The 142,059-nt window shown below is 49.0% G+C and overlaps 4 protein-coding genes, 2 long non-coding RNA genes and 2 pseudogenes across 11 annotated transcripts; 6 read left to right on the top strand and 2 right to left on the bottom strand.

Moving 5' to 3' along the window:
- Nucleotides 1–5,214: 5,214 nt before the first annotated feature.
- Nucleotides 5,215–5,451, bottom strand: LOC109558659 (TP53-regulated inhibitor of apoptosis 1 pseudogene; annotated as a pseudogene).
- Nucleotides 5,452–10,663: 5,212 nt separating this feature from the next.
- Nucleotides 10,664–40,563, bottom strand: CLSTN3 (calsyntenin 3). Its single transcript, XM_019960225.2, has 18 exons — nt 40,207–40,563; nt 37,703–37,825; nt 37,071–37,266; nt 35,424–35,632; nt 35,018–35,167; nt 34,367–34,552; nt 32,947–33,228; nt 32,044–32,156; nt 28,795–28,957; nt 27,884–27,940; nt 27,040–27,197; nt 26,761–26,909; nt 19,862–20,088; nt 19,410–19,580; nt 18,274–18,419; nt 17,861–17,996; nt 11,635–11,837; nt 10,664–11,541 (listed from the first exon to the last, which is right to left on the bottom strand). Exons 1-18 carry the CDS (start codon nt 40,544–40,546, stop codon nt 11,401–11,403), a joined length of 3,150 nt encoding a protein of 1,049 aa, XP_019815784.2. The 5' UTR covers nt 40,547–40,563; the 3' UTR covers nt 10,664–11,400.
- A 989-nt stretch (nt 40,564–41,552) lies between these two features.
- RBP5 (retinol binding protein 5) lies at nt 41,553–46,866 on the top strand. Of its 3 annotated transcripts, none has more exons than XM_019960229.2 (5): nt 41,553–41,789; nt 42,264–42,344; nt 42,649–42,827; nt 45,949–46,050; nt 46,505–46,866. In XM_019960229.2, the coding sequence occupies exons 2-5, from the start codon at nt 42,272–42,274 to the stop codon at nt 46,556–46,558; spliced, it is 408 nt and encodes a 135-aa protein (XP_019815788.2). In that variant the 5' UTR covers nt 41,553–41,789; nt 42,264–42,271; the 3' UTR covers nt 46,559–46,866. The 3 variants fall into 3 exon arrangements, with proteins under 3 accessions (XP_019815788.2, XP_019815787.2, XP_019815785.2); XM_019960228.2 differs by having other exon boundaries at nt 41,553–41,761; nt 42,222–42,344; XM_019960226.2 differs by having other exon boundaries at nt 41,553–41,761.
- Nucleotides 46,867–50,463: 3,597 nt separating this feature from the next.
- LOC139183212 (uncharacterized) lies at nt 50,464–57,435 on the top strand. Its single transcript, XR_011566762.1, has 3 exons — nt 50,464–53,154; nt 53,650–53,780; nt 55,678–57,435. It is a non-coding gene; the product is annotated as an uncharacterized lncRNA (long non-coding RNA).
- Nucleotides 57,436–63,845: 6,410 nt separating this feature from the next.
- Nucleotides 63,846–75,755, top strand: C1RL (complement C1r subcomponent like). Of its 4 annotated transcripts, none has more exons than XM_070790194.1 (7): nt 63,848–64,003; nt 64,671–64,751; nt 64,896–65,155; nt 69,183–69,275; nt 70,831–70,956; nt 71,092–71,166; nt 72,806–75,755. In XM_070790194.1, the coding sequence occupies exons 1-7, from the start codon at nt 63,921–63,923 to the stop codon at nt 73,576–73,578; spliced, it is 1,491 nt and encodes a 496-aa protein (XP_070646295.1). In that variant the 5' UTR covers nt 63,848–63,920; the 3' UTR covers nt 73,579–75,755. The 4 variants fall into 4 exon arrangements, with proteins under 4 accessions (XP_019815789.2, XP_070646297.1, XP_070646295.1 ...); XM_070790197.1 differs by having other exon boundaries at nt 63,882–64,003; nt 64,896–65,175; nt 69,089–69,275; XM_019960230.2 differs by lacking the exon at nt 64,671–64,751 and having other exon boundaries at nt 63,846–64,003; nt 64,896–65,175; nt 69,089–69,275.
- A 5,848-nt stretch (nt 75,756–81,603) lies between these two features.
- LOC109558899 (complement C1r subcomponent-like) lies at nt 81,604–85,171 on the top strand. Its single transcript, XM_019960233.2, is given in 5 exon segments — nt 81,604–82,040; nt 82,214–82,369; nt 83,784–83,858; nt 84,297–84,823; nt 84,826–85,171. Coding segments are annotated over 5 exon segments (1,260 nt in total). The 5' UTR covers nt 81,604–81,787; the 3' UTR covers nt 85,075–85,171.
- Nucleotides 85,172–94,053: 8,882 nt separating this feature from the next.
- On the top strand, nt 94,054–103,352 carry LOC139182971 (uncharacterized). The gene is made up of 2 exons (XR_011566473.1): nt 94,054–94,243; nt 102,579–103,352. It is a non-coding gene; the product is annotated as an uncharacterized lncRNA (long non-coding RNA).
- A 30,365-nt stretch (nt 103,353–133,717) lies between these two features.
- LOC109558900 (NADH dehydrogenase [ubiquinone] flavoprotein 2, mitochondrial pseudogene) lies at nt 133,718–134,571 on the top strand (annotated as a pseudogene).
- Nucleotides 134,572–142,059: the final 7,488 nt, after the last annotated feature.

The following is a 142,059-nucleotide window of genomic DNA, read 5'->3' on the forward strand; positions in this document are numbered from 1 at the left end:
AATCCCATAGTAAAATAAAGGTTTAGAAGTAATAAGAGAAAATAAATAGTGGGGGAAATATTGGTTTCAGGGTCAGGCTATGCCAGTGACAATGAAATTAAACTTTGTTGAAGGGATTCTCCAATCAGGAGGCTGATGTGATGTCAAGCCCACACTCCATTGGCTCAGCCTTTTGGCCACCTTAGTAGCAGAGGAGGCTGGGGAATATAATTTAGCTGATGCCTACAGTGGGCTGGACTAAGGTTTGTTGAGAAGCTGACGATCTCTACAACAGTCCACGCTTCTGGTTACCATTGTGAGGCTGTACCAAAGATGATGAAATTAAACTCCATTGAAAGGATTTTCCAACCAAGAGGTTGGTAGGGCTGTTTTGATCATCTAGTTTTCAGTTGTTCCCTTGTGAACTGTACTGCAGATCTGAGGGACCCTCTCCTGGATGGGGAAGATCCCCTGGACAAGGGCATGGCAACCCACTCCAGTATTCTTGCCTGGAGAGTGCCATGGACAGAGGAGCCTGGTAGGCTACAGTCCATAAAGTTGCAGTCAGACACGACTAAAGCGACTTAGCACAGCACAGCACAGCACAGCACTCGGCTGTGTCCTGGCTGGGAGCGCCCTTCTGGCACACCCTGTCTTGTCTGGGCCATGCCTTCTCCATCTCCACAGATTTCTTTGGGTCCATCAGTTTCTGCTGCTGCTGCATCGCTTCAGTCGTGTCCGACTCTGTGTGACCCCATAGACGGCAGCCAACCAGGCTTCCCCTCCCTGGGATTCTCCAGGCAAGAACAGTGGAGTGGGTTGCCATTTCCTTCTCCAACGCAGGAAAGTGAAAGGTGAAAATGAAGTCGATTAGTCGTGTCCAACTCTAGCGACCCCATGAACTGCAGCCCACCAGGCTCCTCCGTCCATGGGATTTTCTAGGCAAAAGTACTAGAGTGGGGTGCCATTGCCTTCTCCAATCAGTTTCTGACCCAATCACTAATACCAGCTCCACAAATACCCCATAATTGTGAATATTTGTGATGTCTGATGTGCATAGAAAAGTCTATTACCAGTTACCTGGGGTTTAAATTAATGTTTAATTTATTAAAATTGTGAGTATAAAACACAGTTTTGCTCAAACCTTGACATTCAACTTACAAATCTTGAAATTCTATTTCTAAATGTACTAATTTTTTTTAAATTGCTTCCACTTGTTCTTTGATTGATGTTTAAATCAACTTGAACAGATTTACATTTCTTTAGCAATTAGTTTCATCTACAAAGTTAGTAAAATTTCCATAACTGTTTTACACCATATTCATATGCTTGATATATCGGATTTTTTTTCTCCTTGTGCACTTCAATTGCCTGACAAGGTAGACTTAAAAATACTCACAAAATCATTCTTATAACATATGCAGCTCTTGTAAATCTAATTACTTAATTCACTATGTTCTGCTGTTTGATTTCTCTTAAATGTTCTAATTATTTATTTTTTTGTTTGTTTAAATTTGTTTATTTATTTATTTGTTTATAAACTTGAGCAGTGTCTTACACCTTTCAACTAAAAATCATAATTCTGAAATTAACAGATATTTCAAGTTGGAAACACAAAGCTTACCTTAACATCAAGATATTACAATTACTTCACAGTCTCTATACTAAATTCTACACCTCCTCAGGAGACCAGTTTGACCTTGTTGGAAAGGCTGAGGTTAGTAGGTCAAAAAATTAGTGCCGTAAACAATTGGCTGTCAGATTGAAGAGCAGAGCAGGAGAGCTAGGGGGCTATAGGCAGTCACAGTAACCCCCTACCTCCACCCCTGTGAACTTAGACTTCTCCAGGTGGAGTTACCTCCGCTGACCGCAGGGTGAGCTTTCAGCTGGACTAGCTCACAGTTCACAGCAGCTGCTGCTGCTGCTACTGCTAAGTCGCTTCAGTCGTGTCCGACTCTATGCGACCCCATAGATGGCAGCCCACCAGGCTCCCCCATCCCTGGGATTCTCCAGGCAAGAATACTGGAGTGGGTTGCCATTTCCTTCTCCAATGCATGAAAGGAAAAAGTGAAAGTGAAGTCGCTCAGTCGTGTCCGACTCTTTGTGACCCCATGGACTGCAGCCTACCAGGCTCCTCCATCCATGGGATTTTCCAGGCAAGCGTACTGGAGTGGGGTGCCATTGCCTTCTCCATTCACAGCAGCAGGGCATCTTTATCCCACCTTGGGTAGATGGACTGCTACCACACTCCCACCTAGAGGTCAGCTAATTTCCTTCACTTATTAAATCCACTGTATTTTTCTCTGGGGGGCTTTCCCAGTCACTCAGCAATAAAGAATCTGCCTGCAATGCAGGAGACATGAGTTCGATCCCTGGGTGGGGAAGATTCTTGCCTGGAAAATTCCATAGACAGAGGAGCCTGGAAGGCTGAGGTCCATGGAGTTGCAAAGTCAGATGCAACTGAGCACCCTTTTTTTAACCTGATCCTGTCAATGGCCTCTTTTCTCTAAGCCTCTAATTAAGGGTCATCAGACCCACCCGCATAAACCTCCTATTCCTTTTCAAACCTGCCTGACCTCTAAGACCTCACACTCCTCCCATATGTGCCTAGCCTGTCTTTAAAGACCACAGACCTTTCTTCCAAAGAAATCGACATCTTCCTCCAGCTCAATCAGCCTTGCATTGCATTGGCCAAAGAGTTCATTCGAATTTTTTCTGTAACATTATACAAAAACTCTGAATAAACTTTTTGGCCAACCCAATATTTTTCCTTCAAAAGTTTCACCTTTCTTATTCCAGGAGAAAGGTCAAATCCTATATTGTTATTTTGTTGTTGCTGTTTTTAAGCAGTTCTTTCTTGACTCCTTGAGCAAGCATGTTTCTTAGACTCAGAATATTCCAGACACTGCCCTCTTGAATTGCCTTCACAAGCCCTTGTATATAAGGGTAATAAGTTCAATTATTTTTCTATGTCCACATGAAAATGGCATGAGTGAGTGAGTGAAGTTGCTCAGTCGGGTCCGACTCTTTGTGATCTCGTGGACTGTAGCCTACCAGGCTCCTCTGTCCATGGGATTTTCCAGGCACTAGTCCTGGAGTGGATTGCCATTTCCTTCTCCAGGGGATCTTCCCAACCCAGGGATCGAACCCAGGTCTCCCGCATTGTAGACAGACACTTTATCATCTGAGCCACATTCTCCATGAAAATGGCATATCCTCTGTTAAATAAGCGATCTTCACTCCTTTTGATATCTTCATTGGAAAAAAATATACCACCCTTGGTAGCTAAAACCACAGTCCAAAATTCAAATTCTTGGCCAAGGACTATATACTTGACCAAAGGATGATAAAGGCTACAGTTCCAGAGCTACCTGGAGATAGTTGTGGGTATCTCTTGAGAGCTTGTGGATAAGCCTAATGACCTGAGATATTGAACTCTCCACATTTCACTCCCTTGTCCTTCACTGACACAGTTCACAAGGACAGGTACGGCCTACCTGGGCCTGCACAAGGCTCACGGACACAGAGTCAGGAGTGAACATGAAACTCAGCTCCTTTTGAGGTCTGAGCTCAACCTAAATTCTGACTGAAAACCACTACAGAACAAAAAGCTATTCCATCCACCAGAGTCTTACCTGGAAAGCATTTATAGCTAAGATCCTGCTCATTTTGAGCAAAGACCGTCTATTGGTGAACTAACCTCTATTTTTGCCTTACTATAGTACCAGGTCACCTCTGACCATGAAGTCAGCACCTGAAAGCCAGTGAGCTCTTGCTTATAGAGATCTTAGCCACTCCTGTGGCTAAGATCCGCCACCTATTAAAAAAAAACTCTGTGCTTATTTAAATCAGCCTGAAAACTATGAAAATAGCCACTCTCCCATGGGCATTGGCCACAATAACCTTCTGTAAGCTGCCAAGTGAAGAAAAACCCAGGCATGTCTAGCTCCAAAGCACGTGTTCAAAACCACAAGCCCGGGGACTTCCCTGGCAGTCCAGTGGTTAGGACTCTGAGCTTCCAATGCAGGGGTTGCGAGTTCCATCCATAGTCGGGGGAACTAAGATCTCACATGCTGCGTAGCACAGTCAAAAAAATAAATAAATACACATTAGAAATAAATACAATCACCATTTGTTTTTTTTCTACAAGCCATGCTGCCAGAGTCTGGGGGCGGTGGCAGAGGGGCAAGGAACTTCAGCGATCCTGCCATCCCCTAGAGGCCATGTTTCAAAGACCCCTTCATCGTCTGCCCATCTTCCAATAATTAATGATAATGATAGCTCATGTATATTATGCTGATTCTGAGTTGCGTCAGAAAAAGTGATTTTTTTTAAACTAAATATTACAATTTATTCCATTTTCATGATTACAGGCATTACAGGGCAGGGTGAATAAACAAGGCAAACAAAGCAACCTCTTTTCCATCCCGCCCCACCCCCATTTAATCATAGGCAGCATTTTGGCATTTTTACGATATACAGCTGGACTTAATTCATTGACATAGGTTGGAAGCTGGCAGCACCAAATCTTTGTAATTTAGGATCTTTCTCCATAGCCACTTCAAGAATTTTAATTCCTGAACTACACCATGAACTCTGAAATGCAGCATTCATGAAGCTTTTACATCTTAATATGAGCTCTGACACCTCTTGTTAAGATAGGGAACTGTCTTAACAGGAAGACTGAAATCCATCTTCCTCTTGGCTAACCCAGTCCACCAGCAACCTTAACAGTTAAATTACTATATAAAAATAAAACGGCGCTCCCAAGCATTGACTGCAACTGTTGTGCTGGGAACCCTTTCTGGAGCACTAGTTCTCTCATAGAAAAGAGATCTTAACCAGTTACTTCCAAGAACAAATAACCCCAGTAGAGTGTCTGTAATGTCCTTCAAAGAATGACTCAGGGTCAGGCAATCTTAGACATCCTGATAAGGTTACGAGTCTTTTCATACAAGACATATTTAAAACTAACCCCAGACCAAGTATTACAACCATAATCCCCCAAAATCCCATTATTTAGAACACCGAGTTCCTGCTGAGATGCCAAAGCCAGAAATCTCAAAGCAAAGAGTGACAGTTTATCATCTTTTACAAGTGAGAGAAAAATATCAAGGAGGAAAGGAAACTCCTCCCTCCTAAATTAATCAAATCAATGCTATCTTCAGTTCTGACAAGAACCAGAGTCCTCAATTTCCTGATTTGAGATGTCCATTTTCAAGGTGACTGTCAAAGTCAAGAAGAGCTTTCAGGCTTTTCTTTGCCATGACCCATGAACTCCAGTCCTTCAGCAGGAATCTCCTTCTCCTTTATTGCTTTCTGATCTGAACACACTGATGGTAGTGCTTGAAGAGGTCAGTGCATGGGTCCCTGGAGCAGTGCGCCCTGAGGAACTTCTTGGCAAACCAGTGACTGAAGCACTGGTGGGTGCACGCATTTCATGTTGGTGCAAGCCTCCCCTAGGCTGTTCATGGCGTGGGCCAGAAAAAGTGATCCTATTGAAGCCTCACTGAACCCTTGGAGTAAGCAATTCTTTTGACAGCCAATGAGCCATCACTTAGAGAAGCTGAAGACCAAGGCTGAACACTAAGTTGCTGAGATGTGAACATGGGGGTGGGAGGTGGGGGTGGGGGTTCCTCAATCCCTCTTCCCTCCTCCCTTACTCCTCCTCCCCATCCAATCCCTGGCAGGAGTGCCCCCTGTGCTTTGGAATTTCCTCAAAACAGCAAGATGATGCAGGAAGAGCAGGGCCCCGAGGTGGAGGGTCGTTGGCTGGGTGGTCTGTGGGGGGCCGCCGGACTTCCAGGGGGACTAGGCAGCTGAGTCGCCTGGGCCTGGTACCCTGGGCCTTTGCCCTTCTGTCGTTTGCAAGTGACGTCACCGTCTCTCCACAGCTCCTGTGCCTTTTGGACTTCTCCCTGTCTGTGGCGCCCTGAGGACAGGAAGACTCCTCTCCCTTTATTAGGCTAACTGAAAATCAGGGGTTTTCTCAACTTCTGCTTTTGCCCTTAGCCTCTTCCCAAAGAACCAGCCACGCAGAAGCCCATGGAGAAATGGCAACGTAACCCCAACTCAGCTGTTTAAGGGAAAAGATCATGTCTGGTGGGGAGGTGGGTGGGACTGAAGACTTGGGGTGAGAACCTCGGATATTTAGGGCAGGTCTTCGAGACTGGACATTGTATTCGGGCTGGACGTTCCCTTATCCTGTGGGTGAGAATCCTCAGGCAGGCATCACCGGCTTCCAATTCCTTCAATGACAAAGCCAGCCCCATCACATCCCAGAGTCTGCATTCCCCCACCCCCTCCCACCCACCGTTGCTAAATTTAAACCTCATCTGTCCTTTTCCTGTAGAACGAGGTTATTTTAGGGAGCGACAGCAGCGTGGTGCCGCGGGAGACGCAGCGACACCAGCGCGATGAAAATAAGCGTGCCAGCTCCTCCCGTCTCTCAGATGCGCCTGCCTGCCGGCCTGGACTCACCCATCTCTCTCCGCACCAGCTCCCTTCCTGCCGCTCCTTGTCTTTCCAGGAGGGGGCGCCCCGGAGCAGGAGGCCTCAGCAGGTCGCTGGGTGAGAAGAGGGCTTCAGGGGAGGCAAAGTCCAGGACGCCCGGAGCCCACAGTGCACCGAGGAGCACTGAGGATGCAAGCTCAGCTCATGCTACAGGCACCCTGGAAAGGTCCTAGGGTCTGGGTGTGTGTGTGTTGGTCGTTCAGTCGTCTCTAACTCTTTGCAGCCCCATGGACTGTAGCCCACCAGCTCCTCTGTTCATGGGATTCTCCAAACAAGAATACTGGAGTGGGTTGCCATTCCCTCCTCCAAGGGGTCTTCCCAACCCAGGGATCCAACCCAGGTCTAATGCATTGCAAGCAGATTCTTTACCATCTGAGCCACCAGGAAAGGCCAGGGTCTAGGTGATTCACCAGTCGACTGGTCTAGAGGAACCCCGAGGGGAACCAGAGGACATATTTTGGGGGGACAACATGCAGAGAAGGTAATATGAGCTCTTCCACGGGTGCTAGGCGACTGGGAGCAGACATGTCATGCCTGACGTGTCCCAGCAAAGCCCCCAAGGCAGGGGCTGGCAGCTGCCGAAATGCAGGTTTTAGGATCGTGGAAAGGTTGCAGTGTGGTGGAATCCTGATGTGGTCAGAGCCCTGGTGTGTGTGTGTGCATGAATGTCCACCTTCCCAGAAGACACAAAGATGAGCATTCAGGTCTCTGGTCTAGTAATAGGATGCAGACACTTGGTTCTTGATCACTTGGTTACTGTCTCTGCCTCTACAGCTTCTCGCAAGGGTCTGGCTCTCCATCATGCACTTTTCAGGAAGCTCATCAGTTTTCACTGCAGAGAATGGACTTAAGAGGAAAACAGGCTTTCAGTGTGAAACAGAAGGTCCAAATGAGGCCAAAGGAGATGTTTGCTGTATCAAATTACATGAGGAGAGAAATGGGAAGCCCTGCCCAAGTCCTGGCGTCCTGAGGCTTTGGGAGGTTCTGTGAGGGAGGTTGGGGAACTTTCCAGGAGATCTTGAGCAACAAAATAGAAACCCATTTGGACTCCTGCCTGCCACCCCTTCTCTGCACAATGGGAGTCAGCATCTTGCCTCACTCCTGATTCCCATTTCCAGTGTGTGTGTGAGAGAGAGAGAGAGAAAGAGAGAGAGACTGAGAGAGGAGAATGAGTCCACAAGCAAGAGTGGGCACTTGGGGCAATGTGGGGGCACATGGGCTTCAAAGTCTTCTCCAGGACCCACCCACCCCATGGTGACATGGCCACCTGCCCAGCTGTCACGTCAGGAGGTTCCGGCAGCCATGGGCTGGCATCTGGGGTGTCAGCGCTACGGATGAACAGGAGGGACAGGAAAGGCTGCACCGGTAAGACACAATCAGTGATCCATGACCCTGGAGAGTCCCCAGGAAACGAATGCAGAAAGGTGCATTTCAGAAGAAACCCTGGTTGGTCCCAGAGATGGATGATCCAGGGAGGCCGGGACTGGGCAGACGCTACGAGATGGACTCTGTGCTGCCGACGTGTTTACTTGCCCCATCTGCTCCCAAGAGCTGGGGCTTGAACTTGAATGAAGATTCCGGGTCCTGAGTCTTGGCCACACTGTGGGGGCTCCAGGGGCAAATGGGCTTCCCATTTGGTGGCGCTAATGGTAAAGAATCCACCTGCCAGTGCAGAAAATCTGGAGATGCGGGTTTGATCCCTGGGTTGGGAAGACCCCCTGGAGTAGGAAATGGCAACCCACTCCAGAATTCTTGCCTGAAGAATTCCATGCAGAGGATCCTGGCAGGCTACAGTCCATGGGGTCGCAAAGAGTCAGAAACGACTGAGTGACTGAGCGCAAGGGCAAACACTTGGCTCCACTGCTCTGTGTGGGAAGCTGTGGACCCTGAGGCCAGGGGTGCGTGAGGACTAGGAGGGACAGTAAGAGGAGAGGGGTGAGCTCCCTGAAGCTTAAGACCAAAGACTAAAATCTTACTCTCACACCTTGTTAGCACTGAGGCTTCGATATCTGAAGGCTCTGCCCATTGAGCCATTGCTCTGAGCAGCTCCAGGGAGAACAGGCAGGCTGCCTCCCACGTGTTATTGCCACAGACATTGAAACATGACCTTGGCATCCACAAGGGCCCCTCCAGGAGAGGGTTCTGCAGGCACCTGCTGGGTCACATCTGTCCTTTGTGCACTGACGCCCCCAGGCCAGAGGGCCACCAGAGAAGCTCCCCTCTCCCCTCCTACCAATTCATCTTTTCTCATAGAATCAATCTGAGAGCCACACGCATCTCATTCATCCTTCAGAGCCCCTACTGCGCACCAGACCCTGTGTGAGTTCTGAGGACACAGAGAGTCTGGTAGTGGAGACAGATGTGAACCATCAGGTAGTGAAGAAGGCTGTGATGGAGGCGTGAACAAGAGGTGCCAGGGCACAGAAGACTTCCTGGAAGAGGCAACGCTGCATCCTGAGTGATAAGGACAAAATGGCTAGGCACACTAGACAGAGCAAACGGTATGTGCAAAGACAGAGACAAGAAGCAGCAGGGCAGGTTTGGGGAAAGACTAGTGGTTTGTGTGACTGGTACCTAGGTGTGCAGGGGTGGTGGCAGGGAGGACCAGGGAGGTGGGGGAGGGGGGTTGAGGGGGCCTCTCAAGGTGTCCAAACTTGACCCTGACAGTGATTTGGAAGTAGGGAAGGTTCCAGGAGGAGAACCTGAACTTTAGAAAAGCTACTCCGACCCAGAGGTGAGTGGAGTGGAGTAAAACACTGGGGGCAAGGAGGAGAGGTAGGAGGCAGGTAGGTGACAGGTAGGCAACAGGTAGGCGACACATAAGAGGTTCTTGCAACAGACCAGGCACATACTGAAGATATAAGCCAAGGCAGCACCAGCAATGGGGTGCTGGGGAGAAAAAGACATTTGAGAGATTTTAAGGGGTAAAAAGTAAAAATGAGAGGGTTAGTCACCATGTGGACATGAGGTTAAGGGAGAGGGAGAAATCCCAACCCACTCCCAGGTCTCTGGCTCAGGTAACGGGGAGAAAGGTGAAATGCACAGAGCAGAATCTGGGCCAAGGTTGCATCTGAAGTACAGGATGCCCTAGTGGAGCTGCCAACAGGTAGTTGGGTGGGAGGTCTACATGGACATTAACACATGGCCGGTAGCTGAAGCCAGGGGCCAGGATGGGTGCCTGGCAGAGGTAAGACCAGGCATGGGTGGCAGAGCAGTGGGCCAGTAAGCTCCACCCCAACCCCACTGCGTCCACAAGGACCACCGAGAAGTAGGGATAACATGTGTGTGTGTGTGTGTGTGTGTGTGTGTGTGTGTGTGCACACGCGTGTGTGTTCAGTCATGTCTGATTCTTTGTGACCCCATGGACTATAGCCTATCAGGTTCCTCTGTCCATGAGATTTCTCAGGCAAGAGTACTGGAGTAGGTTGCCATTTCCTTCTCCAAGGGATCTTCCCAACCCAGGGATCAAACCCGAGAGCATTGGCAGGTGGATTCCTTACTGACTGTGCCACCTGAGGTAACATGACTGATACTCTAAGCCCCTCATCTCACACACAGTAATTCAGACCTGGGTCCCTGGTATTCCCTGGGGCCAGGACACCATAGGAAGGATGCTCCGTCTACAGCGTACTCTTCTGAAATAACCCCATCTGGTTCCTGCCCCTTCTACCTGGGGAACACCTCTCAGAGCCCGTTCTCTCTTATTACAAACAGCAGGACTGGGACTTCTCTGCTGGTCCAGTGGTTAAGACTCTGTGCTTCCACTGCAGGTGGCACAGGCTCAATCCCTGGTGGGGGAACTAAGCCCACATCCCGCAAGGTATGGCCGATAATTAATCAATTAATTAATTTTTAAAAGGAAAACCCCTTTTTAAAAAACAAATAGCAGAGTTGCCTGCCCTCTCCCCCTCGACTCCCCTGGGGCTGGGCACACAGGCACCCCAGGTGAAAAATTTCAAGACATGGGGGTGATAACAATGTCCTCCACAAAGCCCTGGCGTATGCAACATCCCCTCAATTGTTTGTATTCTTCCCGGGGTGCAGTGGAAGCCATCTGATCCTGGAGACAGCACCCAGAAAACCAGCCCTGCCCCTCACTTCAGCTCAGAGACCCCAGAGCGGCCACCCACAGAGCACCCACCAGGGATCAAGCAGGCCAGAGGCAGCTGACCAGGCTTTTTTCCAGTTGTTTTATTTGAAAACCCTAGGGTGTGTCCCCTCCCTCACACACCCACCACCCGACCCCCACTCCCACCCCAGGACGTGACAATGCCACACGCACACAAGGTTGTGAGCTGCACAAGGAACACAGGGGCTGCGCTCACGACGACATGAAAAAATATACATTATGTATAATCCAGCTGGGGCCCCCATCCCACTCCCACCCCTACAACCCAGCCACAGCCAGGCCTCGGAGAGGGGGGGACAGGAGAGGAAGAGGAGGGAAGGGGGCCAGGAGAGGAGGGGATCCCCGGAGTGAAATGGAAAGGGGGGGCTCGTTAAGAGAAGCAGAGAATGCCTGGCCAGGGGGCTCCATGGACAGGAGAGAAGGTAAGGGCAGGGGACCAGGTTTCCTTCAGTACCCCCCCCACCATATAGCACATGGCTGGTGGGGGAAGAGACAGATGTGGGTCAGCAAAGGGGGTGGCTGCCTGGCGACAGAGAAGGCAGCCAGAATCTCCCCCACCCGGGAGTAGGAGCCCAGAGGCATGGAGCAGGGGTGGGCTGGGAGCTGAGGGGGAGGGTCGGGCTCTGGTGGGCCCCCCGATTCTGAGATTAGGAGAGGACTCTTCTAAGAGCTCTCTCCTCCACCCCACCGGGTCTCTCTCCTCTAAGAAGGTCCTTCTGTATCTTCGGTGTGTCTGTCTCACCGGGATGGAATTCTCTGTCTGGGGAGGGGCGGAGGCCTCAGTAGCGGTGAGGGGGGGTCTCGATGATGCGTCTCTCATCGCTGCTGGGTGAGTCGGCCGCCTCCGAGTCGCTGCTGTCCTCGTCGTCCTGCTGGCCGCCTGCAGCGCCCGCCAAGCAGACCTGCCGGCTCTGGTAGGACTGGAGAAGGGTGGCGAGGGGGTGCTCATTGGGAGTCTTCCTGCTGGGAGTGTGTCCCAGCTGCACCCTGACTCTGCCAGGCCCCCCACTCACCTCCATGGGGTTCACGATAATGGTGAGAGCTGAGTCATCCCAGAAGAGATCGGGATCCTTGGGGTCGCTGGAGGCCCCGGGAGGCCCACTGGCCCCCGAGACGCGGCGGTGCAGTGAGTGAATGCGCACGAGACCCAGGACGACCATGAGCACCAGGAAGCCCACGCACACCACGATGATGAGGGTCGCCGCACTGGGAACCACTGCAGAGAGAGGCAGGCACACCTGAGCCAACTCTGCTGGCGGGGGAGGGGGATGGCAGGAGGCGGTCAGGGGCCTGGGAACAGGGCATCCCTGAGCAAAAGAGAGGGTCCATGATGGCCCGGAATAGAGGTCTCCACTGTAGAAGCTGGAAGAGAAGCAGAGTCCCAAGGGTACAGAATCTGCCCTCAATGCAGGAGACCAGGGTTCAGTCCCTGGGTCGGGAAGATCCCCTGGAGGAGGAACTGGCAACCCACTCCAGTATTCTTACCTGGGAAGTCCCATGGACAGAGAAGCCTGGCAGGCTACAGTCCAAGGGGTCGCAAAGAGTCAGACTCAACTAAGCGACTATCACTTTCTCTTTTCACTTTCACCCAGAGAAGGGCAGAGACGGGGAGGGAAGGGGGCGGCTGGAGGGACTGAGAGCCCAAGGGAGGGAGGAGGTCTGCACAGAAGGAAGGGCAGGGGGAAAAGGGCCCTCAGCCCAACGTTGCCCTGAGCGGTTCTGTGCTCGGCAGACAGAGGGCAAGGCCTGGACTCTGCCCAGGTCCTCTGCCTGCACCTTTCCCAGGGACCATGCAGCCCAGGAAGGAGGTCCTGGGAGCCCAGAGGGGAAAGGAGAGAGGTGGCCACACAGGCTTGATGATACAAGAGGAGAGAATGTTCTCCTTCATTTGAAGAGGAGAAGTGGGCTCCAAGCATGGCCTGACACCCAAGGCTGGGGACAGGACCAAGAGGTAGAAAGCAGCCCCTTCAAGTACCCACCTGGACAGAGCTCACCCCTGCTCCGTGATGCCTCCCGTCTCCTTGTGGGCTCGAGCCTCCTGGACACCAGGGGCGTCCTGGACACCGGGGGCGTCCTGGACACTGGGGGGCTCTGCTGCCCTTGGGATGCACCCCCCGTCCCCTGGGCCCTGTCATGCCTCTGGGCCTGCAGCCTCACTCTGAAGCCCAGGCTCAGTGGGGCATGGACCCTAAAGGGCAGAGAGACCCAGAGCGGGGCGTGCACCCTCACTCGGACCTTGGAGCTGATGGCGGCAAAGCACATGTGCAGACACAGGGACACGCCCAGGAAGAGTGTGTGGGTGCACACCCGGACCAGGGTCACCACGCCCCGCACCCGCGCCAGGCCTTTGCCGGCCAGCACGCCTGCCCGCATCAGCCACCCGACAGCCTTCTCACACGGCAGGATGGAAAGGACGCGCCTGAGAGTCTCCAGCAAGGCAAAGCAGAGCCACACGTGCAGCTCCACCCAGCTCCCCACCAGCTGGGCAGTCCAGGCAAGCCCCTGCAGGACAATGTACCCTCCACAGACCTGGACCCAGACGGCCACGGAGGCAGCAGCCGTGAGCACAGCCTTGCCCACCTCCTGCACACACACGGACAGCACACGGAGAAGCAGGAGGAGGCAAAACAGAGGAGCCCACAGCCCCACGGACAGCAAATGGAGGTAGAGACCCCACAGGCGTGCCCCCAGGCCCAGTGCCCTCATGGGCAGCTGGGTGACTACACCCCACATGGGTGCCCACTCCTGCCAGCCACGTAGGAGCAGCGCCTCACTGACCAGAGAGGGTGTGTGGGACCCACACCCTGGGCAGTCCCGTTGTTGAGGGGCTGTTAGTATATGCGTCTCACTCACACGCGCACACACACACGAATTTACCCACAGCCTCCAAGACTCACATGGCCAGAGACGGAGCAGAGCACAGGGAAGCACACAGCGTGGGGTACACCCTGGTGCACACCTGTCCTCCAGCAGAGAGTGCACGCACACGCTGCCACACGCTCCAGAGCCAGCCAGGTGTGGAAACATAAGCAGGTGTGGGAGCAGCCACACTGGCTTCACGCCTCCCCAAGGCCGCCTTGGTGGTGCTCTGCCAAGTCGGTCCCCAGTCTGACCCGACCCATAGCCCATTTGGGGCCAATGACAACTGACTCTGCAGAGCAAGGGAGGCAGGCTCCCTGGGCGCCGGCTCTGGGGAGAGATGGGCCTGGGGAGAGATGAGAGTGTTTCTCAACTGCCGGGGATGGAGGAGAAGGAGAGGGGAGGCCCAGCTGGCCTGTCGGCTCCTCTGCAGGAAAAAGCCCCTCTTGGGTCTCCAGGTCGGTGGGCCAGGATCCCAGAACAGTGACCCCCACCAGCAGAATGCCCCCGTAGTCAAGCCCAGGCTGTAGAAGTAGAAACCCCTCCTTGGGGTGGAGGCCACAGCGGGTGAACTGGCTCCACAGCCACAATGATGACAAGCCAGAGCTTCTGCTCTGTGCCTTAATCAAATGCATTTGTCCCTCCAAGCCCCTGGCCTGTTGAAGGAAGTGACCAGCTGACTGCCGGCCATCAGAAATGACCACAGGAAAGACAAAGTGCAGACACGGCATGTGCAGGCAAACAAGTACAGTTAATTAGTTTAAACTGAGCCAGGAGGCCGGGGAGATGGGAGGATTTTTAAGTTAGCTACAGACAGAAACCAAGAGTTTAGGGAACATCATCAACCTTTCCTACTGCATTAGCTCCAAGTAGTTGACTCTGGCCTCGAGTGACCTCCAAGGCCACCAGGAAGGAGTGTTTGAGTTCTAGCCAGTAGCCCATGTGAAACTCCTGGCTTCGTGTAAGGCACCGTGGATGCCCTGTCCACAGCCCTGCGTGGATCCCCCTTTCTGAAGAGTCTGGGGAGAAACCTCCAACCGGAAGCACTGGTGGGTCCTATCATATGACTTTCCTAACTGCTCAGTTTTTCTCGTTTCAGCTCCAAGGAAGCTCAGGTCCAAATTCTGGCCACTCAAGCAATTGTGCAGTATCTCACAGCATGTGTTTTATGAACTGACTTATTCCCTGGCTTCATCTTCTTCCATCATTGTCCTTTCTGCCTCACGTCCAACTTCATTTTCTATTCTCATCCTACTGCACTGTGGGTCTCTCCACAAAGTCTCAAATACTTGTACGTAACAAAGCAAGGAAATAATTCCTAACCTGACTGCGCGCTGGAATCACCTGAGGATCTTTAAAAACCCACTGAAGCCTGGCTCCCCACCCCAGACCTTCTGATTGAATTGGTATGGGATGTGGCTGAGGCACTAAGGTTTTTTACTGCTCCTAGGTGATTCTGATATGCATCAAAATTTGGCAGGACTGGATAAATCTTGTCTTCATCGTTCATCTTACCCTTCTCAGGCAGCCTCATTCTCTCCAAACACAATACCCGGAGCCACCCACCCACCCCCAGTTCTCACACTCTTGTTCTCTCTCATGTCCATCCAGACTCCCTTCACTCTCCAGGTTCAAGGTCAAGGTCTGAATGTGCCAGCAGACCTTCCTTGACTGACTGTGCCAGTTCACACTGAGCTCTTTCCTGGTGCACTTAGGCACTACAGAGAAATGAACCTCCCATCCAATTGGAGAGAATTCTATCTCTTCCTCTTTTGCATGGTCAGAGTACTTTGAAATCGCTAAACCACAATTCTGTAACTCCACTCTCAGGGCTGGAAGGAAGGGAGAGAAAGGGGACACTTTGAAGAGTCAGGAAAGATACACGGACAAAATGGATCTCCTGATAAGTTCAGGAGATGTCAATCACCAAGGCCCTCGGGTGAACTATGAATTTTGTACCCTACTCAGGCCAAAATCGGGGGAAAGGAAAAGCAGGCTGCTGCTCTCAATTGGGATCTCAGAGCAAGCAGAGAAAACAAGGATGAGAGTTACCGAGCTCAACAGCAATGCCAACCAAGACCCACTTTGAGCCTAATCTGAGTGGTAGGCCCAGTATCCAACCCCAACAAGGCTGAGTGGAATGATTGCCAAGGAAAGAACTGGAAGAAGAGCTAGGGAGTCATGGCCTCAAAAGTCTATTTAACCAAAGTAGGTCGAGTTCACTCACATGTCTCTAAAGATTGTGTGAAGCTTCCTAGAACCTTGCAACTTGCTTATGCCTTACACTCCCTCCTCACCCCTACTTCCATCTGCTTTGCTGTAGGCATCACAGGAAAACAATTAAAAGGTGTCTGCAGTTGTTTTCAGGGAGAGCAAGGATGAGGGGAGCCAGTCCCAGGGAAAAGCAAACACAAGAGACAGTACAGTGGAGGCCGCTACCCAAGGAGAGGAAACCAGACTAAATTCTCAGGGGTACCCAGGAGCCAGTCTCAGTCAGAGACATCCTGGGAAGCCCTCAAGGCTCCCCCAAATTAGGTGCAACTATAAAGTGATAAGACTTTTGTTTAAGCATCTAACATGGAGAGGATATGAAGTGTGATGGCTAGAGCACGGGTTCTGGAATTCTGCTGGCTGGACTCGAATCCTGGTTCCACCATATTTTTGCTGTGTGATCTTGGATAAGGTACTTAACCTCTCTGGTCTCTGTTTCCTTGCCTTTAGAGGGAATCATTCTAGCGCCTATTTCATCTGTTGTCTGTAATGACTCACTGGGTTAATAGGTGTAAAATTCACGGGCAAAGTGCTTGGCACACCAATGTGCTTACTATTCTTAATAATTACATGGTTGACAAGAGAGCTGTCCTTTCAGGGTAGGGCTCAGTGAGTGACCATGACCTTGTTCCAAGAAAGCATGTTTGGAATGCCTTAGGGAATTGCCTTCAGAGCCTGCAACTCGCCTTTTGACTTTTTTTTTTTAATCTCTTTTATTTTGGCTATGCCATGTGGTATGTGGAATCTTAGTTCTCCAACCAGGGATCGAACCTGTGCCCCTTGCAGTGGAAGCACAAAGTCTTAACCACTGGACCTCCAGGGAAGTCCCTGACTTTTTCTAATACGTGACACCTCTCTGCCTTTCCAGAGTGGGTTTTACACGTACAAACGCAAAATGCTATCCAGAGCCAACTCTGACAAAAGTGGATTCTGATGTGGGGAATACTGAACTAGGCCAAAAGTAAGGTATGTCCTGAAAGTAACAAAAATAAATGCATCTCATGAACTGACTTTGAAAGCGATTCTAAAAAAGGCATTCCAAAAATCATTTCCAGCAACATCAGAATCATTGCAGTTTTTAACAATGTGAAGACTCAATTTATAATATTAGGTGTAAATATTAGGTTAAAAAATAGTTTGATCTCATGTTTGTTAAAAGAAGAAAAGAAAACAGTCACATAGGCAAAAACTGGGTTGAGACCCTATTAACAATGGGTCAACTGTGGTGGAATTATGGATGACTTTTCTTCTTTACACTTATAGTTTCTAATTTTTCTATAATTAAGCAGCTCAAATTATGAATTAAAAATTGCATCACTAGTAAGCAACCCTGGCCACAGAACAAGATGGCTCTGAAGGGCATCAGTCCATTTGGATGTAACGCTTCACATGTTTGCATATTTTGTTTCAGAAATAGCCTTATGACTTTATAGATAGCACATAATTTGACAGGCAATAGCACCAACCTTATTTAGAATAGAAACTGTATCTACCTTATAATTGTTTGTATTCTTAATGATATTGTCGACAGCATTAGTATACAGTAGGTGCTTAATGCCTGGAAAATCCCATGGACAGAGGAGCCTGGTGGGCTGCAGTCCAGGGGGTCGCTAAGAGTCGGACATGACTCAGCGACTTCACTTTCACTTTTCACTTTCATGCTTTGGAGAGGGAAATGGCAACCCACTCCAGTGTTCTTGCCTGGAGAATCCCAGGGACGGGGGAGCCTGGTGGGCTGCCGTCTATGGGGTCGCACAGAGTCGGACACGACTGAAGCGACTTAGCAGCAGCAGCAGCAGGTGCTTAATACGTCATAGCTTCACTACTGAGGATCCCGAAGTCCGGGGCTGACTTGATATTGTTGGCAGCACCAACAAAGACTAAACCTGCACTGACCATCAGCCGGGATATGAGTGACCTGTGATGACCCAGGGCTCGCACTCTCCACTAGGGAAAGTGAATGAGCCAGGGGTGAAGGGATTGGAACCGTCAACCAAGCCAGGTTTCACAGAATCCATGGCTCCATCCCTTCCTCCTCACCCACCACCCCAGAGGTGGGCGGAGGATGCTTGTGCCCACCTGCCCGCTGGCCCATCCAGCCTTACGTACTGGAGTTGCGGTGGGAGCTGGCCAGGCTGTGTCCAGCCATCTCAGGCGGTGGCTGGTGACCGCGGTGCAGGAACTGCTGGGAGCTGAGCATGTGGCTGGGGTGGGCCACCCGGTTCACGCTGTGCAGGACGCTGACCTGGGGCAAGGACGGGCTCAGTGGGCACACTCGCTTCTCCCCAGTCCTCTTCCAGCCCTCGGAGGCCCATCTCTTCACCCCTGCCCCCTCACCACCCCCCACCCGCCTCAGCTTCCCCTCCTCTACCCACAGCTCGGATCCAGGAGTCCCCTGCCTGGGCTGCAGTTTCCATCCCCAACCACCAGGGGGCTCAGTCCGCTCCCTCATCCCGGCTCCTCGCCCGGGGAGGGGGCGGGGCGGGGGGGGGGGCGGTTGGAAGGGAGGGAGCTCGGGTTACCTCCACGATGAATTCATTGCTGGAGTAACGCCCATTCATTTCTGAGCAGGAGAGCCGGAACTTCCTGGCGTAGAGGGCTGCTCCATGTCGCAGGCGATAACGCGCCTGCCTCAGGATCTCTTCGTACACGGTGATGCTCTCCACCCCTGGGAACCGGAGGCGGCTCAGAGCAGGAGTCAGCGAGGAGGCCCGGGGTCTCTCTCCCAAACTCCCACCTGTTGACGCCCCTCAACTCAACAGGTGCGTGACCCGAGTCCTCAGAGGGAGAGAGGCTCCCCAGCACCCCGCCAGCTCTGCCTGACTGGGACAGAGAAACTGAGGCTCCATTTGCCCTCCTCTGCAAGCTGAGGAGGGATGGAGAGAAGGAAAACAGGGAGGCATGCAGGACAGAGGGAGGAGGCAGCAGCGGGGAGATGGTGAGGGGCAAACACAGAAGCCCTCCATGAGGCTCTGGAAGGGAATGGAAACAGGAGGGGACCGGCCACCCCATCTTCTATTCTCCCCAACAGAGGGTCCTTTGGAGAGGAGCAGGCTTCCCAAGTCATTACCACCAAACATTAAGAGATGAGCACTTAGGAACTTCCCTGGGGGTCCAGTGGCTAAGGCCCCATGCTCCCAATGAAGGGGACCGGGTTCCATCCCTGGTCAGGGAACTAAGTCCCACATGCCTCACCTAAGAGTTCGCATGCCACAACTAAAGAGTCTGCATGCCACAGCTAAAGACCCCACGTGCCACCAACTAAGACCCAGCACAGCAACATAAATAAATATTAGAACAAAAGAAAAGCTATGCTGAATCCCAGAGATCAGTGAGATGGAAGACAGAGAAGATAATGAGTAGCAAATGGCCAGAGAATAAGAAAGCTAGTCAGAGACTGAGCCAGAGAAGAGTGGAGCCCAGAGCAGAGGTGAGCCGGGCTGGACAGAGACGCTGAGAAAGAATCATCAGGATTCTAAGCCCCAGCCCCCGCCTCTAGGGACAATCTGGAAGCCAGAGGACCCCAGGTGGAGAAGGTGCAAGGGGACACTTGGTCACATTCCTGGGCCTGGAAGGAGGACCCTCTGGGCTCCCCAGAGACTCCGTCGTGGACGGGGGCATCCCAAGAAAAGAGGACCGGCTCTTGGGCTCCACTGACCGGCAATGGTGAGGTAGGCAGATGTGTTGGTGAGCTCCAGGCCTCGCTGCTGCAAGGATGCCATGTCCAGGAGCAGACTTTCCCGCTCGGGATCCAGGTCATCCCCCACCAGGGAGATCTCACAGCCGTCCAGGTTGTGCACGATCTCGTCTGACATGCGAGTGTCTGTCACTGGACGGGAGGGAGTCGGGTCCGGGTCAGAGCTGAAGGGCCCACCTCCTGGCCACTCCTCCTCCCCTTCCCAGGTCATCCCCTGAGAGCTGCCAGCATTGCTGTCAAGAAGGTCACTACCTGACAACCTCCTTATACCTGGGGGCCTCCCACTGGCCCTCCTTCCCAATAGCCAGGTATTCTCGAAAAGCGAATATGGGGTGACATTGTTATGTCCAGCTCCAGATTTTCTCCTTCACGTTGGTTCCAGACACCGACCCCTCCCTGAGAGGCATGCTTACCCGTGCCTTGCCAACTCTCGTCCTTTTTGGCCTCCACCTGGTGCGAAATGGAGCAAGTGATCTGGAGGTCAGGGAACAAAGGAACCCCCTCGGGTCCCTCGAAGTCCACAGCTGGGCGGGCAAAGTGAGCAGTGCCGCTCAGCAGGATCTGGGGGGCATCCGGCTGTAGCACCACCACATAGCCCTCCACTTCAGGGATGGAGACACAGGACTCTTCACTGAAGCACCTGCATCAGGAGAGGGGAGGGAGGCAGCCTGTGAGCCCAGCAACCACTCCCTGATAATCTGTAGTCTGGCCATCACTCTGGACCCCTACCTCTGCAGAGAGCCCCCATGTCGGGAGAAAAAGGGGAGGAAAGGGGGACAGTGTCTCTGCAGACCACCCCACCACACACACAGCAAAGCTGGAGGGGGAGATTCCCTTTCCCAGGAGGAGGCCACTGCAGAGAAGGGGCAGGGGCAAAAGGTCAGGCAACCCTGACCTATGACATCACCAATGCCCAATCCCAAGACCATAGAACTGTATTTTACAAACTGAACATACAGAAATGTAAGTACATACACAGCTCTTCATCTAAGAGCTTTTTTGTTTCTTTGATTTTTAAAAAGTGTATTCAGTACAATTCCCTTCCTGGGTACATATCTAAAGAAAATGAAATCACTATCTCATGGAGAAGTAAACGGCAACCCGCTTCAATAGTCTTGCCTGGACAATCTCATGGACAGAGGATCCTGGTGGGCTATAGACCATGGGGTCACAAAGAGCCGGACACGACGGAGTGATTGAGCACACATTCAGTGCAATTCCCTTCCTGGGGATGTGAGGGCTTCCCTCATAGCTCAGTTGGTAAAGAATCCTCCCACCTCCCGCAATGCAAGAGACCCCAGTTCAATTCCTAGGTCGGGAAGATCCACTGGAGAAAGGATAGGTTACCCACTCCAGTATTCTTGGGCTTCCCTTGTGACTCAGCTGGTAAAGAATCCGCCTGCAATGCGGGAGACCTGGGTTCGATCACTGGGTTGGGAAGATCCCCTGGAGAAGAGAAAGGCTACCCACTTCAGTATCCTGACCTGGAGAATTCCATGGACTGTGTAGTCCATTGGGCCACAAAGAGTCGGTTATATATCTAAAGAAAACAAGTATGAGTATATATGGGTATATACTAAAGATGAAATCACTATCTCAGAGCACTGGCTCCACCCTCATGTTCACCACAGCATTATTCACAGTTGCCCAGACACAGAGACCACCAGAGTGTCCATCCATAGATGAATGGATCAAGAAGATATGACATATATACAATGGAATACTATTCAGTCTGCCTCTTGTGATGATATGGAAGGGCCTTGAAGGTGTTATGCTAAGTGAAATAAGATAAAGACAAATACCATATATATAAGTTATATGTGGAATCTATCACCTTCTTTTTTATATTTTTGGCCACACCAAGTCATGCAGGGATCCTGGTTCCTCGATATCCATGACCCCTGCAGTGGAAGCTCGGAGTCTTAACTACTGGACTGGTAGATATGTGTCAAAAAATATTCAACAACAAAGGTGGGGTGGGAGTGGGAAGTGTGTCAAAGGATGTCCACAAAACTATAATTCAAAAGATACATACACCCCTGTGTTATAGCAGCGCTATTCACAATAACCACGATGTGAAAACAATCTGAATGTCCACTGACAGATGAATGAATAAATTAGAGGTGGTGCATATATACAACGGAATACTACTCAGTCATCAAAAAACAAAATGATGCCATTTGCAGCAACACAGATGCAACTAGAGAGTATCATACTAAGTGAAGTAAGTCAGAAAGAGAAAGACAAATACCATATGATATCACTTATATGTATGGGCTTCCCAGGCGGCACTAGTGGTAAAGAACCTGCCTGCCAATGCAGGAAATGTAAGAGACCTGGGTTTGACTCATGGGTTGGGAAGATTCCCTGGAGAAGGGAATGGGAACCCACTCCAGCATTTTTGCCTAGAGAATCCCATGGACAGAGGAGCCTGGAGGTCTATAGTCCATAGGGTCGCACAAAGTTGGACACAACTGAAGAGACTGAGCATGCACACACGCACATCACTCATACGTGGAATCTAAAATATGACACAAATGAGCCCATCTATCAAACAGAAGCAGAATCGCAGACACAGAGAACAGACTGACGGTTGCCAAGGGAGAGGGGATGGGGCAAGGATGGAGTGGGAGGCTGGGGTTAGCAGATGTAAGCTTTTATATACACAATGGATAAACAAGGGCCTACCGAATAGCACAGAGAACTAGATTCAATATCCTATGATAAAGCATAGTGGAAAGGAATATTAAAAAGGTATGTGTATATACGTATAACTGAATTACGTTGCTGTACAGCAGAAACTAACACAACACTGTAAATCAACCACAATAAAAAAAAGAAAAAAAAAAAGGACATCCTCCTCCCAGGTGCATCTTCCACGCATTTCGTCCAGTACCAGAGAAACACTCTTCGGTAGGCAAGCTAATCTGACCATCTCAGACCGCATCCACCATCCCATGAAGCCTCTCTGACCTTGGTGCCAGACAAACCCTCCCAAGAAGACTAAGTCCTGACCAACCAACATCACAGCCGCTCCAGAACACACTCCCAGGATCTCCTCCAGCCAATCTGAGGGTTATCCCCAGAGCACTTGCTGCTTTGTGAAGCATTTTGCCCACATGCTTTCACTTAACCTTCTTTCACTGCTGTTGGAAGAAGCAGCAGAAGCCAAAGCTCCTGGGTCAAGCATCTTGGCCGCATAAGAAATATGCATCCCAATCCAGGCTTGAACCCATTCTTCTCATTCCAAGTACACGCCTTCCCACTAACCCACAGCCACCATGTGGAACCTGGGTTTGCACAAATCAAATTTATTTATAAAGAAGTGTCTCCTTGGAATTCCGAGGCGATCCAGTGGTTAGGACTTGGCACTTTCACAGCCATGGACCTGGGTTCAATCCCTGGTTGAGGAACTAAGATCCCACAAGCTGCATGGTGCAGCAAAAAAAATAAAAGTGCCCCCTTGAACATGCAGTTTTCACAGGGGAGGTGGTAATTCCAAAGCAGGGCTTGTGGTCCACCTGCCTCAGCTAAGAGAAATTATTTTTCTAAAAGGATTGTCATTTGTGTTACTGAGTGCAGCTTGACTACTGGAGCCAACAGGGAGAAGGCATAATCTCAGCGGATACCATGAATGCAGAGCCCCTGAAGGGACCAAACCCACAACCTGCTGAGTTCTGTGCCCTAAGGAGCAGGGCCTGAGACGGTCTGCACAGTCCCAGAGAAACCCCAATCAAAGCCTCCTGGGAAATAAGTCCAGCTGACTCTGGAAGCACAGCCTCCAGCAGATATTCCCACTGTGATGGGTGATCCAAAAGAGGCCCAAAGGGGACCAGAGGGCTGGCCCTGGCGCTGATGATCTGGTCAAGAAATTAGAATTTCTACACAAACCTTCAAACAAGAGCCAACGTGGTCACCATCACATAAATGGAGCACACACAAAACCAAGAGCGTTCAAAGTGGGAGAGGTTATTCTGGCTAAGATGGGAGTAGGGTATTTGGTCAGGGAGAGTTAGAATACTGGAAAAAAGTAGCAAGTGACCCAGCCTTTGAAGGAGGTAGAAAGTTGACCCTAGAGTGGATGGTGAGGAGCACACGGAGGGGAGTAGAGGAACACGAAGCAGGAAAGGCTGGGACAGATGGTTCAGGGCTCCGAGTGCAATTTTTGTGAGTGGCAGGAGGGAACCACAGACGTCTTCTTCAGCAGGGAAGTGTGAGGATGGACATTTGGATTTTGGATCACTAACCTAGCCTTTGGGTAGGGACAGAACTGAAGTTAGAATACTAGACAGTCATTAGTTTGGAGGCTATCTCAAGAGGCCAGAGGAGTGGGCATGACAGCCTGCTGGAGCCATAACACAGACATGGGGAAAGAGGAAGCAGACACCAGACACGAGTGAAAGGGGTCTGGGTGACCGGATGACTGACAGGCGTGGCGCATAAACACAGGGAGGGCTCCGAGGCAGGTCAGAGGCTGCAAGCCAGGGTGACTGCAAGGACAGAGACACCGCCACAGAGGCAGAGAATTCGGGGGCAGGGCTGGTTCAGGCACTGAAGTTCATTATTAAGCTTTAGCTCATTTGTTTGAGGTGTGGGCAGAACTTCCCAGAGAGAGATTACAGCAAGCACGTAGAAATTCAAAAACTAGGGAGAGCGAACAGAGCTAGAGAAAAAGATGTGGTGCCCATCTGTTCAGTGGTCAATGCCATGAGGAGATGGGCTTTCCAAGAATTCCAGAAAGGTTAAAAAAAAAAAAAAACTTAGGGAAAATCTGCATTGACTGAACAGTTGCATGTGAAAGTGCTCAGTCATGTCTGACTCTCTGGATCCATGGACTGTAGCCCACCAGGCTCCTCTGTCCATGGGATTCTCCAGGCAAGAATACTGGAGTGGGTTGCCATGTCCTCTTTCAGGGAATCTTCCTGACCCAGGAATCGAACCCAGGTCTTCCACATTGCAGGCAGAGTCTTTACTGTCTGAGCCACTAGGGAAGCTCAAGAATACTGGAGTGGGTAGCCTATCCCTTCTCCAGGGAATCTGCCCCACCCAGGATGGAGCCAGGGTCGCAAGAGGATTCTTTACCAGCTGAGCAACCAGGGAAGCCCCTCAGTGAGGTGTTAGTGTAGCACTAACCACATGGAAACCCTGAAACGGAAAAATGAGACCTCCCTCCCTCTTAACCTCACAAAGGAAGAAGGCCCCTCCCCTCTACTAAAGGAAGAGCTCAGGTTCCCAACCCTCAGATAAGTCTCTTCCCTGGGCAGGTAATAAGTCAGAGGAATCCAGATGAGCCAGTCAACAAAGAGGGCATCAACTCCCACCTTGTAGGGCTACCCCTTGCAAAGCTCCATCCTAAGCCAGAAGACAGAGCCCTCCCTCTGACATGGCCCCTAAGCCTATGAAAGAGATGAGATCAGTTCTTGGTCCCTGAGGGATGAAGCCCTTGGCACCTTGAGAGCCCTTTAACAGCTAGAGCTCTCACTGGAACCTGGCGGGGCCCATCCTGAGCGCTGATCGTTGTCCACGAGAACTCATCTGCCCATAGCCTTCAGCTCCACACCAGGACCATACCATGGACCAGTAGTCCAATTCCCCAAACCCGACCCCGTCTTCCACAGCTTTAACTGGGAGGCTTGACAACCATGCCCATCACTCTCCGGGGCTCAGAGCCTTCTCTCCAAACCCGTTCCTGCCAGGATAAGGGCAAGTCAGAGATGTTTCTCTTCAGACAGCTTTTGAACAAACGCAGAACAGTGGAGCGGAGAAGGCAATGGCACCCCACTCCAGTACTCTTGCCTGGAAAATCCCATGGACGGAGGAGCCTGGTGGGCTGCAGTCCATGGGTCGCGACTGAGCGACTTCACTTTCACTTTTCACTTTCATGCATTGGAGAAGGAAATGGCAACCCACTCCAGTGTTCTTGCCTGGAGAATCCCAGGGACGGGGCAGCCTGGTGGGCTGCCGTCTATGGGATCGCACAGAGTCGGACTCGACTGAAGCGACTTAGCAGCAGCAGCAGACCAGTGGAGAAGGGAACCCAGAAACCCTGACCCCTGCATTGTGTGATGCAGCCACTAGAGGGCAGTAGCTCTTAAAACTTCCCTACAAGCATAAAGGGTGAAAATGCCTTCAGGTAATAAGTGGTGAAAATGTCTTCAGGTAATAATCTTCCCTGGTAGTTCAGACTGTAAAGCGTCTGCCTACGTTGTGGGAGACCCGGGTTCAATCCCTGGGTGGGGAAGATCTCGTGGAGAAGGAAATGGCAACCCACTCCAGTATTCTTGCCTGGAAAATCCCATGGATGGAGGAACTTGGTAGGCTACAGTCCATGGGGTCACAAAGAGTCAGACATGACTGAGCACTTTCACTTTCATTAAGTGTGCAGAAAAGGCACTCTGCTGGCATTTGATCTGGACTCGTATCGTTTACTCTCACAATTCCATGAGTTAGATTCTACTGTATCTCTACTTGATGGTACTTTCTCGGTACTAAAAAAGCTAGTAAGTAAAAACTCTGTATCTATAACTCTAGTGTTTTCATGAGCCTAAATCAATCTGTATTCTTAAATAACTAATATACTTAAGGGCTTCCTTGGTGGGTCAGCGGTGAAGAATCGCCTGCCAATGCAGGAGACATGGGTTCAATCCTTGGGTTGGGAAGATCCCTTGGAGAAGGAAATGGCAACCCACTCCAGTATTCTTGCCTGGAAAATCCCATGGACAGACGAACATGGCGGTTGAGTCCAGGGCGTTGCAAAGAAGTCGGACACGACTGAGCAATCAAACCACCACTCCTGGCGCCCAATCCAGGACCTTCCTCTGTCCCCTTTCGAATATCAGCACAGACGTATAGAGATTAAAACTCCTAAATGCTGGAAGTGTGCTTTGGTGGGAAGAGTATGTGTTAGCTGCTCTGTCATGTATGACTCTTCGTGACCCCATGGACTGTAGCCTGCCAGGCTCCTCTGTTCATGGGATTTTCCAGGCAAGAATACTGGAGTGAGTCACCAATTCCTACACCAGGTGATTTTCCTGACCCAGGGATTGAATCCAGGTCTCCTGCATTGCAGGCAGATTCTTCACCATCTGAGCTAACAAGTGGAAAGAGTAATGAACTCATTGTTGAAAAATCTGAGTCTAGTCCACACTCTTCTTGCTGCATTGCTGTGTCAACTGGGAAGGTCAGTGTTCCATCCCTAAAACCAGAGGGGAGGGGATGCATTATGTGCCTAGCCGTCGGTGGCATCTAAGGCCAAGGAGTTCTGACACTGTCTGGCTCTGTTCTGTGACTTGCCCACCCACCAGACACTCACTTGACGGCAGTGGTGAGGCGCAGGGGCCTGACGCCAGGCGTGGCAAAGCGCAGAGTGTTCATGTAAGCCACATGCTGCAGGGCATGGTTGAAGGTCTCCACATCATCCCCCTCCAGGGTGAGCAGGGACTGCGAGGGGTTCACGTGGACCTGGGCCCCAGACACAGACAGGGCTGAGAGCAGGACGGAGAGGAAGGGAGCCGAGGGGGTGGGGTGGGGTGGGGCGGGGCGGGGGCAGGGAGCATGCCCGGAGGGAGGGGGCCAGAGGAAGGGGCGATACCTTCATGCCTTTGCCCAGGCTCTCGAAATCCCTATAGTCCAGCCCCTCCCGACATGCATAGAGGCACTCGATGACCTCACGGCTCTCCAGGCGGCCTGAGCGCACGCTGAAACCAGCCAGGTAGCCGTGGAAGTAGTGGTGGATCGGCAAGGGGTCTCCTAGGGCAGGAACACAGGGGTGGACGGGAGGTAAGAGGTGTCAGAGGGGAGGGCGGAGGAGGCCCCAGGTAGAAGAGGCTGAGAACAAGACAGAAAAAGAGCAGCAGGCTAGGGAAAGAAGACGGAAAGAAGCCAGATAGGGCTAAAAGAAGGATGGATGAGAGGCAAGTGAGGCCAAGGGAAGATGGGAGAGGGAGAAGACGAATAAAAACTGGGGCAGAGAGGGACGGAAGGCGAAAAATAGAAGCCACAGAATGAGAAAGGCTTCCAGGATAAAGAGAAGAAGGAAAGCAGGACCAAAGGGAGGAAAGAGACCCAAGGCGGAAGAGGAGAGTAAGCGAGGGGGTCTCCACGGTGCATGCGGGGGGCGCCGGCAGGGATGCGTGGGAGCTTCAGGGATGCCCAGCTCTCCCGGCCGCGTGGCCGTCTCCTGCCCCCTGTGCTCTGCCACGCGGAAAGCCAGCACGGGAACCCTGGATGTCACTCTGTGGACAGAAGAGGACACCGGCTCCCAGCCGGCTCCATCCGGCTGCACTCTCTCCGCCTGGCCACGCCGCTCGGAGGCTGTAACCCCGGTGGCGCGCGAGGCGGTGAAGCGCAAGGCCGGGTAGGACCGCGCGGACGCGGAGCCCAGAGCGCCAGGCTGAGACGCGAGCTCAGCGGCCTCGGGTCTCACACGGAAGTACCTGCTGTGGCGTCCGTACTGTTGTCACCTCCCTTTTCCTTCTCTTTGTTCTTCTCCTCTGGGGGAGAAAGAGTGCCAGTGAGCCCAAGGAGGCGGGGCCAGACTGACAGGGAGGCTGGGGAGGTCTTCCTCGGGCTGCCCCTGGCCATGTAGGACTTGAACCTCTAACTGAGTCCCAACCCTTCTTTTGTCTTGTCTGAGGTTATCTCGGGCCTCTGTTGTAGACAAAACCCAAATATGCTGCTGAGGAAATACAAGGGCTCTGGTACCCCCCACACACACACACACCATACAAACCACATGCATTACATACATACATACACCACACACACAAACATACCACATACACACACTACATACACACCACTTAGACACACCATATACACAAACGTACCACATACTACATACAGACACACCACACACACACTACATTCACACCACACACACACTATACACACAAACCATATGCACTACATACACACACACACTACATGTACACAAACACCACACACACACCGCATACACACACACACACACATACACCATCCCAGAAGGAAAAAATGAAAGAAACAGCTTAAAAGTTGGAAGGTTGCTGACTCTCTGCAGGGTTCCTCCTCCAGCAGAGGAACAGGCTGTGAAATTATGACGGGGACGGATCATAGTATGAATCGGCTGCAGGTACAGAAAGTGAGATGCTGGTGATGGCCGAGTCAGAGGGGATGACTAGTCCAGCAGGCAGGAGACCAGAGGGGCGGTGGTCTCCTCCAGCGGAGAGCTTTCCCAGCCTCCCTGCCCCACTTCAGGGAGACGAGGTCATAAGGTCAAGCTGCCCTTGCTCCTCCACCAACCACTGGGCCCCTCTACCATGAGCGCCTCCGTGGAGAAGCTTGGGGTTGAGGCAGGGGGACTTACCAGCCCAGCAGGCCCCAATCATGAGCGCAGGCTCCCTTCGAGGCGGGTGGATGAGACCATTGTCGTGGATGAGGGCGGGGTCGAAGGAGATGCCATCTGCATAGAGTGTGACCGTGGGGAACTCGAGATTCAAAGCATAGTGGTGCCACTCGTCATCGCAGACCTGGGAACGGGGAAGGGCAGGAAGCCCTCGGTTACTGCATCCCCAGGAAGGAGCCCCAGGCACTGCCCCATCCCCTGGGGGGCAGGAGACAGTCCTTCATATTCCCTGGTCTATCAACAGGGCTTGCAGTGAATTGCTGCAGACCCAGCTCAAGGAATCCTTGCCCAGAATGGACCAGGCTCAACCTCATACCTAAACTACCTAAAATTCCACTCTTTCTCTAAACCTTTAACTCCATCAACATTCCTAAGAGGAGCACCACAGTGTCCTTTGGCAGGTGCTGCCCATCCCGAGTCCAGCAGAACTAAAAGCTATGGGTTTCTGTGCAGTTTTCTTCAGTCTCCATGTCCACACATCATTCCCATCCTGTCTTTCTTTTTTTTTTTTCCTTTTTAGACTATTTTTTATGTAGATCATTTTTAAACTCTGTATTGAATTTATTACAGCATTGTTTCTGTTTTATGTTTTGGTTTTTTGGCCCCAAGGCATGTGGGATGTTAGCTTCTCCACCAGGGATGGAACCTGCACCCTCTGTGCTGGAAGGCAAAGTCTTAACCACTCGGCCACCAGGGAAGTCCTCCCAACCTTTTTTGTGTGTACTGTTGCAACACCCTCACCTGAGCACTTACACTCAGTTCTCTCTGATATCCTCCTCTCATAGTTCCCAAAGGGATTGCCTTCCTTTTTCCAACGTTTAAATCACTACCAAATTTAATGTTGTCAAACAGTATTCACTAACAAGTCATTATTCTTGAAAAGATTGGATTCTCCTCACTTCACAAATGTTCCCAAATATAAATGACAATTATAGAAAAATCACAGCTAATTGCAAATTAAATACATTACTTGTAACCAATCTTTTCAGATGCATAATTAGAAAAATTATTAATATTTTTGCAACAGAAATTTATCTTTAATTGAGAAATACATCCCAAATTTGGTGGAGCAACACCTTCAAAATTTAGAACTCTTTTTTTTAATATGGAGAATAGTTGGTTTACAATGTTGCATTCGTTTCAGGTGGTGATGTTGCTATTTAGTCGCTAAGTCATGTCCAACTCTTTTGCAGACCCATGGACTGCAGCCCTTCAGTCTTCTCTGTCCATGGGATTTTCCAGGCAGGAATAATGTAGAGGGTTGCCATTTCCTTCTCCAGGGGTTCTTCCCCACCCAGGGATTGGACCCACATCTCCTGCACTGGCAGGCAGGCTCCTTATCACTGAGCCACCAGGGAAGCCCCAGTTTCAGGTGTACAGCAAAGTAAAGTAGTTATACATATACAAAAGGATCCTCTTAACATGTGAGTCTGATCAGGCACATCCCAGCTATAAATCTTTCAAAAGACTTCCCATCTCTCATAGCACAAAATCCAAACGACTTTAGCTAACAAAGTCCACCGTACACCTGATCGCTGCCCAACTCACCAGCCTCAAATCCGGTGTCTGCCCTTTTCACTGTGCTCTAACTGCCTGGCCCTCTTCCCATGCTTGAAACATGCTGAACACTTTTCTGCCTCAGGACCTTTGCATCTGCTCTTCCCTCTACCTGGACTCTTCAGGATGAGCTTACATTTCGCTTCCATCAGGCCTTCCCTGAACGTCCAGTCTGAGATGACTTCCCCTCTCCTTGCCTCCTATTCTCTACCTCGGGTCCTTGCTTCTTCTTTCAGAGCATTAGCACAATTTATCATTTTTATTATGTCTGAAAAGTAAAAGTGTTAGTTGCTCAGTCATGTCTGACTCTTTACGACCCCATGGACTGTAGCCCACCAGGCTTCCCTGTTCATAGAGTTTTCCAGGCCAGAATACTGGAGTGGGTAGCCATTCCCTTCTCCAAGGGGTCTTCCCAACCTAGGGATTGAATCTGGGTCTCCTGCGTTGCAGGTGGATTCTAAACCATCTAAGCCACCAGGGAAGCTCTTACTACATGTCTTCTTACTTTTAAAAATCTATCTCCCCAACTAAAATGTAAACTCAATGAAGGCAGAGATTTCATTCCATCTTAGATCGCATTGTATCTCCATAACCTAGCAGAATGGCAAGGTACTTGTATTTTCTAAATCTTTGTTAAATAAATAAGGATAAATAAAATAAAAATAGGAAGAGGAATGTTACCAATATTAGCAATGTGGGGGAAAGATCAAGAAGAAGCAGATGGCAGACTATCTCTTTAAAAGAGTGCCACAGAAAACAGAAGCTTTTGTAGGTAGCCCTCAATTATTGAGTTTGTGGGTTTTCATTCCCGTTTCTTTCTCTTCCACTTCCTGCCTTTTTTCAGCCATTTGCTTACTCAGCCACTCCACCAGGGCTTACAAGAAAAACAGAAGGAGATGGAAACTCAATTAGTCCCTATGGTCCCTGTGGTCAGCTTGGAGATGAATAAAGAAGAGGCTGCAACTGTTAGCTCAGAAGATTTTTCTTTTTTTGCTCATTTTATTTATCCCTCATAATCATGAATAATAGTGAGAATTTATATACATATATGTGTTCAGTCGCTCAGTTGTGTCTACTCTTTGCGACCCCAAGGACTGTAGCCTGCCAGGCTCCTCTGCCCATGGAATTTTCCAGGCAAGAATATCAGAATGTGTAGCTGTGCCCTTCTCCAGGGGATCTTCCCAAACCAGGGATCACAGGTCTCCTGCATTGCATGCAGATTCTTTACCATCTGAGCCACCAGGGAAGCCCAAAACCCAATCTGTGTACCCTAGGTTACTTATTTCCTTGATTACAACATGCTAACTGCTTGAGAGTTTGGAATCCACACTACTAAGTTTCCAGATAAGAAAGAGATGAAATAAAACAAGCGAGATGGATGGTTGGTTGGTTTGGTGCTAGTAGTAATTTGTTCCCTATGTGCTTTTAACCCAGGAGTGCTTTCTGCAGGAGACAAGCCTTAGGAAAAGAGAACCAGAGAATGGAGCTGGGGCTGAGAGCAGGGGGATGTAAGAATAGTCAGGAACTGAAAGTGGAGATTGAAAAAAGGGGCACAGGGCAACCCAGAAAATGCCCAGCCCTGCCCTAGGACCTCCTCCCCTGAAAGCAAGTTACACCCACCCAGCTTTCCCAGGAGCCTGGCTCCAGCCTCACCTGCTCCAGCTTCCAGAGGAATTTGACTGGCCGGGCACTCTCAAGCAGAGGCCAGTAGAGGAAGGCAATTCTGCAGCCGTGGACAGTCAGTGAGTAGTGAGAGAAGCCGTCCTCTGGGGGCAGAGGATGGGGACAGGAGTCAAACACAGCACTGGAGGCAAGAACAGATTCAAAGTGCCAGAAGGGAGGGCTCCCTGGATTCTTTTTATTCCTTCAGGTTCTCTCTGTCTCTCTCTAATTCTTCAGGATCTGTCACTCTCTCTCCAGCTCTCTCTGAGACTCGCACACATACACACAGAGTCCAATGTTGGGCTTTTCTCAGGCACTCTGATTGGCTGAGGGGAGACAGTGACCAGCCTGTCCCTACCCAGATCTTTACTGTTCCTTTGGTTAATACAAACTTCATGGGTACTGATCCTTTTCAGATCAAGAGAAATGAGCTCTGAGAAGAGGCAGAAATGAAAGAGTAAGTCAAGGCCGAGCCCCCCTGAGAGGGACATCCCCCTGCCATAGAAGGAAGGGGGTCCTGGAGGCTGGAGCTCATGAGCCCTTATAGGAGGAGGCCAGGGTGGTGGTGGAAGGGAAAGAATGAAGCACAGCATTACTCAGGCTCTTCCATTCTGATAGGGGGCTCTATAGGGAGCAGACTGGGGGGCAGTCTACTACACAGGGGATGTAAAGCGATTGGGCAGCTACAAATGAGAAGGGCGGTGAGCAGTCCTATCACGCAGAGAGCAGTAGGATCTCAGCTCGTCCTACTGGGACTGTGAAACGAGCACTGCTATCTTACATACGAAGGGAGAGAGAAATGACCCACCCACAGCCACCAACTGGACAGTGACAGAGGCCGGACACGAAGCCAGTCCTCCCCATGCTCAGACGGGCGCCCCGAGGAAGGCTCACCGTTCTGGACGGTGTTACACACGATGGTTTCCTCTTCCTTCTTGCCCTTGTTGGGAGTGACACCGTGCTTCATCCAGAAGGACAGGGTAAAGTGGTCACTGAGGCTGTCCGGGGGCCCGGAGCCCAGCCCCGCAGCGCCCCCCAGGGGCACCTGCACCGCCTGGGTGCCATTGAACCAGTAGATGAGGCTGCTGTCCTGGCTGTAGTGCACCGAGAGGCCCGCCGTCCAGTTGGCATTGGGGCCAGGCATGGGCAGTAGATCCACCTCCCCGGGGGCTGCGCCTGCAGGAGCCCCAGAAGCACAGGTGTCGGAGCCGAGAGGCAGCAGATGGGGGACGGGATGCGGGCAGGAAAAGAGCCCCTACAGCTACTTCCACCACCTCCTCTGGACTCTCAGACGAGAAAGGAAGGGCTAGGAATAGCTCTCCAGTGACCTCAGCTCCTCCAGCTCTTCATCGCTCCCTGCCATTGTTCCGTATTGTATCTGGTGATTTTCTTGGGCCATAATCATGCATCTTTGCCAACCACATGTTTATGTGCTCTTTGGGCCACAAGAGACAACCACACGCCACAACCCCCATAGATATAGACGTCTCTGTGTGCTATGATAAGTCGCTTCAGTCGTATCCAACTCTTTGCAACCCCATGGACTGCAGCCCACCAGGCTCCTCTGTCCATGGGATTCTCCAGGCAAGAATACTGAAGTGGGTTGCCGTGCCCTCCTCCAGGGGATCTTCCCCACCCAGGGATCAAACATGAGTCTCTTTTATGTCTCCTGCATTGGCAGGTGGGCTCTTTACCACTAGCGCTCCCTGGGAAGCTCTGATATATATACATCTATGGATGGGCTTCCCTAATAGCTCAGTTGAAAAAGAATCCGCCTGCAATGCAGGAGACCCCAGTTTCATTTCTGGGTCAGGAAGATCCACTGGAGAAGGGATCGGCTACCCACTCCAGTATTCTTGGGCTTCCCTTGTGGCTCAGCTGGTAAAGAATCTGCCTGCCATGCAGGAGACCTGGATTTGATCCCTGGGTTGGGAAGATCCCTGGAGAAGGGAAAGGTTACCCACTCCAGTATTCTGGCCTGGGAAATTCCATGGACTATAAAGTCCATAGGGTCGCAAAGAGTTGGACACAACTGAGCAACTCTCACTCCACTTATGGATGGGCAAAGGAAGATGTAAAACAGATTCTTCTTGTTTTTGGTGGCACGGCATGGCTTACAAGATCTTAGTTCCCAAACCAGGGATTGAACCTGTGCCCTCTGCAATGAAAAGCATGTAGTTGTAACCACTGCACTGCTAGGGAAGTCCCACGACAGATTCCTAAGAGAGGTAGAGGAGGGTCAGGAAAAGGCTGGGGAATGGCAATGGGCACAGGCAGGGAGGGTGGGGGGAGGGCCACAGGGGATCACACCCACCGCAGAGTTTCCGCAGTGCACGCTCTGAGTAGTTGTCACGGTCACAGCCCTTGGCCACATGGCTGGTCTGCAGCTCTATGGTGGCCTGAATGTTCCAGAGAGGTTCATCACAGGTCTCCAGGCGGATACCAGGGAACAGAGCCAAGCTCCCGGCGCCTGGTGCATATTCAATCCTTTTGTTCCAGCCTGCAGGGGTGAGAGGGAGCAGGCAGTGGAACAGAGCTGGTTAAGGCAGCCCCTCCTACCCATTCTGCTGATGGTCTTGGGTTCCTATGAAAATGGCCAGCCAGGGGAGACAGCTACAAGTCTGCCCCCCAAATGTTGTCGTTCAGTTGCTTAGTCGTGTCCACGCCCATGGACTGTAGCACACCAGGCGTCCCTGTCCTTCACCATCCCCCGGAGTTTGCCCAAGTTCATATCCATTGAATCGATGATGCCACCTAACCATCTTATCCTCTGTCATCCCCTCCTCCTCCTGCCCTCAATCTTTCCCAGCATCAGGGCCTTTTCTAATAAGTCAACTCTTCGCATCAGGTGGCCCCCCATATATCCCTCCCGAGCTCCTAGCCTGGCCCCTGTGGTTGTCAGAAGGGAGGAAGAGAGAAACCAAGGTGAAGGATGGATCATGGGCCCCAAAGCATAGCTCCTCACCTTGCCAGCTGGGTTTACAGGTGGGCTTCACCTGGATCTCCACCTCAGCATCGTCCGCCGCCCGCTTCTTCCCGCAGTCATAAGCCGTCACTGTGAACTTGTAGAGCTTCTCACCACTGTACTGTAGCTTCTCCGTGTTCTCAATGTTCCCTGGGGTAGGGGACAGAGAGGATCAGGGGCACTAGAGGAGGTCCGGGGGAGGACTCAGGAGCTAACTTTAGGGCAGGTGAATTAGGCAGCAGGAAGCAGGCAGGAAAGAATCTGGGGAAAGAAGTTCCATGTCTGGGAAGCAGGATGAGGAATGAGGAGGTGAGGGGCAGAACAAGTGGAGGGCGCAGCCCCGGAACATCACGAAGGATGTGGGCGCCCAGGGCTGAGCAGCTGGGGTGGCAGGGGCTGGACTCACCGTCATTGTCGATGAGGAAGGGGGTATTGGGTGTGAGGATCTCGTAATAGCAGATCTGGCTGTACTGGGGGGAGCAGTCGCCATCAATGGCCTCCACCCGAAGGATGCGGTCATACAGCTTCCCCTCGGTCACTGCCGCGCGATACAGCTGCTCCACAAACACCGGGGCAAACTCGTTCACGTCGTTGACCCGCACATGTACGGTGGCCCTGCGGGTGCCAGAGCAAAAAGAGAAGAAGGAAGGGTCAGCCACAGATGGGAGTCCACACCAGAAGCCAAGGAGATGGAACCAGTGTGACCCAGAGCCTGGTCACGTTCATCCGTCCCCCATTCAGGGGTACCAGGTACCACAAAGGGAGAGGAACCTCAGGAGAAAGGGTGACTGATGTACAGGGTGAAAATGACCCTGGGGGCCATCAGTGGCTGGTTTTGGTGACTTCTGTACAGAATATTAAAGGATAGGATGGCAAGATGCATAAGACAGGATTCTGAATCCGGCAGGTTGTTTTTTCATGAAATCAGGTCCAATCAAGGCAGATGCAGAGTAAAAGCCAAAATAAAACCAACCATATTCAGGGAAGTGGCTTCCCCAGTGGCTAAGCGGTAAAAAATTTGCCTGCAATGCAGGAGAAGCAGGAGACACAGATTCGATCCCTAGGTCTGAAAGATCCCCTGGAGAAGGGCATGGCAACCCACTCCAGTATTCTTGCCTGGAGAACCCCATGGACAGAGGAGCCTGGGGGGCTACAGTCCATAAGGTCGCAGAGTCGGACACAACTGAGCAACTGAGCACACACACATATTCAGGGAAGTGGTTTTGTACCAAAGTCTCAAGTCATCTGATTTGTGCAGTGAGCTGTGGCCACTCCCCACTCCGGCCCCCATGGGGCAAGCAGAGGAGCTGGGGCTGGGGCTAAACCCTTCATGCTGAGCCTTGCCCCCAGCCCAGATCCAGGCACCCAAAGCCCAGAGGCAAAGGTCCTATCTCCAAATGGGAAATTGAGTCATCACGTAAAGCAGTTTATATCCAGCGCCTCACAGTGGCCCGGAAGACCAGACCGCCCACCTTCCCACCATTCTCAAGTGAGAAGTGAGCTGGGAGCAGACAGAGGTAGGAGTCCCGAGTCCCAGCCTCCTTCCTGCCCACTCTCACCCACTGCTGTGCACGTGCATAGTGCACATTCTGTGTGTGAGTGTGGTACACACAGTGCCGGGCAGTGGGAAGGAATCTGGGTGTGTACTGAAGTGCCATCCTCCTCCTCGCTCTCTTAGCATCCTGTCTCTGTGTATTGGATCCTCTCCCAACTGGCAGGCACTGCGGTGCCTGCTTTTGACACAAACCATCTCCTTTCATCTTCACAGTGACCTGAAGAAGCAGGCATCATCATTGCTCCATTTTACAGACAAGCGAAAGCAAATCCAGAAAGACTAAGAAGCTGTCCACGGTCAAAAGAGACAGAACCCAGACTGGTCCCACTGAGCTTCACCACATGCTCCTATCCCCCTTGGCTGAAGGCTCCTAAACCTCATGAACAGAGAGGGGAGGGGATAGATCGTCAAGATGGTGAGGACAGAGGGAAGTGAGGGACCTGGCCGTGGCGGGGGGACCTGCAGCAGAGGGCAAGGGCAGGGGCAGGGCGTCCTCACTTGTGGGACTTCTTGGTGTTGGCCCCATCCGGGCCCTCGCCGCAGTCGTAGGCCTGGATGGTGAAGGTGTGCTCCTTCTGGGCCTCGCAGTCCACCGGCTCCTTGGCCCGGATCAGCCCTTCTCCTGTCGCTTTGTCCAGGATCACAGCCTCAAAGGGCACCCCGGACCCATGGAGCCGGAAGCCACAGATCTCACCTGGCCGGGGGCGGGGGGGACAAGGATGAGGTTCCTGCTCCACTTCCAGGGTCTCCTTCCATCACTCGCCAACCTCCCCCCAGGCCCCTACTTCACCTCTCCTCCCAGACCCAGTCCTTTTTCTTGCACATGGAAAAGCATTAATTATCGAACATTCACTCCAACCCCAGGTTCCCTGAGCACAACCTCTGAGCCACCAGCTCTGAGAGCTGGCAAAATCTGGGTGTGTTAACCCCTGCCTGCCCACATCCTCCGCTGACTCACTTTACTGTGCCACTGCTCTTCACCATCGCCGGGTTCCCTCCTGGAGCCTCCGTCTTCCACTTTGCCCAAGTACTGCTCTCCCTCCCAGGACCTCCCCCCTCCTCCCTTGCCCCTGCCCTCCTGCCCACTTCTCTCTGTCCCACCCACCCTGCCCTGCCCCAGCCCCACTTACCTGCATAGCGCAAGGGAGCATCCTTGTCCAAGGCAAAGAGCGGTGGGTTCAGCAGGACCGTGTTGTCATTCTCCATGACGATGCCTTGGTATTCTGCCTCAATCCATGGCTTGTGCTTGTTGGCTGACCCCACCCCCAGGGAGAGCAGAGGAAGCACCTGTGAGCTGGCCCTCCATGGCCACACAACCCTTGTTGACCTAGACAGCACACTCCAGGCTCACCACCCTCTTCAGCCCCTGCAGAAGCACCCGCAGCGGGAAGGGCTGAGGGCAAGAAATCAGCCATGAAAGGAGTCAGAGGTCACTGGATAGACAGTTTCCATGGCAACAGCCTGCCCTGTGGGGAGGAAGAGGTCCTGCCATCTCCCCTGGGAAAGCTGGTCAGAGGATAGAGACTTTTCTTAGGCATTTCAAGTGCTGGAGTGTGGCTGTTGGGCCTCCAGGGAGCAGCAATGGGCCATTAGAGGGCCCTGGGAAAGGGAAGGGATAGATTAAGGGCAGAGTGGAGATTAGGAAAAGAAGACTAGATGTTTCCTGAGGTCCTGGTTGTTGATCCTCTCCACCACGACCACCACCCCATTTTGGTCCTGTTCCCTTCTTTTCCTGGCTAAGCCCCATCCTAAGGCCAGTCTCCCAGAGGAGAGGAAAGAGGAGAGAAGGGAGAAGGGAGATATATAGGACAGAGGGAGGGGGACAGAGAGGGGCAGGGATGGAGCAGAGGAATCAATGCCAAACGATGGGGCCCAGCAGAGCTGGCATCCTCAGGGATTATCGAACTGGCCTAGAAACTCGACAAATCCCCTCCCTGCTTCTCGCCCTCACACCCAAAAGAACACACTCATAATCATAACCAGCTGACTCCTATGTCCCCCAGAAGGCCACCAAACCCCACACGCCCTGAACCCCCTTCTTATAGAGTCACGGCTGAGTCCTAATTCTCACCTATCCCACCCCTATTCCCTTCAACCACCAGCCAATCCATGACAGGAGTGCAACCCACTCAGCCTCCATGTCTTCTCAACCACTACCAGACTCAACTCAATCCCGTCTCCTCCCAGGACCAAGTGCCCACTCACCACTGAGGGGCTCTGGGGAAGGCTCAGTGGGCTCCAGCCCCCTCTACTTCACCCCCAACCGAAACTTCCACTGCCTGCTCTATCGAATCCCATCAAGCCAAAGCACCAAGCTCCCAAAGCACATTCACAAGGGCCCATCATTGAGACCTGAAGACTTATCATCAGAGAGAAACTGAATCACCCAAAGGACACTCATCCCCAGCTTGTCATGGTAAGCGAGAAATCCTGAGTTCCATTCTTTCCTCCAGTGACACCCCCAAAGCCTTCTGGTATCTGGTATGCCTGTCCCTTCCTCGCTGAGGACCACCACAACCCCCTTCCCTAGGGGCAGAGGAGAAAGCCACAGATGGTGCCTAGAAGGCAGCACAGGATGTGTTGGGAAGCTAAGAAGCCCAGCTGAGGTCAGAGACTGAGCTGAAGATGGAGAGGCTTCACACAGCTCACCACCACTCCTCACCCTGCACCCTCGCCCTGTGTCTTCCCACTTCCTTCCTCTTGACCCCTGACTCTCTCCTTGTGTCCATCTCCTCTCACTGACTCCTGGACTCCCTACCTCCTCCCTCCTGAGCTCTTCCCCTCGCCCTCTCCTCACCTGTTCTTCCTGATTTCTCTCCCTCTCCTTTGCCTCCACCTTGACCCTGGTCCATCCCCTGCTCATCTCCTCCAACGCTTCACCTCCCTTCTCCTTCTCCCTTCCCCTTTCCCCACTCTTTAGCACCCCCCCCACACACACACACCCACCTCTGCCCTTTCCTGCTGTCTTCACCTACCTAAACCCTTGGCCCTCACCCCCTCCCTCTCTCCTGGCCCCTCTAACAGCCTCACCCAGCTAAATTTATCAGCCGTCTGCCAGAGAGGGCAGCTCTGGTAACCCTCAGCCCAGCCCTGTATGCAGGCGGAAGGGGATGGATGCAGAGGAACACGCCAACACATACGTGCTCCGAATTGCTGAACTGTGGGAACAGTTCCTCCCCGGGATGAGATGGAGAGGGATCAGATGGATGTGGCCACACACCCTCAGCGCCGGCACACCCCGTGAAACGGGGACCCGCCCAGAGAGGTCCATCACCCCTCTCAGGAACAGGTCCTTCTGAGACCCGAGATCGCTCCAGCAGGGAGCAGGGGGGGGGGGGGGGGGGCGGGGAGGGGAAGATACAGACCCCAGGATGGGAATGGGGACCAACCTGGGAGCAAGAGAAGCACATGGGTAGAGACGGACCAGAGAGGAGGGACCAGAGAGAGGTTCTGGAGATGCCAGCGAGAAGAGAAGGGGACAGGTCTGAGAAAATGGATGGGAAGGGGGATGGTGCGAAGAACCACCTGTCGTGTCCCAGGGAGCCTTAAAGGGCGCCTGCCCGCCTCGACCCCCACATCGCGGGGCCTGAGACCCCCTCCTTCTGTGCCCCCACCCCCCTACCACCACACTCACCTTTGTTACAGGAGCTGGAGGGGAGCAGGGAGGCCAGCAAGAGGGGAAACAGCAAGGGGGTCATGGCGTGGTGTAGGCAGGGCAGGGCCCCGATTGCTCGCCCCCAGAGCCTGGAGCCCTGCTTGTTCCACCTTGGGCAAGGGATGCAGGGGCTCTCCGAAGAGGGGAGGGGAGAGGGCAGAGAGCAGGGCAGAGATGGAAAGGAGCCTGCCGCCCACCCTAGTCCATAGGGCAGACCCGGGCAGACCCCAACCTGGGCGGCTGGGCAGGGGGGAACCGGCAGTGGCTGCTGCTCCTTCCTTCTGGAGCCGGGCGTCCTCACTCTCTCTCTCTCTCTCATTCCCACCCCATCCCCTCTACTGCAGGATGACGTCAGCACGGCCAGGCGAGGATTGATGGGGCCGCTGGCCAATCGGGTGGCTGGGGGGGCCAGGTGCTGCAGGGCGGGAGGGAGCCAATGGGACTGGGGAGCAGGGGCGGGAGGACGTGTTAGGGCTTTTTCCCCTGACTGCAATTTGGGGGAGCAAGGGAACTGCGGGGGCTGGGGAGGAAGCTGGAAAGCCGTAGAGGAGGTGGGGGAAAAGAGGGACAGGGAGAGGATCGCGCAGCTAGAAGCCCGGGGGTGGGAAGAGGAGACGTCAAACGGAGATCTGAAGGAGGCGAGGAGGGACAAGTATCCACGTCACCCCACCACCACCACCACCACCACCAACTCTGCATTAACCTCTTTTCACAGCCCATTCCATCAGCAGGACCCTGCTGGGTGCCTCCTGGGAACCGCCAAGTAAAACCCACAACCTGAGCCCCAGAGATGCTAGCCTTTCAGGTCCCAGCCCCGAGTCTCTGAGGAAGCCAGGGGGTGGTCAGCAAGTCGGTGGACCGAGCTCTGGGACCCGAAGAAAAGCGAGATGTCTGTGCCCCACCTCCCCCACTCACCCCCAGGCACCTGTCGGGACAGTTCACCACCAGGTGGAATTTTTTCCTGCTGTCTACCCTGCCTGCCTCCCTCTCCCCAAATTTCTCATCTTAAACCATATTGACCCAAACCAGCCTAGTTGGTTCAGAAGCCAGAAAAGTTGGTAGGTCTAAGAGGCAGAGAAGAGTGCGGTGTAGTGTGGTGGGGAGGGGGGAGGGTAAGGCTAGAGCACACCACCTCCGCCTCCAAGGGAACACATCTGGGAAGCATGGACTGTGCAATGAGGGTAGCTGATGGTGCCATCCACCACTCCAGAGGGAGAGGGGAAATCCCTGGGTCCCAAGCCAAAGAGTGTAGAGTTCTCCAGAACAGCCAGCCAAACTCCTCCCTCACCTTCTGCTCCAGACTTTGAACTCAGCAACTCAGACAGCCCCCTCTGCAGTTTTTCTGCTTCCCTCCTCACGGTCCTGCAGGACAGGGTCCTGAGCTCCAGCGTCGGGACTCCAGCTCAGCAGAGCTGTGTAACGAAGCTGTGGGGGCCAGCGCTGGAGGATTTTCTTCACTAGGGCTCCTGGCAAGCTGGCTGTCTGCACTTCTTTCCCCACCTCTTCCTCCCCTTCATACCTTTTGGAATCCTTGGTGAGACATTGTTAGAACTTATCCTTGGGTGAGTCCGAAAGGTCCCTCCCCGCCATCCAGTAAGGTCGGCTCCCTCCCCGGGGAGTCTGCCCCGGGGGTCCTCCGGACCAAGCCTTCCACACTTGGGCTGGAAGCCAGAACTGACCTTCGGAAAGGCTCAAGTGTTGCCTGACTGACAGCCCCCAGTCCTGGTCCAGGTTCCTTCCTCAGGAAAAGCCGAGGTCAAGCACAGCCTTGCCAAGTCCCCTGCCCATCTCTGGGGCTGTGGACACCAGCCTCACGCTCATCGTGGGGGAAGGGGGGAGGAAGTCTGGCAGGAGCTCTTACTGCAGCAGGGCCCCCAGCGCTATAAAAACCCTGGTAGCTAGGACCTTACACAGGCTGCCTCAATGTGTGCAGAGCCTGGCTGGGAGACTCCCAGCCCCACCTGTCAGACAACACCCGCTTCATCCTCCCCCAGTCTCTTACATTCTCCTGAAATCTTGACTTCCACCTTGGCCAGCCTGGACCATGCCTCCCAACCTCACCGGCTACTACCGCTTTGTCTCGCAGAAGAACTTGGAGGACTACCTGCAAGCTCTGAGTAATGTCCTCGCCCCTCTCAACCCTCTCACTCCCCTCCTCCCCTCCCCCTTCCTGCCTCCAATCCATTGAGGAGGGGGTGATGCTGGGGTCTGGACATTATAGACAGGCAGGGGGTAGGGGGTGCTGGCACCTGCCTTGGGTCCCTTTACTAGCCAGGGACATTGCTAGAAGGGAGTAAATCCACAGTCCTAGACCCAGGCAAGGGGATGCTCCCAGCCCTAGGCTGCTGATGTGGGTGGGGAAGCCCCCGGCCCGCTAAAAGGACCCTCACTCAGACCCTTGCTCAGAGACGGTCCCCACAGATGTCAACATGGCTCTGCGGAAGATCGCCCTGCTGCTCAAGCCGGACAAGGAGATTGACCAGCGGGGCAACCACATGACAGTGAAAACCCTCAGCACCTTCCGGAACTACGTTCTGGAATTCGAGGTGGGAGTGGAATTTGAGGAGGACCTGAGGACCGTGGATGGACGCAAATGCCAGGTGTCTTTTCTCAGGCCTGTGGGAAGGGGCTGTGGATGGGCATGGGGGCTCTCAACAACTGGGGGTGAAATAAAATGACCTGTCGCAGCAAGAGGAAACGATGACCACAGCAGCCTGCCCTGGGATGTCACCCACCCATCCCTGACTCTTTCCAGCGTCTCCTCTGCCCACTCTGAGCACCAGCCAAAAGGGCAACAGGAACAGGTGACCCTCAGGCCAATGAGCAAGCCTGTGCTCACCCTCTAGCCTGTGACCCTGTGGACACCACAGTCCCTTCTCTCAACCTCTGTAACTCCGCTCCTAGGCTGTCCTTTCTGCTTCTTTCGTGTTCCTTTTGACCTCCTCTGCAGACCCTCGTTCCCCTATTAATCCCTTAAACTGAGATTTTCCCCTAGTATCTTTTTTTAAAATTAGAGGATAATTACTTTACAATATTGTGATGTTTTTTGCCATACATCAACATGAATCGACATTAGGTAAACATATGTTTCCTCCCTCTTAAGCCCCTTTCCCACCTCCCTCACCATCCCACCCCTTTAGATTGTCACAGAGCACTTGCTTTGGGTTCCCTTCATCACACATCAAACTCCCACTGGCTATCTATTTTACTTATGGCAATGTATATATTTCAATGCCATTCTCTCAAATCATCCTACCATCTCCTTCCCCCACTGTGTCCAAAATCTCTGTGTCTCCTTTGCTGCCTTGCAAGTAGGATCATCAGTACTATCTTTCTAGGTTCTCTATATATGCATTAATATGCAATATTTGTGTTTCTCTTTCTGACTTACTTGACTCTGTATAACAAGTTCTAGGTTCATCCACCTCATTAGAACTGACTCAAATGTGTTCCTTTTTATAGCGGAGTCATATCCCATTGTGTATATGTACCACAACTTCCTTATCCATTCATCTGTTGATGGCCATCTATGTTTCTTCTATTTCCTAGCTATTGCAAATAGTGCTGCAATCCCCTAGTATCTTGTCTTGACTTTCTCCCTCTTGTCTGTGTACTATCCATGGGCTAAAGCATATACACCCATGTGTTCAATGAAATCTACAAACTGCTCTAGACACAAACTCTCCAGTCAGAGGTGCCACCTGAGCTCCATGGCCAAGTTTCAACTGCCTGCAAAATGTTTCCATCTGGATGCCCCAAGGTCAAAGCCCAAGTCATTATCTTCCTACACAGACCTCTTCCTGCCTTTATATTTACTGTCTCCATCAATGGCAACAACCAGCAGGAATAAAGCCTGGGAGTCACAGTTTTTGCCTTATGTTCCCTTACCTCTGTGTTCCCAACAAATGAGTGTATACACACACACACACACACACACACACACACACATGCATGCACATGTGGACCACATGTAATTAGTCAAGAAGCCTTTATAACTGTTCTGTGCTGTCCAATATGGCAGCTACTAACCATATAAAGATATTTGAAATGTAACTGGTCCAAATTTGACATGTGCTATCGGTATGAAATACACACTGGATTTTTAAGATAATACCAAACAAGAGTATAAGACACATCAGAAATTGTGTATTGATTGCATGCTGAAATATTATATTTTAGGTTTAAAAATATATATAATATATTACATGTAATAAAATTATAATATTTTAGGTTGAATAAAATAGAATACTAAAATTAATTTCACCTGTTTCTTTTTGCTTTTCTAATGTGGCTACTAGAAATTTTTAAAATTATATATGTGGCTAGCATTTAGGTCTCACTACATTTCTATTGAGAATCAGTTGTTTACACGGCTGTCATCTGTTTCTTCCTAGCTTTTCTAACACCACCTTATTTCAGGCCCTCATTTCTCATCTGGTGCCCCAAATTGGTTCCCATTCTTGACTCTCCTCTAATCCACTCTGCCTATCATAACCACAGTACTTTTAAAATGTAAAAGTGACCATGTCACTCCCTAACTTAAACCCTTTCAGACAACCTGCTATGTTCCAGGTAAGGTTCACACGCTCCACGTAGCATCCAAGGGCCTCCCCACAAAAACACTAGGTTAGAGCCCCCTCACAACTATCTACTCATCTTCCTTACCTCTGTTTCTTTACTTGCTAGAAAGTTCCCATTATCTCCAATCTAATTAACTCCCTTCCTTGAAGACTCAGCTCTTCCCTCTCTGCTCCCATCACCAACAGTCTTGTTGGCATCACAGATATAATACCTACTGACCTCTCCTCTAACCGATCAAGATTCTGAGCTCCTTGGAAATTCCCAGGCGGTCCAGTGGTTAGGACTCCGAGCTTTCACTGCTGAGGGCCTGGGTTCCATCCCTTCTTGGGGAACTAAGATCCTACAAGCCATGGCAAAAAAAAACACACATAAGATTCTGAACTCCTGGTTTGGGTAGGGCCTATCCTATTGGGGTTTCCCAGGTGGCACTAGTGATAAAGAATCCACCTGCCAAAGCAGGAGACACAAGAGACGGGGTTTCGATCCATGGGTTGGGAAGATCCCCTGGAGGAGGACATGGCAACCCATTCCAGTAGTCATGCCCGAAAAGTCCCATGGACAGAGGAGCCTGGCGGGCTACAGCCCATGGGGTCACAAAGAATCAGACATGACTGAGCAACTAAGCACACACATAGACTATTGGGGGTCCAAATAACGCTGCTTGGAATGCCTAGCTCTGGTCCACTCAGCTCTGATTTGGGGAGTTGACCCTTCATTCTCAAGGACATTGCAGCTGCCCTTGAGACTGAGAAAGAGGAGAAAAGAGATTCCCTGGTTGTCTCCCAACCAATCTCCCTTCTTTCCCAAAGTCTCCTCCAGGTCAGCCAGAAGTATCAGAGGACAAATTCTCCATTCTTCATCACTGAACCCCCAGTTTCATCTCCCCCAACCCCGAGATTATCCTGCTTCATCCCCCTCTACCCAAATGGGCACTGTCACACAGTGTGGGGCCCCTTCCAGTGGCCTTTAGGAGTGGGAGGGGAGGGGAGTTTTGCTGAGTCACTCAGAAGGAAGGGGCTGGAGCAAGACAGCGTCTGCTATGATGCAGGGCGTGGGGGCAGCCCAGCAGAGTAAGGCGATGCATTTGGGGTACCCTACAACACCCCCCCCAGTCTTCCTTTATTCCTGCTTTCTCCATAGACCATAGTCACCTGGGAAGAGGAGCAGCTGGTTTGTGTGCAGAAAGGAGAGGTCCCTAACCGGGGCTGGCGACTCTGGCTGGAGGAAGAGATGTTATATCAGGTGAGAGGGGTGGGGACTGGGAGAGGAGATGCATGAGGGTGTGTCTGGGAGGGGGGCCTCCAGCTAGGACCCATTCCCTTGCCCAAATCAAGTAAGTCTACTACTCCAGCCCGCTCCCTGCCAAAGAAGGCAAGGAAGGAAGGAACATGGGAGCCCTGGGAAGAGTGGAGAGGGGAAGAAGTCAAGTGGCCATGGTGGGCCCTGGCTGCAGGTCCGATGCGTGTCCATAAATCATGACCGGAGACATGGAGACTTAGCCACTTCAGCTCCCTGACCAGATCCCTTCCTTCCTCTGGGATGGAAAGTTGAGGGTTTGGAAAAAGGTTACAGTTCCCCATATATCACACACTCCAGCTGATGTATCCTGAAGGATTCAGTGGAGGTCAAGAAACTGAGAAAGGGGAGTGGCTGGTAAGAATCTTCTCTGTCCTTATTATTCCTACTCTGCCCCCAGGAAGTGACCGCACGGGATGCAGTGTGCCAGTGTGTCTTCAGGAAGGTCAAATAGCTGGAGAGGAGCTGAGGGCCCCCCTCCCCTCCTGGACCACAAGAGTCCCCAGATTCCTCTTTCCTGTGTCCCCTTCAAGCCCAGATGGTCCCAGGTCAGCAGTCCCTGTCCTAGGCCACTCACCCTGCTTCTGCGTCCCTCTCCCCCGCCCCATGTTAATCTATAACTTGCAGCCCCCGGGCCAAAGTCCTTTCCTTCTCACATTCCACTGCCCAAAAGTGACCTCATATCGAGCTCAAGGTCTGCCTCCTGGATGAGAGAAACACACAAAGGGAAAGAGCCTTTGAGAATAACGGACTTCCACTCTCTTTCATTCGTTTGGCCTCTTATTTTCCATCTAAGAAAGCACTCAGCTTCATGCACTGGAGCATTAGTGGAAACTCCATCCTGGTGGGGCTTTTGAGAAAGAGTGACTGGACTCTCAAGAATCTAAGCAGGAGCTATTGGGGCTCTTGTCCAGTTCCTTGTCCTTCTTCTTGAGAAATTCCCTGGGCTGAATAGAACCAGGCCCAAGGCATGGCCCCAGCCACACAGAGTTCAACAGACATGTTGACTGACACCTAATGAGCCTTGCCAATCATATGCTTGCATCCTACATGTTGGGGAGGAGGAATGGGTCAGGGTGAGACCTTTATCTGGTGCCAGGGGAGGTGGAAAGTTTCTAAATAGTGAGCTGGTCTCCACGTCTGCTTTGGGAAGGACAGGCAACAAGAGGGTCAAAAAGGACTGAAAAGGAAAACAGATGAAGGTGTCCACTTAAAAATAGTCACTGAAAGTTCAGAGTTATGTTTTATTTGGTGAGAATTCTTAAGATTTCAGACCCAAAAGACAGCATCTTAGGTGACCCTGAAAACTGTTGGGTGTGGGGGTTGTCAGTCAGGTTATGTAGAAGTTTTGCAACAAGGGGCAGGTAGTCTGAACATCAAAAGATTATTGTTAATTAAGGAAAACCAGATATCTCAAGTTAAGGAATTTAGCCCTTTTCTATGTATGGGAAGATGCAAGAGCCTGGGCTTACTGAAAGCATTCCTTTCATATGCAGCTCAGCTATCTGGGGGCAGCATCCTGCAATTTGATTTGATTCGATTTGATTTTCACATCCTTAGTTCCTCAATTGATGGACTGTAAGGAGTGACTGCAGCCTGACAGCTGCTGGATTGAAGGCGTTGTTCTTCCTGGGTGCCCTCTGGGCTCAGAAATTCACTTTTGGAGGGCCAGACTCGATGTTGGCCGTGACATCCTTGTTTAATGATATGGCTGGGCTTCCCAGGTGGCACAGTAGTAAAGAATCCACCTGCCAAAGCAGGAGCTGCAGGAGACCCAGGTTCAATCCCTGGGTCAGGAAGACCCCCTGGAGATAAGAATGGCAACCCACCCCAGTATTCTTGCCTGGAGAATCCCATGGACAGAGGAGCCTGGTGGGCTGCAGTCCATGGGGTGGCAAAGAGTCGGACACAACTGAGCAGGCATGCACTACGATTCTCAGAGGGTTCAAGGCCAAGGACTTGAAAGATGAAGGACATGAAGGTGTGAAGGCAATAGTCGGTGTGAAGGCAACAGGCCTCAAAGACCCTCTGCCTACAGTCCAGCAAGGCTGGGGACAGAAGGTAAGAAGGACAACTGAAGACAGCATGGCTCCTCCCATAGGGGCCCAGAATCACTGCCCTAGAAAACAGCCCAGAAGGGTAGGGCCTGTCCAGAGGCCAGGCCAACTCCAGCCTCTGGTCACCTCCCTACCTACAGAGGCCTTGGCTCTTTCAGAATAAAAGTCCCATGGGGCAAGAGCACAGAGAGAAGGCTCAGGTGGAGTGAGGATAGTGCCTGGCTGGGGCAGGGGAGGGGATTGCTGAAAAGTCCCTGGCCAGTGCTCACTGGATGCCCACCCCTGCCTCCTCTTCCTGCAATGGCTGGGCCCCTGCACATTCAAGATGGTCTCTGGGGCTTGGCCACAAACTAGGATTGCAGCACTCAACCCCCGCACCAGCCTGGAACAAATTTGGAAAAGACAAGGACAAGAACTCAGAGCGGACCTGAGCCTCTTCTTCCCTGCACAGACTCTTTGCAGGGCCTCCAGCAGAATGGGGAAGGGAGAGCCCTCCGAGAACTGGGGACCCTACCTTTCCCTTCTGAGCGCAGGGAAGCCATGGGAAAAATGCTCTGGGTGTGTATTCACCAGGTCCCCACCACTCGGAGCTCACAGCGCATGTCCAGGCCTCTATGCACAGGACTGCCCGCTGTGCTCTGCATGTCGGTCCCTGGCTGGGGTCTCTCCAGAGGGCCTGACCTGGGAGCACGTTGGCTTCCCCAGTGACCACTGGACCCCAGCAGAAGCAGCCTCGTCCCCCAGGACTCCTATGATGCAAGCACCCACACCCGCCCCACCCGCGGGTCTGTAGCCTCCCCTGGACCCCTCCCCTCCAGGAGCCAGAATGTAACAAGAGGCCTATAAACACCAAAGGAACACAAGCCACAGGAGGATGGACTGAGCGGCTTCGGGGTACCTCCAAGTAGAAGTGGATCCACCCAGATTCGGGCTGCTATTTCCCCTGTGGGCAGCAGGGGGCGCTGCTTGCTGCAGTGGGAGCCAGTTACCCACCAAATTCAGTCCCTCCTCCAACACCCTGTTGGATAGACACTCCATCCCTGCTCTGGCCAGACAGACAGACAGACACACACACACACACACACGCACAGTCCAGTTCTCAGCTCACATGGGCTCACTATGCCAAGGCCCTACCCCTCATTCCAATCAGGCTGAACCACTCACTCTCAGATGGAGGAGTTAGTCACCAGGGGCGCTGATGGGTGAGTGATGCAAAGGCAAGGGTTGGGATGCGGGCAAAACAGCTATGGACCAGTGGTCCCACCCCAGCCTTTCCAGGATCACAAAGTTGTGGATCCCAAGACCAGCTTTAATTTTGTTGACCAGAGTCTTAGCGCCCAGGGAAATGATCAGGAATCAAGGATGTTTATCTCCATGTGACATAGAGTGACTGCACCCTTCTAACCCAGCCCCATGCCAGGCCCCTGACCCCTCCCCATCCACCAGGCCCAGATAGCACCGAATGGTCACAAGCAACTGAACCCCAAATGATTCTCTGTGCTATGCTTAGTCATTCAGTTGTGTCTGACTCTTTGTGACCTCATGGACTATAGCCTGCCAGGCTCCTCTGTCCATGGGAATTCTCCTGGCAAGAATACTGGAGTGGGTTGCCTTGCCATCCTCCAAGGGATCTTCCTAACCCAGGGATTGAACCCAGGAAGTGGGTAGCCTATCCCTTCTCCAGGGGATCTTCCTGACCAGGAATCGAACGAGGGTCTCCTGCATTGCAGGTGGATTCTTTACCAGCTGAGCTACCCTAGGTCAGTCCAGATCCCTCTGCTCAGAAGAAACTGACCAACCTGGCCGAGAGGTCAGGAGTGGGCATGTGCCCTGAAGCAGACAATCCCACGTTGCCCAAGAAATCAGACTCCGCTTTCTGGTTGGGGCTCCACAGGGGGCAGGAATGACAAAGTCTAAACTGTGTATCTCCCAAGTTGCCCCTCACCTTAGCCACCATCTCCATGCAGCTACCCCATGTGCCCAGACTTGCAGGTTTAAAGAGCAGCAGGAAAGTCCTCACCTACAGAACACAAAGGCATCCCAACCTGGAGCTGATCCCGTAACTCAGCGGGACCCCTACTTTGTCAGGGGACCCTTAGAGGCCACTGCAAACCCTGGAGTCCCAAAAGAGAGAGCAGAGTTCTAGCCCCATTCCCTCCCCTCAAATGTTATCCTCTGAAGGAAGGAGGCTCCAGCCATCCCTCCATTTGTGCTGGGCCTACCCAGTCCTTCAGGCCCGGCAGATGAGCCATGGATATGTGTGTTCCATTGGTAGGGGGTGGGGGGGGGGGGATGGCTGTGAGGCTCTTCATTGTGGCAGGGGGTTTTCTGTATCTTCGGCATGTTGCCCCAAGGCATGTAGGATCTTAGTTCCATGACCAGGGATCAAAACCACATCTCCTGCATTGCAAGGCAGATTCTCAACAGCTGGATCACCAGGGAACTCCCATCTGTGTGGCCTGTCACCCACATTCTAGAGGACTGCTGGGAGCCAGCCCTTCTCTCTTCCATGTTCTGGGCAAGACAAACCTAAAAGCACGGCTTTCCAAGGTGCTGTCACTGCCTCACTGTGTGACCTTGGGCAAACTATTTCACTGCTGAGCCTTGGTCTCTTCACAGGACCTGTCCGCTCAGCCTCCATGCTCTGTAACATCTACCATCCTGCCTTCCACACCTGCCTCTCCCCTTGGCTTCCTCTCTCCTCCCAGTGGTTTGCAGACCTTGCCCACTGCTGTCTTTGACCCACCTGTGAGGAACCTGTTGTCATTCTTAATGTGTGAGGTCCCAGATGGAGAGAGAACCCCAAAAAGGGAAGGGCAGCTAGGTCACAGAGCACTCCCCAACTCCTCTGGGGAGGGCTCCCCTGCCTCTGTTGCCACTCCCCTCCCTTCCTTTCTTTGTGAGCAGCACAGATGCAACAAGGGGCACTGTTTGGAATAAGGGTTTGTTAAAGTCTTGGAGAAAACAAAAGGAGCTAGGACAGAGAGTATGACAGAAGTGGATCATCTGAGGTCCAAGTGCAGCCTTGCCCACAGACTCCTTATTGTCAAAGGAAGGGATGGCGCTGGCCACAGCAGAACCGCCTGCCCATTAGCAACCCAGGCACATACACACTATGTTTAAAGAGTCCTTCACTAAAGGACTTTATTTCAGGCTTGAGAGTCAGCACAAAGCCCCCAAGGGGGTAAGAGCTTTGGAACTGAAACCTCCAGCCTCTGAACTCGTCTCTTTGGACGATCTGCTGGCGGGGGACCGCAGTCCTAGATTCTCGCTATGTTTACCCTCCCAAGGTTGGAAAGGGCGTCCTGTCTGGGGCTCCTCTTTCCTTACCCATCCCTTTCCTTTTAAACAGCTTCTTGGTCCTTTTTCAACCCTTGGCTGTCTTCCCAAAGCCCCGTCTCCTCTCATGTTTGGTCCCTGTAGGTCATACTTTGATCTCTGCAGTCCTTGATGGGGTGGATGAAAGAGTGTTTTGGTTGTTAAGAGTGAGAAGGAAAGGGTCAGAGCCCTGAAAGGCACTCTGACTTCAGGTTACCGCATGTAAAATACAACCATATGTAGCAAAAATGACATCCTGCTAGGTGATCCTCTGCATTTATTGTACTAAAATAAGCTGTCTACTTCTGGACTTCTCTGGTGGTCCAGTGGTTAAGAATCTGTCTGCCAATGCAGGGGACACAGGTTCAATCCCTGGGTGGGGAGTATTCCACTTACTGCAGGGCAACTAAGCCCATGCTCCCCAGTTACTGACACCCACACGTCATAGAGCCCGTTCTCTGTAACAAGAGAAGCCACTGCAAGCAGAAGCCCAAGCATTACAAAGAAGAGTAGACCTCTGGCACCATATCTAGAGAAAGCCCCCATACAACGATGAAGACCCAGCACAGCCAAAATTAATTAATTAATTAATTTTTTAAAAAGAAACAGCATAAAATGAAATAATCTGTCTACTTGTGTGATAGCCAGCCCCCAGTCTGGCCCCCAAGGATCCCTGCTTCTCTGAATTCCCTTCCTGGAGTTGTCTCTTCCCACATTGTATCAGAGTTGGTCTGTGGGCCCAATATAACATGGCAATGGGGATACTCTGTTACTTCTGAGGCCAGATTATAAAAGACATTTCGGATTTTCTGTGAGACATTGTGCCTATAGCTAACCCTTGTACACTTAAAATTTTGTTAAGAGGGTACATCTAAGGTCAAGAGCTCTTCCATAATAATTTTTTTTTTAATTTAAGCCACTTGGGCCCCCACTTTGCTCTTTCTCAGGCTTCCCTGGTGGCTCAGTGGTAAAGAATTTACCTGTAATGTAGGAGACTCATGTTCGATCCCTGCTGCTAAGTCGCTTCAGTCGTGTCCGACTCTGTGCGACCCCATAGACAGCAGCCCACCAGGCCCTGCCGTCCATGGGATTTTCCAGGCAAGAGTACTGGAGTGGGGTGCCATTGCCTAGGTCAAGACAATCCCCTGGAGGAGGGAATGGCTACCCACTCCAGTATTCTTGCCTGAAGAATCCCATGACAAAGGAGCCTGGTGTGCTGCAGTCCGTGGGGTCGCAAAGAGTCAGACACAACTTAGCAACTGAACAACAGCAACACATGTGACATTGTTCTGTATTTTCCAAGTCTCCTATAAATGTGCTATCATACTTTCATAATTTAAAAATAAAAAAAAAATTTAAAGAATTGGGGGAAGATGATTTAGGGCAATAAAAACCTGTCCATCCACAAAAAGCTATGGCTCCATATCCATATCCAGTGTCATAGGCCCTTCCATCCTAGCCCTAAGCTCAGACACCTGAGCACCCAGAACCAGGGCCCACATCTCAGTGTCCAGTCCTCAGAAGTCTAGAAAGAGTGGAGGTAGGTGACCTGCCTGTCTGTTCTTCCTCTTAGAGGCCCACCTGCTGGACCACTATCTGAGAACCCACCTCTTCCAGAGGTAATTGTTACAAAGAACATCCAGCATCTTCAGGTGATACCCTGCCCCTTTGACAGGTGTGTGACTTTACTCTGTGGTTTCAATAGCACAGCATAGTCCACCTTGGTAAGTCTCACGTCATTAGAAAGCATGCCCATCCAGAGGCAGGGAGGGGGTCTCAGCTAGAGTCACGTCTGTGCTGGTGGGAAGCTTATTGACAAATTCTGCAGAGGACAGAGAGGCAAAGACCCGAAGGCCAGCAGCAATGTGGGTGGGGGTGGGGGTGGTATCCACGCAGACATGTCTGGGAAGAGCCATTCCTACACCTGGACTCTCGGGATACCTCGCCGAGTAGGGAATCTCTGGGATCCTCCCCAGCCCACAAGGGCCAGCACAGTGATCCTAGAGCCAGATACTTCTTTGCTGAAAAGAGGGAGGGTGAGATGGAGAAACATGAGCAGAAGAAGACTCAAAGCAGATGCCAGTGGGTTTAGCCAAATCTGATGACAGGAAAGAGGAGGCCACTAGGGAATGTGTCTTAATGGCTCTGTTTCCCTGTATTCTCTCCAAAGGTCAGAGACTACAAGCAGCCCCCTGGCCAGCCACACTGTGACTTCTGAACACTCACCAGGCCAGATCCACCACGGTGCCAGAGCGCTACAACCAAATGAAGACTCAGAGTGGATATTAGCCAGGCCACCAGGTAAGGACCTGCCGAGCCATCTCAACGACACCCTCCATCCACAATACTGCTCTCTCTAACAAAGGGCAAGGTACCCAGCAGTGGAAGGGAAAAAGTGGAAGCTGTGACAGATTTTATTTTCTTGGGCTCTAAAATCACTGCGGACTGTCACTGCAGCCATGAAATTAAAGACGCTTTTTCCTTGAAAGAAAAGCTATGACAAACCTAGACAGCATATTAAAAACTGAGACATCATTTTGTTGACAAAGGTCCATCTAGTCAAAGCTATGGTTTTCTCCAGTAGTCATGTATGGATATGAGAGTTGGACCATAAAGAAAGCTGAGCACAGAAGAATTGACGCTTTTGAACTGGAATGTTGGAGAAGACTCTTGAGAGTCCCTTGGACTGAAAGGAGATCAAAGCAGTCAATCCTAAAGGAAATCAGTCCTGAATATTCATTGGAAGGACTGATGCTGAAGCTGAAGCTCCAGTTGTTTGGCTACCTGATGCAAAGAGCCAACTCACTGGAAAAGACGCTGGTACTGGGAGAGGTTGAAGGCAGTAGGAGAAGCAGGCAGCAGAGGATGGTCAGATAGCATCACTGACACAATGGACATGAATTTGAGCAAACTCCGAGAGACAGTGGAGGACAGAGGAACCTGGTGTGCTGCAGTCAATGAGGTCGCAAAGAGTTAGACACAACAACAACAACACAGCTTCAGGGGTGGGGTCTCATGACAAAGGCTGGAACTCTCACTTCAGAGCAATGAAGGGTGTGGGGTTACACTGGAGGTGAGCCTCCCTTGCTGGATCAGAACAGGAAGGATGCTCAGGCACCTTCTCCCTGACCATCTGCCCCCACTGCCAACCCCAGCTCCTGGACGCCCCTGTCTACCATGGCCTCCCTTCCTCCCTGGGCACCTGCCTTGAAAACTCCAACACCTACCTGGCGCCTGCTCTCCTGCTCTGCCCCCCAGCAAGAGCTCATCCACATATATAGATAGGTACCTCTGTGGGCCTGTAATGAATAAGGTGCCCTGATAAAGAAAGAGCTTGGTCTCCATCTTGAGGATCAGAGAGAAAAGTCATTGAAAAGTTTTAAACTGGGGAGGAGTGTGATCAGTGGATACTGTAGACAGACAGCTGACAAAGTAGGGAAGGTGGACAAGAGGGGCAAGGCTAGTGGCAGACCTGCCTTTGAGATTGTTTCATGAGTGTGTATGTGTGCGTGTGCACATGTGCTAAGTCACTTCAGTCATGTCCAAGTCTTTGCAACCCTATAAACTATAGCCCACCAGGCTCCTCTGTCCATGGGATTCTCCAGGCAAGAATCCTGGAGTAGGTTGTCATGACCTCCTCCAGGGGATCTTCCCGACCCAGGGATCAAACTCTCATCTCTTTAAGTCTTCTGCATTGGTAGGTTGGTTCTTTATCACTAGCACCACCTGGGAAGCTCTCAGATTGACTCAATCCCACCCAAATACCCTTAGGCTATGGAAGTTAGCTTGAAACCAGAGATGACTCAGGGGTAGGGGAGCAAGAAGGACAGATCCAACTCCAACAGAGTCACTCTTTTTTAAAATGTTATTTGTTTTTAATTGAAGGATAATTTCTTTACAATGTTGGTTTCATTTCTGCCAATGGTTTCATTTCTGCTAATCAACATGAATTAGTGTACATACGTCTTTCTGCTTTATTGACTATGCCAAAGCCTTTGACTGTGTGGATCACAATAAACTCTGGAAAATTCTGAAAGAGATGGGAATACCAGACCACATGACCTGCCTCTTGAGAAACCTGTATGCAGGTCATAAAGCAACAGTTAGAACTGGACATGGAACAACAGACTGGTTCCAAATAGGAAAAGGAGTACATCAAGGCTAATATTGTCACCTTGCTTATTTAATGTATATGCAGAGTACATCATGAGAAATGCTGGGCTGGAAGAAGCGCAAGCTGGAATCAAGATTGCCGGGAGAAATATCAATAACCTCAGATATGCAGATGACACCACCCTTATGGCAGAAAATGAAGAAGAACTAAAGAACCTCTTGATGAAAGTGAAAGTGGAGAGTGAAAAAGTTGGCGTAAAGCTCAACATTCAGAAAACTAAGATGGTGGCACCCAGTCCCATCACTTCATGGCAAATAGATGAGGAAACAGTAGCAGACTTTATTTTGGGGGGCTCTAAAATCACTGCAGATGGTGACTGCAGCCATGAAATTAAAAGATGCTTGCTCCTTGGCAGGAAAGTTATGACCAGCCTAGACGGCATATTAAAAAGCAGAGACATTACTTTGCCAACAAAGGTCCATCTAGTCAAGGCTATGGTTTTTTCAGTAGTCATGAATGGATGTGAAAGTTGGACTATAAAGAAAGCTGAGCACAGAAGAATTGATGCTTTTGAACTGTGGTGTTGGAGAAGACTCTTGAGAGTCCCTTGGACTGCAAGGAAATCCAACCAGTCCATCATAAAGGAGATCAGTTCTGAATGTTCATTGGAAGGACTGATGTTGAAGCTGAAACTCCATTACTTTGGCCACCTGATGCGAATAGCTGATTCATTTGAAAAGACCCTGATGTTGGGAAAGATTGAGGCCAGGAGGAGAAGGGGACGACAGAGGATGAGATGGTTGGATGGCATCACTGACTCAATGGACATGAGTTTGGGTAAACTCCAGGCGTTGGTGATGGACAGGGAGGCCTGGTGTGCTGCAGTCCATGGGGTCGCAAAGAGTTGGATACAGCTGAGCAACTGAAATGAACTATAAATATGTCCCCTCCCTTTTGGACCTACCTCCCACCTTCCACCTCCCACCCTATCCCATCCCTCTAGATTATTACAGAGCCCTGGTTTAAGTTCCCTGAGTCATACAGCAAATTCCCATTGGCTCTCTATGTTATACATGGTAGAGTATATGCTTCCACACTGCTCTCTTCATTCATCTCATCCTCTCCTTCTTCCCCCCAACCCTTGTCCATAAGTCGGTTTGCCATGTCCAGCAGAGTCACTCTTACCTCTAAATCCCTGGTCTGCCCACATCTATAGTGACCATTAAGGACAGAAGCCCAGGATCCCTGACTCAAGCCTCCTTAGCCCCATCCGCTCTCCACCTCACTCCTGTACCTCTCCTCACCTGACTCTGGGCATGGAACCTGTCCTGACCCAGGGCGAGCTGTCTAAACACAGGAAACTGCCCCACCCTTTTAGCCCAGGGTGTTCTGAGGTTGTTTGGAGTCCAAGAGACAGCAAAACCCTCTTTAAATTCTGAGATCTAATGAAGGCTGCAGAAAAACCTTCCTGATCTGGAAAACCCAGCACCCCACCTCCACCCACCACCCTGCCATCCCTGCCCCCGTGGGCCTTTCCCCACACAGGACAGCAGGTGGCAGCACCAACGGGAATTGCAAAAATAAAACCAAAGGACTTCCCTGGTTGTCTAGTGGTTAGGAATCCACCTGCCAATGCAGGAGACACAGGTTCGATCCCTGATCCAGGAAGAGCCCACATGCCTCAGCAATTAGACCCCTGTGCCACAGCTACTGAGACTATGCTCTAGAGCCCGTGTTCTGCAACAAGAGAAGCTACTGCAATGAGAAGCCCGTGCCCTATTACAAAGAACCAGCACAGCCAAAAATGAGTAAATTTATTTACTTAAAAAAATAAAAGCAAAAATAAAAATCCAAACTGAAAATGAGTCTCTGTACTTAGTGCCTTGGTGGCCATGTTCTCCCCCTGCTCTGTCTCCATCCCCCACCACAGCTTTAAAGACTGCCCCCCTCCCTGCCTCAGCCCTCTGCCTTCCTCAGTTAATGAGAAACACAACTCAGTAGACGCAGAAGTTGGCTCAGAAGGTGTAAGTGAGAACTGGAGATAAGGGCAGAGTAAAGACAGCAGGATATATCTCAAGGATTTGCCTTGCGATATAAACTCCCAGGAGCTTCCCCAGTGGTCTCAGCAATAAAGAGTCTGCCTGCAATGCGGGAGACCCAGGTTCTATCCCTGGGTCTGGAAGAACTCCTGGAGGAGGGCACGGCAATCCACTCCAGTATTCTTGCCTGGAGAAACCTAGAAGAGCCTGGCAGACTACAGTCCATGGGGTCACAAAGAGTAGGACACGACTGAAGCAACTGAACATACCACATAAGCTCCCAGGACTGAAAGGATCTGTGTGGCCTGAGCTGGTAGCCAAGGACCAAAAGTTCTTCTCCATTAATCCCATGGATTCAAGATGCCCCCAGAGCCAAGGTCTATCATTGTCTTCAGGATCCATGGCCTCATTCTTCTAATCTCATCTGGCTTAGAAAGGGCTGTCTGGTCACAATGATCACTTTTGTTGTCTAGTCGTTCAGTCATGTTGGAATCTTTGTAACCCCATGGACTACCATACATCAGGCTTACCTGTCCATCGCCAACTCCCGCAGCTTGCTCAAACTCATGTCCATTGAGTCAGTGATACCATCAAACCATCTCATCTTCTGTCACTCCCTTATTCTCCTGCCCTCAATCTTTCCCAGCATCAGGGTCTTTACCAGTGAGTCAGCTTTTTGCATCAGGTAGCCAAAGTATTGGAGCTGCAGCTTCAGCATCAGTCCTTCCATAATTACCAAGTCCTTTTGTAATTATCAAAGTCATTTAGTAACATTACAAGAATTTCACTAAACAGAGTAACATTTTTTTTAAACCATCCATAGCCCTATTCTCTAATATACTATTCCTGTATATTAGAAGGTATTTATTTTAGACTGTTCCTGTGTTTTCTATTTTTGTGGACATAGTACACTTAGAATTTCATAGTTTGTTTTCTTTATTCAGTTCTCCTGCTGAGGGAGGGGGCCTCCACAGAGCAAATGTGCTTCTACCCTTTAGGGGCTCACATTTGACTAAGGGAAGGGGGACAGAACAGATAATTGAAAGACAAGAAATCACCAGTCTGCCTGGGACTGAATCCGTTTTAGGATTGAAAGCCCCGTGTCCCAGACAAACCAGGATGATTTCTAATAGGTCACCCTACTAGAAGCAAGTCTTCCCAAACTAAATGGAGTTAGAGTTCAGAGTTTCATTTCAAGCCATAGATTGGCCTCAGCTCTACCTCTTTGCCTTCTTTTTTTTTTATCTTATTTTTAAATTTACTTTTGGTGGTTGCTCTAGGCAACTTTTCTCAAACTCTGTACCCTTGAAAAGTATTGAGATCATTTCGTCTTTCTTCTGCATTATTCATTCTGCTATTCAGGGCCTTTAACTCAGCTTCTGTCTCGGCAAATGAATTTTCTAATTTTCCTTGACTCCTCCTTATAGTTTCTAGTTTCTTTTTGCAGTACTAGCATTCCTTGTTGATAGCCTTCCTTAATTTCTTCAGAGATTGGCACAACACTATAAATCAACTATGTGCCAACTTGCTTCAGTCGTGTCCGACTCTTTGCGACCCCATGGACTGTAGCCCACCAGGCTCCTCTGTCCACGGAATTCTCTGGGCAAGAATACTGGAGTGAGTTGCCATGCCCTCCTCCAGGGGATCCTCCTGACACAGGGATCAAACCCAGGTCTCCCGAATTGCAGGCCAATTCTTTACCCTCTGAGCCATCAGGGTAGCGTCTCTCCTGATCTTCCTGCCCATAACTCTACAAACTGGAGCATCTCTCCTACAGCAGCTCTGCTCACGACAAAGTCTTGAAATTTTCTTTTATCTGAAAATGCTTTCATTTCATCTTCAATCTTGAAGAACATTTTCACTGGCAAAGTAACTTGGAGCTGAGGACTTTTTTTCTTTTGGTGTTCTGAAGATGCTGCAACACTGCTTGCTTCTATGTGGTTTTTGATGAGAAAGCAGTGACATTGAGACTGTTGTTCTCTGTTTGCAGCGTGTCCTTTATCTCTGTCCAGCCTCTTTCAAGATTCCCTTCTTATCTTTGGTTTTTAGCAGTTTGACTCTGATGTGCCTTTTTGTTTACTTTCAATTCCGATTGGAGTTTCTGAAGTTTCTTGAACCTAAAGATATATGCCTTTCACAAAAGCCGGAAAGTTCCAGTCATTATTCCTTTGAATATTTTTGCTGCCTCACTCTCTCTCTCTCCTCTCCTTCTGGGACTCCAAGAATATATATCTTAAAGGGTTTTTTTTAATATCTTAAAGGGTTTTTTTTAATATCATCCCCCTGAGTTTCTGCTCATTTTGAAAGTTTTTTTCCCTCTCTGTCCTTCAGATCTGTTAATTTCTGTTTATCTATCTTCAAGGTCACTGACTCTTCTACCATCTCCATCCTTCTATTAAGCCAGTGATTTTTTTTTTAATTTCATATCCTGCCTCTCTGCGGCTTTATATTTTAAGTTTCTGTTTCTCTGCTTGTGTTCCTGTCTTTTTTCTTTCAAAGGAGCATAGCTTGCTATCCAATGGACTGTAGCTTTGCATCTCTGTGTGCTGAAGTCCTTGGGCTCTGACTCCACCATCTGGGTCATCTCAGTGGCTGGTCTGTTGTCTTTCTTTAGAGTGCAGTTTGTGTTTTCCTGTTTTTTCTTATTTGGAGTGGATTATATACTAGACATTAAAAAGTCTGTGGGTTCTGTGATGTTCCTCCAAAAACTATTGATTTTTTTTCAAGTAGGCAGTTAACTTGGTTCACTCAACCTGTAGACTGTCTTGAGATGAGCAATAGCCCAAATTTAAGTCATCTTCTTTTAGTCCTAGCTGGGTTTCCTGGAGCCTGCCCCCAAGCACCCATTGTTGAGGGGAATGATGTAGAAACATCTGAGACACTCAAGTAGCTTACAACCAGATTATGAGCCAAGCATCACACAGCAAGAGAATGAGGCACTTGAGCTTGGAGCTCAGGAAGGTGGGTCAGGCTCAGTGCTATGGCCCCCACCTCTTATCCTCACACAGCCTGTGCCCACATGCAGGTCAAGGTGAGCAAAAGCACCCAGTGGTGCAGAAATTAAGATAAACATGCTTGCTCTCCCTAAGACCTGCTCCCTTTCCCAAGGCTCCCCTACCTCCCCACTCCTAGCCCTGAGGACCCCCCATGCCTAAATCTCTGCTATAATCGATGGGACAGCTACTTCTGCTTCTTCTGCCCAGGTTACAAACTGCAGAGCAACAGCTGCTTCTATCTCCTTGCCAGCTGGAGAGGAGGCCCTAGAGAGGGGAGGTGATCCTGGAAGCAGGACTGGGGAACTGCTGACCCCCAACAGCCCCACACGGGCCTGCCTCACTAGCCCCCCTAGTCCCACATGGGCCTGCAGTCACCAGCTGAGGCTCCTTCTCAGTCCTCAGTCCCTGGTGGCTTTCTCCCCTGACCCCAACACACACTACCGCTGCACTATCCAGGTGGGCCCTGGTCAGGTTCTCCTGTGCAAAGGGTCAGATTCACCAAAATGGGGACTATGTCCAGGCCCTGGGCCTCTCCAGACTCCAGCTGCAGGAGAGGTCACTCCCCTCCACCCTCTTGGTCCCCTGCCCGCTTTCCCACCCAGTCTCCACCCGGCACTTTACCCCTGTCCATTTAGAGTGACCAGCTGTCCTGGTTCATCCAGAATTTCCCCAGTTTTAAAACTGAAAGCCCTACATCCCAAGAAGGCTTTTAGTCCCATGCAAATTGGCGTTCTGCCTGCTTTGGGGTTTTCTTTCAAGGGCCTTGTCCTCCTCTCCTCCAGAATGTCTCCAGGAACGATGGGCTAACCAAGGTACTCCACTAAATCTTGCTCTTAGGAAGGGAGCACAAGCTTAGGAGCAGAGTACAACCCAGCCCACACAGACTGTCCAAGGGAACAGGGAATGACGCTCCAAAGGAAGACTAGAGGAGGATCCCCAGCCCCCACGGGAGCCTCAGCTGGTTTCTTCCCACCAGATGGCTCATGGGCCGGTACTGTTGTTCATGCCTGTGGATGTGTCTCTGGCTTCCCAGGTGCTCCTTGTAACCCTAAGAGTTATATATCAATAAAAGGGCAGGTTTCAGGACTTTCCTGGTGCTCCAGCAGTTAAGACTCTGAGCTTCCAACCCAGGAAGGCCAGGATTTGATTCTTGGTTGGGGAACTAAGATCTTGCATGCTGCAGGGCCAAAAAAGAGAATAAAAATAAACCATCTCCAATATTTACCCCTGAGTCAGACAGCAGTAGTATCTACTCTAGAGACTTTTTTAAGGTCATGCTGACGATCACTATATTTCCAGGAACTTTCCACTGTACCTGTTCCTTTAGCCTTCCCCAGACACAGTCCCACAGCCTCGCTTGGGCCAAGCCCTCACATTCCGCTTGGAGGGAAAGGACCATTCTCCCACCTGAAGATGGAAAACACAGTGTGTCCAATATCCATTTAACTTTCTCTTTTCCTTTGAACATGTTAAGCTGTCTTTTTTTCCCCTCTAAATACTCTATAATGAAATGCTGGTACTTGGTTTTAGAAAGCAAGCCCACAAATGCTCATGAAATAAATCTCAGGAAGATGAGAGTATAATCCTTCTTATCCTGGAGTTGCAGAAAATCAGACATGATTCTTCTTCACAGAGTTGATCCTGATAAAGGGGTGAATCAAGAACATTCAGTGAAGATAGGTAATCCTGTTCTCTGTTATACTTCTGTCATCTTTGGGAGTGTAACTTGTATGGAGGAATATTTTTAAGATATTCAGACTTCAGAGATGATTGCAATAGGAACAGTGCAATGGCATCTATAAACTTTAAAAGGCAGCAACTCAGGAATTCTCTGGAAATCCAATGGTTAGGATGCCAGGCTTCCACTGCTTGGGGTACAGGTTCAAGCCTTGGTTGGGGTACTAAGATCCTGTCTGCTGTGTAGCACAGCCCCAAAACAAACAAACGAAAGGCTGCAACTCTGGTCAGCCATTGATAACTTATTCCTCTGAAACCGATATTTAAATTAACTTCTTCAGGAACTTCCCTGGTGGTTCAGAGGTTAAGACTTCACCTTCCAATGCAAGGGGTGCACGTTCAACCCGTGGTCCAGAAGCTAAGGTCCCACATACTTTGCAGCCAAAAAACCAAAACAGAAAACAGAAAAGTGAAAGTGGAAGTCGCTCAGTCGTGTCCGATTCTTTGTGACCCCATGGATTATACAGTCCATGGAATTCTCCAGCCCAGAATCCCAGAGTGGGTAGCCTCCTTCTCCAGGGGATCTTCACTACTCAGGGATCAAACCCAGGTCTTACACATTGCAGGCAGATTCTTTACTAGTTGAGTCATAAACAGAAGCAATATTGTAACAAATTCAATAAAGATTTTTTAAATGGTCCCTAAAATAATAGTAAATTAACTAATTAACCTCTTCCGTTTCCAGAAAGCATAAGTACTTGTGAGACTGTGGTTTATTTGTTAGACCAGACGGATACTTTGGGGACTCTCTTCTCCTTTCTAGCATAAAGGTAAAATTCCATTACTCCGCTAGACTTTTTTTTTGCCCCACCCCCTCAAGTTTTTAAGAGCTTTGGAGCCTGCAGGTATTTGAATTAACAGGAAGAATCCCTGCGCGGTGACCTACCAGGAATCAGCTTTATGGCACGCCCTGGGCGTTCAGACAGGGCAGCCCTTTGTCCACAGACACGCCCCCTGCCACCCCCGCCCCCACCTCCCTACAGAAACTTTGGCCTGAAACTGACCCTGCCCTGCGTCAGCCTGAGCCTGCTGGACAAGCAGTGTCAGGGGCCTGTGGGCGGGATTCAAGGACTCCCTCAGTGCGCGCGCCCCCCACCCCCGCCCAGACATGTTTGGGGAGGCGGGAGGTAGGGTGGTCATAAAGTTCAATGTGTACAAGAGGCTGGCTGGTTACAGAATGAGCAGGAGGTCAGGGAGGGAGAAGTCTTGCTGGTTAAAGGCGAAAGGCTATCTCAGAAGGAGCCATCCTACCGAGTGTGAGACACGCACACGGTAAAAATTAAACAGTGCGAAAAAGACTAGAGTGAGTGCACCCACCCACCCCTGAAGGCCTCTCCGGGCCAGGGCGGTTGTGCAGCTGTTTTTCCTCTGCTTTGGGGTAGGTGAGCTATTCTTGAATCAGACAGAAGGTGGCGCTCAACCCAGAGAACTAGAGAAAAGGGAACTGAGGAGAATTACTCAACTCATTTCCAGTAACTTCTCCCTCCTCCCCCACAGGCCTTCTCAAGCCCCACTTCCTGTTCCCTGGCTCGGGCCAAGTCCTCTCAGGGCTCAGATGTCGAGTTCCAGATGCCTGGTCTCAAAGTTGCGGGAACTGTCTCTGGGGAAGCCTCACTCCACCCGCTGCCCAGGCAACATGTGAGTGTGCCTGGAGGGGCTGGAGAGACTGGGGAGGCTGAGGAGGCTGGAGAGGCTGGAGAGACTGAGGAGGCTGGGGAGGCTGGAGAGGGAGAAGAGGCTGGGGAGGCTGGAGAGACTGAGGAGGCTGATGAGGGAGAAGAGGCTGGGGAGGCTGGAGAGGGAGAAGAGGCTGGGGAGGCTGAGGAGGCTGGAGAGGCTGAGGAGGCTGGGGAGGCTGGAGAGACTGAGGAGGCTGGGGAGGCTGGAAAGGGAGAAGAGGCTGGGGAGGCTGAAGAGGCTGAGGAGGCTGGGGAGGCTGGAGAGGGAGAAGAGGCTGGGGAGGCTGGGGAGGCTGGAGAGACTGAGGAGGCTGGGGAGGCTGGAGAGGGAGAAGAGGCTGGGGAGGCTGAGGAGGCTGAGGAGGCTGGAGAGGCAGAGGAAGCTGGGGAGTCTGGAGAGGCAGAGGAGGCTGGGGAGGCTGGAGAGGCTGAGGAGATTGGAGGCCAGAGAGGCTGAGAGAAGTTTGGGGACATGGGCAAGGCACCTCGGGACAGATGTGCATGCTCACATACACACACACACACACACACACATATAGCCTCCAGCAACCTGCCCTGGGGTGTGCTGGCTAAAGCTCCAGCCAGGACACTATCATATTTAAATGTCTCTCATTTGTAACCTCCAGGCTCATCAGACGCCAGGGTGGGCTGGGGTTCGCTGAAGCAGACAGAAAGCAGCCCCTGCTTGGATGGGCCTCTCCAGGGAGGTAGGCAGTAGTGGAAAATCCACAGTCCAAGTACAGGCTGACCAGGGGCTGAAGGAATTGGGGCAGGAGGAGCCGTAAGAGTGTGGACAGAGGTGCCCAGGCCTCTCAGCTCTTAGCACCGCCTGCCCCCTCATGTCTCCACAGGCCGCAGGCCACAGGCACGCAGCCCCATCTGCCCTGGCCCACTCCCAGGTGGTGGTTCCTCCTCTGGGGCGTCCTCCAGGCTTTCCCCACGCAGGGGTCCGTGGTGCTCCTGGCCCAGTGGCTGCCCCAGAAGCTGACGTCCCCTGGGTACCCGGAGCCATACGTCAAAGGCCAGGAGAGCTCCACGGACATCGAGGCTCCAGAGGGCTATGTTGTGAGGCTCCTGTTCCAGGACTTTGACCTGGAGCCATCCCCGGACTGTGAGCGGGACTCCGTCACAGTGAGCTGGGTGGGGTTCTGGAGGGACTCCACATGGGGAGGGCCCCTGCTGGAGGCCCAGGGCAGTGGGAGGGGGCCAGGGCCTGAAACTCGAGGCTTACCCGGGAGGCCGGGTCTCCTAGCTGAGGGCCCATGCTTACCTGTGCACCCTGCCATTTGGGCCCCACCAACGAGAGAGAAGGCCACAGGTCAGGAAGCCTCACCAAGGGACACACAAACACTGCAAATCCCTAGAGTTGAAAGCAAGAACTCACACATCAGTCATTAAAAGTGCATCATCAAGCATGTTGTGTGCCTGCACTGTCGGGCTCAGGAGCTGGATGTTCAGTTCAGTTAAATTGCTCAGTTGCATCGGACTCTGCGATCCCATGGACTGCAGCATGCCAGGCCTCCCTGTCCATCACCAACTCCCTCAGCTTGCTCAAACTCATGTCCATTGAGTCAGTGATCCCTTCCAACCATCTCATCCTCTATTGTCCCCTTCTTCTCCTGCCTTCAACCTTTCCCAGCATTAGCATCTTATCCAATGAGTCAGTTCTTCACATCAGGTGGCCAGAATATTGGAGCTTCATCCTCAGTCCTTCCAATGAATATTCAGGTTTGATTTCATTTAGGATTGACTGGTTTGATCTCCTTTCAGTCCAAGGGACTCTCAAGAGTCTTCTCCAACAACACAGTTCAAAAGCATCAATTCTTCGGTGCTCAGCCTTTCTTTACGGTTCGACTCTCACATCCACACATGACTACTGGAAAAAATCATAGCTTTGACTAGACAGATCTTTGTTGGCAAGATAATGTCTCAGCTTTTTAATATGCTGTCTAGGTTGGTCATAGCTTTTCTTCCAAGGAGCAAGCGTCTTTTAATTTCATGCCTGTAGTCACCATCTGCAGTGATTTTGGAGCCCCCAAAAATAAAATCTGTCACTGTTTCCATTGTTCCCCCATCTATTTGCCATGAAATGGTGGGACCGGATGCCATGATCTTAGTTTTTTAAATGTTGAGTTTTAAGCCAGATTTTTCACTCTCCTCTTTCACTTTCATCAAGAGCTTCTTCTTTGTTCATTTTCGCTTTCTGCCATAAGGGTGGTGTCATCTGCATATCTGAGGTTATTGATATTTCTCCTGGCAATCTTGATTCCAGCTTGTGCTTCATCCAGCCTGGCATTTCACATGATGTACTCTTAGAAGTTAAATAAGTGGGGTGACAATATACAGCCTTGACTTACTCCTTTCCCAGTTTGGAACCAGTCCATTGTTCATGTCCAGTTCTAACTGTTCCTTCTTGACCTCCATACAGGTTTCTCAGGAGGCAGGTAAGGTGGTCTGGTATTCCCATTGCTTTAAGAATGTTCCAGAGTTTGTTGTGATCCACAGAGTCAAAGACTTTGGTATAGTCAATAAAGAAGAAGTAGATGGTTTTCTGGAATTCTTTTACTTTTTCTATGATCCAGCAGATGTTGGCTATTTGATATCTGGTTCCTCTGCCTTTTCTAACTCCACCTTGAACATCTGGAAGTTCTCAGTTCACATACTGTTGATGCCTCAGTTCAGTTCAGTCACTCAGTCATGTCCGACTCTTTGTGACCCCATGAATCGCAGCACACCAGGCCTCCCTGTCCATCACCAACTCCCGGAGTTCACTCAAACTCATGTCCATCAAGTTGGTGATGCCATCCAGCCATCTCATCCTCTGTAATCCCCTTCTCCCCCTGCCCCCAATCCCTCCCAGCATCAGGGTCTTTTCCAATGAGTCAACTCTTCCCATGAGGTGGCCAAAGTATTGGAGTTTCAGCTTTAGCATCATTCCTTCCAAAGAAATCCCAGGACTGATCTCCTTCAGAATGGACTGGTTGGATCTCCTTGCAGTCCAAGGGACTCTTAAGAGTCTTCTCCAACACCACAGTTCAAAAGCATCAATTCTTCGGCACTCAGCTTTCTTCACAATCCAACTCTCACATCCATACATGACCACTGGAAAAACCATAGCCTTGACTAGATGGACCTTTGTTGGCAAGGTAATATCTCTGCTTTTCAATATGCTATCTAGGTTGGTCATAACTTTCCTTCCAAGAAGTAAGCGTCTTTTAATTTCATGGCTGCAATCACCATCTGCAGTGATTTTGGAGCCCAAAAAGATAAAGTCTGACACTGTTTCCACATCTATTTGCCATGAAGTGATGGGACCAGATACCATGATCTTATCTGGTATCTGGTTTTCTGAATGTTTAGCTTTAACATTTAAAAAGAGCCAACTTTTTCACTCTCCTCTTTCACTTTCATCAAGAGGCTTTTTAGTCCCTGCCATGAAGTAATGGGACCGGACGCCATGATCTAATTTTTTTAAATGTTGAGTTTTAAGCCAGATTTTTCACTCTCCTCTTTCACTTTCATCAAGAGGTTCTTCTTTGTTCATTTTCACTTTCTGCCATAAGGGTGGTGTCATCTGCATATCTGAGGTTATTGATATTTCTCCCAGCAATCTTGATTCCAGCTTATGCTTCTTCCAGTCCAGTGTTTCTCATGATGTACTCTGCATAGAAGTTAAATAAGCAGGGTGATAATATACAGCCTTGACGTACTCCTTTTCCTATTTGGAACCAGTCTGTTGTTCCATGTCCAGTTCTATTGCTTCTTGACCTGCATATACGTTTCTCAAGAGGCAGGTGAGGTGGTCTGGTATTCCCATCTCTTGAAGAATTTTCCACAGTTTATTGTGATCCACACAGTCAAAGGCTTTGGCATAGTCAATAAAGCAAAAATAGATGTTTTTCTGGAACTCTCTTGCTTTTTCGATGATCCAGCAGATTCTGGTTCTTCTGCCTTTTCTAAAACCAGCTTGAACATTTGGAAGTTCACGGTTCACATACTGCTGAAGCCTGGCTTGGATTACTTTACTAGTGTGTGAGATGAGTGCAATTGTGCGGTAGTTTGAGCATTCTTTGGCATTGCCTTTCTTTGGGATTGGAATGAAAACTGACCTTTTCCAGTCCTGTGGCCACTGCTGAGTTTTCCAAATTTGCTAGCATATTGAGTGCAGCACTTTCACAGCATCATCTTTCAGAATTTGAAATAGCTCAACTGGAATTCCATCACTTCCACTAGCTTTGTTCATAGTGATGCTTCCTAAGGCCCACTTGACTTCACATTCCAGGATGTCTTGCTCTAGGTGAGCAATCACACCATCATGGTTATCTGGGTCATGAAGATCTTTTTTGTATATTTCTTCTGTGCATTCTTTCCACCTCATCTTAATATCTTCTGCTTCAGTTAGGTCCATACCATTTCTGTCCTTGATTGTGCCCATCTTTTTATGAAATATTCCCTTGGTATCTCTAATTTTCTTGAAGAGATCTCTAGTCTTTCCCATTCTATTGTTTTCCTCTATTTCTTTGCATTCTTCACTTAGGAAGGCTGTCTTATCTCTCCTTGCTATTCTTTGAAATTCTGCACTCAGATGGGTATATCTTTCCTTTTCTCTTTTGCCTTTCGCTTCTCTTCTTTTCTCAGCTATTTGTAAGGCCTCCTCAGACAACCATTTTGCCTTTTTGCATTTCTTTTTCTTGGGAATGATTTTGATCGCAGCCTCTGGTACAATGTTATGAACTTCCATCCATAACATTGTACAATCCAGTTATTAAGTTTCCATTTCAATTCTTGAAATAAGGTGGGCTGTATGATGTAACTATGGCAGGCTAAAGAAATCGGCTAGATATCTGATCATAGATTGAAGAAACTTGGGAATCAGAAATGGAACAGGAACTGAGTTAAGGAAGTTTCCAGGAGGTGATACAGCTTCCAAACCCCAACAGTGTGCAGAACCTTCAAAGTGGGGCTGGGGTCCACACTCTGACATGACCCTATGACCATGGGTGGTCAGGTTTACCCCATACATGCCTACCCCCTCCCCTTGCAGCTCACAGCCAGTGGGATGGATCTTGGCCAGTTCTGCGGGCAACAGGGCTCCCTGCTGGGCAGGCCCCCTGGTCAGAAGGAGTTTGTGTCCTCAGGGAACAGTTTGCGGCTGACCTTCAGTGCACCAGCCTCTGAAGACAAGACCCCAGGCTTCCACAAGGGCTTCCTGGCTCTCTACCAAGCCGTGGGTGAGGGTGCCCCCCAGGGTGCAGGGAGGGAAGTCCCTGCCCACAGCCCTGGCCCCGGTATCTTTTTTTTTTTTTTTGGCTGTGCTGGGTCTTCACTGATGCATGCCAGCTTTCTGTAGTTGCAGCGAGGGGGGCTACTCTCCAGTTGCGGTGCTTGGGCTTCTTGCTGCAGTGGCTTCTCTTATTGTGGAAGGAACATGGGCTCAATAGTTGTGGTGCATGGACTTAGTTGCTCCGTGGTATGTGGGATCTTCCTCAACCAGGGATCCAACTCATGTTGCCTGCATTGTAAGGCAGATTCTTAACCACTGGAACACTAGGGAAGCCCTCCCTGGTATCTTGAAGTGACCAGTGGAAGCTGAGACTGGGGGTTTGGGACACTGGGGATTAGCCCCTTGCTGCCCAGCCTGCCCTCTGGTGAGTAGCCTGGTACCTGGGGCACCAGCTCAGCTCCATTTTTTCCCTGCAGATTGACAGGCCCAGTGCTGGCAGATCATCTCATATTTTAACAGAAGCTGAAAATTCAGATTTTTAAGTGAAATTCTAGATTTACAAATGGTAACCTCAGGCTTTTTGAAACATAAGACATGCCCGTGAGTAAAATTTTCAATAAAAATAATCTTCCTCTGATCTCTGGCCCTTAGTCCCTGGCTCCCTTGCCCAAAAATGACCCTGTTCTGTTCCCTGGGTATTCTTCCAAAGGCATTCTAGGCTCCTCGAATACAAGTACTGTGGTGTGTGTGTGTTGCATACTAGTCACGATGTTTTAAATTTGCCCTTTTTCATTCAATTAAACATATATATATATATACATATATGCCATACCTTGTAGCTTGCGGGATCTTAGCTCCCTGACCAGAGATCAAACTCAGGCCCTGGCAGTGAAAGTGCTGAGTCCGAACCACTGCACCACCAGGATTTAGGCAATTAGCATTGCCTGGTTCTCTATAAAGACCATACAATATTCCTTTATTGATGCATCATAGTATATTTAATCAGTCTTTCACTGATAGATAGTTAGATCCTACAAAGAGTACTGCTCTGAATATCTTCTTATATACATTATTGAGCACATGCTTGAGGATAAATTCCTAGAAATAAAAAATTGAAAAATGTGTGCAATTTTAATTTTGATATTGCTAAATTTCCTTACAAAAGTTTTACTAATTTACACTCCCACTAACCACATATGAAAAATGTCTGTTTCCCCTTCCCTAATTTCACAGTTATTTTCAAACTTTTTAGCATTAACAATCTGATTGGTGAAAAACAATTCAAATAATTCAAATGTTTAAAAAAAGAAAAGACTGTGCTGGGAATTCCCTGTGATCCAGTGGTTAGGACTTGATGCCTTCACTGTTGAGGATCTGGGTTTAATCCCGGGTCGGGGAACTAAGATCCTCCAAGCTGTGATGCAATGCCAAATAAATAAAAAAATAAAAATTTCCAAAAGACTGTGCAGGTCAAACTAAATATGGCCACAGACCAGATTCAATCCCTGGGTTGCCAGTTTGCAATTCTGTTCTCCGTACTAATGACTGCTGTTTTCCTATAGCTGTGAATTATACTCAGCCCATCAACCAGGCCACTGGGGGCCCCAAGGCCATCCCCACACCTGGAGACAACCCCACTGAGATCCAGAGCTGCTGCCAGGAGCCCTATTACGAGGCCAAGCCCTCAGGTGAGTCCCCATCTGCAGAGGATTCAGCTCCTACCTGTCTTACTCCCCTCCCACCCCTGAGAGACCTGAGGCCTCTTTCAGCCCCTACCTCCCAGCTCTGAGCCTATTCTCTGCCTCCCTCGTTTCACTCCTCAGGGACACTCACTTGCACTGCCCAGGTGCCCTGGAAGCAGACCCAGAAAAGGGAGGAGGCTCCCCGCTGTGTGCCTGGTGAGTGGGCACCTGTGGTGCCATGAAGACAGCCGCTTCCCAGAAGGGCCTCAGCTGCGTTTGGGCCTGTGGGTGCCAGACGGCCTTAGAATAGAAAGGGGGAAGGAAAAGCAGAAAGTGAGGAAGGAAAGGGAAACCAAGAAGGCCCAGAAAAGGAGAAGCAAGGAGCTCACCCCTTAATCTTGAGGGTCAAAGGATAACCCAGAAAGGAAAAGCCATAAATAAGCTAATCAGATGGAAAATGAAAGAGGAAGAGAAACAGATGAGCTGAAATAAGAGAAAACCCTCTATTGGGTTTTCATAAAGCAGATATGGTCTGCTTTAAGGATACACGACAGGCTCTCTTCCCCCAAATATCTCCCTACCTTGATGCTATCGTGCCTGAAAGCCTAGCATAGTTTTAAAGCATTTTTTGTGTGTGTAATGTAAAGTTCATATAACATAAAAATCACTGAAGTGCACAATTCAGTCATTTTTAGCATGTTCATGATTTGTGCAACCGTTACCACTTATTCTAGAACATTTCCATCATCCCCCAAAGAGACTCCAACTCTACCTTCTCCCAGTCCTCTGGCAACCACTAACCACTTTCTATCTCTGTGGACTTGCCTGTTCCAGACATGGCATCTCAAGGGAATCCTATAATGGCTTTTGTGCCTGGCTTCTCGCAGTTAGTGTGATGCTTTCCAGGTTCACCCGCGCTGCAGCGCATGTCAGGATCCCGTTCCTCCTCATGGCTGAATAGAATTCCACTGTGCAGACAAACCACTTTGTTTATCCATTCAGCGGCGGGTTGACATTTGGGTCATTTACACTTTTCTGCCTTTTATGGGTATTGCCACAGCGAGAACACCTTTAGTTCTCTTGGGTATAGACCTAGGAGTGGCATTGCTGGCTCACACACTAACTCTGTGTTTGCCTTTTTGAGGAATGGCCACACAGTTTTCCACAGCAGTTGAACCATTTTACATTCCTACCAGCAATAGAGGGCGGTTCAGATCTAGCATTGTTGGCTGGTCGTCTATTTGGTTTTGTTTTTAATTTTTTGACTCATTCAGCTTGTGGGATCTTAGTTCAATGACCAGGGACCGAATGGAATTGCCATGGCAGTGAAAGCACAGAAGCCTAACCAGCGGACCACCAGGGAATTCCCTCAGATCCACCATTTTTGAAACTCAGTCAAACATGGCCTTTCTAACCCAATCTTAGTACTTTTGTCAGGTTTTACTCCAGAGCCACAGAAAGCTCTAGGGGCAGCCTGACCTCGTGCTCTGGGAGGGGGAGATGTCAAAAATACAGAAATGACACACAAATAGACAGGAGACACCACAGACAAATGCTCCTTGCTGCACGATATTGTTCAAAGAAGGTGGCAGGAAGTCTAAAACAGTGGCTTAGGAAAAAAGGGGTGCAACTGGTCAAGAATCTGCACTTCCACTACACAGAGCACGGGTTCGATCCCTGGTCAGGGAACTAAGATCCTACATGCCTGCATGGTGAAGCCAAATAAGTAAATAAATAAAGGTGAAAATTAAAAAGCAGCTTTAAAAATGCCTGAGGAGGAAGAGGAGGTTGCAGAAGCAGGTTTTCAGTAAGCGTCTCTTGATACAGCGCTGACTTTACCCCTCCTCTCTCTCAGTCTGTGGACGGCCGGTGGTCCCCATTTCCCAGACCCAGGAGTCCCTTGGCGCCTCCAGAGCTGAGCTGGGCAGCTTCCCCTGGCAGGCCCTCACCAGCATCTATGGCAGGGGCGGCGGGGCCCTGCTGGGCGACCGCTGGGTTCTCACCGCAGCCCACACCATCTACCCCAAGGACAGCATCTTGCTCGGGAGGAACCGGAGCGCCCAGGTGTTCCTGGGCCACACGGACACAGACCAGATGCTGGAGCTGGGCCGCCACCCCGTGCGCCGCGTGGTCGTGCACCCAGACTACCATCAGGAGGAGCCCCATGACTTCCACGGAGACATCGCGCTCCTGGAGCTGGAGCGCAGCGTCCCCCTAGGCCCCCACCTCCTCCCAGTCTGCCTGCCGGACCGCGAGGCCCTGTACCGGCCCGGCCGGTGGGGCTACGTCAGCGGCTTCGGCGTGGAGATGGACTGGCTGAGCACCAAGCTCAAGTACTCGCGGCTGCCCGTGGCCCCGAGGGCAGCCTGCGAGGCCTGGCTCCGGGAGAGGCAGAGGCCCGAGGCATTCACCGATGGCATGTTCTGCGCCGGGGACCAGACGCGGCCGCAGAGTGTATGCCAAGGGGACAGCGGCGGCGCCTTCGTGGTGTGGGACGATCGCACCCGGCGCTGGGTGGCCACGGGCATCGTGTCCTGGGGCATCGGGTGTGGCGAGGGGTACGGCTTCTACACCAAAGTGCTCCACTATGTGGACTGGATCCGGGGAGTGATGGGTGAGAAGGACTGACCCCGAGGGGCTGGGCTGGGCGCCCACTGTAGAGCCCAGGGAGAGGGCTGGGTTCAGGACTGAGCCCTGGGCGTGGGCGGGTGGAGGCAGGGAGACCTAATTAGGCCACAGAGCCAGAGAAATCCTTGCCTCCCACAGCCCCTCCTCCTCACCCTCCATCTTCCTAGGGGGCTTGTGCCACACCCGGGAAGCCCCATTAATCTCTGCTCTGAATTCCATCTCCTGCGGATGCAGCTTCTTCTGTACTCTCTTAGGAGACAGTCACCTTCTCATCCCCCTGTTCAAGTGCTGTGAAGGAGTAGTCTCAATTCATTTCATTTCTGGAACATTCCAAAGCCCCTGTAGTCCACCTTCAAATACTCAAACTCTTGGCTTCACCAAGCACAACCCATGGCTGCATTTGGAGTCATAGCTCTTTTTGTTGTTTTAAATCAAGAAAAAGAAAAAAAAACAACCAGGCGCTTCCCATGTTACTTCATTGACTCCTCACACCAACTTTGCAAAGGTTGAATTGTTATCCGCTACTTTACCACAAAGGAAACTGAAGCTCAGGGAGATAAGGGACTTTTGCAAACCCCACAGCTGATACAGGACAGTGAAGACGTGCTTTTCAGCACACCTCAACACCTCTAGGTGTCCTAAAAACCTACTGTATCGCCCACTCCCCAGTCTCCACATCCTTTCAGGCACTCCCTTGGTGAAGATCACAACAGGTGCTCACACCTTCCTGCTGGCCCCGCTACTGCAGAGTCCTTGGTGAGCCCAGCCCTGGGTGGACATTCCTGTAGGCGTTCCCAGCACTGCTGGACTGCCCGGGCCCTGTCCCCACCATCAAGCACTGCTCCACCTGAAAAGACCAACTCTTTAATTTTAATAAGGACTTGAGCTGATTTTTTTTTTTTTTTCATCTTAAAGAGATGGGAATACCAGACCACCTGACCTGCCTCCTGAGAAAACTGTATGCAGGTCAGGAAGCAACAGTTAGAACTGGACATGGAACAACAGACTGGTTCCAAATAGGAAAAGGAGTATGTCAAGGCTGTGTATTGTCACCCTGCTTATTTAACTTATACGCAGAGTACATCATGAGAAACGCTGGGCTGGAAGAAGCACAAGCTGGAATCAAGATTGCCGGGAGAAATATCACTAACCTCAGATATGCAGATGACACCATCCTTATGGCAGAAAGCGAAGAAGAACTAAAGAGCTTCTTGATGAAAGTGAAAGAGGAGAGTGGAAAAAGTTGGCTTAAAGCTCAACATTCAGAAAACAAGACCATGGCATCTGGTCCCATCACTTCATGGCAAATAGATGGGGAAACAATGGAAACAGTGAGAGACTTTAGTTTTTGGGGCTTCAAAATCACTGCAGATGGTGACTGCAGCCATGAAATTGAAAGATGCTTGCTACTTGGAATAAAAGTTGTGACCAACCTAGACGGAGTATTAAAAAGCAGAGACATTACTTTGCCAACAAAGGTCCATAGTCAAAGCTATTGGTTTTTCCAGTGGTCCTGTGTGGATGTGAGGGTTGGGCTATAAAGAAAGCTGAGCACCAAAGAATCGATGCTTTTGAACTGTGGTGTTGGAGAAGACTCTTGAGAGTCCCTTGGACTGCATGGAGATCCAACCAGTCCATCCTAAAGGGAATCAATTCTGAATATTCATTGGAAGGACTGATGCTGAAACTCCAATACTTTGACCACCTGATGTGAAGAACTGACTCATTGGAAAATACCCTGATGCTGGGAAAGATTGAAGGTGGGAAGAGAAGGGGATGACAGAGGATGAGATGGTTGGATGGCATCACTGACTCAATGGACATGAGTTTGACTAAACTCCAGTTGGTGATGGACAACGAGGCCTGGCATGCTGCAGTCCATAGGGTCGCAAAGAGTCGGACACGAGTGAGCGACTGAACTGAACTGAACTGAGCTGATGCACAGTAAAAGAAGCAAATAAAATGCAGTTTTTCACATGGAAATAGAAAATGAATACTGTAAAACAGAAGAGAGCAAATTTGCTAGCCTTCAAGGTCAAGTTAGCTATATGGTTAAAGGTTGAATTTATCTTTGAAAAATAGCAGAATTCAGAGTTATACATACATGTGGTTAGTTCCATTTTTAAATCTATAGATAGTATAAAATATTCAAAATATTAAACTGAGTTACTTTTAGTGATTGTGGCAGTTTTGTTTCCCTTATTCTCCACTATTTGCTAAATTTTATTTAATGAGTACATGTTACTTTTATTTATCTTACTTGTTTTTATTATTGAAAACATGATATGAGTTTTTCCCCTACCAAAACAATGTTAAAATATGTAGGAATATATCTTTTGCCTTGGTAGGGAGAAACTCATACCACATTTTCAATAATAAAAACAAGATAAATAAAAGTGACATGTACTCATTAAATAAAATTTAGCAAATAGTGGAGTCTATACTTCTATATCTATATCTAGACAGATATGTCTAGAGGTAGATATAAGTACAGTTATATAGATATAAATATACCCACAGAAGGATAACATCTATTAACTTAAGAGAGAAACTTTTTTCTCCCCAGAATCAAATCTTAAAAGGCATGATCAATATAACAATGTCTTCAGTACTGGTTTCAAAACAAGTGCCTGAGCAATCTTCATTCTTTCTGCCCAGGGTGTAAGTCAAGGGTATAACACAGTATATGAAGGAAGTGAATGTTAGTTGTTCAGTCCTGTCTGACTCTTTGCTACACTATGAACTGCAGCCTGCCAGGCTCCTCTGTCCATGGAATTCTCCGGGCAAGGATATTGGATTGGGTTGCCATTTCCTTCTCCAGGGGATCTTCTCAACCCTGGAATAGAACCCTGGTCTCCTACACTGTGGGCAGATTCTTTACCATTTGATCCACCAGGGAAGCCCAACACTACATATAAGTCAAGGTTGCTGTGTGTGGTTGGGCAGAGAGGGGGTCAGGCTGGGGCTGAGCTAATGAGGTCCAGTCATGGTACATGCTACCAGGACAGAACTCGGATCCCCTAAGCCAGATGGGAGCACTCCTGCCAAGACTTACCTTCTTGGACCACCTCTTCTACCTGTACGTCTTCCATCCTACCATCATGGTAAACACACAACACACACACACACAGGCGCGCGCACACACACAAACATACACACACTGCTATCCAGATACTAACGTGAAATTTACTAGACCAGATACACCTTCTTTATTTTTTAAGATCTTTTTTTATTTAGACCATTTTTAAAGTCTATTGAATTGGTTACAATATTGGTTCTGTTTATATTTTGATTCTTTTTGACCACAAGGCATGTGAGATCCTAGCTCCCCAACCAGGGATCAAACCTTCGTCCCCTGCATTGAAAGGTGAAGTCTTAACCACTGGACCCCCAGGGAAGTCCCTAGGTGCCCCTTCTTTCTTGCCCCCTGATCTGGCCCTCACCCTCTTCCCTATCTTGTGTCCTTCCTCAGCTGACAAGGGCACAGATCATGTCGTGGGTCATGTCATGGATCAGCCCTGCCAGCAGATTCACTCCTTGGCGCTGATATACAAGCCTGCTAGTGAAACCCTCCAACCTGGATCCACCTGGCCTCTTCAGTGCTCCTGCTCTCAGACTACATTAAGTGACGACCTGCTCACTGCCTCACAGGGAGCTGCCCCGGGGCCTGGGAAAGCGCCTGGCACATTAAATAGGTAGCTTCCAAATGGATAAGTGAGTGGGCAGGTAGAGAGGTGGAGGGACTCATCTAATAGGGAAAACAAGCAGGGTAGACGACAGAGGCCTGAGCACTTAGAGGCTGTTCTGGATCTGAGCCTCCTGGGGGAACACATTGTCGTGGGGTCTCTGAGCCCTGGAGAGAAGGCTTCCCTAAAGAGCAGATGTTTAATACAGAACACAGTGGCCTTCTGAAGGATGAGAGATACAAAAGCCCTTTCTCCTTCTGGGGGCCTGACTTCTGCTGGGAAAATACCAAGTCACTGGTGGTCCACAGCCACCCTGTTTGCCCAGCCCCAGTTGCCATAACCCTCAGGGGCTCACACTCTGGACCAGATGCTGAGGATAAGAAGATGCCTCCATCCTGTCCTCAACTGCCCTTGTTCCTCTAAGGGACAAGTTCATTGGCAGGCCTGAGTCCATTGAGCGGGGAGGAAGGGTTGTTTGGTTTTGTTTTGTTTTGTTCCTGCACTGCGTGTGGGATCTTAGTTCTCCAACCAGGGATCAAACGTATGCCCCTTGTATGGGAAGCTGGGAGTCCTAACCCCTGGACCACCAGGGAAGTCCTGGGAGGGTCTTGAAACAGACCCTAGTGGTGCTTTGCAGTGGCAGCAGCCCCCCACTCTACTTTTTTTGATTTCTTTATTAGCCGCACCACATGGCATGTGGTATCGTAGTTCCCTGACCAGATATCAAACCCACACACCGTGCGTTGGATACATGATGTTTTAACCACTAGACCATCAGGTAAGTTCCCTCTGTGTGTCACTGATGAGGGAAGCAGGGTGGGTTCCCAGGGCAACCAAGCTTCTCTCTCCTCTGTGTTGTCCTGCACTTCCCGTCTCTGATTCTTGATCCTGTTCCATTATTCTGGGCATTGAACCCTGGTCGTTCCTGGACCAGAGCTGCTGGCTGACTAAAAACAGGAAGAACAGGTTAATGGAGAAGAGAAGCCCAGGAAAAAAAAAACCTTAATTGTGATTTCTAGTGCCCTTTGGGTAGGAACCCTGAACACACAGCTGCAGTCCCCAGGAAGGGCCCTGAGGAAGGGGGCATTCCCGTCAGATTTAGAAAGTGGCATCTGGGCCTCGAACCCAAGGCTTTTCTGTTCCGAAAAATGCAGAATCTGCCTGCAATGTAGGAGAGCCCAATTCGATTCCTGGGTCGGGAAGATCCGCTGGAGAAGGGATCGGCTACCCACTCCAGTATTCTTGGGCTTCCCTTGTGGCTCAACTGGTAAAGAATCCGCCTGCAGTGCAAGAGTCCTGGGTTCGATCCCTGGGTTGTGAAGATCCCCTGGAGAAGGGAAAGGCTGCCCACTCCAGTATTCTGGCCTGGAGAATTAATTACATGGACTCTTTAGTCCATGGGGTCCCAAAGAGGCAGACATGACTGAGCGACTTTCACTGCTGCTACTAAAAATGCAGAACCATCTCTAGCCCTTCCCCATGTGGGCCAGCAGTTGGGAGCACCATCAGACATTTCACAACCAAACCAAATTAAACTGGAAACAGAATTTTTTTTTCCTTCTGGTTTTGCTTATGCAAATAGCTCATTCCCTACAACCTTCCTCCGGGGAATGGTTTCCCGGAATGGTCACCACTTCCCCTCCACAGACCCTCCCACCCCCTTCCCTTCTCTGCATGACCCTGCTCTCCCTGGTCACAGAGTGGATGAAGACCTTGTCACGAGAGTTAGGGATCCAACAACAGGCCTTAAGAAATGTGAGCCTGATGGGGACCAAGGAGGGAGTGAGACACCAGAGGGAAGAATCCTGGGCATGGGAGGACCATTGTGCCCATAATTACTCAGGGAGATGGGAGCACGCTGCCCCTCCCCATATGCCATATCCCTCCGGTGTGCACACACAGGAACACACTCAAACACATGCCAATCCCTCCTCCTCAGGAGAAAGGAGACTCAGACTCAGGAGGTGAGGCCACACTGCCTTCCTCCTCCAGCTCATAGGGAGCAGCGAGGTGGGGAGTCCCTCAGCCTGGAGGGTCAGCCTCCATGCCTGAGGCCCTCTTCCATAGGTGGTCTCTCCCAGAGGCCTTGCTGAATATGTGGGAGCCATTTCAGAGACCATGACTGGAAACCCTCACCCTCAGTTAACTGGTCCCAAGCCACGAGATTCCTGGAAGGGGAGCAGAGTGATGCAACAGGGCAGGGAGGAGGCTGGGGAGAGAAGTGGGGGGAGTGTGATGACCTCTGGACTGGACACTGCCCCGGGGAGGAGCACCCAATGCAGCAGCTGCAGAGACCAGCCTCCCCCCTGCACCCTCCCCACCCAACCTAGGACATCTCCCTGAGATCTAGAATGGACCGAGAGGAAAATGCCTGGCGGTACAGCAATCCTGTCCCCTACCAGACAGCAAGTGTCTGCACCCCTCCCGCCCTACAGACACCTTTTTCCTTTTGGCAGGTGGCTCTTATACCTTCTGCCACCAGTCCTGTTCTACGGAGTGGGAGGCGCCATCCCCATCCCTCAGAGGCTCTATGGGCAGGTGACATCCCCTCTGTTCCCCAAGCATTGAGAGGACCACTGTGGTCACAGTACCCACGGGGTACAGGGTGAAACTCAGTTCTGGCAGTTTGACCTGGAGCCTTCGCAAGGTTGTTTCTATGACTATGTCAAGGTAGGGGGAAGATTGGGGGGTGGGCAGAGGGAGAACTGAGTGTCTCTGGAATCGGGGGACCCGGCTTCTGACCGGCCTGGCTAGGACACCCTGCCTGGGGACACAGCCCCAAGCCGGTGAAAGCTGATGGCCAGGTGGGGTTCTGGAAGTCCAGGGGTGTCGAGGATGGGAGGCCACTGCTCTGAGAGACCCTCGTGGAGCACAGAGGGGAGAAACAGAGAGGGAGGGGACAGGCCCTGCTCTTGGGGAATGCACTGTCCACAGGAATCAGAAAAACCTTCCCTGTCTGCTTACTTGCCCCGAGGATTTTGGAAAGTTCCATGCCTCGGTTTCCCTGTTGCCATGGAGAGTGTCACCATGGCTGCCTCCTCACCAGGAACACAGGGACGTGGGGAAGCGGCATGTGTGTGGTGGTGGCTCAAGGGTGGTATCTAGCCAGGACAGTGGGCTCAGTCCCCTCTCCTCTGTCATGACCAAGGGCCCCATCCCAGTCCCTCTTTCTACATCCAATAAAAATGAGATTCCTGGAGACTTCCCCAGTGGTCCAGTGGCTAAGACTCTGTGCTCCCAAGGCAGGGGGCCCAGGTTTGATTCCTGGGGAACTTAGGTGGGGAACTAGGATTCCACATGCTGCACAGCACAGCCTAAAAATAAAAAAATAAAAATAAAAAATGAGGCTCTTGATTCGGGATTCAGATAGAGCCTACACACAACCCATAAATACTATTTCCAGGAGATCCCCTGGAGGGTATAAAAAGAATACCATGAAAATGCCATATCTTCCCAGCCCAGAGGACTTGAGATGTCCGAAGTGCTGGTAGTAAGCAAAGTGGGGATGAGATAGGAGGAGAGACGTCTTCTGCTTTGCAGGAGTTAAGGAATCTGTGAAGGAAGAGGTAAGGAGAGCTCAGTGATGCCTTCTAAGCTGGCAGTTCCCAGATGCTCACATTCAGCTGAATATCAGGAGTCATGCCTGAACAGGAATGGGTTGACCAAAACAAGGTGGAAGGACAGGACAGAGGGTTAAGCATACCATCAAGGCTCTAGGGATGAAGGAATGATAGAAACCGGGAAGAGGTAACCAGGATTCCAGTGGGAGGCAGACACAGGAGGAGGTAGGGGGTGAAGAACGGTCTGACACATGTTGTCGTTCAGTCACTAAGTCGTATCTGACTCTTTGCAAACCCATGGACTGCGGCACACCAGGCTCCCCTGTCCTTCACTGTCTCCCAGAGTTTGCTCAAACTCATGTCCACTGAGTTGGTGATGCTATTCAACCATCATTCATCTGTCGTCCCCTTCTCCTCCTGCCCTCAGTCTTTCCCAGCATCAGGGTCTTTTCCACTGAGTCAGCTCTTTGCAGCAGGTGGCCGAAGTATTGGGGATTCAGCTTCAACTTCAGTCCTTCCAATGAATATTCAGGGTTGATTTCCTTTAGGATTGACTGGTTTGATCTATCTGTTGTCCAGGGGATTCTCAAGAGTCTTCTCCAGCATCACAATTTGAAGGCATCAATTTTTCAGCACTCAGCCTTCGTTATGGTTCAGCTCCCACATCCATACATGAATACTGGAAACACCATATCTCTGACTACTTTGTCGGCAGAGTGATGTCTCGGCTTTTTAATATGCTACCTAGGTTTGTCACAGATGGGGGGCATAAAAGGGAGGGCCGATGTCCCAGGCACGGGATAATGTGCAAAGTCAGCCAATAGGGATGCAGAGGACAGAGGAAAGGCCCCTGGGGAAGTTGCAACAGCCAGAGCCCATCAGGTAGAGAGCAGTTGGAGGCTGTCCAGAAAGAGGCGGGATCACTTCTGTGGTTCAGGAGAAGGATGACCCTCACTGACCTTCATGATGTTCCACGTGGGACGTGTCCCTTCAACAGCTTGTCCCCCGGTCCCTCCTCCACAGATCTCTACTGATAAGAAGACCCTAGGGACGTTCTGTGGGCAGCTGAGCTCTCCCCTGGGCAACCCCCCTGGAAGGATGGAATTCGTGTCCCAAGGAAACAGGATACTGCTGACCTTCCACACAGACTTCTCCAACAAGGAGAATGGCACTGACATATTCTACAAGGGCTTCCAGGCCCACTACCAAGCCGTGGGTGAGTGGTGCCTGTACTGGGCTCCTGGCCTCGTACTGAATGAAAGATAGAATTTGGGATTCTTGAATCCGAAGAAGCGGGAAGCCTGGCCTGCGGGTTCCCACCCCTCCCACTGAAGTTCCAGTACAGTCCTTCTCAGTTCTCACATGGCCCTGTGTTCTCTTCTCTCCAAGTCAAGGACTGCGGGCAGCCCCGAAGCCTGCCCAATGGGGCCTTCAATTACACCACCAGAGAGGGGGTGAGCACGTACGAGGCCCGTATCCAGTACTGCTGCCACGAGCCCTTCTACAAGATGCACAGCAACGATGGCACGAGCGAGTCTGAGCGAGGTAGGGACCCACACAAATGGCTGTCTTCTCCCTCTTGTTGGGAATCTTCTGCGATTTCTTCCAACAGAATCTCCAAGGAGGGAATATTAAGATATTTAGCCAGGGAACTGGTTTCAGGGGTGCCAAGAGGCTTCTAATAAGGTTGAAGATGGAGACACTTGAGCTGATAGAAAGACCTGAATCTCATAAACAGCTCTCTCATCACCACCATCACCATCAAAACCACGACCATCACTACCACTGCCATCAGCATTGCCGCCGCCACCAGCACCATCATTACACCGCTGTCACAATCACCGTCACAACCATCACCACCGCCAGCACCCTCTCCAGCACCCGTACTACAGGCTTATCAGTGGGGTTTCCTCAGCATTCTCCCCACATCCCCTCTCAGGTTGCTGTGTTGTGACTTTTTGCATTACTAAATTACTCTCAAACTCATCTATGGTTATCTTAAAAACTTTTTTTAAATAAAAGAAATCACATGCCTTGTAGGTTTGAAATGTGCAAAACAGAAAAACAATCTTATTTATATGCTCTATAGGGTATTATTTAAGAACTAGGCTTTGAAGTCAGACAATCATCCCTTTGCATCTTGGTTCTAGCACTTAGAAGTTATATGACCTTGTGCAAAAAACTTTAAACCCAGTTTCCTCGTCTCTAGTGTTAGTCACTCAGTTGTGTCAGACTCTTTTCAACCCCATGGATTATAGCCCACCAGGCTCCTCTGTCCATGGAATTCTCCAGGCAAGAATACTGGAGTGGGTTGCCATTTCTCCCTCCAGGGGGTCTTCCCAACCGAGGGACTGAACCTGTGTCTATTACGTGTTTTGCATTGGCAGGGTTCTTTTCCACTAGCTCCGCCTGGGAAGCTGAAAAGCATCACCGTGGTGCTTCAATGACATAACACAGATAAAGTGTTGAGCATCAAGCAGGGTTCATTGTCCACAATCAGAAGACATAGCTATGGGGAATTCCCTGACAGTCCAGCAGGTAGGACTCCACATTTTCACTGCTGAGGACTCAAGTTCAATCCCTAGTTGGGGAACTAAGATCTGCACTCCTCGGCCAAACAAATTCCCCCCTCCAAACAAACAAACAAAAAATAGCTCCCATTATCATCCACAACTCAGCACCAAGATGCAATCATTGATGAGATCTTCCTGATAAGTTCCCTCCAGTTTTTGTGTCAACTTTCAAACACAGGGATCACACTGAATATGAGTTAAGTATTCTGATTTTTCCATTTAGCATCAAAACAAAAGCATACACATGGTGCCCCTTAGACTTTCAGTATCCCACCTGCAGATATTCGAACCTTTCCCTTTGTTCCTCCTCCATTCTGTCCTCGCTTTGGTGCTCTTGGCCCCTGCCCACACCCCCCCAGCCTGAGCTCAGCCCCCTCTCCCCTCAGGGCTGTACACCTGCATGGCTCAGGGCATTTGGAAGAACGAGCTGGTAGGACAGAAGATGCCTTGGTGTTTGCCAGGTGAGTGGAAGCCCGCCACTGTCCTCTGTGGCCTTGGCAGCCAAGCAGGGCCTGGAGGAGGGGTGGCATAGACAAGAGAGAGACAGTCCAGCCTGAAGCTGAAGACGGACATGGTGCATCTGAAAAAAGAAGAGGAGATGCCCCAGGAGAAGGGCAGAGGGACCCAGAGAGCTGGCCCTGTCCTGACAGTCCTGGACTTTTCACTGAGCAGATGGGAGACCAAGAATAAATAAAAAGGGCAAGAAAAGCCCCAGGAAAGAATAAACAAGAACGAGGAGAGGTGGTGACAATATGCCAAAGATGGTGGGTTGGGGAGGATGAAGGGAGAGGAAAGGGCCCTGAGCCAAAAGAGGGGCAAAGGGAAGGGAAAGGCCATGGTGGGAGGTGGGCAGACGGACACTGACGTTTCTCTCCCTGAACCCATCTTCTCCTCCCCAGTGTGCGGGGAGCCAATCCACCCTGTCAAACAGAGGCAGCGCATCATTGGAAGCCAGAAGGCCAAGCTGGGCAACTTCCCCTGGCAGGCCTACACCAACATCCACGGGCCCGGGGGTGGTGCGCTGCTGGGGGACCGCTGGATCCTCACGGCCACGCACACCATCAACCCCAAGGACCACAAGGCGCAGGGCAGCCCCAACTTAGACGTGTTCCTGGGCCACGTCAACGTGGAAGATAGCACCAAGCTGTCCAACCACCCGGTCCGTAGGGTCATAATCCACCCAGACTACCGCCAGGAAGAGTCCCACAGTTTCGAGGGGGACATCGCCCTCCTGGAGCTGGAAAATAGCGTCACCCTGAGCCCCAACCTCCTGCCCATCTGCCTCCCAGACAACGAGACCCTCTATGACCCGGGTCTGATAGGCTATGTCAGTGGCTTTGGGATCATGGAGGAGAGAATTTCTCACGACCTCAGGTTTGTCCGTCTGCCAGCAGCTAGGCGAGAGACTTGCGAGCACTGGCTCCGGCAAAAAAAAAAAAAAAAAAAAACAGGAATGATGTGTTTTCTGAAAACATGTTCTGTGCTGGGAGCCCAACCTTAAAGCACAATGTCTGCCGTGGGGATGCCGGAGGGGTCTTTGCAGTGAGGGATAAGAAAAATGACCGCTGGGTGGCCACGGGCATCGTGACCTGGGGCATCGGGTGTGGTGAAGGGTACGGGTTCTACACCAATGTCCTCAAGTACGTGGACTGGATCAAGAAAGAGATGGAAGTGTAAGACTGAGCTCAGGATTGCCTAGGTCAGAATCCAGAGAGCAGTGACCCGTTGTTGATAACTGCTAAGAATCCATATTAAAATCATTAATGCAGAAAGACACCATGTGAAATAATTTCTCTTCTCTATAATCCCACCCACGTTCTTCACCTGAAACAACTTAGAGGGCACCTTTATTTCCCCCAAGGATTGCAGAAGATGCCACAATCTCTGGTTATCCCTGTCCTCTTCCGTGTTTATACCATCGGGTAACTGAATATAGAACACCTTCCAGATAAAGTTTTATGAGAAAGCCCATGGTGTAAAATGAATTAAAAGCAGTGTTTAATAAATATAAATTATTTAGTGAGTTCAGGACTTCCCTGATGGCTCAGCCATAAAGAATCCACCTGCCAATGCAGGGTTTGATCCCCGATCCAGGAAGATCCCACGTGTGGCACAGCAACTAAGCCCGCGGACCTGCGCTCTACAGCCTTCCAGCCACAACTACTGAAGCTGCGTCCCCTAGAGCCTGTGCTGGGCAACAAGAGAAGCCACCGCAGTGAGAAGCCCAGGCAGCAACAAAGACCCAGCGTAGCCCAAAATGAATTAATGAATTCAAAAAAATATTTAGTGAGAGTATATGTGAAATATTTACTTAGGAATGCAATGAGAACAATTAAGGTGCTGCCCACATTTACCATTAGAGTTGCAGATAATTTATCTCTGTATTTTGTTTGGATTATACACTACAAAGAAAATCCTTATTTTCCCACATACATAGTTGCAGATATAAGAGCTTTTTTAACAGCTCACTTTCAAACCTCTAAATATTCCTTAAGAGAAAAATGCTATGAAATGTTTTTCCCAAACTGAGTCACTAATAGGACTTTTATCTTTTTAATCATTTATTTACATATGTATGTATTTATTTTTTGGTCACTCCTGGCAGCATGTGGGATCTTAGTTCCCCAACCAGGAATGGAACCTGCACCCCCTGCAGTGGAAGTGCAGAGTCTTAACCACTGGACAGCTGGGGAAGTGCATTAACAATATTTTCAAATAACATATTCTTTAAGGTATATTTAAAGGCCAGAGAAGGGCCCAAAGCTTGGGATAAGCATTATAAGTATTTATGCCAGAATATTATCATGATATTATTGCACAACCAACTCTGCTGGACTTGTCTGAACAACTTTACTCAAGTTGACTCACACAGGCCTGAAATTAAGAATATCAAGGCAGAGTTAAAACATTCCCAAGAAATGACGGGTTTGTAAGACCAAATGTAGGTCCACAATCCCTTATCTGACACCCTCAAGTCCAAGTGGCTTTCAGTGTTCATCATTTTACAGATTTCAGAAACACGGTATACTGTCTGTGTGATGTAGTATCAGTGTATTACAGCAGCATCCAGGGCAGCACCCTGCAAGAACACAGATAAGTAAGTCAGAAAGAGAAAAACAAATGTCATATATTAAAACACACATGTGGAATCTAGAAAATGGTACAGGGCAGGAATGGAGTCACACACCTAGAGAATGAAACAGCCCATGTTTTTTGAGTCAAACATTGCCTTTCTAACCCAGTCTTACTCGTGTATCAGGTTTTACTCCAGAGCCACAGATAGCTTAAAACTATACGTAGTACCAAACACTCAAAATATTAAACTGAGTTACTTTTAGTGGTAGTTTGGCTGTTTGTTTTCCTCTATTCTGCATTATTTGCTAAATTTTATTTAATGAGAATATATTAGTTTTATTTATCTTTATTTTTATGTCTAGACATACATCTAGATATATATTTTTTACCTTGGCAGGGAGAAACTTACAACTTGTTTTCAATAATAAAAATAAATAAGATAAAAGTAAGATATACTCATTAAATAAAATTTAGCAAATAGTGGAATCTATATGTCTGTATCTATATGTCTAGATATAGATAGAGGTAAAAACAGATATAGGTGCAGGTGTATAGATATAAATATATCCACAGAAGGAAAACTTCCATTGCCTTAAGAGAGATACTTTTTTCTCCCCAGAATCAAATCTTAAAAGTCATGATCAATGTAACAATGTCTTTAATACTGGTTTCAAAACAAGTGTCTGAGAAATCATCACATAGCCATTTCTTCTTTCTGCCCAGGATGTAAGTCAAGGGTATACCACAAAGTATAAAGGAAGTGAAAGTGTTAGTCACTCAATCATGTCCAGCTCTTTGCAATCCTATGAACTGTAGCCCTCCAGGCTCCTCTGTCCATGAATTCTCCAGGCAAGAATACTGGACTGGGTTTGCATTTCCTTCTCCAAGGGATCTTCCCAACCCTGGTACAGAACCTGGGTCTTGTGCACTGCAGGCAGATTCTTTACCATTTGATCCACCAGGGAAGCCCAACACTATGTATAAGTCAAGGTTGTCGTGTGTGGTTGGGCAGAGAGGGGGTCAGGCTGGGGCTGAGCTAATGAGGTCCAGTCATGCTACATGCTACCAGGACAGAACTCGGATCCCCTAGGCCACATGGGAGCGCTCCTGCCAAGACTTACCTTCTTGGACCTCCTGTCCTACCTGTAGGCTTGCCATCCTACCTCCATGGTAAACACACAACACACACACACACACACACATACACACACTGCCATCCAGATACTAATGTGCAATTAGCTAGACCAGATGCCCATTCTTTCTTTTAAGAATTTTTTTTTACGTAGACCATTTTTAAAGTCTATTGAATTTGTTACAATATTGCTTCTGTTTTATATTTCGGATTTTTGACAGCAAGGAATGTGAAATCCCAGATCCATAAACAGGGATCAAACCCTCGCCCCTGCATTGAAAGGTGAAGTCTTAACCCCTGGACCCCCAGGGAAGTCCCTAGATGGCCCTTCTTTTTGCCTTGGATCTGGCCCTCACCCACTCTTCCCTATCTTCTGTCCTTCCTCAGCTGACAAGGGCACAGATCATGTCGTGGGTCATGTCATGGATCAGCCCTGCCAGCAGATTCACTCCTTGGCTCTGACATACAAGCCTGCTAGTGAAACCCTCCAACCTGGAACCACCTGGCCTCTTGCGTGTGCCTGGTCTCAGACTACATTCAGTGATGACCTGCTCACTGCCTCACAGGGAGCTGCCCCAGGGCCTGGGAATGCGCCTGCCACGTTAAATAGGTAGCTTCCAAATGGATAAGTGAGCGGGCAGGTGGACAGATGGAGGGACTCATCTAATAGGGAAAACAAGCAGGGTAGACGACAGAGCCTAAGCACTCAGAGGCCGTTCTGGATCTGAGCCTCCCAGGGGAACACATGGTCGTGGGGTCTCTGAGCCCTGGAGAGAAGGCTTCCCTAAAGAGCAGATGTTTAATACAGAACACGATGGCCTGGAGGAAGGGAGACAAGAGCCCTTTCTCCTCCAGGGCCCTGGCTTCTGCTCAGAAAAGATCAAGTCACCGGTGGTCCACAGCCACCCTGTTTGCCCAGCCCCTGACACTGTGACCTTCAGGGGCTCACACTCTGGACCAGATGCTGAGGATAAGAGGATGTCTCCAACCCATCCTCAGCTGCCCTTGTTTCCCTACGGGACAAGTTCATCAGCAGGCCTGAGTCCATTGAGGGGGGAGGAAGGGTTTTTTTTTTTTTTTAATTTCTTGCTGGGATCTTAGTTCCCCGACCAGGGATCAAACCCCTGTCCCCTACATTGGAAGCTGGGAGTCCTAACCCCTGGCCCACCAGGGAAGTCCTGGGAGGGTCTTGAAACAGACCCTAGTGGTGCTTTGTGGTCACAGCAGCCTCTGCTCTATGGGTCATTTTTGTAAATTTCTTTCTTAGCTGTACCACGTGGCATGTGGGATTTTAGTTCCCTGGCCAGAGATGGAACCCACACCCCCTGCATTGGATACACAGTGTTTCAACCACTGGACCTTCAGGCTAGTTTCCTCTACATGTCATTGCTGGAGGAACCAGGGCAACCAAGCTTGTCTCTCCTCTGCACCCTCATGCACTTCTGTCTCGAATCCTTGCTCCTGTTCCATTATTCTGGGCATTGAACCCTGGTTGTTCCTGAAACAGAGCTGCTGGCTGACTAAGGACAAGAAGAACAGGGTTAACGGAGAAGAGAAGGCCAGGAAACAACCCCCCTCAGCTGCGATTTCCAGTGTCTTTAGGGTAGGAACCCTGAACACACAGCCACAGTTCTCAGGAAGGCCCTGAGGAAGGGGGGATTCCCATGAGATTTAGAAAGGGACATCTGGGCCTCCAACCCAAGGCTTTTCTGTCCCCAAAAGCCCATCTCTAGCCCTTCCTGGGCTACCAGGGTGGCTCCGAGGGTAAAGAAGCCACATGCAATGCGGTAGACAGAGGTTCTATCCCGGGTTTGAGAATATCCCCTGGAGGAGGGCATGGCAACCCACTCAAGTATTCTTGCCTGCAGAATCCCCATGGACAGAGGAGCCCTGTGGGCTGCAGTCCATGGGGTTGCAAAGACACCAGTGACTAAGCACAGCACAGCAGTTCCCCATCCAGGCCAGCAGGTGGCAGCACAATCAGGAATTTCAAAATTAAAATAAACTGGAAACAGATTTTTTTTTGTGGGTTTTCTTTTTGAAAATATTTCATTCTCTACAATCATCCTCACAGAATGGTTTGCCCATTCCCCCTCCACAGTCCCTCCCTCCCGCTTCCTTCCTCTGCATGACCCTGATCTCCCTGGACACAGAGTAGATGAAGACACTGTCATGAGAGTCGAAGATACAACAACAGGCCTTGAAAAATATGAGTAAGCCTGGTGGGGACCAAGGAAGGAGGGAGACACCAGACGAGACAATACAGGACATGGGATGCCCCCTGTGCTCAGAGTTACTCAGAGAGGTGGGAGCACCCTGCCCCTCCCCATATGCCTGATCCCTCCAGTGTGCACACACATGTACACTCACAATCACAAGCCCCATCCCTCCTCCTGGGGAGAAAGGAGACTCAGACCTCAGGTGAAGCCACACTGCCTTCCTCCTCCAGCTCATACTGAGCAGCAAGGTGGGGGGCGGGGGGAGGTCCCTTGGCCTGGAGGGTTGGCCTCTGTGCCTGAGACCCTCTTCCATAGGTGGTCTCTCCCAGAGGGCTGGATAGTTGAAGGAAGGCTTCCCCAAAGAGCAGACATTTAATACAGAACACGATGGCCTGGAGGAAGGGAGACAGGAGCCCATTCTCCTCCCAGGGCCTGGTTTCTGCTCGGAAAAGACCAAGTCATGGTAGTTCACAGTCAGTGTTTGCACAGCCCCAGGTGCCGTGACCCTCAGGGGCTCACACTCTGGACCAGATGCTGAGGAGAACAGGATGTCTCCAACCCGTCCTCAGCTGCCCTTGTTTCCCTAAGGGACAAGTTCATCAGCAGGCCTGAGTCCATCGTGAGGAGGAGGAAAGTTTTCTTTCTTTTTTTTTCAGTTGTACTGCATGTGGGATTTTACTTCCCCAACAAGGGATCAAACGTATACCCCTTGCATTGGAACCTCAGAGTCTTAACCATTGGTTTTTGTTCAACCACTCAGTCATATCTGACTCTTCACGACCCCATGGACTGAAGCAAGGAAGGCTTCCCTGTGCTTCACCATCTACAATCTTGCTAAAACTCATATACATTGAGTGGCTGATGCTATCCAATCATCTCGTCCTCTGTTATCCCCTTTTCTCCTGCCTTTAATCTTTGCCAGCACAAGGGTCTTTTCTAATGAGTCAGCTCTTCTTCAGGTGGCCAAAGTATTGGAGCTTCAGTTTCAGCATCAGTCCTTCCAGTGAATTTTCAGGATTGATTTCCTTTAGGATGGACTTGTTGGATCTCCTTGAAATCCAAGGGACTCTCAAGAGTCTTCTTCAACACCACAGTTCAAAAGCATCAATTCTGCAGTGCTCAGCTTTCTTTATGGTCCAACTCTCACATCCATACATGACTATTGGAAAAAACCATAGCTTTGATTAAATGGATCTTTGTTGGCAATGTCTCTGCTTTTTAATGCTGTCTAGGTTGGTCATAGCTTTTCTTCCAAGGAATAAGCATCTTTTAATTTCATGCTGCAGTCACCATCTGCAGTGATTGTGGAGACCAAGAAAATAAAGTCAGTCACTGTTTCCCCATCTATTTGCCATGAAGTGATGGGACCAGATGCCATGATTTTAGTTTTCTAAGTGTTGAGTTTTAAGCCAGCATTTTCACTCTCCTCTCACTTCCATCAAGAGGCTCTTCACTTCCTCTTTGCTTTTGCCATAAGGGTGGTGTCATCTGCATATCTGAGGTTATTGATATTTCTCCCAGCAATCTTGATTCCAGTTATGCTTCATCCAGCCCAGCATTTCACATGATATATTCTGCATATAAGTTAAATAAGCAGGGTGACAATATACAGCCTTGTCATACATCTTTCCCAGTTTGAAACCAATCTGTTGTTCCATGTCCAGTTTTTACTGTTGCTTCTTGACCTGCATACAGGTTTCTCAGGAGGCAGGTAAGGTGGTCTGGTATTCCCATCGCTTTAAGAATGTTCCATAGTTTGTTGTGATCCACACAGTCAAAACCTTTAGCGTGGTCAGTAAAGCAGAAGTACATGTTTTTCTGGAACTCTCTCGCTTTTTCTATGATCCAGCGGATGCTGGCAATTTGATTTCTGATTCCTCTGCCTTTTCTAAATACAGCTTGAACATCTGAAAGTTCTCGGTTCACATACTGTTGAAGCATAGCTTGGAGAATTTTGAGCATTACTTTGTTAGCATGTGAATTGAATGCAATTGTGTGTTAGTTTGAATATTCTTTGGCACTGCCTTTCCTAGGGATTGGAATGAAAACTGACCTTTTCCAGTTCTGTGGCCACTGCTGGAGTTTTCCAAATATGCTGACATATTGCGTGCAGCACTTCCACAGCATCATCTTTTAGGATTTGAAATAGCTCAACTGGCATTCCATCACCTCCATTAGCTTTGTTCATAGTGATGCTTCCTAAGGCCCACTTGACTTCACATTTAGGATGTCTGGCTCTAGGTGAGTGATCACACCATCGTGATTATCTGGGTCATGAAGATCTTTTTTGTATAGTTCTTCTGTGTAATCGTGCCACCTCTTCTTAATATCTTCTGCTTCTGTTAGGTCCATACAATTTCTGTCCATTATTGTGTCCATCTTTGCATGGAATGCTCCCATGGTATCTCTAATTTTCTTGAAGAGATCTCTAGTCTTTCCCATTCTATTGTTTTCCTCTATTTCTTTGCATTGATCACTGAGAAAGGCTTTCTTATCTCTCCTTGTATTCTTTGGAATTCTGCATTCAGATGGGTATATCTTTCCTTTTCTTCTTTGCCTTTCACTTCCCTTCTTTTCTCAGCTATTTTTAGGGCCTCTTTAGACAACCATTTTGCCTTTTCACATTTCTTTTTCTTGGGGATGGATTTGATGCACAATGTCATGAACCTCCATCCATAGTTCTTCAGGCACTCTATCGGGTCTCATCCCTTGAATCTATTTATCACTTCCACTGTATAATCAATCATAAGAGATTTGATTTTGGTCATACCTGAAAGGCCTAGTGGTTTTCCCTACTTTCTTCAATTTAAGTCTGAATTTTGCAATAAGGCGTTCCTGATCTTAGCCACACTCAGCTCCTGGTCTTGATTTGCTGACTGTATAGAGCTTCTCCATCTTCAGCTGCAAAGAATATAGTCAATCTGATTTCACTATTGACCATCTGGTGATGTCCAAGAGACGTCTGTTGTGCTGTTGGAAGAAGGTGTTTACTAAGGCCAGTGCTTTCTCTTGGCAAAACTCTGTTAACTTTTGCCCTGCTTCATTTTGTACTCCAAGGCCAAACTTGCATCTTACTCCAGGTATCTCTTGACTTCCTACTTTTGCATTCCAGTACCCTACAATGAGCTGATTCATTTGAAAAAAAACCCTGATGCTGGGAAAAATTGAGGGCAGGAGGAGAAGGGGACGACAGAGGATGAGATGGTTGGATGGCATCACCGACTCGATGTACATGGGTTTGGGTGGACTCTGGGAGTTGGTGATGGACAGGGAGGCCTGGCGTGCTGCATTCATGGGGTCGCAAAGAGTCGGACATGACTGAGCAACTGAACTGAACTGAATTTACCTTGATTTACGGAACTAACATTCCAGGTTCCTGTGCAATATTGTTGTTTACAGCATTGAACTTTACTTTCACCACCAGTCACATCCACAACTGGACACTGTTTCCACTTTGGCTCTTCCTCTTATTCCTTCTGGAGCTGTCCATTCGCTCTTCTCCAGTAGCATATTGGGCACGTACCGACCTGGGAAGTTCATCTTTCAGTGTCATGTCTCTGCCTTTTCTTACTGGACCACCAGGGAAGTCCTGTCTTAAGATAGACTCTAGTGGTGCTTTGGGGTCATGGCAGTCCCAGTTCTACATGTCATTTTTTTAAATTTCTTTATTAGAAGCACCACATGACATGTGGGATCTTAGTTCCCTGACCAGGGATCAAACCTGTTCCCTCTGCATCGGAAACATGGATTTTTAGCCACTATACCGCCAGGTAAGTTTCCTCAACTTGTCATTGCTGAGGGAAGCAGAGCAGGGCCCCAGGTCAACCAAGTTTCTCTCTCCTCTGCGCCCTCCTGTACTCCCCGCACTCCCGGTCTCTAGTCCTTGTTCCTGTCCCATTATCCTGGGCATTGAACCCTGGTCATTCCTGGACCAGAGCTGCTGGCAGACTAAGGACAGGGAGAATGGGATTAAGGGAGAAGAGACTGCCATTTCCACTGTTCTTTGAGTAGGAACCCTGAACATAGCCTGAACCCTGAACACAGCCGCAGTCACCAGAAAGGGCCTTGAGGAAGGAGGGGATTCCCATCAGATTTAGAAAGGGACATCCGGTCCTCCAACCCAAGGCTTTTCTGTCCCTAAAAATGCGGAAGCATCTCTAGCCCTTCCCTCTGTGGGCCAGCAGGTGGCAGCACAATCAGGGATTTCAAAACTAAATTAAACAGGGAAAAATTTTGGGGGGTTTTCTGGATGCAAATAGCTCATTCCCTACAATCTTCCTTCCAGAATGGTTCCCCCCTTCCTTCTCCAAAGTCCGTCCCTCCCCCTTCCCTCCTCTGCATGACCCTGCTCAGCCTGGATGCAGAGTGGATGAAGACCTTGTCACAAGAGTCAGGGATCCAACAACAGGCCTTGAGAAATGTGAGTAAGCCTGATGGGGACCAAGGAGGGAGGGAGACACCAGAGGGAAGAATCCTGGGCACGGGAGGACCACTGTGCCCAGACTTACTCAGCGAGGTGGGAGCACCCTGCCCCTCCCCATACACCTTATTCCTCCCGTGTGCACACACATGCACACTCACAAACGCTTGCCCCATCCCTTTTCCCAGGGACAAAGGAGACTCAGACTCAGGAGGTGAGGCCACACTGCCTTCCTCCTCCAGCTCATAGGGAGCAGCAAGGTGGGGGCAGGGGGTCCCTCGGCCTGGAGGGTCAGCCTCTGTGCCTGAGACCCTCTTCCACAGGTGGTCTCTCCCAGAGTCCTTGCTGAGCACGTGGGAGCCCTTTCAGAGACCATGACTGGAGACCCTTACCTTCAGTTAACTGGTCCCAAGCCAGCCCAATCCCCGAAGGGGACGGAGTGAGGGGACAGAGCAGGGAGGAGGCTGGGGAGAGAGGTGGGCGGAGTGTGATGACCTCTGGACTGGACACCGCCCCTGGGAGGAGCCCCCAGTTCAGTGGCTGCATAGAGCAGCCGCCCCTTCCACCCACCGCACCCACCCCTAGAACATCTCCCTGGGATCTTGATCCCAATTCAGGGTGTCCGGGTTCCATACCTGGGCAGAGAACTAGATCCCACATGCCACAACTAAGAGTTCGCATGCCACATGAAATATCCCGCATGCCTCAACGAAGATGGAAGACCCTGCCTGCCACAGTCAGGACCCCAAGCAGCCAAGGAAATAAATAATACACAAATAAAATAAATAGTTTTCCCAAAAAAGAAAAATACACAGAATTAGAAATACAAAAAGAAAGAAAGAAATGCAGGCCATCTCCGCCTTTAAAGCAAATGTAGTGGCTGGATACTGACTTACACTGAGATCTGGACACTGGATACTGACTTACACTGACTTACACTGAGACTGTGTGAAATGATGCTTTGTCCTCTTCCTGATATCCCCTCCACGTCGCTACACATCCAAATTATATCCACCCACCAAGGCGAGATTCAGATACAATCCAGTGTCCTTTACCCATAACTCTTGGGTCCAAATATGCTTCAAAACTCAGGATTTTGTGGCTTTTGGAAAAACCAGTGCAGGGAATTCCTTGGCAGTTCATTGTAGGGACCCCAGATCTCATTGTTGAGAACTCAGGTTCAATCCCTGGTTGAAGAACTAAGATTCCCAAGCCTCAAAACATGCCCCCCCCAAAAAAGACTCCCCCGGGTATAGAGACCCAGTAGCTAACATCTCCTCCTGTGCTTCCTCCCAAGGGGCTGGAATAATGCTCCATCATCAAACATTAATATCTCTGCAGCTAAACAGATTGATCCTCACAATATGTAGAATTAAGTTACCAATTAGTTATCATTACACATTCTATTTATAAACTACTTTAAGTCAGTTTAGGTTAGGTTTTGGTACCAAACATGGGGGAAAAAAAACAAAAACGAAACACTTTGATTCCAGAGCCTTTTGGAATTTAGAGCTTCAGATAAGGGAACAAGGGGTGGTGGACCTGTTCACCTCCTCATCAGAGCCTCCCGACTCCCCCAGCTCTCCTCCTGTCCTTTGTCACTTTCTACCCCTGTCTTAGGGACTGCATTCCAATGAAAAGGAAACTTCATCCACTGAAAATGCCCCCTTATTTGACATACCCCTAGGAATTTTTTAAGTTGCCAAATAAACTGTCCCATATCATTGATTCCAAGATGCATTCAAATTCAGAAGTGTTCTAAACAAACAATGCTGGATATTGTGGGGTTTGGCCTTCTTCAGAGCAATTTATTACATTAACATCTATTCCAGAGTTATTGACATGGCAGTGAGCTGTGTTTTTTTGTTCATTTGGTTTTTTTGTTTTGATGTGGACCACTTTTTAAGTCTTTATTGAATTTGTTACAATATTGCTTCTGTTGTATGTTTTGGGGTTTTTTTTGCCACAAGGCATCTGGAATCTTAGCTCCTCAACCAGGGATGGAACCTACACTCCTGCCCTGGAAGGTGAAGTCTTAACCACTGGACAGCTTGGGAAGTCCCTGGGAGAGAGTTTTTAAATATAAATGTCAGTACTTGATGGATGGTTTGAGCTATTAAAAATAGTTTTACATTAAAATAATGGCAAGTGTAAATCTGAAAAATAGTCACGAAAATTATTCCATTCCAAGCCATACAAGTGGAATGATCAGGAAGTTGGGTCGGCATTTCTGTTGAGCAGCTGTGGTGACAAAAACATAAAGAGACTTACTTGCTCACCAACTCAGAAATTATTCAACTTTTAATAATGACACAATTCTTGATATTTAAAAAATAATTTGTAATTAGCATCTAAACTGAGACTTTGTTGTGCTACTTCAAACTTGCATAAAATGGTGCCATACCATATCTAGTGTCTTGGTGAGGTGATGAAAGAGAAACAGTATGTGATGTGTGTAATCATTAAGTTTACAGTCCCATTTTTTAGGGAATTCTATTTACTTTAAAACACTGGGGATGAACATGGGACTTTCTCAGTGGTCCAGTGGTTAAGACTCATTGCTTCCACTTCAGTTCAGTTCAGTTGCTCAGTCATGTCCAACTCTTTGCGACCCATGAATCGCAGCACGCCGGGCCTCCCTGTCCATCACCATCTCCTGGAGTTCACTCAAACTCACGTCCATCGAGTCGGTGATGCCATCCAGCCATCTCATCCTCTGTCGTCCCCTTCTCCTCCTGCCCCCAATCCCTCCCAGCATCAGTCTTTTCCAACGAGTCAACTCTTCACATCAGGTGGCCAAAGTACTGGAGTTTCAGCTTTAGCATCATTCCTTCCAAAGAACACCCAGGACTGATCTCCTTTAGAATGGACTGGTTGGATCTCCTTGCAGTCCAAGGGACTCTCAGGAGTCTTCTCCAACACCACAGTTCAAAAGCATCAATTCTTTGGCGCTCAGCTTTCTTCACAGGCCAACTCTCACATCCATACATGAGTACTGGACAAACCATAGCCTTGACTAGACGGACTTTTGTTGGCAAAGTAATGTCTCTGCTTTTCAATATGCTATCTAGGTTGGTCATAATTTACTTCCAAGGACTAAGCGTCTTTTAATTTCATGGCTGCAATCACCATCTGTAGTGATTTTGGAGCCCCAAAAAATAAAGTCTGACACTGTTTCCACTGTTTCCCCATCTATTTGCCATGAAGTGATGGACCAGATGCCATGATCTTAGTTTTCTGAATGTTGAGCTTTAAGCCAACTTTTTCACTCTCCTCTTTCACTTTCATCAAGAGGCTCTTTAGTTCCTCTTCACTTTCTGCCATAAGGGTGGTGTCATCTGCATATCTGAGGTTATTGATATTTCTCCTGGAAATCTTGATTCCAGCTTGTGCTTCCTCCAGCCCAGCAGTTCTCATGATGTACTCTGCGTATAAGTTAAATAAGCAGGGTGACAATACACAGCCTTGACGTACTCCTTTTCCTATTTGGAGCCAGTCTGTTGTTCCATGTCCAGTTCTAACTGTTGCTTCCTGACCTGCATATAGGTTTCTCAAGAGGCAGGTCAGGTGGTCTGCTATTCCCATCTCTTTCAAAATTTTCAACAGTTTATTGTTATCCACACAGTCAAAGGCTTTGGCATACTCAATAAAGCAGAAATAGATGTTTTCCTTCCACTTCAGGGGGCATGAATTCAATGCCTGGTCAAGGGCGTTCTGCAAAATTAAATTAAATTAAAATACTAGGGATGGAGGTGGGGTGAGTGGGGATTATCAATGAAACAAAATTGGCCTTAGGTTATTAGAGTGTTAATCACTTTTGTAGGGAGGCCAGAAGTCCCCAACAGCAGGAGGAAATAGCCCCGGATCAAATTGCTCTCCTCCAGAGGCCAAGAATCCCGGCTTTGTTCACGGCTCCTAGCAGCAACCTTTTACCTTGGGGTCTCGTCTGGTTTCAGGACAAAGTAAAGACATTCAGAGCTCTAGTTCTTTGTTCTCCTAGTAAACACATTTTCTGCTTTACTTTGCTAAATGTACAGTGTGCCTGTGTGTGACTGATTGAAAGAAATGCACAAAGAAATGTGAAGCCAGAGTTGTGTCCTAATCTGCGGTTCTGTGGCAACCTCATATGGTTTATGGCAGAATCATTGGGGGATTATACTGACCTGCTAATGTCAAGAGGCACCCAAAGACTCCTCTGGGGGAGAAGCCAGAGATGAATGAAGCGTGTCGACTGAATTCTCCTTTCTTGGTCAAACTTTCTGGTCTCTTTGACCATTTCATAACTGCCTGGGAATTAGAAGTACTAACCTAATCTGTCAGATTATAGACTTTCAAGGGACTTGTGATCCACTCTTACTATGTACTTTTCCTTAGATCCCAACTTTGGAAGCACCTAGCCTTGCTAGGAACCGTAAGTTACAAGAACATATTAAGGAACGAGGGAGAATTCTAGCTCCAGGAACATCTCTCAGGCTAGAGGTCACTCTTTTGGCTGCCTGCCTCAGGGGCCAGTGACCTGAAAGTGAATCTTTGCCATGGCTGTCCCTCCAATCTATGTGGATAGAATCACTGCTGGTGATCATGGGGTTTTGAGGACACAGATCGGGAATCCCAGGGTCTGGTCGGTTTGGAAGTGCAATGGGCTTCTTCCTTTGATAGCGCTAGGTCTTAGTGGACCAGAGGAGGCTCTCTGGTGGCTTTTGTCTCAACTCCTTAAGTATTCTTTTTGTGGAATCTGTGGAATGAACTGGAAGGATTGGCCTTAATAACTTGAGGACAAAAATCACTTTTTTCTCTCTGGCTGGCCATCACCGCCTCTTTTGCTATCACATATACTGATGTGGTGACACTCAGAAGGGACATCCTGGCTGTTGTTCACTCCCTTATGACTCACCACTTCTACTGCAGTCAGGACTGCGCTCAGGAATGTGCACCTGCACACGGAGGGCAGATGCTTCCCCTAGGGGTCCTAGCTTGGGAGGCATTCTGGAAGGCTACTCTGTTGCACGCCAGGTGGCATCAGAGAAAGAAAAAAAAAAAAAAAATCAGGCAAAGGTTTTAATGGTGAGGAACTGGACTTCAATCTTGGATGCCATCAGGTCTACCCCTGTGCATCTCCACCCCACCTTGGTGGTAGAACCAGGAGGGACGAGGAAGGAGCCTGTGTCGGTAATGGACAGACTAAATCTGACAGGGAAGGAAAGCTTCAGGGTACAGTCAGTCTCCACCCCCATCTAGAGCAGGGAGGGATGTCTCCAGTAAAAAAAAAAAAAAAAAGGCAAGGCTGTAGATGCCACTTTTTTCTCTCTTACAGATGGGAGCTAGCAGTTCCAGAACCACCCGCTTTAAAATGTATTTTTAAAAAAACTGGAACAAATTAGATCTCCAGAGTTTAAAAAGACATGCCTTATGTTCTGTCATACTGAATGGTCACAGTATCCTTTGGAAGATTGGGGATGCTGGCCAGTTGAAGGGTCTCTTAATTATAATAACTGTTTTACAGTTAGCCTGGCTCTGTAAAAAAACAAGAAAAATGGGCAGAAGTGACATATGTATTGCTCTTTCTCTCTGCAAGACACGCCAGACTTGTGTCGTAAGGGTGCAGATTTGGGTGTGAAATCTTCAGCTCCCTCCTGTCCTCTTACTTTGCCCATTTCTGGGGCTCCTAACTAAGCAAATTGAGAGTCAGGACACCCTTCCAGGAGGGGTTGCCTCAGTCTCAGTAGAAATTCAAACAGTTCCAATTGCAGTTGAGACTGTTTAGAGGATCCAAAAAGTATATAGAAGCCTTTATGGAATTAACTTTACTTTATGCCCTTACTTAGAGAGACATAATCTGTGTCTTATTACAGACACTAACTCCCAACTCCAAAACTTAAGTTTGGAGGAAAAGCTGTTGCCTATGGAGATAAATGGCTTGGTAATGAATCAGCAGAAAAAGGAGAGGGCAAGACAGCCACCTTCTCTACTGGGAATCAGATGGTCCCCAAAACAGAACAGAGTCAGACTGGGATTATAACATGGCTAAAGAAAGATGGGGACCAGCATCACTTTGTCAGATGTGTTCTTGTCAGGACTCAAGTGGGTACACGCTAAGACTTTTTGCCAAATTGACTAACACAGAACAGGGAGAGAAGGAAGCTCCTAGTAACTTCCTAGATAGACTGCAGGAAGCCCTTCACAGATTCACTGAGATTGACCTCTAAATTGCAAAGGGAAGAATGATGTTAAAAGAGAGACTTCTCACTCAGCTGGCTCCAGATATCCACTAAGCTCCTAAAATAGGCGTATGAACCAAATCAGCCTTTGATAACCTGTTGCAAGTGGCTCAGACAGTTTGTTATGGCAGGTAGGAGGAGGAGAAGAGGCAGAAAAAGACCAGGAAAGACTGAAGCCTGGGCAATGGCTCTCAGATCTGCTCTAAAACAGCCAGAGGAAAATGCCCAGAGGGACCCAGGTGAAAAGGGATGGACTTGCTATTACTGTGGAAAGGAGGGGCCTCTCAAGTGAGGTTGCTCTCAGGTGTCTAAGTCGCCCCAGCTCCATGTCAGGTCCTCAAAGGGCCACACTGGAGAGGAGACTGCCCTCTGAGGCATGGGCCCCAGGGGACGGACTTGCAAGAAAATCAGGACTGGAGGTGCCCGAGGGTCCCCACACAAGCTCTTATCTTAATTACACCTGAGGAACCACAGGTATTAATAACTGGCGGGGGGGGGGGGGGGGGGGGGGGGGGTGGGGAGAGGAGGCGGGGAAGCGCAAATCAGTCGATTTCCTTTTAGACACTGGGGCAACTTACTCCATGCTTACTGAAGCCCCTGGCCCACTTTCTCCCTGATCCACTACTGTAATGGGGCTGTCTGGAAGAGCCAAACATTATTATTTCAGTTGTCCTCTAAGCTGCAACTGCAACTCTGCTATTTCCACACAAATTTCTGATTGTGCCAGAGTGTCCCTCACCCCTTTGGAGAAGGATATACTGAGCAAGCTCCATGCCTCTGTTTTCACAAATATGGAGCTTTCTCTTTCTCTCCCATTAATTGGACAAAATGTAAATCCTAGAATATGGGCTGATGGAAGAACTGTGGGTCAAGCACAGACTGCTATTCCTGTCATTGTCAAGCCCCAAAACCCTCACCTATTTCCACATCAAAAGCTGTAGTCACTGAAACCCAGGATGAAGAAAGGGTTACAACCCACCACTGAGAATTTAAAGGAGCAGGGACAATTAATTCCCTGTAACAGTCCATGCCATTCTTTTATCTTGGGTATAAAAATGTCAAATGGTAAATGGAGATTAGTTCAAGAGTCACAATAACAAATGGGGCTGTGGTTCCTTTATACCTCAAGGTACCTAATCTTTATACTGCATTGTCTGAAATTCCTAAATGAGCCAAATATTCTTCAGTCATTGATGTGAAAGATGCTTTCTTTTCTAGAAGGGACGATGGCCATAGGCCCCAAGAGAATTAAGCCTATATTAATCATCAACGACCTATGACTTTAAGACAACTTAGAGTATTGGGGGGCATCACAGGCTGTTGCCACATTTGGATTCTGGGTTATGGGGAACTTGTCCGCCCTTTATATAAACTTACAACTGAAACTCAGCAGGCCCAAACCAACAAGCTGGTTTGGTCTGCAGAGACTCAAAAGGCTTTTAAGGCTCTTCAAGCTGCTCTTCTGCAGGCTCCGGCTTTGAGCATGCCCACAGGATCTGAGTTAAGTCCGTTACTGGGGGAAAAAAAGGCTATGGCCACATTTTTTAAGAGTAATTGCTACTATTGTTTTGCTAATGCCTAAAGCTTTTAAGTTTATTAATGGGTGAAATCTCACTGTACTGACTTCTGATGTGAGTGAAATTTCAAACTCTAAAGTTAATGTTTGGATGACAGTTCCTTTGTGCAGGATGGGAAATGGAAAAGAGGTTATGCCATGGTGATAGTTGAACAGGTTTTAGAAGAAAAGTCTCTTTCCCCCCGCCCCGCCTCCCAGGGATGAATGTTCAGTTAGCGGAGCTTGTGGCTCTGACCAGAGCTCTAGAGTTAAGCAAAGGTTAGTGAGTAAATATCTACACTGACTCCGTTTGCTTATTTGACTTTACATGCTCCTGCTGCAATATGGAATAAAAGCCTATTAAACAAGAGAACCTATTAAACATTTCAAACAGATTGAAAGACCTTTGATGGCCTAAGAAAGTAGTTATTCTGCATTGCACAGGGCACAAATAGGATGGAAGTAAAGTAGCCCCGGGTAATCAGCTGGCTAACTGCTGAATTCCTTTTGAACTCCTTTACGAAGGAACCCCTTTCACTACAGATACCCTTGTTCTGGACAGGTCTGGTTGAACAGGAAGAATCTCAATATACAGAAGAAGAATTAAAAAGATAAAGAAAAGAGGAGCAAAGATTACTGAAAAAGGATGGATACAGTCTGAGGATGGAAGATTAATAATTCCTGAAAAGGCTCCATGAAAAATTCTTAAAGGCTTACACCCAGAGTTTTCCTAAAGCCTTGGAATTAACTAACTATGTAACTCAACTTTTACCTTTTCAACAGACGTTACAGAAACTCTGGGAGGTGACTCTTGACCCAGCCTCTGAGTCAAACAATGCTGTTTGAGCCAGGAACCAAGATTCTGATAATAAAGACATTGGGACCTGGGGGGCAATCTCTCAAGCCTCTCTGAGAAGGCCTTTACCAGATGTGTTAGGGGAAGCACACTGATTGAAACCGCCCACCCTGGCCAGGCACCATAGTAACCATTTGCATGAGTTGTTTTATGACAGGAGATCCGGATAAGGAATATGGAACTAATAAGCCACCACCAACCGGAAGAGTTCAGGAAAGGCCGAAAGGAGACACCGCGTGTCCGTCCACTTCCCAGAATCCCTCTCGCTAGCATCCATCTTGGCTGAGCGATGCGTGTGCCACCAGGAAAGACTCTGAATTAGAATGATTGGTCAAAGACCACCCGGAAACTAATCCCATCACCATAAAACCCGAGACTGCGAGCCAGAGCCACGCGGCAGAGCAGTTCTCCTGGGTTCCCTTACCCTACTGCTCTCCATCCCTGTGCCCTTTCCCAATAAAATCTCTTGCTTTGTCAGCACATGTGTCTCCTCGGAAAATTCATTTCCATGTGTTAGACAACAGCCCAGCTTTGGGCCCTGGAAGGGGTCCCCCCTCCTGCAATAGATGGGTTTCGTAATCTATGTGGGCCTGCTTTTGCTGATTCCAAAAATCCTGAGTTTGCCGTTTGACCCTCAAGACAACGCCTTCCTGTCCTAGGCTCATTCCTACACCTCATTCCACAATCTGTCCAATTGCTGGGTCTGCAGAGTGCTCCCCTCCTCATCAATGGAAGGTTTCCCATGGTAGACATCTCCATGTCAGGGAAAGGACTTTTTCCAAGGCCACGACTACCTTTGCCAACAACAATCATATGTGATGTCTCTTCTTAATCTAATGACATCTAACAGTCCTAAAATGGACTGGTGTAACCCTTTGTACCTTTATGGACATAGTGTGACTTTTAACTTTGCTGATCATTCTGTTTTTGCTGTCTGCTCCCTGCACCTGTAACTGTGTAGCTGGATTTGTTTCTAGCTGCATAAAGTTATGGTTATTCAGTCTCCTGCGAGTGCCACAGCCTCCTCCAACTATTACTTTGGGTCCCTGAATCAGAGACCCTCAATAGACAGCTTAGGAGTATCTCTTTAATTGCTAAGTCGTGTCTGACTCTTGCAACCCCATGGACTGTAGCCTGCCAGGCTCCTCTGTCCATGGGATTCTCCAGGCAACAATACTGGAATGGGTTACCATTTCCTTCTCCAGGGGATCATCCCGACCCAGGAATTGAACCCAGGTCTGCTGCATTGCAGGCAGATTCTTTACCAACTGAGCTATGAGGGAAGCCCCATAGGAGAATATGTTGCCTCAATAATTTAGGGACAACACCCCTTACCAGCTCAGAAGCAGTTATGGAATGAGAACACCGCCCCTTTCCCTTGGCAATATAATTCTCCTAAGAGAAAATGGGAAAATGAGAGCATTAATAGGGAGGCCAGAGGTCCCCAAGTGGCAGGAGGAAATAAAACTCCAAGTGGCAGACTTTTTTTTTTTTTTTTTTTCTAATCTTGTGTTGTCATGGCGACACCTGATTCCTCTGGAACTTAACTTTCTTTCAAACCTTGAGCTAACCACTGCGTTTTAGCAAATACAAATGAACTATGTATTTGCTTGGAAATCTGCCTGTCTTCAAGGTTCATGTCAAATGTTTTATAGTCCAGGGATGACTCACCTTGTGCCAATGCTATCTCAAAATGCATGTTGTGGGTGAGGGGTGGTGCAACTTTCTCAGTTTTGAGGCATTTCCTTTCTCTAATTAGCAGCTTGCTAATCTGCATATCTGAGGTTATTGATATTTCTCCCAACAATCTTGATTCCAGCTTGTGCTTCTTCCAGCCCAGCGTTTCTCATGATGTACTCTGCATATAAGTTAAATAAGCAGGGTGACAATATACAGCCTTGACGTATTCTTTTTCCTATTTGGAAACAGTCTGTTGTTCCATGTCCAGTTCTAACTGTTGCTTCCTGACCTGCATACAAATTTCTCAAGAGGCAGGTCAGGTGGTCTGGTATTCCCATCTCTTTCAGAATTTTCCACAGTTTATTGTGATCCACACAGTCAAAGGCTTTGGCATAGTCAATAAAGCAGAAATAAGATGTTTTTCTGGAACTCTCTTGCTTTTTTGCTGATCCAGTGGATGTTGGCAATTTGATCTCTGGTTCCTCTGCCTTTTCTAAAACCAGCTTGAACATCGGGAAGTTCACGGTTTACATATTGCTGAAGCCTGGCTTGGAGAATTTTGAGCATTACTTTACTAGCGTGTGAGATGAGTGCAATTGTGCGGTAGTTTGAGCATTCTTTGGCATTGCCTTTCTTTGGGACTGGAATGAAAATGGACCTTTTCCAGTCCTGTGGCCACTGCTGAGTTTTCCAAATTTGCTGGCATATTGAGTGCAGCACTTTCACAGCATCATCTTTCAGGATTTGAAATAGCTCAACTGGAATTCCATCACCTCCACTAGCTTTGTTCGTAGTGGTGCTTTCTAAGGCCCACTTGACTTTAGATTCCAGGATGTCTGGCTCTAGGTCAGTGATCACACCATCATGATTATCTGGGTCGTGAAGATCTTTTTTGTACAGTTCTTCTGTGTATTCTTGCCATCTCTTCTTAGTATCTTCTGCTACTGTTAGATCCATACCATTTCTGTCCTTTATTGAGCCCATCTTTGCATGAAATGTTCCCTTGGTATCTCTAATTTTCTTGAAGAGATCTCTAGTCTTTCCCATTCTGTTGTTTTCCTCTATTTCTTTGCATTGATCGCTGAAGAAGGCTTTCTTATCTCTTCTTGCTGTTCTTTGGAACTCTGCATTCAGATGTTTGTATCTTTCCTTTTCTCCTTTGCTTTTCACTTCTCTTCTTTTCACAGCTATTTGTAAGGTCTCCCCAGACAGCCATTTTGCTTTTTTGCATTTCTTTTCCATGGGGATGGTCTTGATCCCTGTCTTCTGTACAGTGTCACGAACCTCATTCCATAGTTCATCAGGCACTCTATCTATCAGATCTAGGCCTTTAAATCTATTTCTCACTTCCACTGTATAATCATAAGGGATTTGATTTAGGTCATACCTGAATGGTCTAGTGGTTTTCCGTACTTTCTTCAATTTAAGTCTGAATTTGGCAATAAGGAGTTCATAATCTGAGCCACAGTCAGCTCCTGGTCTTGTTTTTGCTGACTGTATAGAGCTTCTCCATCTTTGGCTGCAAAAAATATAATCAATCTGATTTCGGTGTTGACCATCTGGTGATGTCCATGTATAGAGTCTTCTCTTGTGTTGTTGGAAGAGGGTGTTTGTTATGACCAGTACATTTTCTTGGCAAAACTCTATTAGTCTTTGCCCTGCTTCATTCCGTATTCCAAGGCCAAATTTGTATGCAGATGACACCACCCATATGGCAGAAAGTGAAGAGGAACTAAAAAGCCTTTGATGAAAGTGAAAGTGGAGAGTGAAAAAGTTGGCTTAAAGCTCAACATTCAGAAAACGAAGATCATGGCATCCAGTCCCATCACTTCATGGGAAATAGATAGGGAAACAGTGGAAACAGTGTCAGACTTTATTTTGGGGGGCTCCAAAATCACTGCAGATGGTGATTGCAGCCATGAAATTAAAAGACGCTTACTCCTTGGAAGGAAAGTTATGACCAACCTAGATAGCATATTGAAAAGCAGAGACATTACTTTGCCAAAAAATATTCATCTAGTTAAGGCTATGGTTTTTCCAGTGGTCATGTATGGATGTGAGAGTTGGACTGTGAAGAAAGCTGAGCGCCAAAGAATTGATGCTTTTGAACTGTGGTGTTGGAGAAGACTTGAGAGTCCCTTGGACTGCAAGGAGATCCAACCAGTCCATTCTGAAGGAGATCAGCCCTGGGATTTCTTTGGAAGGAATGATGCTAAAGTTGAAACTCCAGTACTTTGGCCACCTCATGCGAAGAATTGACTCATTGGAAAAGACTCTGATGCTGGGAGGGATTGGGGGCAGGAGGAGAAGGGGATGACAGAGGATGAGATGGCTGGATGGCATCACTGACTCGATGGACGTGAGTCTGAGTGAACTCCGGGAGTTGGTGATGGACAGGGAGGCCTGGTGTGCTGCAATTCATGGGGTCGCAAAGAGTCGGACACAACTGAGCGACTGAACTAATAGGTATTTAACTCCTTGCTAAAAACAAGCAAGGGGGCACTCTTTCTATCCCCTTCTGATGCCTGTATCAGAAGCTTTCTCTATCTCTTTTATACTTTAATAAAACGTTATTACACAAAAAGTTCTGAGTGATCAAGGCTTATCACTAGCCCCGGATTGAATTCCTCCTCTCCAGAGGCCAAGAATTCCAGCATCATTCACATCTCGTAGCTGCGACCTTTCAGTTATAATTATTGAAATGGTGGGTAGTGGGAGTTTATTATATTATTTTCTTCAGTGTATGTTTGAAAATGTGTGTGATGAAAAGTTAAAAATAAATAAAGAAGGCTGGTTCTGTTCACATTAAAAAAAAAAAAAAAAAACTGCAGAGGGAAAGCCACATGCCCTATTTGTGATCACGTCTTGCTTCTGGCTGACACTGGCCCTGGAATCAGAGGACAAGCCAAGTCTCCACTCTGCCACTCACCAGCAGAGGGACCTTGGGCTCATCATCGAACTTCTTAGCTTCTTCAAGGATGAAATAGAGAGAATGTCAGTTCTGTCTACCTTACACGGCCTGTCTGTCGGAACGACCTAAGGAAACAAAGAGTGAGAGGGCTTTGCAAACTGTGGTAGCAAATAACTACAAGTTGAAAGGAAGGGAATTCTGAGTATATGAGGTGTCTGCAGGCAGGTTCTAGGTGTTACTCACCTTTGCATGCTCCATGTCTAGCTGCATCATTCACTCAGTTGATGGAAAAAGGACCTTTAGGTGTTCCCCTGGCTGCCCAACATCGAAACATCTTTATCACATTTGGGGAGCTACTCACTGTGAGACTTGGGAACAGAGCCCATCTCCCAGGAGAGAAGATGCACATGCAGGAAGCAGGTCCCTCAGCAGTCTGTCAGCTCTGGAGGAAGCCATACACTCATGCTCTGTTCATCAGAGGCACTGTCTAGACTTTGAGTCCAGAAGCAGTAACGCCAAGAAGCAGGCCCTACAGAACCTCTGGGGACAGTAGTAGCCACCCTAAGATGGAGGAGGAGCTGGGGCTTGCAGGCAGCACCCAGCAGCCTGCCCCAGTGGGTGAGCCTCGCAAGGTGAAGTGACCAGGACATGGCAGGGACAGTGGCAACCACACTGTGTCCACTGCTCCTGCTGTGACGTGTCCACACCCAGCTCCCCAGCTCTCCTGGCACTTCTAAAATCATCCCAGGACCCTTTAATAAATTCCTCTTCTGCTACAATCTACCAGAGTTGATTTCGGTTTCTTGCAATCAAGTACAGTGCTCAGTGGATAAACAACAAGGTCCTAAGGTGTGGCACAGGGAACTATATTCAATATCCTGTCATACTGTCATGGAAAAGAATATGAAAAAGAATATATATATAAAACTGAATTACTGTGCTGTACAGCAGAAATTAACACAACATTGTAAATCAATTATACATCAATAACATAATATTTTTTAGATAAAAGAAGTAAGTTCTGTGAGTATCTGAGGAATGAATAACTACATGAGTGCACCAATGCACCAGTCTCACATCCTTCCCTGTTCTCTGTTTCCTGGGTATTCTTCCTAAGACATTCAAGGCCATGAGAATATAAATACTGTGGGGGGGGGGGTGTTGCATAATAGTCACAATGTTTTAAAGTTGGCATTTTTCATTCAATTAAAAATACATAAATTATATATAGATATTGGCCACAGCATGTAGCTTGCGGGATTTTAGTTTCCTGACCAGAAGGGCCTCAGCTGCGAATGGGCCTGTGGGTACCGGACAGCGGCCTTAGAATAGAAAGGGGGAAGGAGAGGGAGAAAGTGAGGAAGGAAAGGGGAACCAAGAAGGCCCAGAAAAGGAGAAGCAAGGAGCACACCCCTTCTTCTTGAGGGTCAAGGGATAACCCGGAAAGGAAAAGCCAGACAGAATTCAGTTCAGTTCAGTCGCTCAGTCGTGTCCCACTGTTTGCGACCCCATGAATCGCAGCACACCAGGCCTCCCTGTCCATCACCAACTCCCGGAGTTCACCCAGACTCACGTCCATCGAGTCAGTGATTTCATCCAGCCATCTTATCCTCTGTCATCCCCTTCTCCTCCTGCCCCCAATCCCTCCCAGCATCAGAGTCTTTTCCAATGAGTCAACTCTTCGCATGAGGTGGCCAAAGTACTGGAGTTTCAGCTTTAGCATCATTCCTTCCAAAGAAATCCCAGGGCTGATCTCCTTCAGAATGGACTGGTTGGATCTCCTTGCAGTCCAAGGGACTCTCAAGAGTCTTCTCCAACACCACAGTTCATGGAAAATGGAAGAGGAAAAGGAACAGATGAGCTGAAATAAGAGAAAACCCTCTATTGACATGGTCTGCTTTAAGGATACACAGACAGGCTCTCTTCCCCCAAATATTTCCCTACGTTGATGCTATAGTGCCTGAAAGCCTAGCATTTTTAAGTGTTGTGTGTGTGTGTGTGTGTGTGATGTAAAATTCATATAACATAAAAATCACTAAACTGCACAATTCAGTCATTTTCGCATGTTCACGATTTGTGTAACCTTTAGCACTTTTTCTAGAACATTTCCAAGTTAGCAGGTGGCAGCACCCTCGGGCATTACAAAACCAAACCTAAAGTGCAAACAGAATTTTCCATTTGGGGTTTTTATATGCAAATAGTTCATTCTGTACAATCTTCCTCCCGGAAAGGTCACCCCTTCCCCTTCCACAGTCCCTCCCTCCCCCTTCCCTCCTCTGCATGACCCTGCTCTCCCTGGTCACAGAGTGGATGAAGATGCTATCACGAGAGTCAGGGATCCAACAACAGGCCCCTGGAGAAATGTGAGTAAGCCTGGTGGGGACCAAGAAAGGAGGGAGAAACCAGAGGGGACAATCCTGTGCACAGGGGGCCTCCTGTGCCCAGACTTACTCAGGGAGCTGGGAGCACCCTGACCCTCCCCATACACCTTATCCCTCCAGGGTGCCCACACACGCTCGCTCGCAAATGCATGCCCCATCTCTCCTTCCAAGGAGAAAGGAGGCTCAGACCTAGGAGGTGAGGCCAACTGCCTTCCTCCTCCAGCTCATAGGGAGCAGCAAAGTGGGGGTTGGTGGGGGTCCCTGAGGGGGGTCCCTCCCTCGGCCTAGACAGTCAGGCTCTATGCCTGAGACCTTCTTCCATAGGTGGTCTCTCCCAGAGGCCTTGCTGAGCATGTGGGAGCCATTTCAGAGACCATGACTGGAAACCCTCACCCTCAGTTTACTGGTCCAAGCCAGCCCGATTCCTGAAAGGGGAGCAGAGTGATGCAACAGGGCAGGGAGGAGGCTGGGGAGAGAGGTGGGGGGAGTGTGATGACCTCTGGACTGGACACCGCCCCGGGGAGGCGCACCCAGTGCAGCAGCTCCAGAGACCAGCCTCCCCACTGCACCCTCCCCATCCACCCTAGGACATCTCCCTGAGACCTAGAATGGACCTAGAGGAAAATGCCCAGCGGTACGGCAATCCCATCCCCTACCAGACAGCAAGTTCTGCACCTCTCCCGCCCTACAGACACCTTTTTCCTTTTGGCAGGTGGCTCTTACACCTCCTGCTGCCGGTCCTGTTCTACAGGGTGGGAGGCGCCATCCCCACCCCTCAGGGGTTCTACGGGGAGGTGATGTCCCCGTTGTTCCCCAAGCCTTACCCTAACAATTTTGAGAGGACCACTGTGATCACAGTACCCATGGGGTACAGGGTGAAGCTTGTCTTCTGGCAGTTTGACCTGGAGCCTTCGGAAGGTTGTCTCTATGACTATGTCAAGGTAGGGGGCAGATTAGGGGGGTGGGCAGAGGGAGGACTGAGTGTCTCTGGAACCGGGGGACCCGGGTTCTGACCGGCCTGGCTAGGACACCCTGCCTGGGGACACAGCCCCAAGCCAGTGAAAGCTGATGGCCAGGTGGGGCTCTGGAAGTCCAGGGGTGTCGAGGATGGGAGGCCATTGCTCTGAGAGACCCTCGTGGAGCACAGAGGGGAGAAACAGAGAGGGAGGGGACAGGCCCTGCTCTTGGGGAATGCACTGTCCACAGGAATCAGAAAAACCTTCCCTGTCTGCTTACTTGCCCAGAGGATTTTGGAAACTTCCATGCCTCGGTTTCCCTGTTGCCATGGAGAGTGTCACCATGGCTGCCTCCTCACCAGGAACACAGGGACGTGGGGAAGCGGCATGTGTGTGGTGGTGGCTCAAGGGTGGTGTCTAGCCAGGACAGTGGGCTCAGTCCCCTCTCCTCTGTCATGACCAAGGGCCCCATCCCAGTCCCTCTTTCTACATCCAATAAAAATGAGACTCCTGGAGACTTCCCCAGTGGTCCAGTGGCTAAGACTCTGTGCTCCCAAGGCAGGGGGCCCAGGTTTGATTCCTAGGGAACTTAGGTGGGGAACTAGGATTCCACATGCTGCACAGCACAGCCTAAAAATAAAATAAAAATTAAAAAATGAGGTTCTTGATTCAGGATTCAGATAGAGCCTACACACAACCCATGAATACTATTTCCAGGAGATCCCCTGGAGGGTATAAAAGCATACCATGAAAATGCCATATCTTCCCAGCCCAGAGGACTTGGGATGTCAGCAGTGCTGGTAGGAAGGGTCCTGCTGCTGCTGCTGCTAAGTCACTTCAGTCGTGTCCGACTCTGTGCGACCCCATAGATGGCAGCCCACCAGGCCCCACCATCCCTGGGATTCTCCAGGCAAGAACACTGGAGTGGGTAGGGAGGGTCCTGGTAGCAGGCAAAGTGGGGATGAGATAGGAGGAGGGACGTCTTCTGGTTTGCAGGAGTTAAGGAGTCTGTGAAGGAAGAAGTAAAGGGATCTCAGTGATGCCTTCTAAGCTGGTAGGTCCCGGATGCTCACATTCAGCTGAATATCAGGAGTCATGGCTGGACAGGAATGGGTTGACCAAGATAGGTGGAAGGACAGGACAGAGGGTAAAGCCGACCATCCAGCCTCTAGGGATGAAGGAATGATAGAAACCAGGTAAAGGCAACCAGGATTCCAGTGGGAGGTGGACATGGGAAGAGATGGGGGTAAAGAAAGGTCTGACACATGTTGTTCAGTCACTAAGTTGTGTCAGACTCTTTGCAAACCCATGGACTGCAGCGCACCAGGCTTCCCTGTCCTTCAGCATGTCTCAGAGTTTGCTTGAATTCATCCATTGAGTCAGTGATGCCATCCAACCATCTCATCCTCTGTCATCCCCTTCTCCTCCTGCCTTCTCTCTTTCCCAGCATCAGGACCATTTCCATGAGTCAGCTCTTCATATCAGGTAGCCAAAATACTGGAGCTTCAGCTTCAGCATGAGTCCTTCTAGTGAACAATCAGAGTGGATTTCCTTTAGGATTGACTGGTTTGATCTATTTGCTGTCCAAGGGACTCTCAAGAGTCTTCTCCAGCACCACAATTTGAAAGCATCAGTTTTTCAGTGCTCAACCTTCTTTATGATCCAACTCTCACATCCATACATGACTACTACATCATAGCTTTGACTAGACGTATCTTTCTAGCAAAGTGATGTCTTTGCTTTCTAATATGCTGTCTAGGTTTGTCATAGCTGGGGGTCATAGAAAGGGAGGGCCGAGTCCCAGACATAGGATAACGTGCAAGGTCAGTCGGTGGGGATGCAGGACAGAGGAAAGGCCTCTGGGAAAGTTGGAACAGCCAGAGCCCAGCAGGTAGAGAGCAACTGGAGACCATCCAGGGGGGTCGGGAGCGGGGCGGGATCCCCTCTCTGGGACAAGAGAAGGATGACCTTCATAACCTTCCATGTGGGACATGTCCCCTCAACAGCTTGTCCGCCTGTCCCTCCTCCACAGATTTCTGCTGATAAGAAGACCATGGGGAGGTTCTGTGGGCAGCTGGGTTCTCCCCTGGGCAACCCCCCAGGAAGGAAGGAATTCATGTCCCAAGGGAACAAGATGCTGCTGACCTTCCACTCGGACTTCTCCAACGAGGAGAACGGCACCATCATGTTCTACAAGGGCTTCCTGGCATACTACCAAGCCGTGGGTGAGTGGTGCCTGTGCTGGGCTCCTGGGCTCATACTGAATGGGAGCCAGAAAAGGGGATTCTTGAATCCAAAGAATCGGGAAGCCTGGCCTTCTTGTTTTTTCCCAAGAGAGCTTTTTCTAGGAGAGAGCTATCCACCAGGGCCCTGTCCCTACTGGGCAGGTCCCAGAAAGGGTCAGAGGGGCCGGGAGTTCCAGGTGGCCTGAGATAACCTTGTCCTTAGGCCTCTGATGAGTGACCTCGCTGAGAGCAGCGCCTCCACAGGTCCCTGCCCCGCCCCCCACCCTGGCTTCTGTGGAATTGAATCCTTCCTTCCGGAATCTCTTCCAGACCTGGATGAATGTGCCTTGCTGCTCAATTCAGTCGAGGAAGACCCCCCAGCCCGGTGCCAGCACCTGTGCCACAACTACGTCGGTGGCTATTTCTGCTCCTGCCGTCCAGGCTATGAGCTCCAGCTGGATGGGCGTTCCTGCCAGGGTGAGGTCTTGCCTGGGTGGTCTCAGAGGAGGCAGGGACTGAGCAAGGTGGGGCTTGCTGGGTGACCGGTTCCCGCTCCCGCTCTGTTCTCCCAGCCGAATGCAGCAGCGAGCTGTTCACGGAGCCCTCAGGCTACATCTCCAGCTTGGAGTACCCCCGGCCCTACCCCCCTGACCTGCGCTGCAACTATAGTATCCGAGTAGAGCGAGGCCACACCCTCCACCTCCAATTCCTGGAGCCTTTTGAAATCGATGACCACCAGCAAATACACTGTCCCTACGACAAGTTGAAGGTACAGCCAACCCACCCCCAGAGAGAAATCCTCTCGTCCCCATCCCCACATGGTTCCTCCCACCCCCGATCCCCACTGGACCGTCTGGCCCTCAGGTACAGAAACAGCCAACATCACACATGAGTTGTCCTACATACCAGGCAGGTGGGTCCTTGGGAGGTTTTCTCCCCTCCAGCTGAAAACATACACCAAGCAGGATCCACACCACCAGCACCACCGCCCTGGCCCTATATCTGAATTGGAGACATGACCCTCCCTCCGTTCCCCTGCCTCCACAGATCTATGTCAGTGGGAGGAACATTGGTGAGTTCTGTGGAAAGCAAAGGCCTGAGCGCATTGATACCCAAAGCAACTCAGTGGACCTGCTCTTCTTCACGGACGAGTCAGGGGACAGCCGGGGCTGGAAGCTGTGCTACACCAGTGAAGGTAAGGCTGTCTGGGGCCCCTCATGGGCCAGAAAGGGGGCAGGATAAGGCAGGTAAAAGGAGGACAGTGTCTCGGAAATAAACGTGCCCTCTGGTCTCCCCAACAGTCATCACGTGCCCCCAGCCCAAGACCCTGGACTCATGCACCATCATTCAGGACCTGCAGCCTCTATATCATTTCAAGGACCGTTTCACTGCCACCTGCAAAGAAGGCTACCAGCTCATGGAGGTAAGACCCAGGGCTGAGGGTGGTTTCTGGAGTAAATCACATGCTCAGGCTCAGAGTAGATGGTAGCTCAGCCCCACATGGAAACATAAGCATGTTTGAGCTGGAAGGGTTACCCAGCCTGCTCCAACTTGACTGCACACTGGAAACATTAAGGATTTTAAATACTGATGTCCTCTGCTAGAGACTAGTCCATGGATCTGGAGGGGACCATGGGTATGAGGATTACCTACAGTTACTTGGTGATTCTAATGCCCAGCCAAGTCTAAGAACCACAGGACCTCGCTCTACAACTCACTATGCAGTGAGGAACCAAACAGGCGGGGGTGGAGTTGAAGTGTGAGGCCTCACTCACTCAACATCACTGGGATTGTGTACAGCAGGGACCGGCAACAAATCCCCTGCCTCTTGCTCCAGGGCTCTCGGTTTTTGTTTTTAAGTCCTACCTGGCTTTACTTGATGATTCATGAACTGGGCAGCATTCCCAATAGAACAATCAGAAGAGGCTCTGTTTATGTCCACCAGTGGTCTTACCCCAGACCCACCACCCTGTGCAGAGCTTTGCAGACCCAGGAAAGAATGCAGTTTGGTTCATTGGTCAAATGGTCATTGCTCCATTGGTCAATCTCACAAAAGCTGAGAAACTAAAATGCTACTCTCGGGACTGCCTCGTGATCCAGTGGTTAAGAATCCACCTTCTGGTGCAGGGGGCGTGGGTTTGATCCCTGGTTGGGGAACTGAGATCCCACATGTCTCAGAGCAACTAAGCCCGTGCGCCACAACTACCAAAAGCAGTGAGGAACCAGTGAAGGCAATTAATAATAACAATAATTAAAGATAAAGAAATAAAATGCTATTTTAAAAAGATACAGTTGGAGTTAGCCCTGGCCAGAGACCTGGGACTGGATGTCTCATCCGTGTCCAGTAGGTGCCCTTGGAAGACCCACCCTGAATCAGAGAAGAGACCTTTGGTTTGTTGTGGTGAATTCACCCAACAAACATTTTAAGTGTTGATTCAGTGACAGGCAGTGTTCTCGAGGTGGGAAGTACAGTGAAAAGAAATGCACATGTTCACACAGGCTTCATGGAGCTTCCCTTAAATGGTGCATGGAGATGAGTCAGCCAGATCACTGCTAGTTAGTCCAGGAAGAACTGAGTGTCCTGGGCACTCCCCCGTCTCCACCATTCAGGTTACAACCCACCCCATCTTATGCCATCAGCACCCTTACCTTGTCATTTATCATTCACACCATCAAGTTTAAACCTAGTCACACAGTTTATCTCACATTACTTTTTATGTGGACTTCCCCAGTGACTCAGCAGTAAAGACTCTGCCAGCAATGCAGGAGACATGGGTTCAATCCCTGGGAGTGGAAGATCCCCTGGAGAAGGAAATGGCAACCCACTCCAGTATTCTTGCCTGGGAAATCCCATAGACAGAGGAGCTTGGTGGGCTATAGTCCATGGGGTCACAAAGAGTTGGATATGACTGAGGGACGATACAACTATTTACATTTTGCTCAGATATCCCAGTTCTTATACACATTCTCTTGCAGTCTGTTCCAGGGCTAACAATCTGAGATGATTGTTGGTGTTAATAAAACTCATTCATGTTGCCCAGTTACTTTTCATTTTGCAGGGTGCCATCTCCTGTCCTGTCCCTGCCATCTGCTGGCCTAGGACAGCACCTAGCATATGTCAGCATCTCGAGCTCCCTTGAAAGTGGCTGGGCTGCGCTAGTATTTTAGGAAAGGCCCTTAGCCTTGAGGAGACTGCAGCCTGGGGGCGATGGGGTGATACGGGGCTTACCTGGCAGGGCCATCCAGAGGGAAGAAACACGGCCCTACTTCAGGGCAGAGACTTTGTTTCAATGCAGAGAACACACAACTGGGCTTGTGACTTGTTCGTTTTTTAATTTGAAATTGTGAAGTTCAGGGATTTCCCTGGTGTTCCAGTGTTTGAGATTCTGCACTTCCAATGCAAGGGGCCTGGGTTCAATCCCTGGTCAGAAAACCTGACCCCACATACCTCAACTAAAGATCCTACAAAGAAGATCAAACATCCTGAGTGCGGCGGCTAAGATCCGATACCGCCAAAATAAATAAATATTTTAAAAAATAAATTTATGGTGTTCAACTGAACCTCAGTGGAAACTCCTGAAATCCCCTCAAGAGTCTACAGAGGGGATTATTGGAGGTAACAACTAGCCCTAACTCTGGCTTTTTAAAAAAACCTTTTATTTATTTACTTATTTGGCTGCATCAGCATGCAGGCTCAACAGTTACAGCATTTGAGCTTAGTTGCTCTCCAGCATGTGGGATCTTAGTTCCCCAACCAGGGCTCCACCCAGGGTCCCCTACACTGCAAGGTGGATTCTTAACCACTGCACCACCAGGCAAGTCCTCAGCTCTGACTTCCTGCTGGGTGGCTCAATGCACCCATCTGTCAGTCTGGTTTGAGAGGACCGGCTAGGAAAAAGGGCCCAGGAGACACAACCACAGGTGTTGAGGTTCAAGGGCTGAGAGCTGACTTTGCATCCTTACTGCTCCCCTGTGGGCAAGGGCAGGAGGGAGCCTCAGGGCCTCCTTGTACTAATGGCTGCTCCACCTCTGCTCCAACAGGGGAACAAGGCACTCCTGTCCTTCACAGCTGTCTGCCAGGATGATGGCACATGGCACCGTGCCATGCCCAGGTGCAGGAGTAAGTTGCAACTCAAGCATGTGTCTCCCCCATGAGAAGGAAAAGAGAGTCAGGCCTAAGCTTTGTCCCCAGAAGCCATTCCCCTGACTTGTCCTTTGAAGGCTCCAGCCCACTGGGAACCAGTCGGCCCTCATCTCTGCAGATGAGGAACTCTGCCCAGAACTGAGTTTCATCCCATCCAACTCTGGTGCATCAGGAGAGCCCCCATTGGCCATGTCTCCTGAAGGCTCTCAGCTTGTTCTGTGGGCTCCCACTCCTCCCACTGACTTCCCTCTCCACCCCCATCTTCTCCTCTCCAGGGTGTGAAGAGCCAGTTCACAGCCAGGAGCAGGGGCCAGGCAACATTGGAGGCCAGAAGACCAAGCTGAGCAATTTCACCTGTGAGCCCTGCACCAATCCCACTCCCACCCCCAAACCCACTGACAACCTAAAGCCCACTCCCACCCCCACCACCTCCTCCACCGCCACCGCCACCGCCACCGCCACCCCCACCGCCACCCCCACCCTAACAAACACCACGCCCACCACTACCCCCACTCCCATTGCTCCTGCCACCCCCACTCCCAGCCCCACCCCCACCGCCACCACCAGCGCCACCCCCACCGCCACCCCCACCGCCACCCCCACCCTAACAAACACCACGCCCACCACTACCCCCACTCCCATTGCTCCTGCCACCCCCACTCCCAGCCCCACCCCCACCGCCACCACCAGCGCCACCCCCACCATAACCCCCACCGCCACCCCCACCCCCACCCTAACAAACACCACGCCCACCACTACCCCCACTCCCATTGCTCCTGCCACCTCCACTCCCACGGCCACCACAACCACCACGGCCACCCCCACCTCCAACTCCACCTCCATCCCCACCGCCACGAGCAGCGCCACCCTCGTGAACACCCCCATCACCACCCCCACCGCCACCACTACCCCCAGTCCCACCACCCCTTACACCGCCACCCCCACTCCTAGCCTCACCCCCACCCCCGCCTCCACGCCCACCGCCACCACAACCACCACCCCCACACCTACTTCCACCTTTACCTCCACCGCCACCCCCATGAACACCCCCATCAGCACCGCCACCACTCCCACCAGCAGACCACGAAAACTGGCCCAACACCCACCGATAATCCAACCAGGATTCCCACAAATCTCCATTAAGATACCCCAATCCCAAAAGCGCACCACCACCCGCACCACCACCAGGACCACCCCCATCACGACCACCCCCTCCACCACCTCCTACACCCCCACCCATACAGCCACCGCCACCCAAACCCCACTCAACACCTCCACTGCCACCCTGACAGCGACCCCCACACCCACTCCCACAGGCACCACCACCCCCACCTCTGTCCCCACTGCCACCTCTACAGCCACCACCACAGCCACCCCTACAGCCACATCCACCCCTACCCCCAGCTCAACTGGCACCGCTACCGCCATCGCCACCCCCACCGCCACTCATACCCACACGGCCACCTCCATCTCCACCCCCACCTCCATGCCCACCGCCACAGCCACCGCCAATGCCACTCATACCCACACAGCCACCTCCCTCTCCACCCCCACCTCCATGCCCACCGCCACCACCACCCCCACCCCCACTGCCACTCATACCCACACAGCCACCTCCATCTCCACCCCCACCTCCATGCCCACCGCCACAGCCACTGCCAATGCCACTCATACCCACACAGCCACCTCCATCTCCACCCCCACCTCCATGCCCACCGCCACAGCCACCGCCAATGCCACTCATACCCACACAGCCACCTCCATCTCCACCCCCACCTCCATGCCCACCGCCACAGCCACCGCCAATGCCACTCATACCCACACAGCCACCTCCATCTCCACCCCCACCTCCATGCCCACCGCCACAGCCACCGCCAATGCCACTCATACCCACACAGCCACCTCCATCTCCACCCCCACCTCCATGCCCACCGCCACAGCCACCGCCAATGCCACTCATACCCACACAGCCACCTCCATCTCCACCCCCACCTCCATGCCCACCGCCACAGCCACCGCCAATGCCACTCATACCCACACAGCCACCTCCATCTCCACCCCCACCTCCATGCCCACCGCCACAGCCACTGCCAATGCCACTCATACCCACACAGCCACCTCCATCTCCACCCCCACCTCCATGCCCACCGCCACAGCCACCGCCAATGCCACTCATACCCACACAGCCACCTCCATCTCCACCCCCACCTCCATGCCCACCGCCACAGCCACCGCCAATGCCACTCATACCCACACAGCCACCTCCATCTCCACCCCCACCTCCATGCCCACTGCCACCGCCACCCCCACCCCCACTGCCACTCATACCCACACGGCCACCTCCCTCTCCACCCCCACCTCCATGCCCACTGCCACAGCCACCGCCAATGCCACTCATACCCACACAGCCACCTCCATCTCCACCCCCACCTCCATGCCCACTGCCACCGCCACCCCCACCCCCACTGCCACTCATACCCACACGGCCACCTCCCTCTCCACCCCCACCTCCATGCCCACTGCCACCGCCACCCCCACCCCCACTGCCACTCATACCCACACGGCCACCTCCATCTCCACCCCCACCTCCATGCCCACTGCCACAGACACTGCCACTGCCACTCATACCCACACAGCCACCTCCATCTCCACCCCCACCGCCATGCCCACTGCCACCGCCACCGCCACCCCAATAACCATCTGCACCACCACAACCACCCAGGAGAATCTTTTGGAAATCTTCTTCAATTTCCTCCAACGGTATATATCCCGTGCACTGACGTCAGGGTTGCCATGAGACATCTAATAAGGTTGATGATGCAGACACTTGAGCTGATAGAGACTGGAATATCATAAATAGCACTCTCTCACTGCCACCATCCATCACCATCAAAACCAGAACCATCACCACCACAGCCATCACCATTACCACCACCGTCATCACCATCCAGTCACCGCCACCCCCCCACCCTCACCACCACCCTCACTAACACCCGCACCAGCACCACCACTACAGGTATATCAGTGCCATTTCTTCATATACTCCTCACATCCCTTCAAGCTGCAGTGTTGTGACTTTCTGCATTACTAAATTACTCTCAAACTCATTGCAGATTGCTTTAAAACTTTTTTTAATGACAGAAATCACATGCTTTGTAGGTTTGAACCGTGCTAAAAAGGGAACAAAAGTCTTACTTATATGCTATATTGGGTATTATTCAAGAGCTGAGCTTTGAAGTCAGACATCTCTCCCTTTGCATCTTGATTCTGGCACTCAGAAGTTATATGATCTTGTGCAAATTATTTAGACCCAGTTTTTTTTACTCTAATGTTAGTCGCTCAATCATGTATGACTCTGTGACTCCATGAACTGTCACCTGCCAGGCTCCTCTGAACATGAGATTTTCAAAGCAAGAATACTGGAATATGTTGCCTTTCCTTCTCCAGGAGATCTTCCCAACCCAAGGATTCAACCCCTGTCTCCTGCATTACAGGTGGATTCTTTACCATGTGAGCCATCAGGGAAGCCCTCCTCATCACTAAGAGGAGGATAATGATGTTTTCTTAGAGGATAATGATGCTTTCTGAAAGCATCACTGAGGTGCTTCAATGAGTTAATACGGATAAAGTGCTGAGCATCAGTAAGGGTTCCCTGTCCACAGTGAGAAAACATAGCTACAGGAAATTCCCCGAAGGTCCAGCATTTAGGACTCCACCCTTTCACTGCTGAGGGCTTGGGTTTAATCCCTGGTTCAGTCCAGTTCAGTCACTCTGTTGTGTCCACCTCTTCACAATCCCATGGACTGCAACATGCCAGGAATCCCTGTCCCTCACCAACTCCCGAAACTTGCTCAAACTCATGTCCATTGAGTCAGTGATGCCATCCAACCATCTCATCCTCTGTCATCCCTTCTCTTCTTGCCTTCAATCTTTCCCAACCTCAGGGTATTTTCTAATGAGTCAAGTTTTCACATCATGTGGCCAAAGTAATGGAGCTTAAGCTTCAAAATCAGTCCTTCCAATGAATATTCAGGGTTGATTTCCATTAGGATTGACTGCTTTGATCTCCTTGCAGTCCAAGAGACTCTCAAGAGTTTTCTCCAGTACCACAGTTCAAAAGCATCAATTCTTCGGTGCTCACCTTTCTTTATGGTCCAACCCTCACATCCATACATGACTACTGGAAAAACCATAGCTTTGACCAGACGGACCTTTGCTGGCAAAGTAACATCTCTGCTTTTTAATATACTGTCTAGCTTTTCTTCCGAGGAGCAAGCGTCTTTTAATTTCATGGCTGCAGTCACCACCTACAGTGATTTTGGAGCCCAAGAAAATAAAGTCTGTCACTGTTTCCATTATTTCTCCATCTATTTGCCATGAAGTAATGGGAGAAGGCAATGGCACCCCACTCCAGTACTCTTGCCTGGAAAATCCATGGACGGAGGAGCCTGGTAGGCTGCAGTCCATGGGGTTGCTATGAGTCGGACATGACCGAGTGACTTCACTTTCACTTTTTACTTTCATGCATTGGAGAAGGAAATGGCAACCCACTCCAGTATTCTTGCCTGGAGAATCCTAGGGACAGAGGAGCCTAATGGGCTGCTGTCTATGGGGTCACACAGAGTCGGACACGACTGAAGCGACTTAGCAGCAGCAGCAGCAGCAATGGGACCAGATGCCATGATTTTAGTTTTCTAAATGTTGCATTTTAAGCTAGCTTTTTCACTATCCTCTTTCACTTTCATCAAGAGGCTCTTTAGTTATTCTTCACTTTCTGCCATAGGGTGGTGTCATCTGCATATCTGAGGTTATTGGTATTTCTCCTGGCAATCTTGATTCCAGCTTGTGCTTCATCCAGCCAAGCATTTTGCGTAATGTACTCTGCATATAATTTAAACAAACAGAATGACAATATACAGCCTTGATGTTATTTCTTTCCCAATGCTGAAACAGTCTGTTGTTCCATGTCCTGTTCAAACGTGCATACAGATTTCTCAGGAGGCAGGTAAGGTCATCTGGTATTCCCATCTCCTTAAGAATTTTTCACAGTTTGTTGTGATCCACACAGTCAAAGGCTTTAGAGTAGTAAATGAAACAGAAGTAGATGGTTTTCTGGAATTCTTTTGCTTTGTCTGTGAATCCAACAGATGTTGGCAATTTGATCTCTGGTTCCTCTGCCTATTCTAAATCCGTCTTGAACACCTGGAAGTTCTTGGCCCATGTAATGTTGAAGGCTTGCTTGGAGAATTTTGAGCATTACTTTGCTAGCGTGTGAGATGAGCGCAAGTGTTCAGTAGATTGAACATTCTTTGGAATTGCTTTTCTTTAGGACTGGAATGAAAACTAACCTTTTCCAGTCCTCTAGCCACTGCTGAGTTTTCCAAATTTGCTGGCATATTGAGTGCAGCACTTTCAAAGCATCATCTTTTAGGACTTGAAAAGGCTCAGCTGGAATTCCATCACCTCCACTAGCTTTGTTCATAGTCATACTTCCTAAGGTCCGCTTGACGTCACACTCCAGGATGTATGGCTCCAGGTGAGTGATCACACCATTGTAGTTATCTGGGTCATGAAGACCTTTTTTGTATAGTTCTTCTGTGTGTTCTTGCCACCTCTTCTTAATATCTTCTGCTTCTGTTAGGTCCATACCATTTCTGTCCTTTATTGTGCCCATCTTTGCATGAAAATATTCCTTTGGTATCTCTAATTTTCTTGAAGAGATCTCTAGTCTTTCCCATTCTATTATTTTCCTCTATTTCTTTGCACTTAGGAAGGTTTTCGTATCTCTCCCTGCTGTTCTTTGGAACTCTACATTCAGATGGATATATCTTTCCTTTTTGCCTTTGCCTTTCACTTTTCTTCTTTTTTCAGCTATTTGTAAGGCCTCCTCAGACAACCATTTTGCCTTTTTGCATTTCATTTTCTTGAGAATGGGTTTGATCACCACCTTCTGTACAATGTCACAAACCTCCGTCTATAGTTCTTCAGGCTTTCTGTCTATCAGATATAATCTCAAATCTATTTGTCACTTGCACTGTATAATAGTAATGGATTTGGTTTAGGTCATACCTGAATGGTCTACTGGTTTTCCCTACTTTCTTCAATTTAAGTCTGAATTTTGCAATAAGGAATTCTTGATTTGAGCCACAGTCAGCTCCCAGGCTTGTTATTGCTTACTGTATAGTGCTTCTCCATCCTTGACTGCAAAGAATATGATCAATCTGATTTTGGTATTGACCATCTGGTGATGTCCATGTGTAGAGTCAGCTCTTGTGTTGTTGGAAGTGGGTGTTTGTTTGTCTTGACAAAACTCTATTGGCTTTTGCCCTGCTTTCATTTTGTACTCCAAGGCCAAACTTACCTCTTACTCCAGGTATCTCTTGACTTCCTACTTTTGCATTCCAGTCCCCTATGATGAAATGGACATCTGTTTTTAGTGTTAGTTCTAGGTCTTGTAGGTCTTTATTGAACCATTCAACTTCAGCTTCTGCCAATGCAGAAGACATGGGTTCAGTCCCTGGTGTGGGAAATCCCACATGCCTCAGAGCAACTAAGCCCATGCACCTGAGCTCTGCAGCCTTCCAGACACAACTACTGAGCCAGCATACCCTAGTGCATTGCTCCACAACAAGAGAAGCCACTGCAATGGGAAGCCCACGCAGCAACGAAGATCCAGCACAGCCAAAAAAATTAAACAAACATTTAGTGAGATCATATGTAAAATATTTACTTAGTAAGGCAATGAGAACAGTTAAGTTGCTGCAAACATTTGTCATTAAAGTTGTAGATAATTTATCTCTGTATTTTGTTTTGATTATACACTACACAGAAAATCCTTATTTTCCTACATAAACAGTTTCATATATAAGACTTTTTTAACAGCTCACTTCACAATCTCCAAATACTCCCTAAGAGAAGAGTGGTATGACATTTTGGTTCTCAAATTAAGTCACTAACAGTAGTTTTATCTTTTTAATTATTTATTTACTTATGTGTATATTTATTTTTTGGCCACACCTTGCAGCATGTGAGGTCTTAGTTCCTGGACCAGGAATGGAACCTGTACCCCTGTAGTGGAAGCGCAGTCTTAACCACTGGACAGCCAGGGAAATCCATTAACAATATTTTCAAATAATCTGTATTCTTTAAGATATGTTTAAATGTCAGAGGTAGACCCAAAACTTGGGATAAGCACTATAACTATTGATGCCAGAATATTACCATGATGGGCTTCCCTGGTGGCTCAGACAGTAAAGAATCTGTCTGCAGTGCAGGAGACCTAGGTTCGATCCTTGGGTCGGGAAGATCCCCTGGAGGAGGGCATGGCAACCCACTCTAATATTCTTGCCTGGAGAATCCCATGGACAGAGGAGCCAGGCAAAAGAGTCAGACACAACTGAGTGACTAAACGTTTCACATTCTCATGATATTATTGCACAACTGACTCTGCTGGACTTGTCTGAACAACTTTACTTGAGCTGACTCACACAGGCCTCCTGAATTCAAGAAGATCAAGGCAGAGTTAAAACATTCCTGAGCAATGACAAGTTTTTAAGTCCAAATGCAGGTCCACAGTCTCTTATCTGACACCATCAAGTTCAAGTGCTTTTGACTGTTGAACATTTTACAGATTTCAGAAATGCAATATACCGTCTATATAATATAATATCATTATATTACAGCCGCATCCAGGGAAACACCCTGTAAGAACATAGATAAGTGAAGTAAGAAAGAGAAAAACAAATATCATATATTCTTGCATACATGTGGAATCTAGAAAAATCGTACTGATGAACCTTTTTGCAGGGCAGAAGAGGCAACACAGATGTAGAGAACAGCTGTGTGGACCCAGCAGGGGACAAGGTGAGAAAGAGAGGGTGGGATGAATTGGGAGATTAGGATTGGCATCTACACTACTGATACACTACTGACACTGTGTATCAAATAGGTAACTAATGAGAACCTGCTGTACAGCACAGGGAGCTCCACCCAGTGTTCTGTGGTGACCTGAATGAGAAGGAAATTCAAAAAGAAGGGATATATGTATACATATGGCTGATTCATTTTGCTGTACAGCAGAAATTAGCACAGCCTTGCAAACAAGTATACTCCAATTTTAAAAAAGAGTAAAGATGATGAACAATCCTTCTGAAAAACATTTGGATACTCACAGTAAGTATGATAGATAAACACTCTAAACAGCTACCCATCAGTTACTGTCAGATTTTGCCACTTTCAAAGTTTTGGTGTCAAACCTATTATAGAACACTTTCCATTTCTAAGAACGTTTTAGATGTCAGGATTGAGGATTTCAGGACTGTGGACTTCTATAAGTGAAAATGAAAGCATTTTCTCATAGAGTCTTGTGAAAGCATACACAAGTGGCATGGGCTACATTTGAAGAGTATATGCTGATTGCAGTTTTTTTAATGTTTAGAAATGTTTTTAGAAGTGAAACACTTTCAGGATTCCAATGGAGGCAGGAGTGGAATGAGTGGAGATGAAAATGGTAAAAACTAAAACTAGATACAAAAAATTCAGTTGTGTGTTATTTCTAAGATTCCTGGCAAATTTAAGATTCTGAGTCCCTGGTCCTTATTGTAATTATCTTATGTGTCCTCAGGAGACCAATGACTGCTCTGACCTGCCTAGTTTCCACTCTCTTCCCCCAAAGTCACATGCATTTTATTCTTCAAGGGCCTTGAATAGGAAAGTGAGGACTAAACCAATATTCTGAGAATAAACAATTAACAGAAAAAAGTGCAAATTGCTTTTGGACTTTTGGATTTAACCTAACTCATAAAAAAGAAGGTATTTAAATTAAGATGCCACTTTTTTTACCAGTAAGATTGGCAAAGGTAATACATTATATGGTGAAGACATAGAAAAAACAGACACTTGCCAGAGTCCAGCTCCAGTAGCCAGGGAATCAGCCTAAAGGGATGGGCAGTGTTGATGAGAAACGATGCAGCCTCTCAGTTTTCCTGGACTGCATATTTATTTCAAGCTTAAGATTCTCTTTTATACTTTTACAAAAGCATTAGGTCAGAGATTTGACATTTTCAGTTCCCCCTGACCCAGATTTGTTGTCTCCATAAATCACTGCTGCCCCTCAAAAGGAGTTCCTGCCTCAGCTATACTCTTATCTACTTCTCAAGTGTCCTTGTGAATACATTGTAACTCATGCTAATGTCTGGGCTGCATACCACATTCCTCAGTTTATTTCTTATCTTTCTAAATCCTGTTTGCCCCTAGTATCCTGAGCTCACTTTCTTTAAAAAGGCTTCTAACCACTAATATCTCCAAAATTCTTAATCTCTATAAGCTATAGTAAAATATGCTAACATTACAACATTCCTTAAATCTTTAGCTTCTATTTTAATTATTCCTATGAGAAACGCTGGGCTGGAAGAAGCACAAGCTGGAATCAAGATTGCCGGGAGAAATATCAATAACCTCAGATATGCAGATGACACTACCCTTATAAGGAACTAAAAAGGCTCTTGATGAAGGTGAAAGAGGAGAATGAAAAAGTTGGCTTAAAACTCAACATTCAGAAAACGAAGATCATGGCATCCGGTCCCATCACTTCATGGGAAATAGATAGGGAAACAGTGGAAACAGTGTCAGACTTTATTTTGGGGGGCTCCAAAATCACTGCAGATGGTGACTGCAGCCATGAAATTAAAAGACGCTTACTCCTTGGAAGGAAAGTTATGACCAACCTAGATAGCATATTCAAAAGCAGAGACATTACTTTGCCAACAAAGGTCCGTCTAGTTAAGGCTATGGTTTTTCCAGTGGTCATGTATGGATGTGAGAGTTGGACTGTGAAGAAAGCTGAGTGCCAAAGAATTGATGCTTTTGAACTGTGGTGTTGGAGAAGACTCTTGAGAGTCCCTTGGACTGCAAGGAGATCCAACCAGTCCATTCTGAAGGAGATCAGCCCTGGGATTTCTTTGGAGGGAATGACGCTAAAGCTGAAACTCCAGTACTTTGGCCACCTCATGGGAAGAGTTGACTCATTGGAAAAGACTCTGATGCTGGGAGGGATTGGGGGCAGGAGGAGAAGGAGACGACAGAGGATGAGATGGCTGGATGGCATCACTGACTCAATGGACGTGAGTCTGAGTGAACTCTGGGATTTGGTGATGCACAGGGAGGCCTGGCGTGCTGTGATTCACGGGGTCGCAAAGAGTCGGACATGACTGAGTGACTGATCTGATCTGATCTGATCTGATGCTCCTCTCAAGAACAATAAGCACCTTAATATTCTTTTCAGTCAACTCAGCCGAGTAAAGGAAAGAACAAGTCAGAATCACAAGGCATACTCCTTCATCTGGGTCCATGCCTGCGGGACAACGAGAAGGAGTTGGGGCCATGCCTCCATGTTGTCAGTAATGCCTAATGCGGTTCCCGACAGACACTCATCCATTGTTTTGTTTTTGTTTTATTTTGTTTAGAATGTAAATTGGTACAAACACCATAGAGAGCAATTTGCCAATATGTAATCAAAATTACTGGCAAATAGATGGGGAAACAGTGGAAACAGTGTCAGACTTTATTTTTCTGGGCTCCAAAATCACCACAGATGGTGATTGCAGCCATGAAATTAAAAGATGCTTACTCCTTGGAAGAAAAGTTATGACCAACCTAGATAGCATATTCAAAGGCAGAGACATTACTTTGCCAACAAAGGTCCGTCTAGTTAAGGCTATGGTTTTTCCAGTGGTCATGTATGGATGTGAGAGTTGGCCTGTGAAGAAAGCTGAGTGCCAAAGAATTGATGCTTTTGAACTGTGGTGTTGGAGAAGACTCTTGAGAGTCCCTTGGACTGCAAGGAGATCCAACCAGTCCATTCTGAAGGAGATCAGCCCTGGGGGTTCTTTGGAAGGAATGATGCTAAAGCTGAAACTCCAGTACTTTGGCCACCTCATGCAAAGAGTTGACTCATTGGAAAAGACTCTAATGCTGAGAGGGATTGGGGGCAGGAGGAGAAGGGGACGACAGAGGATGAGATGGCTGGATGGCATCACCAATTCAATGGACGTGAGATTGAGTGAACTCCGGGTGATGGTGATGGACAGGGAGGCCTGGCGTGCTGCAATTCATGGGGTCGCAAAGAGTCAGACATGACTGAGCAACTGAACTGAACTGAACTGAATCAAAATTACGAAGGCACATTCCTTTGACCCCACAATTCCATGAATTTTTCCCACAGATATTCTCATATATGAGATAAAAGACCTATGCACAAGGGTGAACACCCCAGCATTGTTTCTTATAGCAAAGTATGAGAATCCTGAATTCTGAAATGTCTGGTACAAAGTTTCAAGTAAATTATGCAATATCCAAATAATGGAATACAACATAGTCATTCAATCTCTAAGATAGATAAATGAAAAAAGTAAGAAGCAGAACAGTGTAATAAAATACCACCATTTGTATTTTTAAAAGAGTAGTTATATATTGCTTTTATATGCATAAAATACCACTGAAAGGTTAAATAAGAAACGGTGGTGGTTTCTGGGGGAGGATAGGAGTGAGAAGAAAAGTTACCACTGTATTCTCTTTTGATCTTCCCAGTTTTGAGCCATGTAGATGTTTTATCCAGACTTCCCAGGTGGCTTTGTGGTAAAGAACACACCTGCATTGCAGGAGATGTGGGTTTGGCCTCTGAGTCAGGAAGATCCCCTGGAGAAGGAAATGGCAACCCACTCCAATGTTCTTGCCTGGGAAATCCCATGGACAGAGGAGCCTGGAGGGTTACAGTTCATGGCGCTGTAAAGAGTTGGACACAACTTAGTGACTAAACAACAACAGCAAGATGTTTTATCTGTTCCAAAAACAAAGACACAGAGCTGTATTAAAGAATTTTTAAAAGTTTTAAGGAAATAATCTAATTGAGAAAGCTGATATTTAGCAAAGATTGAGAGAAGTCAGATATTCAGAGACCAAGGGTGCTAGGAATGCTAAGTTACTTCATCATTTCCAACCCTGTGACTGCGAGGATCTTCTGTCCAAGGGGTTTTCCTGGCAAGAACACTGGAGTGGGTTGCCGTGCCCTCCTCCAGGGGATCTTCCCAACCTAGGGATCGAACCCACATTGCTTTACGTCTCCTGCATTGGCAGGCAGGTTCTTTACCACCGGGAAGCCCAACAAGACTGGGAAACCTCCAAATGCACGGGGCATTAGGTAGGGTGGGTAGGAGGGTCTTACCTCAGTAGCAGGTGACAATGGGCCCTAGATTAAATGTTGCTCTGGTCCCAGCAAACAGATACTGAAAGCAAGACCCAAAAGGATCAAAATGTTACCAAGTAACTTAACCAAATCCCAGAACAAAGCTCAAAAATATTTATAGAATTACAAAAATATTCAGCACTCAGCAAGATAAGGCTTCCCTGGTGGCTCAGAGGATAAAGCATCTGCCTGCAATGCAGGGGACCCAGGTTCAATCCCCGGGTTGGGAAGATCCCCTGGAGAAGGAAATGGCAACCCACTCCAGTATTCTTGCCTGGAGAACCCCATGGACAGAGGAGCCTGGCAGGCTACAGTCCACGGGGATGCAAAGAGTCGGACACGACTGAGCGACTTCACACACAGCAAGACAAAATTCACAATCTGACAACCAAGAAAAGAATATGAGATGTACAAAGAAGCAGAAAAATATGATCCATAATGAGGAGAAAAATCCACCAAAAAGCCAGAACTGATACAGATGTAAGAATTAGCAGAACAGAACATTAAACCGATTGTTATAACAATACAGTTATAACTGTATATTCTGTGTTCAAAAAGTTACAAATGTGTCTATGAGACCCCAGGAGAGATGTTGAATAGGCTGATGTGTAAATTTGGAGTTGACACAAAAGGTCTGAGCTAAAAATGTAAATTTCAGGCTCATTTGGTAGGTATATGGATGGGTGTTTAAAGCCACAGCTTGAACGAGGCCACCAAGGGAGTGAAAGTGGATAGAGAAGAGAAAAAGATCAATGAGTATGCCCTGAGACACACCAGGATCAAAAGTCTGGGAGAACAGGAGAAATCAGTCAAGCAGGCTCAGAAATAGCAGCTGCTGCAGAATGAATGTCTGTGTCTCTCCCTCAAATTTTATATGTTGAAGCCTTAACTTCCAACATCATGATTTTTGGAGGTGACGTAACCCACAGTGGGGACCAGCTGCTCAAAAGCCAATAAGGAGACCATTGGTGGAAAGGAAAGTTTGCTTTATTTGGATTCTGGCAACCAGTGGGAGAGGGCAGACACCTATCCGAAGGGTGACTCCCCCCACCGACAATCAGTCGGTTAGATAAAGCTTTTGTCGGCTGAGAGGGGGCTACATTCAGAAACAGCACAGTCAGCTCTGACAGTCACCCTGAAATTGGTCATCGGTGGTCTGACCAGCATCACCTTGACTGTTTTAAGCACACTTAATTTTCAGTTCCAGGGTCGGTTTGTTCCTATTTCCTTGAGGCTAGTTCTTAGAATTGTGGCAGCTTATGTCACGGCTACAGTCTGGTCATCCTGTAGTTAACTTCTCCACCTGGGGTTTCAGTATCTATAAGGCAGCTCACAGGATATGGTTTAGAATATTATCTCTAGCCCTTGAGAAGGAACTAGAGGTCCTTGACCATGCTTAATGTCTAAACTCTTATTATTTGGTCTCCTTTGACTGTTTTCCTTTGTTTCTGCATGTTCTCACTTCTCTGGTTAAACTTATTCTTTGGCTAAACTTTTTCCACAGACAGAAGGCAAACTGAGCCTCAATTTCTTTTTCTATAAAATGGGATTAATAAAAGTAACTCATACAAATCTTACACAACAGTATCTTATGCAATTTTGATCTCAGTGAGGCAGCAGTAAGCAGTGGCAAGAAGCAAGGTCTTAATTTCCTGCCCAGGAACTGAACCTGGATAGCCTGAATGAAAACCAGGAATCCTAGCCACCAAACCAGCAAGGGATAGAGGTTAGGAGGTGTTTTTCCCTGGAGTTTTGCCCCCAGTGGAAATGCATTTATCACAGAGGCAGAAACTGTAAATGCAAGTACAAAGGTTATTATTAGAGACAGCACAACAAGCGGGACAGCACGTAGAGAAATAGTTTGTTTAGTTGCGATAAAAGCAAGACATGGATGCATACCCGGAGAAAAAGGGCATGGGCGTCCCCCTTAGTGAGGAGGAGCGCAATAAAGAGGCGATTAGGTCATTTATATAGGTCAGTTCCTTCAGGTCTTTGTCTTCCTTCCGGCCAATTACCTGGTTTCTTTTTCCACACCTGAGCTACCCTGGGACCCTCCTCTGGAATGCAAACACACCCCTCAGCCAAGATGGATCTTGAAGTGAAGGCTTCTGGGAGGAGCAAGACTCATTATGGCCTGGAGTTATCCCCTGACTTTTGACTCCAAGGGGCCTTTCTGCACGAGTGTAGTGTCTCCCTTACCCTTTATTCAGACAAGGTTTTGCCTCTCTGTCCTTGCCGTGATTATTTTGTTGAGACGTTTGCAGGAGACAAAGACTGGCTATCTACCCTGTTTCTGTTGTTACTTCCATTTCTGAGCGCAAACAGGGGGTGGTTGTAAATTCCTCAACTGGAGACCACCTATCTCTTGCCTCAGGAAATGCGAAGAGGAGGCTGGCTGATTGTAAATGTCCAACCTGGAGCTGTTCTATCTCCTGCCTCAGTCTCATATGAATATTAAAGAATTACAGCCATAAAAAATAACGACATAATGCCGTTTGCAGCAACATGAATGGACTTAGAGATTGTCATACTCAGTGAAGCAAGAAAGAGAAAGACAAATACCCTGTGATGTCACTTATATGTGGACTCTAATACATGACACGAGTGAACTTAGTGATGAAACGGGAACAGACTCACAGACGTAGAGAACAGACTTGTGCTTGCCAAGGGGTCAGGGTGTGGGAGAGGGAAGGACTGGGAGCTTGGGATTAGCAGATGCAAACTATTAAATATATAGGATGGGGAGAGGGAGAGGGAGGGGAGATTTGAGAGAATGGCATTGAAACATGTATAATATCATGTATGAAAGGAGTCGCCAGTCCAGGTTCAATGCACGATACTGGATGCTTGGGGCTGATGCACTGGGATGACCCAGAGGGAGGGTATGGGGAGGGAGGAGGGAGGAGGGCTCAGGATGGGGAACACAGGTATACCTGTGGCAGATTCATTTCAATATTTGGCAAAACTAATACAATATTGTAAAGTTTAAAAATAAAATAAAATTTAAAATAAATAAAAAATAATAATAATAAATAAATAAATATATAGGATGGGTAAACAACAAGGCCCTACTATACAGCACAGGGAACTGTATTCAGTGTCCTGTGATAGACTATAATGGAAAAGAACATGAAAAAGAATACATATATATATATGTATAACTGAATCACTTGGCTGTACAGCGTATGCCAATAAAGTCTTTAATCAATATTAAAGAGTTAAATAAGATAATACAAGTGACAGGCTTAAGGCAGCATCAGGCACACTATGAGCTGTACTGGGGAGGCGTCCTCTGGTGTCTCACTGCCTTGACATCCACCATCGGAGGGCAAAATCCTTCATTGTGACTATGATCTTAGAATCACATTTTTCACCCTTTATCAGTCAGTCTCGTGGAATGCAACATAAATTACTACTATCATTAAAGGCATTTTCAGGGTCCCAAGACAATTTTAAATCCCCACTCTCAAACTCTGGCTGGTCAGAAAGATTGTACTATTCACCCTCCAACACTCTCACTCTTTCTTTCTCTTTTCTTTAGTCAAAGAAACTTTACTGCTCCCTTCATATTCCATGCTGTAATATGGCACCTTACAAGAGTAGCAAGTGATGGAACCAAATAGAGTACTTTCTGGATCTTCGACTCTACCATGCTGAATGGGTTCAGGAGCACCACAGTCCATGGCCACAGGAGGAAGGCAGGAGAGAGATGGTCAGGATAGACACTTCCTCCCAGGAAGAGTGCCTGGGCCAGTCCATCCTCCCAGCTCCGTTCCTCACTCCTTCCCTGCCTCCCCCATCGATAAGCACATCTGGGATGAAGCCCCCACATCAGCCTCTCTGTGGCCATGCTCATCTCCCCAGCCTACTGAGTCCTGCCACTTCAGATGGCCCCTAGAACACTGCAAGAATGAACCTGGTTCCCAGTGGTTGGTGAGGCCTCTTTAGGAATGGACCCATAGAATGCTATTAACTCTACTAATCTCATAGCCCCTTTCTTTGTAAGAAACCTGCTAGTCTGGCTGGCCTGGGCTCAGATCAGAACTAGGATTCTAAGACTGACTTCTCTTCAAAAGACCAATCCGCTGTCTCACTATCCTGAGAAGAAACCATGCATTTGTATCTCAATGCCTTAATCTTTCCATGCCCTTTGGTAGAGGGAAAAATGATCCCCTCCCTTTTTTTTTTTTTAAGTGAAAGAAGGTTTATTCAGGAAGATACACACTCCATAGACAGAGTGTGGGCCATCTCAGAAGATGAGGCACCGGGGTTGTCAGTTTTCATAGCACTGGGTAATTACAAGCATTCAAAAAATGCTTACTGAGGAGGCCCAGAGGCCCGCAGTTTGGCCAGCCATGTTCCTCTCCGCAGTGCTACAGGCCCGCGTGGCCGGCCTCGCCGCCCACTGGGGAAAACATATAAGAAATCTGCATAAGACAGCTGTTCAGAATGGAGCTGGAGGAGCCTTATTTGTGCACAGAGATACTCCTGGAATAACCCAGAAACTCCATTTGATTTCACACCAGAAAACTATAAGAGGATAGAGGCCGTTGTGAAAAACTAGCCAGAAGGGGATAAGGCAGCAGCTGTGCTTCCAGTTCTGGATTTAGCCCAGAGACAGAATGGATGGCTGCCCATCTCTGCTATGAATAAGGTTGCAGAAATTTTACAAGTACCTCCAATGAGAGTGTATGAAGTAGCAACTTTTTACGCAATGTATAAGTGAAAGCCTGTTGGAAAGTATCACATTTAAGTCCGCACTACCACACCTTGCATGCTCCAAAACTCCGACAGCATACTGGAAGCCATTCAGAAAAAACTTGGAATAAAGGTTGGAGAGACTACACCTGACAAACTTTTCACTCTTATAGAAGTCGAATGTTTAGGGGCCTGTGTAAATGCACCAATGGTTCAAATAAATGACAACTACTATGAGGATCTGACACCTAAAGATATTGAAGAAATTATTGATGAACTGAAGGCTGGCAAAATCCCAAAACCTGGGCCAAGGAGTGGACGCTTCTCCTGTGAGCCAGCTGGAGGTCTTACCTCTTTGACTGAACCACCAAAAGGACTTAGGTTTGGTGTGCAAGCAGGCCTTTAATTTATATTTGCTGTAAATATGTCAGTGGAGGAATAAAATATGACTCTCCTATATACCTAAAAAAAAAAAAATGTGCTTATTGAGAGCCTCCTGGGTTCTTACAGGCTGTTCCACTGTATCCCCCAGAGTACACCCTCTTCTATTCCTCTCTCTCACTTTTGTGTCCTGGGCTCTTCCTCCAGCCCTACCCTTTTTCTATGCCCCCATCCCAATTTCCATCCTGACCCTGTGTCGCCAGACTCTCCCTTTCCCCTTCTGCATGCCCACTGCCTTCCCTAAGCCTCTAGGTCTCCACTCCCCCTCCTCTCCATATTCCCCTATCTCTGCCATCACAGGCAGAAGCAACTGGGGTGGGTCAGGCTGGAGCTCCAGGGGGCCTAGGTCTGAATGGCAGCAAGGATTACCAGCACCAAACCTCTTCTTTGCGCTGGTTGACATCTTATCTGGCTTTCTGGATGGCTGTCCTTCTGTTGATTCATTCTTCCATCCATCCACCCATCAACCATTCAGTGGGCACCTGTCTCGAACCAGCCTCCGTTTCACGCTGGGAACACCCATATATGTTTATTTCTGCCCTCTTGTTTAATCAGTAGAGCAACCCCAGGACAGGAGTGGATGATGGTCATTGAACCCACTATACAGAGCGGGGGAGCTAAAGCCCAGAGAGGGGAGGTGAGCTGCCAGGCTCTATGGCCTTCTGTGCGGGTGATAGGGTACTCTGAACCCAGTTCTTCTCCAGCAGACCAAAGATCTGGCATAAGAGGGAATCTGACAGGGAAATAGGCATTGCTGAGGGCCCCAGCTCCTAACTTGAGTGGTCTACCATGTATTCTTTCTAAGGAATATACTCAGTCACTGAGGGAGGGGGCCAGGTCCCATATGCTACTGTAGAACCTGACTTAGGTACAGACTCACTCACAGTTCCACTTGAGACTCTGCAGGAAGTCACAGAGGGACTGAGAAAAGTGAAATGCTAAGAACCCACCATGTGCCAGGCTCTGTACCAGCGGTCTTCATTTCCACCCTCTCTTCATCTTTCCAAGTAGGCACTGCAGCCCCTTTTCTACACTGAGGCTCTGCGAGTTTAATCAGCATGCCCCAGATTCCATACTCAGTAAGCTGTGGGGCCAGTAGGTGGGGTGCCAGCTCAGAAGACCAGACACAGTGCCCCCTCTGCTAAGCTTCACCTTCAACCACTTTCCTTCCTAAAAGTGCTCATGATAGCTCAGCACAGCTCCACCATTGGCATTCCACTGCTCTTTGGTTTCAGCTCCTTTTTCACTTATTCAGCAACAACCTCAGAGGGACTGAGCTGGGCTCCCATGTACAGTGCTAGGGTCACCCCAGTCCCTGCCCTTGTGGCCTGCCAGCTAATTCCAGAGACATCTTTATATTCAACCAATATTTATTGAGAGCTTATTTGTGTCCCCGATGGCTCAGCAGGTAAAGGATCTGCCTGCAATGTAGGAGACACAGGAGAGGTGGATTCAATCCCTGGGTTGGGATGATCCCCTGCAAGAGGAAATGGCAACCCACTCCAGTATTCTTGCCTGAAAAATCCCATGGACAAACAAGCCTGCTGGGCTATAGTCCATGGGTCACAAAGGGTCAGACACAACTGAGTAACCAGCACTAATGAGTAGGATTATTCAAACTGTTTTGGGTTGCACTAGGAGTTCGTCAAGGCTGTATATTGTCACCCTGTTTATTTAACTTATATGCAGAGTACATCATGAGAAACGCTGGACTGGAAGAAACACAAGCTGGAATCAAGGTTGCCAGGAGAAATATCAATAACCTCAGATATGCAGATGACACCACCCTTATGGCAGAAAGTGAAAAGGAACTCAAAAGCCTCTTGATGAAAGTGAAAGTGGAGAGTGAAAAAGTTGGCTTAAAGCTCAACATTCAGAAAACGAAGATCATGGCATCCGGTCCCACCACTTCATGGGAAATAGATGGGGAAACAGTGGAAACAGTGGCAGACTTTATTTTTCTGGGCTCCAAAATCACTACAGATGGTGACTGCAGCCATGAAATTAAAAGATGCTTACTCCTTGGAAGGAAAGTTATGACCAACCTAGATAGCATATTGAAAAGCAGAGACATTACTTTGCCAACAAAGGTTTGTCTAGTCAAGGCTATGGTTTTTTCCTGTGGTCATGTATGGATGTGAGAGTTGGACTGTGAAGGAGGCTGAGCACCGAAGAATTGATGCTTTTGAACTGTGGTGTTGGAGAAGACTCTTGAGAGTCCCTTGGACTGCAAGGAGATCCAACCAGTCCATTCTGAAGGAGATCAGCCCTGGGATTTCTTTGGAAGGAATGATGCTAAAGCTGAAACTCCAGTACTTTGGCCACCTCATGGGAAGAGTTGACTCATTGGAAAAGACTCTGATGCTGGGAGGGATTGGGGGCAGGAGGAGAAGGGGATGACAGAGGATGAGATGGCTGGATGGCATCACTGACTCGATGGACATGAGTTTGAGTGAACTCCGGGAGTTGGTGATGGACAGGGAGGCCTGGCGTGCTGCGATTCATGGGGTTGCAAAGAGTCAGACACGACTGAGCGACTGATCTGATCTGATCTGATCATCCACTTTTTGACAAAAAGAGTCCCATTTTAAATAGATACATACGTTGACACTGAAGCTCAGAATTACATCACTTTCCATTGCTTTGGCAAGTAGAAGAGAAAGATGTGGAGCCAACACTTCCCTAGACAATAATAAACATCAACATTAGTTTATAAAGAGAGATACAGGGAATCAAAAGCCAAACATGGAATTGACCTCTGGCCTTGAATCAATGAGGAGTCTTTACCACAAGAAACTTGGGGTCATCTTAGCAAAATGACCCAAAGCAGCCAGGAACTGGGGCTAAAAGACAGCTTTATCCCAGCATACCAGCCCCTTCTCCAAGACTGAAACCAAAAGGAGAGTGTGAAACTGTCCAAGGAACTTCATGACCGACAAGGACAACTAGAGATCCTGAGTTGGTCTGTTTATGGAGACGGTGCAAGACCTCACTTGAACGAAAACGTCAGTAAGTGATTAGACAATTCCAGTATGCTCATCCTGACCTAGGGACTAGAGAGGAGCCCAGACAGTGCTTCACCTGTACAACTTCAAATCCATCCACACAAGTTATCTTCACCACATCTCTGAACATATATTTTGCTTTCAGGATCCCAGAAGGAATTGGCAGTGACTTCTTTAGGACAACAAACTGCTTGAAAAGGATAAGAAAATAAATTTACCAAGTTGCTTGAGAATCTCTATTATATATACATCATTCTCATATTTGTTGGGCTTCTTTGGTGGTTCAGTGGTAAAGAATCCCCCTGCCAATGCAAGAGATGCATGTTTGATCCTTGGGTGAGGAAGATCCCCTGGAGAAGGAAATGGCAACCCACCCAGTATTCTTGCCTGGGAAATCCCATGAACAGAGGAGCCTGGCAGGCTACAGTCCATGGAGTTGAAAAAGAGTCTGACATGACTTACCAACTAAACAACAAAAAGAGTCGGACACTACTCACCGACTAAACAACAACATATTTTCTACAGTTGTTGAGTCATCCTCAAGCCTGACACCCAGCATTCCAGTATGGAGGTGGTTAAAATAATATGGCAGGGAATTCCCTGGCAGTCCAGTGCTTAGGACTCAGGGCTCTCACTGCTGAGGGCACAGATTTGATCCCTAGTCAAGGAACTAAGATCCAGCAAGTCTCACAGTGAAATGAAACAAAATAAAATGAAATAATGGCATTACTAACTAACCACCCCCAGGCTGTCTACTCTTGAAAATCCAGTTGAAGGATTCCTAGAAGTTGAGGGTTTCTCACAACCACTGACAGGTTTACATGGTGCTGAGGAGCTGCTGTGTTCTCAGGATATCCATCCCTACAACAATCCACTGTTTTGATTTTACCTTGGGCAAGGACTCTGGTCCCACCAACCAGAGGGCAGCTTCTAGGTTACTCATGATCTCCATGGTAACGAAATTTCCATCCCTTTCTTTGTTCTGATCCATCAGTTTGGAAGATGATATTGAGAGCACTACTCTGGATTTCAATAGTTAGTGGCCCAGGAAAGCCGTTCCCACAGTAAGGACCAAAATGCTGGTCTCCTGCCACAAACTGAAGAGAATTAAAATGGGGAAAACAGAAGAGAGAAAGAACTAAAAGAAAAAGGTAACACGGAAGGGATAAAAAGTAAAATAAGAAGGAGGGAAGGAAGAAAAGAAGGGACAGAAAGCTAGATAATGTGTCTTCAGGGAGAACTCTCTCTGGGTGATTTGGGAGAAAACTGATCATCCATCACACACAAGCAAACTGTCGGGACAGTGGCCCTCGGAGTCAGCTGGTTCCACATCAAAGTCTTCTCTTTGCATGGTCACCACCACTTGGAACCCCTCCTCCAACCGGATCTATAGTCACACCTTGAGCTCTCTGGGAATGGACCCGGGTAATTGGAACTTGCGACCTCCCCAGTCATTGTGGTGAATATATGTGGGGCGTGATGGGCGGGAAGGACTGACCCCGAGGGGCTGGGCTGGGCGCCCACTGTGGAGCCCAGACGGGAGAGGGCTGGGTTTAGGACTGAGCCCTGGGCGTGGGCGGGTGGAGGCAGGGAGACCTATTTAGGCCACAGAGCCAGAGAAATCCTTGCCTCCCACAGCCCCTCCTCCTCACCCTCCATCTTCCTAGGGGGCTTGTGCCACACCCGGGAAGCCCCATTAATCTCTGCTCTGAACTCCATCTCCTGCGGACGCAGCTTCTTCTGTACTCTCTTAAGAGACAGTCACCTTCTCATCCCCCTGTTCAAGTGCCGTGAAGAAGTAGTCGCAATTCATTTCATTTCGGGAACATTCCGAAGCCCCTGTAGTCCACCTTCAAATACTCAAAGTCTTGGTTTTACCAAGCACAACCCGTGGCTGCGTTTACAGTTGTAGCTCTTTTTTGTTGTTTAAAAAAAAAAACAAAAAACAGCCAGGTGCTTCCCGTGTTACTTCATTGACTCCTCACACCAACTTTGCAAAGGTTGAGTTGCCATCCACCCTTTTACCAAGGAGGAAACTGAAGCTTGGGGAGATAAGAGACTTTTGCAAACCCCACAGCTGATACAGGACAGCGAAGCCGTGTGCTTTTCAGCACACCTCAACACCTCTAGGTGTCCTGAAGACCCACTGTATCGCCCACTCCTCCGTCCCCACATCCTTTCAGACACTCCCTCCTTGGAATTCCTGCCTTGGTGAAGATGACAACAAGCGCTCACACTTTCCTGCAAGCCCCACTACTGCAGAGTCCTCGGTGAGCCCAGTCCTGGGTGAACATTCCTCTAGGCACCCCCAGCTCTGCTGCACTCCCCAGGCCCTGTACCCACCATCAAGCACTGCTCCACCTGAAAAGACCAATTCTTTAATTTTTATAAAGACGTGAGATGATGCACAGCAAAAAAGGCAGATGAAATCCAGTTGTTCACATGGAAACAGAAAGTGAATACTGCAAAACAGAAGAGGGCAAACTTGCCAGCCTGCAAGATCAAGTTAGCTATATGGTTAAAAGTTGAATTTATCTTTGAAAAATAGCAGAAGTCAAAGTTATACACACATGTGGTTACTTTGATTTTTAAACCTATGTGTAGTACAAAATACTCAAATTATTCATCTGAGTTACTTTTAGTGGCATTTTGGCTGTTTTGTTTTCCCCTATTCTCCACTGTTTATAAATTTTATTTAAGGAGTATATATTAATTTTATCTTATTTATTTTATCTCTAAACATATGTCTGGGTATGTACTTTTTGCTGTGGCAGGGAGAAACTCATGTCATGTTTTCAATAACAAAAATAAATGAGATAAATGAAACTAACATTCACTCATTAAATAAAAATAAAGCAAATAGTGGAATCTATATGTCTGTATCAATATATCTAGACATAGCTAGATATAGATAGAGGTAGATACAGGTACAAGTGCAGGTATATAGATACATAGATATAAATATATCCACAGAGGGAAAACTTCCATTACCTTAAGAGAGAAACATTTTTCTCCCCAGAATCAAATCTGAAAAAGTTTGATCAATATAACAATGTCTTCGATACTTGTTTCAAACCAAGTACCTGAGCAATCTTCACATGGCCATTTCCTCTTTCTGTCTGGGGTTAAGGGTATAACACAGTGTATAAGTCAAGGTTGTTGTGTGTGGTTGGGCAGGGCCCATGTCAGGCTGGGGCTGAGCTAATGAGGTCCAGTCATGGTACATGCTACCAGGACAGAACTCAGAACCCCTAGGCCAGATGGGAGAGCTCCTGCCAAGACTTACCTTCTTGGACCACCTCTTCTACCTGTACGCTTGGTACATGGTAAATGCACAACACACACACACACACACTGCTGCCCAGACACTAATGTGTAATTAGCTACACCAGATGCACCTTCTTTATTTTAAAGTTGTTTTTCTCTTTTTATGTAGACCATTTTTTAAAGTCTATTGAATTTGTTTCAACATTGCTTGTTTTATGTTTTGGATCTTTGGCCACAAGGCATGTGAGACAGTGCTCCACAAACAGGGATCAAACCCTCGCCCCCTGCATTGAAAGGTGAAGTCTTAACCACTGGACCCCCAGGGAAGTCCCTAGAGGCCCCTTTTTTTGCCTTGGATCTGGCCCTTACCCACTCTTCCCTATCTTTTGTCCTTCCTCAGCTGACAAGGGCACAGATCATGTCGTGAGTCATGTCATGGATCAGCCCTGCCAGCAGGTTCATTCCTCAGCTCTGACATACAAGCCTGCTGGTGAAACCCTCCAACCTGGAACCACCTGGCCTCTTGCATGTGCCTGGTCTCAGACTACATTCAGTGATGACCTGCTCACTGCCTCACAGGGAGCTGCCCCAGGGCCTGGGAATGCGCCTGCCACGTTAAATAGGTAGCTTCCAAATGGATAAGTGAGCGGGCAGGTGGACAGATGGAGGGACTCATCCAATAGGGAAAACAAGCAGGGTAGACGACAGAGGCCTGAGCACTCAGAGGCTGTTCTGGATCTGAGCCTCCTGGGGGAATACATTGTCGTGGGATCTCTGAGCCCTGGAGAGAAGCCTTCCCTAAAGAGAAGATGTTTAATACAGAACACGATGGCCTGGAGGAAGGGAGACAGGAGCCCTTTCTCCTCTAGGGCCCTGGCTTCTGCTCAGAAAAGATCAAGTCACCGGTGGTCCACAGCCACCCTGTTTGCCCAGCCCCTGACACTGTGACCTTCAGGGGCTCACACTCTGGACCAGATGCTGAGGATAAGAGGATGTCTCCAACCCATCCTCAGCTGCCCTTGTTTCCCTAAGGGACAAGTTCATTGGCAGGCCTGAGTCCATTGAGCGGGGAGGAAGGGATTTTTTTTTTATTTCTTGCTGGGATCTTAGTTCCCCGACCAGGGATCAAACCCCTGTCCCCTACATTGGAAGCTGGGAGTCCTAACCCCTGGACCACCAGGGAAGTCCTGGGAGGGTCTTGAAACAGACCCTAGTGGTGCTTTGTGGTCACAGCAGCC

This window comes from Bos indicus, chromosome 5, assembly GCF_029378745.1.
Source record: "Bos indicus isolate NIAB-ARS_2022 breed Sahiwal x Tharparkar chromosome 5, NIAB-ARS_B.indTharparkar_mat_pri_1.0, whole genome shotgun sequence".
Classification (NCBI taxonomy): Eukaryota; Metazoa; Chordata; class Mammalia; order Artiodactyla; family Bovidae; genus Bos; species Bos indicus.

Bases quoted from the DNA above. Each gene is read 5' to 3' on its own strand.
- CLSTN3 (XM_019960225.2), bottom strand. From the start codon at position 40,546: ATGAGAGAGAGAGAGAGAGTGAGGACGCCCGGCTCCAGAAGGAAGGAG. The intron at 26,910-27,039 runs GTATCGCCCCTT...TCTGGGGCCCAG, and splicing joins GCCTGGGCAAAGGCATGAAG to GTCCACGTGAACCCCTCGCA. The intron at 11,542-11,634 runs GTGAGTGGGGGG...ACCCTTCTCCAG, and splicing joins TTATCGTGAACCCCATGGAG to TCCTACCAGAGCCGGCAGGT.
- RBP5 (XM_019960229.2), top strand. From the start codon at position 42,272: ATGCCTCCCAACCTCACCGGCTACTACCGCTTTGTCTCGCAGAAGAAC. The intron at 42,828-45,948 runs GTGTCTTTTCTC...CTTTCTCCATAG, and splicing joins TGGATGGACGCAAATGCCAG to ACCATAGTCACCTGGGAAGA. The intron at 46,051-46,504 runs GTGAGAGGGGTG...CTCTGCCCCCAG, and splicing joins AGGAAGAGATGTTATATCAG to GAAGTGACCGCACGGGATGC.
- C1RL (XM_070790197.1), top strand. From the start codon at position 63,921: ATGTCGAGTTCCAGATGCCTGGTCTCAAAGTTGCGGGAACTGTCTCTG. The intron at 64,752-64,895 runs GTAGGCAGTAGT...ATGTCTCCACAG, and splicing joins GGATGGGCCTCTCCAGGGAG to GCCGCAGGCCACAGGCACGC. The intron at 69,276-70,830 runs GTGAGGGTGCCC...GTTTTCCTATAG, and splicing joins GGCTCTCTACCAAGCCGTGG to CTGTGAATTATACTCAGCCC.